The sequence below is a fragment of the Carettochelys insculpta genome, chromosome 9, assembly GCF_033958435.1.
Source record: "Carettochelys insculpta isolate YL-2023 chromosome 9, ASM3395843v1, whole genome shotgun sequence".
Classification (NCBI taxonomy): Eukaryota; Metazoa; Chordata; order Testudines; family Carettochelyidae; genus Carettochelys; species Carettochelys insculpta.
This window is the reverse complement of record NC_134145.1, coordinates 35,246,099-35,378,471: the sequence shown is the minus strand read 5'-3', so window position 1 is coordinate 35,378,471 and position 132,373 is coordinate 35,246,099. Positions and strand designations below refer to the sequence as shown.

Sequence of the window (132,373 nt, the reverse complement as noted above, 5' to 3'; positions counted from 1 at the left end):
TGACATTTTCAGTTTTTGTTTCTATTAAAAATTATGCTATAATTTAATTTAATTTACAATTTGCTAAATGAAATTTCCATCTGCTGGACAGTTCTAATACAGGTTGAACCTCTCTAGTCTGGCACCCTCAGGACCTAACCAGTGCTGATGGAGAGAATTTGTTGGACCACAGGAAGTCAGTATTGTCTAGCAGCATTACCGACACTTCCACTGCTTACTAGTGTCTTAGAATATATTTAAGGGTAAATTACAGCTAAATAACAGCACAGGAGACAGAGCCAGCTCTGGTGGCTGTAAACAAACTTTATGGGAACACAGGAAATTTGGTCACACCCATGATAAGTGGTCATCCAGCTAACTAAAATCATGCTGGATTACAGATGTTTTTAGATGAAAGAGTGCCAGATTAGAGAGGTTCAACCTGTACTAAGGATATATTTTATAACAAGAACAATTTAATCCCTGCCTTTGAAATAAAACAAAACATGCTCTCCCTCAAATGGTATCGGAGTACAGACATTGCCTCTAATGACATACTTTGTAGGGTCCTGAAGCCTCATTCTGACCTTTATCATAATACCAATACTCACATTTTTGATGATTAATGGTCTGAAAATACTTATCCTGGAACTGGTTAACATGTAGGATGAGATCCAGGGTGTCTCAGCTACTGGCAGATGCAATGTTGATGCTTCCACAGATCTGACTGTCTAGTCAAAGGTCATTTTTTAGTTGTCACTTGTCAGTAAGGGTTCTCTGTATGTAAAATCTTCTTTCCTCCCTCCATATTCCTTACTCCTAATGTTCCTTAATATGCTTTTCCCTCAAATTGTGTGAGATAGGTAAATCAAAAATCTCATGCTTAACTTTCCCTATTCCGCCTCTTTATGCCTTAGGACAAAAAAACAACACAATAGCAGTCATGTAGCACTTAAAAGACTAACAAAATGATATGAGGTGATGAGCTTTCGTGGGACAGACCCACTTCTTCAGATCTGGTTTGTCCCAGGTCAGGTCTGTCCCACAAAAGCTCATCACCTCATAAATCATTTTGTTAGTCTTTTAAGTGCTACATGACTGCTGTTTTGCTTACAGACTAACATGGCTACCTCTCTGTTACTATTAGACAAAAAACAAGATACTATTCCCTTTTACAAGCCCATTTTTACAGTCTTTAATGAGATAAAATAACCACTGAAGTCTGTAGATATTTTACCTGACTAAAAACTGCATGTTGGAATCACAAAGAATTTTCAGAAAAAACACAGTACAGAAGCGCTAAGATAATTTTTTCTTCACTTTTCTAATAGAGAGTAATTCATCTACACTGATCAGCAGAAGATGACCAAACCCTCAAAATTTTCTTCAGTGTACTCCTTGCCATCCTCAGAGCTGTGAAGGCTGCCTTCTTTTCAGATGAAGAACTGAGCTTCAGAATTCTGGAGGGCTTTGAAGGGACAGTTCAGATTGTAACTGTCACTGCCAGAACTGACCATTCTTCAGGTTGTCTTCAGGGAGAAGCTTTCCAGGTCAGGATTTAACTTCTGACAGTTGTAGATTCTGAGGACAGGCTTAGTGGGTCATTCAGGAGTTACAGAGCTAGAATACAGTAAAGGCATGAGAGACTGGATTTACCACTTCTAGATCCTTCTCCAAGCTGAACTGGATTTTCAAAGGGGCACTACATATTTTAAACATGTAGGGCTAAATTACGCTCTCATATGGTCACCTGCAACTCCCATTAAAGATAGTGAATGGCCATTTGTGGAAAGCCATACTACACAGTCACAGTACACATTTTTCAAAGACTTACAGTTTTGTTATTTCAGAATCACAGTTCTTCACATGTAACACACTGCTCTTCTGTGCTGTTTAAATCCATATTGAATTTGCTGTGTTAAAAAGTAAGGCATTTGTGAGTCATTTAACTACATTTGAAAATGGTTCCAGATATGACAATTTTTTCTTTGATGTTTATCTTATTGAGAAACAACCTAACAGAATTTTACCCAGTTTTTTGCACAACATACAAAATCAATTTTGGTCTAGGAACAAGAATGAGAAGTTTCATTCAAGACAGAATTCTTTCAGTGAACTATAATAAAAATAAAAAACTCAAGAGTTTACAATTAGTGGGATGCTGTGTTTCACAGGTCAGAATCTGTTGTCTTCCTTAGTAGAGTTCCATAGCTGTCAGCAGCAGGAGACACTTCCCAAAAATCATTTAGGGCATGCAGGCAGAAATTTTGCAGTGGGAAAATACATAAAAGGTAGAACATGAGTTTCCAATTCCAATGATGTGGATCAGAAGTAACTACAATAAAGCCAATAGATTTACACTGATTAAGAAGTGTATCACACTCATAGTTAGTAAGCTGCTTAGGCCCCCAATGGAGTCCAGTCATAAAGCTCTGGCAGGCAGCTAATAACACAGAAATTGATGCAGATAAACCAAGGGACAAAGGATGAGATGGCATGTGCAAGAGTTTAATTTTATGTTGGTTGTAAATCTCCTGTTGGTTGATGTAGCAGAAGGACTGAGAAGCAAAAAGGGGACATGGGAGCTTATAAAAAAATTCCATAGAAAAATAGTCCAATCTTCATAAACTTCTTTTATATGGCCCACATGCTCAGGATAGCATCCCAGTTTATAGTTGACAAGCTTCTCTTCACTAAAAAAATTTCCAGTTGCATAGACTTGAATACTTCATGACACAAGGCCATTTGTGCTATGCTCAGTCAGAATTTAGGCTACAAGATCCGTAGAATATTAACCTTATATTTTCAGCACAGTTTACCTAGACCAATGGCTCTCAAACATTCCAGATTACTGACATCAATTCAAGATCTGATCTGTCTTGCCCACTACCAAGTGTCACCTCACTTAAAAACTACTTGCTTACAAAATCAGACATAAAAGTACAGAAGTATCATTCACTCATATTGCTTACTTTCTCATTTTATTATATAATTATCAAATGAATCATTTAGAATATATTGCACTTATACTGTACAGAGCATCAAAACTAAAAAGCAGTCCAGTAGCACTTTAAAGACTAATAAAATAATTTATTAGATGAGCTTTCGTGGGACAGACCCACCCATTGCCAACTTTGTCCATATATCTATTCTGGAGGTACCATCACTGGACCTAACCAGGTTATTCACAGAATCACGGGCACATTCTCACGTTCCTCAGCTGACATCATATATGGCATCATGTGCCAACAATGCCCACGTGCTTTGTATATTGGACAGACTTCAAACTCTCGCAGACAAAGAATTAATGGGCATAAAACAGACATAAAATCACTCCTGATTCACAAACCTGTCAGCCAGCACTTTAATAGAGTGGGCCATTCTGTTAATGACCTGAAAGTCTGTGTTTTACTGAAAAGGAACTTTCACAGCCCTTTGGAAACAGAGGCTGCTGAACTCTCTTTTATATTCAAATTCGACACATTAACATGTGGTTTGAACCAGGATGGCAATTTTCTAGCTCATTATAGTGGCTTTTTTACATACTTTGCTTTATCTAATTCTTGACTTCCCCCCAACTCCTTCTGCCCCTCTGCTCTATGATTTGCTCACCTTGATAATAATTTTTCTGATTTGTCAACCTTGATTACTATTTTTGGTTCTCTGTGCCTTAAATATTGAGTCTGTTCTTGTATGCTCTGATCTGAAGAAGTGGGTCTATCCCACAAAAGCTCATCACCTAATAAATTATTTTGTTAGTCTTTAAAGTGCTACTGGACTGCTTTTTTGTTTTGATAGTAAATTCAGAAACTGACAGATTATACCTGTTAAATTGCTTCATTACCTCTTGAATGGCTCTTTCACAGGTCAACGTACTGCTAATAGGTCTAGCAGACTTTTAAGTTAACTAGATGGTCTTCACAGGGGCTGTTTCTACACATGCGACTTTCTCCAAAAGTGGCATGCTAATAAGCAGCCTGAAATATGCTAATGAGTCTGACATGTAAATTCCCAACACCTTATTAGCATAAGGTCACGTGATTTGGAGTCCAGGAGACCATTTTCCAGACTGCAAATCACATGGCCTTATGCTAATGAGGTGCCGGGAATTTACATACATGCCTTATTGGCATATTTTGGGCTGTTTATTAACATGCCACTTTTGGAGAAAGTGGCATGTGTAGAAACAGACGGGGAGATTCACCAGGCTGCAGCAGCAACAGAACAGGAATAGGAAGAGTGAATGGTTGGACATTAAGATCCCGTGGTGTCCCAGATTTTCAGGTGCCCTACACAGCTGAGTATTCTGTGTAAGGGTAAGGATGGCCCAGGGCCCATCAACAGTAATTCCTGACCTCAGAGCAGAACAGTCAGTGGGCTCACACACAGGCATAAACTGTGCTCCATTTGAGGAGTGCTGTGCCTGCACTGGCTGGTGCCCAGCAAACTGCTGGCTGCACTCTTCTGGCATGGCCAGGGCTTCCATATCCCCATACACAAACCAAAGACCCTTGCCCTATCAGCTGCTCCACCCCTGTCCTATCTGTTTCTGAGACCCCGCCCCCACTCTCTCCATCCTCTCTCCCTTGTTCTCCCCCAACCCACACTCACGTTCACCAGGCAGGGGCAGGTGATTGGGTTGCAGGACAGGATAAGGGGTCTTGCTCTGGGAGGGAGTTTGGATACGGGCTGTAGGTGGGTGTGGGGGTTGGGGTCTGGGAGGGGTTGCCTTACTCCCAGTTATTAGTCACTGATGCTTAATAGGCATCACCAAACAAGAGAGTTTAACATTTAAATAAAAATTCTCTGCTTGCTTTTGGTGTAGACAGATGCACAACTAGGTTGATATAAATCAATTTTACATGGACCTAACATTATAGCGTAGACCACATTTCAGCTGCTCAACATTCACGCACTTGATTTGTGTGATATTACCACTCCAGCACCATTGAATTTCTAAGGTTAAAGAAAATATAATTGATCTTGAACACAGGCTTTCAGGTTGTCTGCATACAAAGAACAAAATGGATATAAGTCCATTTTCCCCTTTCCTCTTTTGTGGTAGGTGGCCTTTAAGATTCTAAAATCACCATTGCCACCTACAACTCATTAGAGAATTACTCTTTTGAATAATTCAAGTTTACTGAAGCAGACCAAATATTCTACTGTAATTTTCAGTCTGTTTATCCTTTACAATGCTTATGCAAAAAATAAAGTTCCTGGGACCACTAATTCTATTACGACTCCAGTACTGGCTCAGAAACAGTAATTTCCTAAAAGGTATTTTACCCCTCACAGAGAAGCTTTACGTGATGTGAAAAGAATCTAATAAAAAAACTCTTTAATTATAGAGAAAAATCTAGTATCTGTAGTTAATAAATGGCTTAATATTAACATGAATATGTTAAAAAGGAACACTCCCAAATTAGTGCACCCTACTCAACCTACCATAAATCAGATCAACATATTTCAGCTCAGAACACAACAAAATCCAATTGTTGGAACAAAGTCTGGACACCGTGTATGAAGCAAGCAGGAGGGTTTATTACACACACCACTGGAGGAGTGTCACTTCACTTATAACAACAGGAAGTCCTGTGGCACCTTATAGACTAAGATATTTTGGAGCATAAGCTTTTGTGGGCAAACAAGCAGGTCTTTGCCCATGAAAGCTTATGCTCTAAAATATCTATCAAAACAAAAAATCAGTCCAGTAGCACTTTAAAGACTAACAAAATAATTTATTAGGTAATGAGCTTTTGTGGGAAGCTCATCACCTAATAAATTATTTTGTTAGTCTTTAAATTGCTACTGGACTGATTTTTTGTTTTGATAGTATATAGACTAGCACGGCTTTCTCTCTGTTACTATCCAAAATATCTGTTAGCCTATCAGGTGCCACAAGACTTCTTGTTGTTCTCAAAGATACAGACTAACATGGTTACCTCTCTGATACTTCACTTGTTAGACTCAGGTGAACGCTGCCAAACAACAGGTTACAACTGATTATATAGAATGTTGATGGGTGGAGAGTGAAGCAAAGAGGGGGAGCAGGGAAAGAGATTCCAGATCCCCTGGATAGAAGCTAACAAGCAAGGGAAATGAGCACAATTAGCACACTAAGCTGACAATCTAAGAACATTACAATAGTGCTCTCCTCCCATAGCTTACAGAAAGTTCTTTGAACAAAGCAAACATTAATTGACAATAATGTGTAAAGTGGTGGTATATGTCCGTCACAATGTTATCATCGCAGGGATATGATCACTTGTGTTATATCTAAAGAATCAAAGCAGAAGATAAGTGACAATCAAGCATTTGTTTCTGCCCCGCCCCTCCACCCAGGACATCCCATTTGCTGACTTCTCTGGTTCTCTTCCTGGAAGGTGGTTGCCAGGGTGACTGTCTCTGTCTTTGTTCAGGCCAGGATGACCTTCCAGCTGGGCTCAGCAAGGGGGACTCATGCTACTGGTGTAGGCCTAGTTTACAGTCCCAAATTTAGAGCAGTGGTTCTTAGCAGACTATCATGACTTGCCTAGGAATTTTTACCCTGCACAGTAAAACTAAAAAATACTACTAGGACATTTCTAAGTATCTAAGGAGGTATTAGAAACAGAAGGTACATAAGTAGTCATTTTTTCTTTCAATGGATACTTATAATTCGGTACATACTAATCTCTCTCTTGTTCACACTTCTATTAGGGAGGAACACTCAATAGTACATATTCAAAGGCAATTATCCCATCTGATCTGACTTGATTTTTCCTCTTTTGATACATACTACTGATAATGGGCCATTTCCACCCGGACTGAATAGACCTTGTCAGCTCTGGCCCTCCCTTTTACTGGGACCCCACTCTTTAAACACCGCTCTGAAGCCTCCCCCCACCCCACTCTGATGAAGCGGGTCTTTGCCCACAAAAGCTTATGCTCCAAAATATCTGTTACTCTATAAGGTGCCACAGGAATTCTTCTTGTTCTCAAAGATACAAGCTAACACAGCTATCTCTCTGATATAAGCAATCATGTTTCGGTTCCTTCAACAAACCTTTTTGCATAATAATTACACATAGATCAGTAAAAACTACATAAAATTGTACTAGTAATGTCAGAAAGTGTATCTGGCCTTTAGACAAGCAAAGTTATTTACAGCTCACTTTTTTCTCCTGTTAGGGTGAAAATAGTTTCAGTATATTCCATTTCTTGCTTTCCACATTAGAGTAACAGGAAATTGTAATAAGACTATGAAGAAGATGAAGTTACCTCAATTTAATTTAACACTTACAAACCAGCATAGTTTGCCAAATAGATACTGGCTGTACTAGCAAGATTTCTCAAGGAGTAGTCGTCACATTTAAAAAAAAATTAATAGTAGGTTTCTTCTCATGGTTTTTCTCCCTCTTATCTTTGGACATTGCTGCCATAGGATTGGGCCATACAAGCTAAGTCATCTTAGATTACAACAGCATTTTTTCTATCCACTTGCTCGAAAGTGAACTGAGTACATTAAGAATCACTTTCCTTAAAGACAATGCTGACTAACTCTTTAAGATGGGAATGGTTGGCTTCTTTCTCTTAAATGAAAAGTCCAAAGCTAATTTCCTGCAGCCATGACAGAAACTGTAATAGTACTTTGAGGTAACCATTTGAAATGATAGCCCTCGTGTATGCATTGTGCATATATATATTTGTTTAGAGTGTGTCTTTCTGTCAGTGCTATATTTGTTCAAAAACTCCTCTTAAACCATAAGAGCTATGAACACAAAATTTAGTATCCAGCTTTCTCTTACCGAGATCAGGGATTGATTGTACCTGAAAAGTGGGAAATGCCTGAAATCCTAGGATTTCCCAGAACATGGAAAGGGAGGGGGCAGAAGGAAGAGGGAGGTGAAAGGGAGGGGCACAGACGGAAGGGACACAATACTGAGAGTAGCCACTGGGGGCAGCTGCTGCAGAGAGAGGCCAGCAGGGCATGGGCTCTGACATCTTGCCTGTCACAAAAACTGGGTGAGTAACTCCCTTTGCCCCAAACTCACAGCTTGGCCACCCCCCTGGAGAGTTTACAGGCCATAGACGGGGTTGCTGGAGGAATGCACAGTGTTGGGGCTGACCACAAGTTACCTCTGCTCCTTAGCTCAGGTCTGTCTGTCCAGAGCAGTGACCAATTGGCTCTAACCAGTCACAGCTGGAATGGAGCCCCACCAGCTGTGCAAACAAGTTCTGTGAAGCAGGGAACAGTGTTTCCTGCCAGGGCCTGCTTGTGAATGTATATGCCCCTGGGAAAGAAGGCTGGCGGGATTAGGGCTGGAAAGCATTGTCTGAATGAGCAGTCTCATCTACCGGCCTGGGCCTCACAGGTGCCCAGAAACTCCCCACATTGGAGCAGTGCCCACTATGAGCCCTTGAGGACATGGTTGGAAGGTCCAGGACTGTCTATAGCTGAAGAGACATAAGCATTTATTCTTGCTTGCCTGATTGCTAGCTTGATTACCTGCTTCCCTGTGGTGGGAGGCACATATTTAGTAATGCTTAAAGGCTGGGAGGCTTAATATGCTCTGACAATAGAACCTATTTTGTCTATGCACCTGGCATGTTCTTACTGGATGTGTCCAAGCCCTCAATTAGCTCAACAGACAGTCCCCAGACCACCTGCAGGCCATAGGAGGGGATGCTGGAGGCCTGGGGCAGCCCCCAGAACCTTGCCCCACTCAGACAGCCTACAGGCCATGAAGGGGATGAGTACATCTGCCAGCATAATCATAATATAAACTATTTGTAAAATTTGGCACTATAAAGCTCTGTATTCCAAAGCACTGTACAAACTAACTACTCAACAGAGACTCTTCAGGATGAATTCTCACCTCTTCTCACATTGTCAGTGTGAGATTTCACATTCACCTAGACTAGTAACAGTTTTTTTGGTCCCAATAAAAAAGCTCAACAGCAGCCAACACCTTCCTTAGGAAAGCATCCAGATTTATAGGTACACTGTAAGTTTTCAGCTAAAATGGCTGCTTTGGGATTTTGGGAGCATTACTACATCTAGCAATATACTATGTTGCAAGCATTGCTAATATTGATTGATAGGGAGACCAAGTATTGCACAAGCATCAGATAGAAATGGGGAGGGCTACAACCAAAGACAGACAAGAGTTTGTCAAGGGGAATACAGTGGGGTCTAACAGATGCAAGGAGACTTACTCCCTGAGTCCAATGGCTCCCACTCCTCAAGTTATCTGAATGAAACCCCCATTCATATTTACTGGGAAATGGAGCACCCATGACTACAACATGTTAAAAATCAACAAAATTGCCTGATAAAGAAACAGAAATGAAGCTAGGTCACCATTTGGTAAAAGCAGGAAAAGAGGCTGCTCAATCACAAAGAGGCTGCTAGAGTAAGTACTAAAATGTACCTCCTTCATTCTGAGGAAGACCTGCATGTGTTCTCCCTATATATAATTAAAAATAAATGCAGATTCTATTCCAGTAGAGATTTGCTGCAATTTGACTACAGGATTGCACTTCCAAACCTAAAAGGCTATAATTAAAGCATACTTCAAACTCTGAGCCTTTCATGGAGCCAAGAAGTTTGCTTTAGGTATTATTTCCTCCAGAAGAAGTCCCAATAAGTAAGGCCTGCTGCATTTGATTTCCAGATTGATTCAGCAAGATCATAATTTCAGTTTCCAGACTTCACTAGCTTTTCTCTTCTTTCAAGGCCAGAGATCTGACAGTTCCTCAAAGTATCTCTTCAGCAGCAAGAGCAAGTTTTTCAAAGAAGATTCCTCCTTACATGCTTCAATATTTAATTTCACCCTTATTTTTAATAATCTGTCTTGGTACAACTTTCTATTATTTAACTTGCATTTTTTAATAAGTAATACCAGTCTCCAATAGTAAGTGTAATCTATAAGAGGAAGTATAGAAAATAAGTAATATGAGAATGGAAAAAAGAGGAAATCTAATGGCCAAGTCTGATTGTCATGCTCTCACAGTCCTTTACAGATTCCAAGATTGTTTCAATGTTAAGTAATGGCTGCTCAATAGGCCACATGATGCAGGGAAAAAAAGAAAGAAAAGAAACAGTATAAGACAAAATTATTTAAATAAAACAAAGGTCTGCCAAGCATCTATGTTTTCTTCAGAAAGAAGCTTTCGAAAGGAGTTCTTCCTGAAAAGGGAGTGGAAGAACGCTTCCAAAAGGAGTGCCACATTCTTTTGATTTACTTTTGAAAGAGTGCTTTTTGTGTGTAGATGCTCCACGGGATCTTTCAAAAGAGGTCCCTTCTTTCAAAAAATCTTTTGAAAAATCTTGCTAGTGTAGACACAGCTGAAAGCATTTATTTTCATAGAAGGACAATTTTTTTCTCTTGGGCATTGTCTACATATAAAATTATCACTTAACATACTTTTGGTGCTCATTATTTTATTTTAAAGGATTAACAAATATGGCACTTCTTGATGAACACATCTATTCTGCGTGCCTTACTTTAGGAACAAAAGATAAGCATCTACTACCTCATATACTCCAGCTGGTGCTACAAAGCTATATAGAAGTGAGCAAGGTTTTTTTATCTACCTCATGTATCATCCATGGGGTTGTTCAGTAGAACCTGACTGCACATGACTACATTTCTTTGTGAGATCCTCTACATAGAAATCTGCACACACACACCCCGAAATATTCCACTGGAGTGCTGGAATATCTACACCTTTGTATTAACTCCATGTTCCTGATTTCCCCTACAGCAGAATGGCTGCAGGACAATAGGTTGCATAAGCGTATATGTAGACTGGATTTTGCCTGTAGAATTTGATTTTGCATTAGCTAGAAAGATGAAGCTTACTTTAAATTTCAGGATGCAGACTGGCAATCAGAAAGCATATTTTTATTTGTGAACTGCAGATTGTCTACAGAATGCATGACTGACATGAGATTTTCTTTATTAAAAACGAGGATGAATTAAACTTCCATGATTGACGGGCTGGGAGCACAACCTACAAAAATCCTGAAGGAATGAACACATGAGGGAAACAGCCAAGAAGTAAGGTTGACAGGTAGGTGCAGGACTACTTGGTCAGTAGGAAGGCTGAGCCCACACAGTAGGGCTGTGTCTACACGGGCACAAATCTTCGAAATAGCCATATTTCGAAGATTACTAATGAGGTGCTGAATTGAATATTCAGCGCCTCATTAGCATTACGATGCTTCTGGCCATGGTGCTTCAAAAGTGCGCGGCTCGGTGCAGCTACACGGGCTCCTTTTCGAAAGGACCCTGCGCTTTTCGAAATCCCATTATCCCAAATAAGGGGATTTCGAAAGGTGCAGGGTCCTTTCGAAAAGGAGCCCCGTGTAGCCATGCTGAGCCACACGCTTTCGAAAGCAGCGCTTTCAAAGCCCCGTGGCTGGAAGTGTCCTAATGCTAATAAGGTGCTGAATATTCAATTCAGCGCCTCATTAGTAATCTCTGAAATACATCTGTTTCTAAGATTTGTGCCCGTGTAGACACAGCCTAGGTGTATCTGCAGTGAATTAATGGAGGAATCCTGTAGAAACTTATGGCTCTGCATTCATAAAATATCTTACTGAAAATTATATTATAGTAAATAAATACTTTAAATACTAAATAAATATCTTTCTAAATACTAAGGTTATATAGTCTTGTAAATTGAGGAGCTTGTTAATTGCATGTGTATATTTCACCATCTATGTGATAGTGTGGTTTATGTGATCCTGGGGGAATCAGCACGTTAGTGGAACTATGTTTCAAAGAATTATGAGTAGATGTCAGCATCCAATTTCTCACAACTTGAGCAAGTGGACGTTCCTTTCAGCTGATGCATGGCAAAAAAGAGAAACTCACAGGATTGGAAGGACATCCTACATCTCTCACAACTGAATTCAACAGTATTCATTTATGAATGTTGATGAATTTGGCACACAAGTAGTGTAGAACTGCAGGAATGCTGACAGTTAAGTAACTGGCACTGAATGCAGATGCCAAAACCTGCTGTTCTCATTAATTAATTAAACTGTTTGTAAGAAATGGTATCAGCACAAACCTGCTCCCTCTTTAACGTACTAAGGTCTTTTTATTGGCTTTTTAAGGAAAATGCCTCTCACATTTATCTAGCTATGCATGAGTTCAATTGACTACCTCGGTCTAAGCCAGGGATGGAGAACCCCCAGCCCCCGGTCTAGATCCGGCCCCCGAGACTGGGGGCTCCCTTCCGGGGGGTAGGAGGGGTAGTTTGGAGCCCCAACCCTTGCAGTCCAGGTGAGGCAAACCGCAGGCCGCATGCAGAACGCGGTCTCTGCCAGGGGGGCCAGGGGGCAGGAAGCGGCTCTGGGCTCCGCTGTCACTTGCTGCTGTCCTGCTGCATCTACTGTCAGCTTCCGAGACCACAGCACGGGATCCCGCTTCCTCCACGCTCGCTGGAGACAGAGGGCGGCCGGGGGGTCTGGGCCCCGAGCGTCGTACACTGAGGTGCGGGACGGCAGTACAGACACTCCCCGGGGGCGCGCGGAACGACCTGTGCTGGCTTTCGGTGGGGTGAGGGGAGAGAGGAAGAACGCGATCGCTGCCTCGCCAAACGCGTATACAGAAGCGAGTACGTTTGAGCTGCTAGGGCCTCCGTAGTTTCCGTGTCGTATCATCCCGGTTTTGCAGCGTTCCCACCGTCTGCACGTCTCTCTGGCCGTTTTATGGGCGCCCTCCAGGCCGTGATGGGCGCCGCTGCCCTGCTACTGCTGCTGCTAGTTACGGCACGGCTTTTCCTAGCGAGGCGGAACAGCAGCCAGCGGACAGCTCCCCTCAGCCTCCTGGTGGTGGCCGGCTCCGGTGAGTAGAGAGCGGCGCGGGCAGCGCCCACGGCCTGTCACCTGCGCCCCTGGGAGCGGGGCATGCTGGGAAGTGTAGTCCAAAAGGCTGCCTCTGGTGCATACTGGGAAGCCTGATCGAGCCGTGCACGTGCTGCTTGGAGTTGGAGGCCCCCTGTAGTGGCCTGTGGGGCACCGCCTCGGTGCGGAAATGAAGAGCTGTGCGGGCTGGCGGCGCTTGTCCCCTGGGTCGGGGGGCCTATCCCGGCGGGAGCACCACAGAGAAGCAAGAGGCAGCTACGGGCAGGCCCAGACTTAGGGCAAAGTGAGGAAGGCAGTTGCCTTGGGCTGCAGTCCTTCAGGGACCTGTGCTCCCTCTGGCCAGGCCCCAGTGTCATTGTGCCCTCCTGGGGCTTGCCAACTCTTTGGCTGACCTGGCTAAGAGGGGTGTGGAGGTATTTGAGAGATGTCCAAGGGGCAATAGAAGGAAACCAATGGGGGCACTGAACAGAGAACCGAGGACTGGTGATGCTCCTTGTTCAGACATGCCTTGGCAAGTCATGTTTTGGCTGTTGGGTGGGCTCAAGTAGTATTATATTATGTTAGTAGTGTTATCTTTCCACTGTGATGACTGAGAGATCAACTTCCAATACTCGTGGGGCCCTTTGCATGCTACCACTGTATATTTATTTAGTAATTATAATGACATGTATTCTCTGCTGTAATGGTAGTCTGTGACTAGAGCTTGGCAAAACCACCCACCTTTAAGGGCAGCAAATGAAGCATAGGATGTGGAGGAAAATTATGTTAAATACATCTTTTAAACCTTCCTATGCTTTCAAGGAAACAAATACTAGCTCTGTCACTTACTTTTAAATCACAGAAAACTAAATATGAAATATGACCTTATAAGGAAATGTGGGGTTAAGAACAGAAGGAGTGGGGCCCTTCTAGAATGAGTACACGACACAATACAAACAAATTTAAAGAGAATTAAATAAGTCCTTGCACCATTTACTCCATTTGTAGCTTGTTTTATGAGCAATCTTCAGTGCATTCTTGAAGGAAAAAAAATAAGTAAAAAGACAGTTTTTATATTGTCTTTTTAAAAAGACACAATACATTATATCTGTTAGGTGAAAGAGGCTCTGACATTGACCTCTCATAAGGATTAAGGTAATTTTATGTAAATCACACAAAAATACACAGTTGGAACTTGGGAGCATCCCACTGTAATGCCACTATAATCTATATTATTATAAAAGGAGAGGTATGTCTGTCTGTCTGTCTGTTCCTCCCTGGCCAGGTTCCCAGGCTGGAGCTGCTTAGGGAGCTCCACGTGTCTGCCAGCTTCTGGCCTCAGGGCTGCCAAGGTTTCTCTGGTCCCATGCAGTTCCCTGGGGTTGGGGCTGCTGGGGTTCCCTTGGCCCTGACCACATCCATGGGGCTGGAGCTGCTGGTGGAGCTCCACACCCCAGCCAGCTGCAAAGCTGCTGGGTTTCCCCCAGCCCCAGCTGGGTCCCTGGGGCTGGAGCTGCTGATGGAGCCCCATGCCAGAGCTGGGGATCCCCCAGCCCCAGAGCTGTCAGCAGAGCTCTGTGCTCCTGCTGGTTCCCATCCCTGAGGCTACCAGGGGTCTCCTGGTCCTGCCTGGGTCCTTGGGACTAGAGCTGCCACTGGGGCTCTGCACTGTGACTGAATCGTGGCCCTGGGGTTGCCCAGGCCAGGGCTGCTGGGCTTTCCCTAGCCCCGGCCAGATCCTCAGGGATGGATCGATCAGCAAACTCCTGGCTTGGTAACTGCCACAGAGGGGCAGGCCCTGCTTATAGATTTAAATATAAATACTTTAAATATGCAAGCCCATTGATGATTTAAGGGGATGTCCTTTAGAATACTTTCCAAAAAATTGAGCAAAAATGTTTGTGAAATTGACAAGTATGTGTTTTTGCTTAACTGCTGAAATGTGGCAGTCTAGATACCGTGGTCAGACTATGTACAGGAAGCAGCTAGACAATGCTCTAACACCACATTTTACAGATCTCTTTCTTCAGATCCCATTTGAGAATTCCAAAAGAAACTAACCATCTACTTAAGGAACTCCCTGCCTTTATTCAAGACCAAAAATTCACTCAGACACACAATCTAAGCCTTGACCTGTGTCAAAGTTAGACTCGAGACTCACAGTTATGCCCAAGGTGTGGTGTGGCTGCAATTGTGCAGATTTCACTTATCCAGACTGTGGGGATGGGAACCCCTTGGTCATCTGGTCCCCGGACAGAGATGGCACCCAGACTCAAACACACCACAGGGAGGACAAATGGACACAGAGACAGGACAGTCCTTAGACCGGTCAAAACCCAGAAAGAATAATTACCTGATCAGGACCAAATTCCAGAAGTTAGATCCCGGGATCCCTACCAGAACAGAGTGGGAATCAACAGGTTTGATGGTGTAGACCACGCTGTGGCTGCGTACCTTTCCGTCTCGCAGAGGACCGCTCGGACTAAATGTCCAGGCGCTGGCTGCCACAGTCGTCCTGCAAGGCAGTCAGGGATCACGCAGCCTCAGCGAAGATGTTTGCCATCTTGGTGGAACCTCCAAATTGTCAAAGTTAGACTCGAGACTCACAATTTGTCAGACCACTCTTTATTAGCAAAGCCGCTCTGCTAATACATCCAGAAACGTGAGTCGTCGTCCCCCCCAACCTGGGGCTTGAGTCTCTTAATTTATACAGCACAAGAAAGTGATTCCATAAACAAAGAAAAAGCCAGACCCATACTCATCTCACATAGCCCCCTGAGGCCAGTCATGTACCTTCATTTCCATATCACCTTCAGCAATCTCCTGTTAATGACTCTCTGGTTACCTTAATTAATTACTGTCTAGCACCTACTGCTCTGGTTGCTGCTTTCCCGGGCACACCTGGCTCCATCCAAACCCACCCTACATTCCTACACACAGCATCAAAATAACCTCCCCTTCTTGAGCTCAGAAGCAGCATTGTATCATAGTGTGATTTTTATAATGTAACTCTTATACTTCCACACCTGGATTATTCTATTTACTGCCTAAAATCCACAAACCTGGAAACCCAGGATTCCCTATCATTTCAGGTATTGGCACCCTTACTGCCAGACTATCCAGTTATGTAGACTCCCTCCTCAAACCCTATGTCACCAGCACTCCTAGCTATCTCCAAGGGCTTGTCTACTCTACCACCTACCTTCCGAAGGAAGGATGGTAATTAGGGTGTTGGGAGTTTACTAATGAAGTGCTGCAGTGCATATGCAGCACTTCATTAAGCAAAATTCCCGCCCCCCCCCCCCCCGAGGCAACTTCGAATTTTAAACTGTGAAGTACTGGCTCGCGTCTAGCCACGGCTCACCCACCTGTACTTCGAAGTACCAGGGCAACTTCGCAGTCCCTTTATTCCTCAACCGGTGTGCGTCGAACTGGTACCTCCTAACCTAAGAAAGATTCTCACCAGCAATCACAGGCTATTCCACAGGAATACTAATCCTGGAACTTTTCCTTGCAAAAAAAACCCTTTGCCAACTTTGTCCACTTTTATTCAGGGGATACCATCACTGGACCTAACCATGTTAGTTACAAGATCAAGGGCACATTCTCGTGTACTTTGACCAATATTATGTATACCATTATGTGCCAGCAGTGCCCCTCTACAATGTACATTGGACAGACTGGGCAAACTTTTCACCAAATAATGAATGGACACAGAGCAGACATGAGGAATCTCAATACCAATAAGCTGGTCAGTGAACACTTCAATGGAGTGGGCCATTCTGTTAAAGACCTGAGAATTTGTGGCTAGAAGGCCACTGCCGCCTGCCCTGCACAGCTGTGCCTCGGGCGCTGCTCACTGTCTGTGGCGCTCCCTCCCATTTAGTGCCTGGCTCGTCCGCCACTGCTGCCGGTGGGGCCTATCCGCTGTGCAGCCCCACACGAGAGAGTCATCGCCCCTCGCCAGCCGGGGGCCCCCTGTGCCTGCTTAGCTCGCCAAACAGCCAGCCCCTGGCAGCGCCCCCTCCCCACTTAACCTAAGCTGTGCTCAGGCCGGGCTGCCTCCCCATGCCCTACTCTGTCCTGCCCGCCCCCTTGCACCGGATTTAATGGGATTTGGTGGCATTTTAGATAAATGGGTGTACATTTTGGGGCTTGGGAATGCATAACATTTTTTCCCATTGAAATTAATGGTAATTACATTTTCGACTTACGAGAATTCACCCTGAGAGGGGTTTTTCCAGGAATGCATTACCCTCGTAAGGTGGGGGAAGTCTGTATAAAGAGTAACATGAGGTTCTATTAACAGGAAAATAGACCATTTCAGGGATATGATGGTCCTCCAACTGTTATAATTTTACCTTGATAGACAGAACCAAACTGTGTTTTAACCATATTATTAAAATCACTTTACATCCCAGTGAAGATCAGGTGTCCGTTAACATGAGTAGAAGCTAGTGAAAAGCAGGTGGCAAGGCACAGCTGCAGTGGTACAATGGTAATCACAGTGTCCTATGTTGCTTCTAGATAGCTAGCATGGCAGTGGCTTAGCCAGGACAGGACAAGTTGATAGGCTCTGACTTTGGGTGGGTGGGTCATAATAGGAGGTTATGAATGATGAGGGGTCTCCTCTCCATCCTTCCACACCAACCAACCTTGAGTGGACAGGAATAGATGCTCTGACCAGAGGACCCTGTAAAAATGGAGGGGGGGTGCATAAAAATGTGCACTCTGCATCCCTACCCATTCTGCCCCTCTGCCTGGTGCTCCAACTGGGCAGCTGTGTTGTGGGGGTTGACCCACTCTGCCTACCCAGCACTCCTACTGGGGCAAGGAGGCTGACCCTTCCCTGCCTGCCCAGCGCTCCAGCTGGGGCACAGGGATTTGACTTACTCTGCTGGCTCAGTGGGGTTCTGCTGGAGAGCAGGGTTAGGGGGCTTGCCCCACTTCCCCCCATCCTGTTGCTCCAGCTGGGGAGTTGGGCACAGTGGCTTGCCCCACTGCCTGGTGGGAGTGCCAGGCAAGCAGAGTGGGACAGGCCTCCAGCCTTACTCCCCAGGTCCAGCTGAAGTGTCGTGTGGAGTGGAGCAATACCCCATGGCCTGGCAGAAGTGCCAGGCAGGCAGGGAGAACAGGGCAAGCCCCTGATCCTGCTCAGCTGGAGCAGGACAAGTCCCCACTCCTTGACCCTGTTCTTCAGCTGGAGTGTCAGGCAGGCTGGCATGGGAGCAGACCCAGGACTTGGGGGTGAGAATGGGCTTGATGCTAAATGGGTGGACAACAGCCAACATGTGGTTTTGCCACTGCAGTATAGCTCCAAAAGTAGTGATAATGGCTGGTAAAGGAATCATGACCAGGAATGGCTTGCATGCACTGATAACGTATCCAGGGCTTTAAAATGGTTATGCAATAAACAGCCCGTGATCCGGATAATGGTTAGCGAGGGTTAGCCCATGGCAGGCTGTCAGATGCTTTATTTACCTGCACGTCCACCAGTGTATAGCTGCTTACAGCACCTATTGGCAATGGATTGCCATTCCCAGCCAGAAGTGATGTACCAGTCTGTGCTGCTTCCTGCATCTCCTATTAGCCAGGAATGGTGATCTCTGGCCATTGGGAGCTGAAAGCAGCTGGTGGCTCACTACGGTCTAATCCTGGTGAATCACATTCATCCTATGCTGCCTGCCCCTGCTTTAAAACCACACGACATAATTAAGATAGGAGACAAATCTCATCCCTTCTGCAAGTTGCAGGTGTACTATAAACAGGAAAAGATTCAACTCTGCTGTAATCAGAATAGGTGACTCATGTTATGTAATATATGCAAGATGCTGGAAAACGTAGTCTCTATATCTACAGTATGTCTTTGTATGGCCTGCTACTCTCTCTCTCTCTTGGTGGTCACTTAATAATGAGTAGGACGTATTCATGTCACCCTCCTATTTGTGACTCCATTGATGGTTGATCAGCCTGATTCTGGAACCGCAGATCTTATCACAGAAGGGGTGGATGCTGGTAGCTGCTGTGGGGGATGGTGTGCAGTTTTTGATGCTCTCTTCTTCTCCGCCTCTCCTCGTCTGCATTGCAGTGGGACCCCTCAAATTCCACCAGCCCCTCACGTATTACCATTCTCCAGTGGGGACAGTCTTGGGCAAGGTTCTCCCAAGTGTTGAAACTGATACCGCACTTTTTCATGTGTGCTTTCAGCATGTCCTTCCACTGGCCTCCAGTGCTCCTCTGTCCTTCCCCCAACTCAGAAAATAGAATCTCTTTTTGAGGCACTTATCAGACATCCGAAACATGTGACCAATATAACTAAGTTGTTGATGAATGATAATGGCTTCAGTGCTGGTCATATTTGACTCTTCCAGCACACTAGTGTTTGTGTGCCTATCATCCCAAGAGGTATTTAGGATTCTCCTGAGGCAGCATTGACGATATTGTTCAAGTGCCTTCAAATGATGCTTGTATGTTGTCCAGGTTTCACATGCGTACAATGGTGTTGTATCAACTACTGCATGGTGTACAAGGAGCTTTGTCTTGGGACAGATGTCCTGGTTCTTGAAGACCTTTTGTCTCAGGTGGGCAAAAGCAAAGCTTACACGACTCAGCCGATGAGCCTGCTCCAACTCCCATTTAAAATTAGTGAGTTTTTCAGGTATCTTCAGTGAGAGTTGAACTGTCTCCTTATTATCTCAACCATCACAAGACAGCCCCTAATGAAGTTCACAGCTCTCAGAGGTGAGTGAATGATGATGTAAATACAGGCTGAACTCTCTCTGATCTAGCACCCTCAGGACCTGACCAGTGCCAGATGAGAAAATTTGCCAAACCATGGCTGGTTAATATTGTCTAGCAGCATTACCAACACTTTCACTGCTTACTGGGCTCTTGGAAGACATTAGAGGGTAAAATACAGCTAAATAACATCACAGAACACAGGGAGCCACTGGAAACAAACTGTATGGGATCATGGAAAACTTGGCCACACCCATGGTAAGTGGTCATAAAGCTAACTAAAATCATGGTGGGTTATGGATATTGCTGGTTGAGAGAGTTCAGGATTAGAGTGGTTCAATCTGTAGTCGCAATGTCTCACAAAGAAAGAAGTGACCCCAGCAGCAAGTTTTCAAGTGGACGTTACTAAATATTTAATGTACTAATTAGCTGTGATCTCTTTTTTTTTTTTTTCCCCAGGAGGACACACAACAGAAATTCTGAGGTTACTTGGCAGTTTATCCCAGTCATACTCTCCAAGACATTACATTTTTGCAGATTCAGATAAGATGAGTGAAAATAAAATACTTTCTTTTGAACAAAAAAGAGCTGAAACTTTCACCAATTCTCAGGTAAGTTATATACATACTCCTAAGAAAGGTTGATCATAACTCTGAGGATCTAATACGCTGTGTTATGTTCAAATGAACACTAGAGTTACTAGCTGACTGGTCAACCACAGACTTCATTTAGAACCAATAGTACACAATCAAGCAGCAGTAGAGCTTCCCCTCCCCCCCCCCCAAAAAAAAAATCCAGTACTATACTTTGTTAAATGAAAATTACAAATAATAAAGAAAGAAGAAAATGCTGCTGCAGGTAAAGTTTCAAAGCTGTAGTAAGTCAGTGTTCAGTTGTAAAGTTCTGCAAAGAGTAATCATAGCATTTTGTTCAAAGTTAAAAGCGTTTCAGAGTTATGGAGAACTAGCATGCACGAGAAGTTTGTAAACATGAGGTTTTATTCTAGTTTAAATCCCCTTTAAAATGATTACTGAAACCAGTAATGTTGTTTGTTTGATATTGGATCAGTTTGAAAAAAACATTCATCTAAAATTATTAAGGTGTGTTTATTTGCCACACTTGTTCGATAAGCATGACATAAAATGAATGGCTCTCTGTATATTGATACTTTAGTGATACTGGTTGCACCTCTCAAATCTGGTGCTCCCTCATCTGGCAACATCTGTGGTCCAGCAGGACCACAAATGTTCTAGGACAAAGATTACTGGGCTGGGGCTATGTCCCCTGCAGGAGCCCTGCCTGTCCAGCAGGAGTGGAGCGGGGGCTGGGAGCTGGAGCCTCCTGTGATGTAGTGGGGGATACATGCATATACATGAGTGGCTCACAGAGGGTGTGGGACTCCTGCTGATGGTAACCAAGGCGACCAGGTGACACCTCTGGACTGCAGACAAAGGGGGAGGTGGAAGCTGAGGGGTTTGAATTGGAACTGGGAGTTGGAAAGCAGTTAGTCTGGGCTGGGAGGGAGAGAGAGAGAGAGAGAGAAAGGAGGGGGCAGGGCCTCGGCTCCGGGGGCCCCATGGGGCCTCCTCTCCCCAGCATGGATTGGACTGGCTGTCTCTGCCTCCTCTACTGACTACTCTGTATGACACTGTGTCCTGTCAGCTAATAAACCCGCTGTTCTCCTCCTGAGTGAAAGTCACTCCTGCCTGCGGACAGGGTGCAGAGCTTGGGGACCCCTGAACCCCATCACACCTCCCTCCTGTCCTGTGGCAACATGGGGCTGGGACTCAGAGCCCCCACCTGTTATGCAGCAGTGGATCTGGGAGCCTGAGCTTTCCTCTGACCCACGTCAATGACACAGGGCTGGGAGCAACCCTAGCTGCCTGCAGGACCAGCCGTAGCCTCCTGACTGCCCTGCAGCATCTGTGGGGACAGGGACTGGAACCCCTTGGCAGCCCCAGGGAGCTTGGGTTGGGGCCGGAGTCCTGGGTGAGTGAGGCTGGGGCCACAGCAGCCCTGAGAGTGAAGGGCTGTCTGGGAGCAGAAGCCCTGGACTTCACTTTGTCTGGCAAATTTTCGTGTTTGGAACCAGTAAAGTCCCGAACATGCCGGACAAGGAAAATTCAACCTCTATTGTTATTTCTGAAAAAATAGGTGAACAGAACTGATTACACATATATTATGAGGACACTGCAAACTTAATATCATAAATTAAAAAAAAATAAATGTAGTTTCAAATGCGAGGCTTGTTCCTAGATCTCCTTGCTTTGACGACTTTCTTTTTATCCCCCCTCATTATCTGAACACTCACACTAACAATAAGGAAAATCACTGTATCCAGAGTATAGTGACTATACATAATCTGTGATATCCAATGCACAAAGTACCCAAGCTCTTTAGTTTCTTACTGTTTAGTTTCTTAACTTGTTGACTTTGGTGGAACCTACTGAGAGTGTTATGTACTATGTTTATTATTAAAAAATTGCAGAATTCAACTCTCAGTATTCAAAGCAGGAGTTGCCATAGTGTAGCCTGCAAGTTGTGTGTGAAATATGGAATTCTGGAGTGCTACTTGCACTTGAAGATGACTGCAATATCTTGGACATCAAAGAACAGCCTGGGCCCAAACAGAGACTACTCAGTTTTAAAATTGAGCGTGGGATAATGGAATCTGTAATCTCTTCCACCATGCTGTGGTAGTAAAGACAAAAGCAGTTGCAGTCTATTTAAAGTAAACCAGGTGTGGCCGCAAGGTTCCTGGCCAGCTACCAACATGATTGTATGACTGCATTTGGAGCCTCTTGTTGTAAATGAAAAATGCTACTTTTCATAAGTCTGTGGTGAGACTAAATTATTCTCATTTAGAATCTTGTTTCATAGGTATATTTTGATGGGAATTTATATGAAGGATTACAGGGAGAGTTATGCCACTTTACTAATTACATTTGTCCTATTTATTCAATGTAAAAGTGAGGTGAAAGGAAGATTTGCCCTTTTGAGAACAAAATACTGTATCTAAATATGCAATGGAATGAAGAGAAGATTTTGGAGTAAGGCTGTTTGAAATCCCTTTTACAGTCATTCACCTGATAAAATAGTCAGATGGATAATTAGCATTATTCTTAATAAAAATAGTTCTGGATTCTTCACACTATGAAACATTTTCTTAGGGTGTTTTCAGCTATACATTTGGTGGGTGGGGTTGGAGTTTTTCCATTCGTTGCAAAGGGGCTCACTCCATTACTGTGTTTTCCTTAATGATTGAAAATAGGAAGAACTCATTTGTGAGGGTCTGAGAATGACTTTTTGCAGACAGATGGTTTTTTCCTTTGGAAAAAAACGAGTCTCAACTCTTCTGAGAAATGTGAGTTGCCTATTCTATAAATATATTCAGTGTGGGGTGAAGGTGGAAAGACAAACCTTACTTGTAGCATAGATAGTTGAAAGTGAGCCAGCTGTCTGAGGACCAAAACAGTATAGTGTATGGATTCAGTATGGAGAAGGGGCCAGGGAAAGCTTGAGGGATTTAACATGTTCTGTTTGGAGAATACACTTACTAAGGCTCTCTTGTTGTTTTGGAGAAGACAGGTAGAATTCACTGTGCTTACAGAGTTTCACTCTCATTTATTTGGGAAGGGGGTCATTTTTCCTCTCTAAGGAAAGCTGGTAACAGAGTCACTGCAAGAAGCATCTGCCCTCTCGCACACCTTTCCAGCTGACTGGTACTGTAGATGCTTCCTGCCTCCTTTTTCTCTTATCGTTAATAACTTCACAAAAGCTTTATATAGGGAACAAAGATGAAATAAAAATATAAGCAAGCTGTCACCCCTGAGCTTTAGCTGGAAGACTAAGTCAGTCTCTGTTTTTGTTCAAACCTACAACTGCCATTTTTCCAGCAGGGTTCTTTCAGCTCAGATCCCATCACTGGTGTTAAGAGTCTTGCCACTACCTAACAAGAGTCCCTCCGTAGAGATCTGTCAACTCCAGCTCTTCTCTTGGACAATGTATGGTTTCTGACATACTTGGTTTCCTGACATCATTTGAATTCCCTGTTCTTCAGAGCACACCTTCCAGAACCCCTCATCTGGTGAGCTTTGCTGCCACTGCTCTGCTCAGGAATTTCCCAGCTATCAAATCCACCTCAAGATAGGTCATGGTCACCCTTTATCATGTTCACTAGTTAATTAGCTATCAGCCAGTGGATTTAATTAATTCCAGGTGGTTTTGAGTTGGGTAGGTCTTTACAGAAATGTCAGTCACAGGTAGGTTGGTCCTGACTCTTCTTAAAGGGAAGACCTCATGATAGTCACCCTATCACTTTACATGGACTGAACAGAAATAAAACATCAATAATTAACAGATTCTTGCAGAACATCTCCTTAATCATTAAGTAAACAAGTTATTTTGCACAAAGACAAATTAAACAAAATCTATTCTCCTGTGTGGAGTTCAGCCTGTCCTTCAAAACTTGGTTTTGGAAGCCGGTTTGTCTTTCTGCAGGCATCCTCCTTGCTGTGGCTTCTCAGTGGTCAGAGGCGAGGGAGAGAAAGGTTGACTCAATCTCTGTTATTGCTCCCCCACTGTATCACTTTCCTCAGATCTTTGACTGCAGTTTTTTTGTGAAAAATGATGCTACCAGAGCTCTCCTGAGAGCGGCTGCCCATAGTACCTGGTTCTGGAAAGGTTTTGCAGTATTGATGAGAACCCACATCAGTTACTACTGACCAAACCTAGCAATATTGTAATAGTTCAGCAACAGCACGTGCAATTTATATTAGCTTACTGAAGAACAGGTGACCTTATTGTTCATCCTTAATTTTACAGGTTCCATTCATTTTATTAAATCTTCATATCTGAAGAGTGTCACTGTAGCAAGGTTAATTGGCCCTCTCATAGCATGATTTAAATCACCAAAAACAAAAATTCAATTAAATCAAGTTACCAAAAAGTTAAGACTGACTAGGCTTGTCTACACTTGTCCCCAACTTCGAAGGGGGCATTGTTAATCAGGGCCATGGGAGATTACTAATGAAGTGCTGCGGTAACTACGCAGGACTTCATTAGGCTAATTTTCCCCCGTGGCAACTAGGCTTCGAAGTGCCGGCATGTGTGTAGGGGTGAGGAGTAAAGGGACTTTGAAACAGCACACCTTCAGCTATGCACATGCCAGCATTTCAAAGTCTTAAGCTTCGAAGTTGCCGCAGGGAAAAATGGCCTAATGAAGTGCTGCATATTCACTGCAACACTTCATTAGTAACCTCCCATGGCCCTGAAAACCATTCCCCATTCAAAGTTGGGGGCAAGTGCAGAGCCAGCCACTTTGATTAGAGTGCGCTTAATTTTGGAGGCAGCGTTAACTGGAGTGTGTGTATCTTGGGGTTCTACTGTACCTAGAAACAGAAATTGTACACCTCACTAAAACTGCCATCTGACATGGCATGTTATTTGGAGTTTCACTGGAGATCAAGTTTTCAGTGTGCACAGGACTGACTTTTGATACCTCTTTATATTCTGGAAGTTTTTCAATCAGGTTCAAAAGCCTTACTCCCAAAGATGTGTGGGTTCTAATCATTGTTATCCATGTGCTACTCATCTTTGGGGGGTGGGTTGGGGGAAAGAAAAATAAATTTCAAATTCTGCAATACATTTTTCTTGATTATTAAATGTTCTCTCTTCCCCCCTATTAAATGTACTAGTTTCTAAAGAAATTGACAGTATTACTTTTCTTAATCATTAATTTCTTTATTCAAAATCTTTTTCTGTAAATATTAGTCAGTTTTGTTGCTGATGTATTCATTTGAAGCAGGGCTGGGGAACCTTTTCTTTCTGTCATGGGTCATTGACCTACAGGAAAAAAATATTGGTTACTCACCCACCCAGGAGGGCATGGAAGCTTGGAGCTTCCTCCCACTCCGGCATGATCAGATAGTCACAGCTACAGCTCACCTGCCCAGGTGAGGGCACGGAGGCAGTGGTGCTAGAATAATACAGTTGTGGTGCTGAAAGCCAGTGGTCCTCAGAGCTGGGTCCGAGACTGAGCTGTGCTGTGGAAGGGCAGGGGGTGGGGGACAGGGAAAGGGAGCTGGGTCTGGGACCATAGTGGGAATGGGAGCAGATAACTGCTTGCAGGGCTGGTGACTGTAACCTTGTACAAAACCTGGAACCTAGGGTGCTGCAACACCTTTCAGAGCCTGAGTTCCTGTGCCTTTGCACTAAGGCCTGGGGGCTTTCCCTCGCAGTTGGGAGGGTCAAATTAAATTAACCAATGGACCAGATCTGGCCTGTGGGCCATCGGTTTCCCAGCTCTGATTTAAAGGATACGAATATCATATTTTGATTAAATATTTTGTGAAATCTGGATTAAAACAACAGAATATATTGGCCACTGGCTCATTAGATTATGTTTTTGCTTATCTCAGTTTTTACACTGCTATAACCTTCATTCCCAGTTTGTACTTGTAAAAGTCAGAAAAACATATCCAGTGATGAGTACAAACCTAAACATCTCTTCACTATGCTTGGTGATATCCACTAGGTGGAGCACTAAGTTAACATACTACAGATGAAATTGCTCCATTTTTATTGAGCTAGAAGTGTTTTAACGTAATGTGGGATGGGACAGAGGAACAGAGATCTAGTGTTTATCAGAAACATTGTTTTTATAGTGCTCCAAATTCTGCTATCCACTGTACACAACAAGATTCTTGACCAAAGCGTTTACTTTCCAGATTTTAGAAATAACAAGTGCATGTAAGAAGGGAACATGCAAAATCAACATCAAACAAATGTTTTACAGTAATGTTGATATATATGCTGTTACATATTCTGCAGAAAGAAAGTAATTTAGTTTGTCCTGCTCTTTTCCAGTTTTCCCTTAATCGCATTCCCAGATGTCGGGAGGTGCAGCAGTCTTGGAGCTCTTCAGTACTGACAACTTTGTACTCCATACTTTACTCCTTTCCTTTGACTTTCAGACTAAAGCCAGATTTGGTATGTAAAACAAAGATTATTAGTAGTGAAATGCTTATCTGTTCTAAAAGGGAGTAGCTGTTTGGGATATCAGGCCATTAATGAATATACAATGTGTATGCACTTAAGCTTATGGTCCTACTCAAGCAAAGCTCCCACTAAGAAATGACCACAAGACCAGGGTATGAAGAGTGTATTAGAACAAAATTGGTGGTGGTCTTCTTCACCAGTCCAAAATTCTAAGTTTCTACTTAGCAATATACTAAATTCTTATACAGATAAAGCTGTGCAGTACTTTCACTCTGCTATTTAAAATGCCTATGATACTGTCAACAGAGGAAACAGAATTCTGAACTGATGAGAGGAAGACATTTCTCTGTAGTAGGATATCTAAATAATACCCTGACTTTGCTTAATAGAGACTCTTTGGCATTGTGGTAAGTAGCTCAGTTTTCAAATATGGCAGCATGTCTTCGCAGTCAGGAATTGCATTATGGAAGGGACACCCTGCAAATTTCTTAATAGCCACTAAAAGAAGGACGGTGTTAAATTTTATTCTGGAAAATATGTGGTTGGACTTTAGGGTTGGGGCTCTGTAAAATAGTTATAGTCCTGTGGTTGTTGAAGATAATAATTATTAACCTTAGCTCTAAGTGTGACCTAATTCCTTGTTGACTGACATATAGAAAAGAATGTCAATTAAATTTGCAAAATTTTATAAAATACTCTACATAATTTTACATATTTTAAAGTAAAGTAGAATCTTGATAATTGGCACTTTTCTTAACTGGCAACAGTGTTTACTTAGTTCTTGAAAGTTTCTCAGCAGTATATCATATATTGACTTTTATTATCGTGTGTGTGTGTGTGCACGTGCATTTAAGTAAGTTTAAAATGTCTTGTCATCTATAAATGACTTGTCATCCATAAGGTTACCTCTACATGAAAGGCTTTTCCTAGCAAAACTGGGCTTTTGTCAGGAAATAACATGGAGCATCTACATGCAAAATGTGCTTTGCTGTTGCAAAAAAAGCAAACACGATTCTAGGATGCATTAACAGGTGTGTTGTGAACAAGACACGAGAAGTCATTCTCCTGCTCTACTCTGTGCTGGTTAGGCCTCAGCTGGAGTATTGTGTCCAGTTCTGGGCACCGCAGTTCAGGAAGGATGTGGAGAAATTGGAGGGGGTCCAGAGGAGAGCAACGAGAATGATCAAAGGTCTAGAGAACATGACCTATGAAAAAAGGCTGAAAGAAATGGGCTTGTTTAGTTTGGAAAAGAGAAGATTGCGGGGGGACATGATAGAAGTTTTCAGGTATCTAAAAGGGTGTCATAAGGCGGAGGGAGGGGACTTGTTCTTCCTTGCCTCTGAGGATAGAACAAGAGGCAATGAAATTGCAGCAGGGGAGGTTCAGGTTGGACATTAGGAAGAAATTCCTAACTTGCAGGGTGATCAAACACTGGAACAAATTGCCAAGGGAGGTGGTAGAATCTCTATCACTGGAGATATTTAAGAAGAGGTTAGATAGATGGCTTTCAGGGATGGTCTAGAAAGTGCTTGGTCCTGCTGTGAGGGCAGGGGGCTGGACTCGATGGCCTCTTGAGGTCCCTTCCAGTCCTACACTTCTATGGTTCCGCGAGCAGCATTTATACTTCTCCCCATTCAGGTATAATGCCTCTCTTGACTGTTCTGTCGACAAAAAAGCCGTGTAGATGCTCTGGGGCCCTTTTGTCAACAGACAGGGCTTCCAGTTTACCAGGTAGCCTGGTTTGCAGAGTGTCTGATCAGCTGGTCTGTAAAGAAAGAGCCAGACAGTCTGGCTGCTCTCTGTCGACAGTGTGGATTGCGCTTTCAATCTACTTTTGTATGTAGGCTCAATCTATTGACAGAAGTTTTGCCAAGAAATCTCTTCCGACAGTGACTTCTGTCTACTGAGGCTTCTCATGTAGACGTAGCCTAATATAATAAGGAAGCAGCAGGAAACAAACATAGTGTTGCACATTAGAAACCAATTTATTTCTTTAGATTTGTAAGCAACTCAGAAACTCATTGTACTCCATCATGTTGGTAGAGACTAATGTGGTCCAGGTTGCAGTTCCTTGTGAAGGTTTTCTCTGCAATGAGTAAAAATGCAGCAGCACAAGTTACCTGCAATCCCTGTTCTTTAGGGTTGTGAGTGAGTGTGACCCATTTGGGCAGGGCAGGTTCACGTCAAATAGGGAGATATACTGCTTCAGCACTTCACTTGGTCAATATGTGTCAAAAAGTTTCTGATTAAATTTAAAAACTGTTCTCTGTTTCTGTATTTCTCTCTTCTGCACAGAGCCTCAGGAGTTTTAAACTATGTGTGAATTTACTGAGTTTTAGAATCACTGAAGTTAATTTTTTAGCCTGTTCCATGGCAGTGATCTCATTTAAGGAGACATGCTGTTTACCAAAATGTAAATGTAATATATTGTATTTTGTCCATTTGTCCTCAAATGTGTAATTCACATGGTTTAAAGCCAACATGTTTCTGTTTCTATCACCCAGATCATTTGAGTAAGTCCTGAGCATGCACAATTTTGTTATTCTTATATTTGTCATCTAGTAAAGATGGGGCCACTACGAAAACTTGAATTAGAGCCAAACTTCCCAAAGTTAGTGTGCTTAGTTTTGGTTCTGACCAGTCTCTCTCTTATTTTTTTCCGTTGTAGTGAAATCCTGTCTTCTTTTTTCTGATATTTACATATTTTAATTTTAAAATTTCATAAAGTTCTCAAAATAATGTTATTTAAATACATATAAGTTCAGCTACCATTCATTTGTATTGATCTGTATGCACCCTTAAAGATTGCAACAAGACTTGTTTGGTATGCTTGTTAATTCTTGATGGTTTTATAATTATGTTTTTGTAATCTACCTAGCAGTAGTAGTGATGATATAAACAAAACAGGTAATTGTAACTAGACTTTTTTAAGCCTTCAATTGTTTATTCCAGTAATTCTATAGTACACTGCAGCTGGATAGTTTCTGTAAGTTACTGGTTCTTAACCTCGCTGGACTACTGTACTGCTTTCAGGGGTCTGATTTGCCTTGTCTGCCATGAAGTTTCACTTAAAACTGTAAACGTGTCACTGCACACTATTATTGAAAAAATGTTTACTCTCTCATTTTTCCCATCTATTGTATATGTGAGCTTGTGAGTCTGTCTGTTCATAACTCTTCCTAAATGGTAAGAACTAGGACCACCAGATTTGGTATACAGCTTCCACTTTTCATATCTTAAAGCAAGGTGAGGGTCTAGTTGGACCAGGAAAATGGGATGTGCCTGGAATGGGATTGCGTCTCATAAAATCATATGGAAAAGACAAAATCACCAGACAGGTAAAAAGGGTTGGCCGGAGGCATGCACCCCTCTCTTCCCCCCTGCCCCCAATCTGGGACTGCCCCAACCCTGAGCCTCCTAACCCCCAGGTGTCCTTTAGGGAGGAGCAGGAGTTATGCAGGGAGGCCAAAGCTTTGCACCAGTACCCCCGATTCAAATGGGAACATTGTAACTGTTCCCCTTCATCAGGGAGCCAGGGCAAAGTGCACAGTTTGCTGTATTCTTTACTCTGGCTGGGGAGCCCAAGGGGCAGATGAACTGGGACCTGCTGCAGGCAGGGAACATGCACCCTCCCCCAGCTGTGCCTGCCAGAGCTGCTGAGGCCATTGAGAAGTGCTTCTCATCTGGCCCCATGCTGCTGTGGCAAGACAGGGCTGGGGTAGTCCTTTTTCCCTGGGGCTGTATGTATACTGAACCCTTCATCCCCAGCTTCACCCTAGAGCAATGATTTAAACGAAGGAAACCGAAAATTGAGTTAAAAACCTGATCAATGCCAGCTAAATTGACAATATTTATATTCCAAATTTACCTTTTTTGTTGTAGTATTTTTTACACTTCAGTATATAGTATCTAGAGCAATATAAACTAGATTGTGTGAAATTTTAGTTTGAACTGACTTTGCTGGTAAAAAGTAGACAAGTATATCGGTGTGTTGATGTACTTGCAGAAGACCTCTGCATACCTTCAGGGGTATGTGTACCCTGGTTGAGAACCACTGCTGTGCACGATTTGTTCATTAGCATGATCCTGCTGTCATTGGCTTAATTGGTGCAGATAGCTTTGTGTCACAACAAACCTCACACATCATTTAAATAAAGCACAAGATCAAGGAAAAGTCATTGTGGAGTCCCCTACTTTTTTCTCCGCACATTACCTTCCTTTTCTTTTTTAAAGTACCTTTTATCCAAAATTAAACTGACAGCCTGTATGAGATCATCAGAGTGCATTAGGAAATTGCCTTGCTACAGCAGTGGTTTCATTTAATGAGTATCAGTTTTATCAAGTTACCATTATGAGTGAAATTGACTGGAAAATCTAACTGCGTAGCTTAATATGCTACCAAAGGAGCCAACATGGAAAATTCTATGAAAAGAACACTGTGAAGTAACTAACTGTTATGTAATTCAATTGATCCTTTGTTTGTAAGAGGCACTTAAAATGACTGTGACATTTGCTGATAGAATTGCCAGAACTTGTGTCTAAATTTCTTACCTTTCAATAGTTTAGTATGCGTGTAATGCTTTTGACATTATAAAAGTCTGTCTTGATTAAACGAATAATAGTTTAAAGAAACAGTATATCTTTGTCAATATTCTTAAGGCCTTTATACTGAAATCCCACACACTTCTATTTATTAAGAAAATTTAGGAACAATTTTAGATGGCATCAATCAGTTACTATTTCAAAATAGGTGAGAATAAATGTCAGATTGCTCATAAAAATACAGAATAGTAATGAGGGCAAAATAGAATGGAGGCTAAAATATATTTTTTGCCAATAAAAATATTCTTGATGTGTAGCATGTGCAACAATTGCTTATATTTAATTTTCCTTGGGTGAGAGTGGTGTTAGTGGACCTGAGCACTACATTCTTGGCATAATATCATGCTTCTTAGTTTATAAGACTTAGGAGTGTGGAAAATGAATGCTAGAATTAAGATGACAGCATTTGTGTAAAATTTCTGATATAAAAATCAGCACTCACATATGACTATACTTAGCGTTCCTAAGTCTATCAGATCAAGAGAAGAATTAACTATTTGTAACACTGGAAGCTCTGGAAACTCAAGTTTTTTTCAGTGTAGTCAAATGCTTTTTCTGCTGTGCATTTTTTGAGGGGGTGGAGGGGCGGAGAGAGTTTGGAGTGTTTTTGAATCACTAATATGTGGGAATGAATCATCATACCAAATTCTTGTGTACCTAAAACTGTTGACGTCAGTGGAAATTTATGGGAGCATGAGAAATGCAAGATCTGGCCTTCATGAAGTGAAATATATCCTGGACATCAGAAACTCCAGAATGCAGCAGAACCTCTGCAGTACCACTATTTAGTAGGTGGAGAATAAAAGCAGTGGCATTTTACCACAAAAGGAAGTTTTGCAATGGATGGGCTTGGGATGACATAAATAATGAGTCCATGGACCTAAAGACCATATAAGGGAAGCAGCAGACTCAGCTGCACAGGTATTATATGCCTTGACACTTGGTTGAGACAAGAGAAATATCTGCTTTCATACTTTGCCTTGGGCTTGTGGCAAAGCCCTTCAGCTTGTGCTTTGTGTTGGGGACCTGAGTTCATCATCGTATCCTGAAGTCATTCAGTGGTGTGGTTTCTGAATGACTCTCAGGGGGTGCTCAGTACCTTTCCAGCTCAGGAACTTGGTTTTAAAAGTTTAAAAAAAAGGTTTTTTTCATAGCTTAGATCTGATCCTTTTCAGACAGATTCTGTGGCTAAGATTTTCAGGTATGACTAGTGATTTTGGTTGTCAAACTTGGGATGTCTCAGAGGGGCCTTATTTTTTTTTTTTTGGAGCACAGGGGCTCATCGCTTTTTGAAAATGGCATGTCTTTAAAGTGTTGTACAGTAGTCAGATTTCCCGTACAAGGCAGGGGAGCCAGGAAGCTGATGAGGGCACCAGGGCTGGTCAGTTTCCTGGCTCCAGCTATTGGAAGGGAGACAGAAAACTGACTGGCACCAGTGCTGGTCAATTTTGACTCTCATAGTGAGGCAGTGAGCTGGGAACCAGGTGGCAGACTGGCTCTCAGCTCCCCTCTGCTGGCGGGAGCCAGGAAATTGGCCAGCACATGGGCAACTCAGACTTCTGCATTTTGGGGTTTTACTGTATCTACCAAAATCACAAGTCCCACTCAGCTTGAGACATAAAAGGAAACAATAAAATCTTCTAAAAGTATATGAGAAGCAAGAGGAAGACCAAGGAGAGGGTGAGCTCTTTGAAGAGGAAGAAAGAATAACAGAAAATATAGAAATGTCAGAGGTACTCGATGATTTCTTTGCTTCAGTTTTTCACTAAGATGGTTGATGGAGACTAGATGCCTGGCATAGTGAATGCTAGTGGAAATGGGGTAGGTCAAGAAGTTAAAATAAGGAAAGGAAAAAATAAAAATTGTTTTGAAAAATTAGATGTCTTCAAGTCACCAAGGCCTGATGAATTGCATCCTAGAATATTCAAGGAACTGGTAGGGAAGGTATCTGAACCACTAGCTATCATTATGGAAGACAGGAGAGATTTCAGAAGACTGGAAAAAGGCAAGTATAGTGCCCATCTGTAAAGGGGGGAATGAGGACAACCCAGAAGATTAGACCAGTCAGCTTTACTTCAGTGCCAGGAAAGATGATAGAGCAAATAATTAAGGAATCCAGCTGCAAACATCTGGAAGATAATAAGGTGATTGGTAACAGTGAGAAGGGATTTGTCAAGAACAAATCATGCCAAACCAAGGATAACAAGCCTTGTGAATAAAGGGCTCTGGAGCCTCATTTGCCTCTTTAAGGACTTCTTTGTGGATCCTGACACTATAATTACAAAATAAAGAAAAAAAACCTCCTGGTTATTTTCAATAAATGTTGAATGTCTAAAAGTCCAAAAATGAACAACTCATACCTAAATAGCAAACATTATGGCTGTGGCCACACTTGGCCAAAATTTTGAAATGACCATGCTAATAGCCAAATTGGAGAATACTAATGGAGCACTGAAATGAATATTCAGTGCCTCATTAGCATGCTGCTAGCCGCAGCACTTCAAAAGTGCCGTGTTTTGCTCACACAGGGATCCTTTCCTAAAGGACACGCACATTTTGAAATTCCCTTATTCCTAGTTCAGCGCCTCATTAGTATCCTCCGATTTGGCCATTAGCATTGCCATTTTGCAGTTTTGGCTAAGTGTGGCCACAGCCTATGTGATCTCAAAATGTTGGATAACTCCCCCAGCATCTTCCAGAGAGAGAACGTTGTGGAGCGAAAGTCAGGAAGACAGTGATACAAACACACATGTAAAATGAGGAGATAGAATATGTAAAAAAAAGTTTGTACACATCCTGCAGTAATCATGTTTCACATTACAAATCATAGTGTGTGTGCTGTTCTTAAAATAGGGCTCGCAAAAAGTACAGTTTGATGTTATTTATTAAGGACCATCTCATATTCACACTCATTGTGGCTCTTGAATTATTGATTTTTTTTTCTTTATGACCCGAATGGAAAAAAAGTGTCATCTTCCTATTTTGGTTGCTGATCCCTGACCTAGATTTTAGTAAAGCATGGATACAGTATCACGTGGCCTTCTTATCAGTAAACTAGGGAAATGGAACCTTGATGGGGCTATCATCAGGTGGATGTGTAACTGGTTGGATAGCCATTCACAGAGAGTAGTTATTAATGGTTCACGGTAAGGTTGGAAGGGAATAACAAGTGGTGTTCCACAAGGGTCAGTTTTGGGGCCAGTTCTGTTCAATATTTGCAATGATTTAGATAATGGCATAGAAAGTACACTTACGAAGTTTTGCAGATGATAGCAAGCTGGGAGAGGGTGCAAGTGAGTTGGAAAATAGGGTGAGAATTCAAAATGATCTGGACAAACTGGAGAAATGGTCTGAGGAAAATAGGATGAAGTTCAATAAAGACAAATGCAAAGCACTTCACTTAGGGAGGAACAATCAGTTTCACACGTACAAGTGACTCCCTAGGAAGGAGTACTGCAGAAAGGGATCTAAGGGTCACAATGGATCACAAGTAAGTATGAGGCAACTGTGTGGCACTACTACAAAAAAAGAAAAAAAAAGCAAACATGATTCTGGGATGTGTGAACAGCAGCATTGTGAGCATTTCCATATATTAAAAAAAAAAAGACACAAGAAGTAATTCTTCTTCTCCATTTTGTGCTGATTAGGCCTCAACTGCTATACAGTAAACCATTGAAATGCGCAAGTTCAAGGTGTGCTCAACTCACATTAACATGAGTTAAGCGCAGCTCAAAATCTCGTTTCCCCCAGCCCTGGCTCAATCCCTCCAGCCCCCTGGGGCCCCAGTTCAATCCTCCCAGCCCACTTCAAACCTGCACACGTGGCACCGGTTCAACCCAACCCCTCTCAGCCCAGCTCACCACCCACCCGCATGGTTCCAGCTCAACCCCATGGCCCTGGTTTAACTTCAGCCCTGCTCACCACCCCAGCCCAGCTCTGACTCACCACCCCCGCACATGGCTTTAGCTCAAGCCCACACTAAAGTGGCTGCTTCCCACAGCCCCAGTTCAACTGGCCTCCCTCGCACACAGCCCTGGCTCACTACCCTCTGTTTCCCTCCCACTGCCCCAACCCACCTCCAGGCTTAACCCTCCCCATCTGCCCCGCCACAACCCCAGGACTTACCTTTCAAAAGGAGCTCCAGTGCTCCTGCTGCTTTCCCAGCTGCAGAATGTGTGTTCCGCCGGGGAAAAAGCTGCCCCCTGACTTTTGCAAAATTCCAGTTATGTGAGGGTGCATGGGAACGGAACCCTCACATAAATCGAGGGACTACTGTACTGTGTCCAGTTCTGGGCCCCACATTTTAGGAAAGATGTGAAAAAATTGGAGAGGGTCCAGGGAAGAGCAACTAAAATGATTAAAGGTTTAAAAAATACAACCTACGAGAGAAGATTAAAATAATTGGGTTTGTTTAGGCTGAAGAAAGAGAAGACTGAGAGGGAACATGATGGCAGCTTTCAAGTACCTAAAAGGGTGTTGCAAGGAGGAAGTAGAAAAATTGTTCTCCTTAGCCTCTGATGATAAGACAAGAGGCAGTGGGCTCAAACTGCAGCAGTAGAGGTTTAGGTTGGACATTAGGAAAAAATTCCTGACTGTCAGGGTGGTTAAGTAATGGAGTAAATTACCTAAAGTGACAAGAATCAGAGAGGTAGCCAAGTTAGTCTGTATCTCCAAAAACAACAAGAAGTCCTGTGGCACCTTGTAAGCTAATAGATATTTTGGAGCATAAGCTTTCGTGGGCAAAGACCCTCTTCGTCAGATGCTTTACCTAAGTGATTGTAGATTCTCCATCATTGGAGATATTTATCCAGCCTGTTCTTAAATATCTGACAGGGATGATATAGATGGTTCTTGGTCCTGCTCTAAGGGCAAGGGACTGAACTTGATGACCTCTTGAGGTCCCTTCCAGTTCTAGTGTTCTATGAAGTTATTTTTCAAAATCACGTCTATATTTTTATGTCCAGTAACAATACCTTGGAATAATTTAAAATTATAAGATGCCCAGTTATTAAGCTAGTTCACCATAGCAAACATTGATATTTGTTACAGAAATACTCACACAGTGAAATGGTATGAAAGGAGACCTTTATTGCAGTTATCTAAGATTTTCCATTTTCTGTACCATGTTCAAAATGTCTTAAGTTCACAGCACTTGAGCAAGTTGCTATAATGAATAATACATTTTTGTTCCTTTGTATCATGATTCTCATTAGATCTTTGTGGTAAGTCTTTCCTATTTTTCACTTTTTAAACAAGTGTACTTGTGTGTTCTGCTGCTAGTAAGGAGAATCTGGTAACTTGTTTTGTGTTTCAAAGTATTTTCCCCCATAGCTGTCTGATACTGTACTGCTTTTATAGTATGTCTCATTTAGTATTATCCCTTTTTAGATTTAAAAAAATCTGTTACTGTGTAAGAAAAGGAAAAAGTTCAGCTGCATAAGTTGCACAGTGTAAAAAAGGAAAGAAAGTTTAACCAACAGAATTAAGAGTGAGCGCTCCCCCAGAATTTATTAAAACACTGTAGAATCTTCTGTTCTTTGTTGAATACTATTTATATGTATAGAACTTTTCGTCTTCAAAGCACGTGAGGAAAACCTAAAGGAATTAAAGACTGAACTTGATATATGTATAAAAGAGATGGTATGATGGAATTCCTATAATGGCATGTAGCCTATTGGTAACTGCCAGCAGGAAAAAAAAAACCTCGATGCCCAGAGATAGGACAGTAGATGGGGAGGTCTCTTGAGTTACGTTGGAAAAAATTCTCTGTAGTATCTGCCCATTGGGTGTTGTCCACATGCTCAATGTTTAACTGATAGCCATATTTGGGGTTGAGATGGACTTCTCGCCTGTGTCAGACTGGCAGAGACCAAAGAGGTTATTTGCCTTCCTCGGCAATGTTTGGCACAGGTCACTTGCAGGTTTAAACTACTGTAAATAGTGACTTCTCTGTAACTTAAAAGTTTATAAACCAGGATTTGAGGATGTAAGTAATTCAGCCAAAGGTTAGGGATCTATTAAGGGAGTGGGTTGGTGAGGTTCTGTAGCCCAGGGCTGAGCAAACTTTTTACGCTGAGTCCCACTTTTCAGCCCTGCAATTTCACCAGGCCGCCCACAACCTGAAGTCCTGTTGGTGACAGGGTACTGTTCAAGACGGATCATGGTTTGATCCATTATAGAAGCTCCTATATTCTTATGCCAGGAGCTAGTCAAGCAATCGAACAGCCCCAAAGCTGAGTGCACAGTTTCTTCAGTCCTCCTTTGTACACCACCTCCAAGTCACAATGTTTCCCTGCCATTCAGCAGAATCTGTCCCAGACTAAAGAAAAGCAATTAATTTCTCTGTCAGTCTCACAAAAAGCAAACTCTGGAATTTTCTATAAGACATCTGAGCAATAGCTATGAACAGGCCATAGGTAAAACTATTTTGCATTAATTCTCCAAACATCTACTAAAGTTGTAGGGATTTCTTTATTCTCCTTTTGATTACTAAATTTTGTGAACATCAGAGGGCGTCAAGTTACACTTAATTCACATTTAGAAGATTTTCTTTGTAACCAGAAGGGGATAGAATTTTTTTAATTAAAGTTTAAATGCTGCAGAAATTATATATCAACTTTCATTTTCAACAGCTTAGAGAGTGGAATTGTAGGTTCTGGCATAGGTATATATTGATATGTAGTAATCAGCGGATTTGAAAGTACAGCATATTATTTTGCTTTTAAAAATCTGATGTGCAGAGTTGATGTTCTCAACTGAATTTCATCTTAACCAGATAAGGGTTATGAGGAAAAAAATTACACTGTAATTTTATTATACGTATAATTGCTATTTTTACTGTTGATGTGTAATAAACATTTCATGGTTAATTATGACACTGCATAATAATACTTCAGATCTATTTTTTCAGTGATTTAGAGCATATAAAAAGTGTTACCATTAACCCTTCTCTTCTCACTGTGAACAAAGTTTAATTAAATTCCCATGTGACTAATTAATTTATGTGAGAACCATACCAAACCATGATATTAATTCATTTTGCATATAAAGTTTGTGGCTGTTGATTTGCATCAGAAAACAACATCCTGAGCCATGTCATCCAAAGACTATCAGATGTTTATCAAACTTAATAGCTATCTGTACACTACAGAGATCTTTCGAAAGAAGCTCTTCTGGAAGATCTCTTCTAAAAGAACTTCTTTCGAAAGAGTGCATCCACACACAAAGGAGTGATCCGCTCTTTCGAAAGAGAGCTTCCACACGGCCCCCACTCTTTCAAAAGTATGGGCCCGGCATCAAAAATGAAGACTGTTTCTTTGAAAGAAGGGCCCTACGAAGCATCTACAGATGTTTTCTTTCGAAAGAAGCTTTTGAAAAGGGGAGCTGTTTCTGAAATGGGAAAGGAAGAATGGTTTCTAAAGGAGCACTACATTCTTTCGATTTACTTTTGAAAGAATGCTTTTTGTGTGTAGGTGCTCCACGGGCTCTTTCTGAAGAACCCCCTTCTTTTGAAAAATCTTTTGAAAGAACTTGCTGGTGTAGATGCACTCACTATTGTAACCCCCCCAAAAAGTATTTAAGAGTTAGAGAATTGGGAACACAATGTTAAATGCCTAAAATAAGTACATTTCACACAAACTTGAGTGGTCTGATCCCAGGAGTGCTAAATTGGTGGCAGTTCTGTATGCTTTTTAATTAGTTCTGCTGACTGGAGAAGACAAAGGGGAGCCAAGGTTCCCAGGTTTAGTGTCCTACCTATGGGACAGCTGTTTAATCTTAGCCAAATCACTTTGGGCCAAAAGTTTCATACTGGGGTGCCTAAAATTTGGCTCCTAAATATGAATTTACATGCCAGACTTTAAGTACTGAAATAAAAATGCTCTGTTTATCAGATGTGGTGGGCACCCATAGGCATCAAAAATGGAGGACTAAGTTGATAACACAAATTATGTGACCTTATTATCTAAAATTATTCAAATTTTATATTATATCTCAGGGAAATAATGTTGTGTTAGTCATAATAAAATACTGTGACTCCATTATTTACCAAACAATCTGCAACTGTTCCAAATGTGCTGATAACAGTCTCTCTCAGTAACCATGACCCCCAGCCCTAAAATTAGGCTACTTAGGAAACTAAATGAGTTAGATTCCTAAAGGCATCCTAGTTGGAAAATGTTGGCTTTAATCCCTGTGCCTCATCTTACCAATCAGATAGAAATAACCTTTACCTCACTAGAGTAATTAATGTTTTTGAGGCACTAAGGTCCCCTGATAACAAGTGCAAAACATTGTTACTATATGCATGTATTTACAAAAGAGCATAATGGTAACAAATTTTGGTAAAACTAACTCTGGAGGGTTTACTAGGAAACCTCCAAATAATTCAGCAGAGCAACTGATAAGCCTTAATGAGTGCCCAAATTCAGCAAAGCTTTAAGCATTTGCTAAGTGTTTTGCTGAGTCAAGACCAAAATTCATGGGTTTTATAACATATCACCAGTTTCAAGAAATCTTAATTAAACTCTTCCGGCTTTATTGTGCCATAAGCCCGTGCTCGGAACTCCTGTTGTTATCAGTGAAAGCTCTGCCTCAGGCCAGTATCTCATCCTTTTCTTTGCTGATAGCATTCCTGAAAGTTGTTGCATTTTGATCCCTACAGAACAAATTCCTTCTAGGAAAGAAGCAATCTCTCCCACCTCACCTCAATGAATGATGTTTAAAACAGTGATTCTTAATCTTTTATACTGGTGACCTCTTTCACACAGCAATTAAGACCCCTCTGATTATGATCCCTCTTATAAATTAAAAATAATCTTTAAATATATTTAACATCTTTATAAATGCTAGGGGCTAAGCAGAGTGGAGGCTGACCAAGCTCACAACTCCCCATGTAATAATTTTGCAACCTCCAGTTTGAGAACCCCTGGTTTAAAATGTCTTTGACAACCGTTTATTGTGTTTGAAGACTCTACTGTAAATTTGCCTTTGCTTTTTGTTTAGTTTTAATAAATTTCTAATTTTCATAAATGGAAACATAAGGTCTCCGTACAGTATTAGAAAATCTGATTTGTGACTTTTGTCCTAAAATATTTTTTTTCTTGTAGATCTTGTGCAATGGACCAGGAACATGTGTTCCTGTCTGTATATCTGCCCTTCTTCTTCAGATACTGGCACTAAAGAAAGTTATCATTGTGTATGTAGAGAGCATCTGCCGAGTGGAAACTTTATCCCTGTCTGGAAAAATTCTTTACTACTTTTCGGATTACTTCATTGTCCAGTGGCCTGCTCTGAAGAAAAAGTATCCTAACTCAGTATATCTTGGACGAATAGTGTGATAACAAAAGGCAAAGTTTACTTATAATCCATTCAGATTATTGCAGGTAGCTCCTCTTAATAGCTAAAAGAATGTGTTTATTTTTCTTGATTTGAGATTTACTGCTCATTGTAAGTCAAATGCATAAGTCAAACAGTCAAGACTTGAAAGCAGACTGTAATAAAGAGCTACATGTTTGAAAAACTTACATAAAACTTTGTTCTGCACACACATTTGTTGTCATTATGTGGATTAATTCACCACCTCCTGTCATACTTATAAGGGGTTGCTTTGAATCTTCTCAGCTTCTGTTTTCAGCTAATTTTCTTTTGATATAAACAAGATTTATCTACAGACAAAAAGGGGGTATGTTTGAATTGTTACACTTCCTATAAGGAAACTTTCTGTATTATTCTAAAGGATAAAAATCATGGGCTTGTTCTAATATAACAGACTGTACTTCCTGTATGCAAGCAATGAAATCCCTAGTGAATCTTTGGACTATAAAGAACACTGTTATGTTAAGTTGGCTTCATTACAATTAGCGTTCTGCAGTCTTCCAAAACTACAGACTTTAAACCAGCATAATTTTTCTTCTTTATTTGTCACAGGTTTTCCTGCTACCTAAAACATACTTTCTAAAACCTCTTGTTTAAATTAAGACAAATAAGAAGGTGACAAATGTCATGTCTGCAGTATCTGTACATTCGAAAGATACACATTTCAAAATGTATATAAAAATAATCTTTCACAGCTTTACATCATAGAGAAAACTGTCGCTGTGGAGTACAGTAAACTGTTTCATATCTGATGTTCTATCATCCAGAACTCTCAAATAACCTGGCACTTTAACCATAAGTAAATTTTAGTTACATTTTCCATAAGTAACGTATAGTGAAAGTAAATAGAAATAAATATAGCAAATCTATATATACTATTAAAAGAGGAGAGCTGTCTGTCCATCCCACTGTAGTCACTCCCACGGTGGGAGTGCCATCTACCACTCTGCGTACACACCTTCCAGTGTCCCATGGGTCCGTCTGGCTTGCAGTCAGCTCTTCCAGCAGAAGCTGCTGTGGGTCTGGGAAGTGGCTCTGGGCAGGATGGGGCTGGATCTGGCTCTCTGCCCCTAGCTAAACCCACTCCTGCCATGCCCTCTTCACTTCCTACCAGCTAGCTTGTCTGCCAGCTGTCCAGCTGATGGACCTCTCTGCTGTCCCCTCCAGCAATGTTTCTTCCCCGCATAGTGGGCATTGCCTCTTCACAGGCTTCACCCTCGTCACCACCATCACCTTATGCTTCATGAGGCATCTCTGCAAGTGCTGAAGCACATGGGAGACCAGCCACAGTATGCTGCAGGTGAGGCAGCCTCTGTGCTGAGGTGTAGGGCGAAGGAATTGCTTGACACACCTTCACCCAGCCTCTCCTGCTGGGGGGTTGCCATAGAGCAATGCCAGACTCCCCTCTCCCAGGGGCTTTGCTCTGTGCCCAAATTCTTGGCAAGGCTGGGAGAACTGGCACTGCCAATACAGATCAGACCCCATGCACCCTCTGCAGAATTCTGCTGCATCTGTGACTTTTCTTTAGGCAGTTCTGGGAGTTCTTTGGTCCCTGATACACAGGGACTTCTGCCCCTTCCCAACTTGTGCACAGCCCTTCCAAACACAGTGGCTACATCTACACTACAGTGGTTCTTCAACAGACGTTCTGGAATATCTCTTGAAAAAAACTTCTTTTGAAAGACCACGTCCACACAGCCCCTACTCTTTCAAAAGTATGGACCAGGGATCAAAAAATCTGGCATCATGAGGACTGCTCTTTTGAAAAAAGGCCCCCCAGGGCGTCTACACACATTTTTTTCCAAAAGAATCTCTCAGAAAAAGGTGCTTTTCCTCATCTGGGAGAGGAAGAGGGCTGCAGAAAAAGTGCTGCATTCTTCCAACTTAATATTGAAAGAACGCATTTTGTGTGTAGCTGCTCTGTGGGATTTTTTGAACGAGCCGCAGCATTTTTGAAAAAACTTGCTAGTGTAGACATAGCCAGTGTGGAGTCCCAGGAGTGTGCCAGTAGCCCCCCCAGAGCGGCAGGCCATGCTAGTACTGTGTAAGTTACAGTGTACAACACTACTGTTGTTGGTACATAAAGTACTCTGCATACAGTTTTTTTTCTTAATATCTAATCTTGTTTTTCTTTGGGGTTATGCATTGCTAGGTATACTGTTCTCTTATCCAGAGTAGTTGAATGTCTGGCAGTCTTCTGGTCCTGGGGCTGCCAGATATGAAAGAGTTTACTGTATTGAGCTATTTTGCCCCATTTTCCTGCTATATTTCTAAAAAATAAAATGGGTATTACAAATGACAAGAGAAATGGGGGGAAATACCTCTCTTGTGTGGTGAACTTGATTTCTGTGTATTCGGTCTGTTTCTGAAAAGTTTCTTTATTTCAGCACTACAATGCACATTTACTAAAGAAGTTTTTTTTTTTTTTCAAGGAAAAGGGCATTTTATATCAGATAAAAAGTAAAAATTTATTTTGTGGGAGAATGAAGTATGTGTAAGAGTTCTTTAGTCTTTCAAGTTCCTCTGGCAAAACGTAGTCCTATACAATGGTCTATGCATAAAGCAATATAAACACATCTGTCACATGTATATATACACACATATGTTTCTGGCTAGAGTAACATATACTGAGAAGAAAGCTCATTGAAGGGTGGAAATGCTTTATAGAATGCATGAACTGACTACAAGAAGGCCAAACAGCAGCACCCCAGGCAACCACATGGAGATAAATTTCTGAGGCTTTTTCTATTATGCCAGAGGTCAAAAAGAGTTATGGAGGTTATTTTGGTAACTGAAGCAGGGCCTGGATTATTTCCATACAAATGGTAGTGCTGCTTTTTGGAAATAAAGATGTGAAGGGATAGTCAACCTATTCCCTGGAAAAATGATATCCCAATTCACCAAGTCCTGTATAAGGGGCCAAGTACTACATCCCCTCAGCAGGTTTAATAATTCTTAGTTGGGGGAAGAACATAACCGCAAGGATTCCATTAGTTTGGTCGCAAATGTGTTTCAGAACCCGGGTCTTACCATGGATAATAACTAACATGAAAGGGGCACTAGTGGATTAGAGATTTGTATGAAGACATCTTCGTGCAGTTTGTGTAGATCACCACTTAGGTCCTTGAAAATGATCTGATGTGAGTTAGGCTGTTATGTATACATTTTCCCTCCCTCCTAGCTGGAATGAGGAACATGTTATCAGGACCTTCTTCACAGCTGTACATTTCAGTAAAAAGAGAGACACTACTTTATTATGTCTAACACTATTTTGTTTTATAGAAACATCAGCTGACTTTTTCTGAGCATGGGATGCCAACCTCCGCTGCAGGAATGCACTCAGGTTAAGTGGGGAGAGGGCATAGGGACTCTCTTCTGTGCCCTGGAAAAGCAGCATTGCAGGAGCTCTCCTTAAAGCAATGGTCCTCTAATGTTCGAGGCTATATCTAGATTGCAGGGATTCATTGGCAGAAGTTCATGTCATAAATATCTTGCAACAAAATTTCTGTCAACAGAGCACGTCCACACGGCAAGGCACATCAGAAGAGCGATCCTCTCTGTCAATAGAGAGTGGCCAGATGGTTTGGCCGCTCTCTTAACAAAACTGCCACCTGGAACAACGTCAGCCAGGGTTGCAGGTCACCTCTTTCTTCCAGGAGCCAGTGCTGGAGCCCTAAGGAGACAGGCACTTAAAGGAACCCCCTATGAACAGCCGTTCCCTGCCCCTGCTGTAGGCTTGCCTGCCCCTGCCAGGGACAGCAGAACTCTCCAAGCTCCCACTTATGCTTTACCTGCATTTGGGGGTGACACAACCAGTCCTTAGATGCCATGTCACCGGAGCTGCCCCTGGACTTGCGACGCCCCCAAACAGTTGTACTGTGGCTAGGGATGAACTTTCAGGCAGCCATTTTCCTGTTCCTCATGAGGATGATCCCCAGAGCACCTTCAGGGATGGTGCCCTGGCTGCAAGACTTACACACCTGCACCTGCCCCCAGCGGTTCACAGGTGGCTCTGGAGACACCACGCCCGATCGGACTGATGGGACTGGCTGGTCGTGGAGCAATGGGACAACCAGCAGTGACTCTAAAACTTCTGTATGTGGAAGGACACCTTCTTGGTGCTGTGTGCCTAGCTTGCCCCCACCCTCCAGAGAGACAACACCCGGCTGCAGCCTGCCATCCTCATAGAGAAGTGGGTTGCAATCAGCCTCTGGAAGCTCACCACCCCTGACAGCTACCGGTTGGTGGGTAACCAGTTTAGTGTGGGGAAGTCCACCACTGGGGCCCTCCTCACGGAAGTAATGCACTTTTGGGCTGTGATCCCCGCACAGGGGGAGGGGCCATCCCACCAGAGGTGGACCATCAGGAAGCAGGGTTGGGAGGTTGTAAGGGGTGGACTTGGAGTGGGGGAAGCCCTGTACCTGTGGGACTACGCCATCCTGCTCTCATACAGCCCTGCTGTCGGGGGAGCAGCCTCATATGGGGGGGTGCTCCTAGAGTGCTAGGGGAGGGGTGCAGATGAGCGGTTCAGTTCCTCAGCTTGCAGGGGAGTCAAGGCTATAGCTGTCTTGAAAACTAATGAAAGTTTTAGTGTAAGTCAGTTTATCAGCATCAGGAATGTCACAGAACACTGTAAAGACAGAACTGCATCAAGACACGATACCCAGAAGGAGAAAGATCCCAGCCTAACTTTGACTGAAGCCTTCAACAAAAATTGAGTTAGTAAGTATACCAACTGCAAAGAGGGGGAATGTTCCTGTCTTTCACAGAGACAAGGGAAGTGTTGTGATCAATTAAATCTTTTCATGGAAAAATAAACTTTCAAATATCTGTTCTAGTTTCAAAACAAAACAAAACAAAACAAACAAACAAAAAAACACCAAAGCCAACCACCCCACAAAAATGCAGCAGTTGGATAGTGTGGGGGTGTGGGCTGGATTTAGGGATGAGTCCCTTCTTTTTGAAAATGAAAACTGAAGAAATTCAAAGTTGAAACAATATATTAATTTTTAAATAAAATGTCTGACTTCATAGAAATACAATTCCCTGAGTTGGCAAAAGATTCAGAACAGAATGAAAAACATGCAAAAAGATTTCTTCATTCAGTTAGAGCCTGGGAGCAAATCTGAAAAGATGTGTAGATTTCATGTTGGGTTACTTAGCAGTTTATAATCCCACAAGTATGAAGGCATTTAGAATGACCAGTTTTCACCTGATTGTCATCCTTCAGGAATATATGCCAGGAGCAGCGAGAATGCACTGTGCATTCCAAAATGCAATGGACTTTCTACAAATTTTTGCTCTCATTCTATTATCTCGTCTCCCTCCTCCCACTGCAGAAAGCTAGTGCCACTGATTGCAGTAAGAATGATAAGGAGAGGAAGGAGAATTGACTAAAGGATTTGAACTTCTGAGATATGCCCCCCCAAAAAAACAAATCACAATCTCATTGTACTAATTATAACACTTGTGCCAGTGTTCTGAAGTAAGATGGTTCTGTACTGCAACCCATTAAGGATTTTTTTTAAAGACATAAATCCCAGTTTTGAAAGTGACCTCTAAAACTACTCCTACAGAAGTGTTCGTAAGGTGTTTTCTTGCACTAAGCCCCATAATTTTCTATGCAGATTTCAGTGTGTAACTAGCCAAAAAAAACCTAGATTGTGACTTAGGTTTCATTCCTTGGGAAGTCAAAAGCCTCTTGCGTGCCTGAACATGGGCACTCAATATTTGGATAGCACCTATTCAGTTCCAACAGAACAGGGTCAGCCCCTCAGGTGACATAGTCAGTGCACCTGGCCAAATGTTACAGGTACCATAATTTGTTGTGGCAGAGCACATGCTAGTTAAAAGGCACACACTAGTTAAATATATTACACCCTGTATCTTTTAGACCTTTGTTAATAGCATTAAATGTTTGCTTTACCACTGTTTCCCTCAAGAAACTTCCTCTTTTTTGTTCATCATCATGATGTTACAGTGTTTGAATAACAACGTAATAAATGCCTTCACATTTGGTGTAAGTGCATTGACTTCACAGTCCTTGGGTTTTCCTTTTCTTCTTGCTCAAAGCACAATCCCATGTATTAGCTGTTTGTTACACCAGTCAGCTTTGTGGACACAGAAAACCAGTAGTGTTCCAGCAGCAAAAATTTGGCCCCATTGTGCATCCAAGGTTAAAATTTAGCCTTTAACCAGAAAGTAGTAATTGAGGTGTTAGACTTCTCATTTTGAAGGGTCTTTATGCAATCTCCAGGAGAAGGAGACTCAGTATGTTAATATCATGACAGTTATTAAGGAATTACATTATAACTTGATTTTCAAATCTGTACACAAACTGTTTAAAATAGAAAATTAAATAACATTTCTTACAATGACTTTTGGAAAGATAAGTTGAAAATATTCTTCCCCTCTCTTAACTGAGCAGAGAGAAAAGTTGCACAGAAAACCAGAAGTATTCTTATGATTTTCTTGCCCTCTCCGGGGAATGACATGTAAATTAAAACTTTTTGTGACCAAACAAGGCTAGATATAATGTTTGATACAAGGTCAGAGCCAGGAAGCTCACAGCACCTCTGTGTGCTCTTTTCTGTCCCCGATACCATATGCAGCTGCCTATTTTGAGTGATAACATTTCTCTGGAGGCATTAGTAGACCCAGTGTTTGTTATTCAAATCATGAACTGAAGCTAGCAGTGACAGTCTCTAAAGTTCATTATATATAATATTTAAATATATAAAATATAGGTGCCTGTTTGTCCTTAAAAGTCATTTCTTTGATTAGAGAGTGTTTCTGCTTGAAAGTTGGTGAGAATGTACCACAAAGAATGATGTTTAGAGGTCAGAATGATGTGGTTCCACATCTTCCATGGAGAAGCAAATGCATTTCTAATTTTGACAGCAAAAAGCATAACAGGGCATAAAAATATTTTGTATCAGTTTTTATCAGTGCTGCCCCATGACTGCAGTGGAGTTAGATGAGTGTAACAAAGGAAAGTGTGACCTATTTTGTCTCATCTGTACAGAAACGAGTAGTCTTCATTACTGTCTTAAATGGCTGGTTCTTTTTCAGATTACTTATCTCCCTATATACTTGCTGGTTAGTAACCATCCCTGTAAGACTTCCGCATCTTCTCTTATGGATGGCAGGGAACAGTAAATTACTATATTCTGTTTTTGCTAATGGGTTACAGAGAGGCAGACACAGCACAATTTACATTCTGTTATAAATTAAGTGTGGGCGATGACATGGTTAGTGGCTGAAGCTGGTATGTATGATAAATCAAAGTTAATCATATGAATAGTAGATTTTAGCATGAAGTAATAAGAAGATGGAGAGAGAGAGGACAAACTATACCAACAACATTTAACCAGCTGGAAAAGCCTATTTCAGATCCTAATTATACCCACAGTAAGGCTCAAGGACAGGGATTTGAACAGAGATTTTTCAGTAGGTGTTTTTCTAAAGTAGGTGTCACTTTTCCACCATAACCCTGCTGGGGTGCGGAAGAACAAGCTCTTGCCTCAAAGTGACCTTAACCTTCATTCCTCACTCAAGTTCCTTTGTACTACTTGCAAAATTGCTCCACACACACACCTAATACACATCTGTAGGTGTACATTGCTGACTAACTGTCACTGGAATGCTTGATTTAAATTTCCAAGGCATGATTGACATGTGGTTACTTTAAAAAACCTAGTGTTTAAAATTACAGTTCTGTTTCTGGTATTCTAAGCAAATGTTAGGAAGAAAAACTAAAAATACTTCATACAGATTCCAGGGATTATTCTTTTTTTGTAGTGAGGGTAGTAGGAGCGCACAGTTAATGTGATTCATACCTTGAGGTAAGTCAGAAGGTCAGAAATGTAGGCACCTGAGAAAAATTCAGTGAGTAAGGAAAAATAGTGAATGAACTTTTGTTGAGCCTTTTAACTTCCATTGGTGTACACACTAAATGCCTGACTAACATTAAAATCAGAGTACATATTTTGTGTTAGGAGGAGGCAAACTCTGTGTGTTACATTTTTAAACAAACAGATAAAAAGAGCTATTTCTTTGTTTGGACAGCTGTTGAGTGTGTTAAAGCAGAAGTGGATATTCCTAATCAGAATTCTTCATATATATTTTAATATAGATTCTGGATTTTCAGTATTATAATTGTTCTACAGCATGGATTATGTTAGAGTTAGTGCAATGGTGTGCTACTAGTTTGAAAAACATGGGTAAATCTTCCTCATCTGAGGGAGTAGGCAAAGGTAACCAATCTAGATGTAGGATTTTCACATCTAGTCCCTCCTCTGGACATTCAGGGTTCCTCTTTCTATACCCATTTGATTTTTCTTTACTAAAATGCTAATCATATGCTAATTATTACTCTCATCTTTGGCATGCAGATCCAGAATAGCAGAATCCACTAGAAATTAGATAGAGGCCATTTCACTTGTGGCACTGAAAAGCAGTATCAAATGGTAATGATCTTCTCTCACTATTGTTTTGGACTGGATTTGAATTGAAATCTTAGAGGTAAAAGGATGCGTCCCCCATTCTGAGTTCTGTAAACTATCCATTCTTTAGCTTTAAAAATGTTAATTAAGATTACAGTTCAGAGAGAATACCATTCAAATTATGGAAAAGTTGTGTAACATCAAGGATGCATTGTATGTTGTAAGTACAATGGGATCACTCAAGTTAAGCTGATTAATGAAACAGTACCTGCACATCATGTTACAGGAAAAAACCCCAGCAATGCCGAACTTCACTATAGAAAACAAAAGGATTTTTAAAAATGTGGATTGAAGTAAAAATATTTTTGATGGCTTTGGCATTCTTGGAAAGTAAGGACTTTTAGTACGGGTTAAAACAAGTCAGCAGAAATTTAAAGTTTCCTGATGCAGCTCTTACTGTTTCTTAGGCCTTGTCTACACTAAACCCCCATCCATCACCCTTTCCAATTTAACATACTCAACTTCACTCCATAAATAGTGTATTTAAAATCAATGTACTTACTACAGTGTCTTCTGTTCAGTAAGGTTGGCAGGGCTGCTTTCCCATTGACTATGCTACTCTTCTCATCCTGGTGGAATATAGGAGTTGACAGGAGAGCATTCGGAGATCAATTTATCATGTCTAAGCACACCCAATTAATTGATCACCAGTGGATGAGTCGCTGCAGCGTCAATCCATCACATAGTGAAAACTTTATTCATGACCTACCATATCCTTGATATTCCAATTCTGGCCCTGTTCTCTGTTGAGACTGACTATTGTATTGATGAGGGAGTGGCACTGAAGGCAGGTAAGGATAACCAAATTGACTTCCGTTTTGCTGTCAGACATATAAGGATTTGGAGAGCAGACTTGATCTGAGTTCAGCACCCTGCTTTCCTTCCTCACAATAATAATGACAATCCACTGATGGGAAGTGTTAGCTCAGTGTCAGTGCTTTGCTCTAAGATAAATTCTGCTTCAGCTCAAACTCATCATGAATTTTTGTGCAACATCCAAACTTGGGAGCCAAAACCATAATTGGTTTCTTAAATTTTGTGGATGGTAAAGATAGTACAATTTCTCTCAGTAACACAGCTTAAACACTGAGGTGAGTATTGAAGGGCCAAGAGGAGCCAATGTGCAGTATAGAGTCACAACAGCCCATAGCCCAGACAAAAGGAAAAAAAAGAGAAAGAGTCTCCCCCCAAAAAAAAACCTACTTGCCCATCTCTTCCAATGCAATTTAAAACATTGCACATAATACATATGATAATTGGTGTTAGTGCAAATATGAAAATATGATGTTCAGTATAACATTATTTGTTCCATAAAGAAACAAACTGAGAAGAAAAAAATTATACAGGCACCCCCTTTCTCATTGTATATTCATCTGTATTCAACTTGTTACTAGTCAATTTTATTCTTAATTATGTCAAACAAACATTCGATAATCGCAAATTTAAGGTAACCTTAAATTTAAAACAAGTTATTCAGAGTCATTGAAAACTACATAAAGTAGCCCCCAGAATTATATAACATGCCTCACATTTGGGTTATTGCAGCTTTATTACCCCTGAACAGCAAGGAGGAATTGCCTTTTCATAACAGGAGAGAGCAGACATTTGTGTCTCATTGTGAAAGAGGGGCACTGGAAAAGACCTCTTTCAGTAGAAGTGAAAAAGGATAAAACTGGAAGAGAAAACTCCTGACTCCAGAGCTTCTTCAGTACCAAACTGCTCCTAAATCAGGAAAAAGAATCACTGTAGATTTCACAGAATCGTAGGGTTGGAAGAGAATTCAGGAGGTCATCAAGTTCAACTCCCTGTTCAAAGCAGAACCAATCCAACGAAATCATCTCAGTTAGGGCTTTTGTCAAGCTGGGACTTAAAAACCTCCAGTGATGCGGATTCCACCACTTTTCTAGGTAACCTATTCCAGTGCTTCGCCACCCTCCTGCTGAAACAGTTTTTCCTAAATATCCAACCAAAACCTCTCCCACTGAAACTTAAGACCATTGCTCCTTGTTCTGCCATCCATCACTACTGAGAATAGCCTCTTTCCATCCTCTTTGTACTCCTCCTTCAAGCAGCTGAAGGCTGCTATCATATCCCCCTTCACTCTTCTCTTCTGTAGACTAAAGAAGCCTAAATCCCTCAGCATCTTAGAAGTCATGTGCTCCACCCTCTGATAATTTTTGTGGCCCTCCATTGCAATCTCTCCAATGTGTCCATATCCTTTTTGTAATGGGAGGCCCAGAATTGGACATAATATTCCAGATCTGGCCTCACCAGTGTCAAATAATGGGGAATAATCACGTCCCTATACTGCTGGCAATGTGCCGACTAATGCAGATCAATATGCCATTATCCTTCTTGGCTACAAGGGCATGCTGTTGACTCATCTCCAGCTTCTCATCCACTGTAATGCCCAGGTTCTTTTCGGCAGAACTGCTGCTTAGCCAGTCGGTCCTCAACTTGAGACATAAAAGTCTCAAACACTGCTACAAGTACAGGGCTCTGCACTTGTCCTTGTTAAACCTTATCAGATTTCTCTTGGCCCAGTATTCCAACACGTCTATGTCACTCTGGACTTCATTGCTACAGTACAGTGTATCTACCTCCCCACACTAGCTTAGTGTCATCTGCAACTTGCTGAGGGTGCAATCCATTCCCTTATCCAGGTCATTAAAGAAGATACTGAACAAAATCGGCTCCAGGACAACCCTTGGGGGGACTCTGCTTGATACCAATCACCAACCAGACATCAAGCCATTGATCACAACCTGTTGAGCCTGACAATCTATCCACCTTATGGTCCATAAGGGAGTCATAAGGAGGAAGGAGAAAACTTGTTCTTCTTGGCCTCTGAGGACAGAACAAGAGGCAACGGGCTTAAACTGTGGCAAGGGAGGTTTAGGTTGGACATTAGGAAAAAGTTCCTAACTCTCAGGGCGGTCAAACAGTGGCATAAATTGCCAAGGGAGGTTGTGGAATCTCCATCACTAGAGATATTTAAGAACAGGTTAGATAGATGTCTATCAGGGATGGTTTAGATAGTACTTGGTCCTGCCATTGGAGCAGGAGGCTGGACTCGATGGCCTCTCGAGGTCCCTTCCAGTCCTAGTGTTCTATGATTCTATGAATCCATACTTCTTCTTCGAGTGGTCCCCGTGGGTGCTCCACAATAGGTGTCGGGCTTGCCCGGCGCCGCAGATCGGAAATCTTCCAGCAGTTTCTCCTGGATCACGCATGCGCTGGCGCGCGCCGCCCCCCTGCACACCCCTGACTGTGTGCACGATCCAGTCCCCGCCAGTTCCTTCTCAACCGCCATCGGCTGCAGACGGAATCCACTCAGGCTAAGGCCAGAGTCAGATAACTTAATTTTTTTTTCCATGTGTAATTTGTTGTTTTCGGTTATTAAAAAAAAAAAAAAGAGAGAGAGAGAGAGAAAGCAAAGACAAAGAGAATATCAGCAAAAAAAAAAAAACGAAAAAGAGAGGAGCGGAGAAGAGAAGAGTGGATGTGAAGGCCGTTTAGGCCTCCCGCTGCCGCAGGCCGGTGATCACTATTTGGGGTGGAAAGGCACGGATTAAGTGCTAAGTACCCTATTAACAATAAAGGACTCACCACAATGGCCTCTTCAGGTTTTACAAAGCAGGAGTCATGCCGTGAAGCTCTGCCGGCCTCCGTGGGGCATAGCAAAGGCATCCAATGCCTGGGGGAATTACGGCTACCCAGATGCATTCTCACTGTGCTATGCTCACAGTCAGGGCCAGGAAGGACAGAGCGATGAGGCGTAAAATGCTCTTGTTGATAAGGCTCTCCAGCCGGATTTGCTGGAGAAGCCTCACCCAGAAGGGCCCTCTGGGTTGCATAAAAGGAGGGTAGTTTTTCTCTGACCTCCTCAGTGCAGAAATGGAGGAAACTCTCCCTGGCTCGATCCTTGCCGTGCATTTGCAGCGAACAGGACGAGCGGAGCACACAGCCACCAGCCACATACTCAGGCAAGCGGCAGCACGGCAGCGCACATGGCAGAGGCTGAGCCTCCAGTTATGCAATAGCCGGCACACGCGGCGCCTAGAGTGTCAGCCAGGCAAGCGCCGGAACTGGCGGCATCTCCACAGGCGGCACAGACCCCCGCGGCACCAGCGGTGCAGGGGTGCCAGGCACGGAGCCTGCAGGCACCGGAGGAGGATACCTGCGCGGCACCGCAGCTGACGGTGCCGAGCGCAGCGCTGACAGTGGGGCCGAGATCCCCGGCACGGGAGGGGGCGGTGCCGGCCCCGCAGCGGAGGGGCAAGGCAACATCAAAAACCTGGCACCACAGTCCATCTCTGGACAGGGCTGCGCTGCTGTTAGCACCAAGCCCTCCCCCTGTGATACACACGCCGCACCGAAGGCCTGTGTCTCCACCGGCCCATCCGGAAAAAAAAGAAAAAGAAAAAGAAAAAGAAAAACCTCCTTCTCTGTTCCTCCAACCAATGTCACCATGGCTTGGGCCACCTTCACCCATGCAGCCATGGTCATCCTTATCATGCTGGACACAGACAAACCACAGGCCTACACCCAGGGGCAGGTCTCCCCCGGCCGCTCAATACCCCTGTGGGCACTCCCGATCGGGGACGGAAACACAGTTGTCTCAAGGGGAGTTAATTTTAGAACCCCGAGACTTTCCTTCACAATCCTCCAGTGAGCAAGTGTACCATTGACCGCAGGAACTCAAGGGTTCGAGGGAGGTTTACCTTAGTGGTTCCTCCTCATCCTCCCCAGATGAGGCCATGGCCCCTGGGGATGTCTCTCCCCGGATGACCTTAAACAGTTTAAGGAGCTGTTTAAAAGGGTGGCTTTCACGCAAGACATTCAAATGGCAGGGGTGCAGGAGAAACATCACAACCTCCTGAAAAATTTGAGACCCCCTGGCTTCATCCAAAATTGCTATTCCGCTGGACGAAGCCATTCTGGAGTCAGCCACTACTATATGGCAGACTCCGGCCTCTGTTCCGCCTACGAACAAGAGAGTGGATAAGAAATACTTCGTCCCGGCAAAGGGCATGGAGTTCCTCTTCAGTCACCCACAACCAAATTCTTTGGTGGTCGGGTCGTCCCAGCAGAGGTCAAAGGCTTCTCAGTACAAATCGGGGGATCGGACAGAGATGCTAAGAAGCTAGAGCTGTTTGACAGGAAGGTATATTCCTCTCCTATCCTGCTATTGGGAATGGCAAATTATGGGCACACCTAGCAAACCATAATTTTGATAATTACTCCGGGCTTACTCCCCTCATGGATCCACTTCCGGAAGATAAAAAGCTGGTGTTAAAGGCGATTGTTCAAGAGGGTTACGCAGCATCGCGGACGGGAGTCCAGATTGCCCTGGACGTGGGGGACATGGTGGCACGTTCAACGGCTACAGCAGTGGTCATGCGTAGAGAATCCTGGCCCCAGACGTCGGGTATCTCAAGGGACCTACAGGCGAAGATTTTGGACCTTCCCTTTGAAACACAAAAGCTGTTTGCAGACTCAACCGACTCGGTCCCTCACTCCAGTAAGGACTCGAGAGCTACACTTAGAGCCTTGGGCATTTTTCTCCCCCATACAGGAGGGAAAAATTTTATCCTCAGCAAAGACGCTACGCTTACAACCACAGCGTGCTCAATATCAACGGGGCTACGGCCAAGGGCGCTATCAATAGCGGCAACAGTACAGAACTCCTAGGCAACGTTCTCAACAAAGCCTTGGGCATTTTTCTCCCCCATACAGGAGGGAAAAATTTTATCCTCAGCAAAGACGCTACGCTTACAACCACAGCGTGCTCAATATCAACAGGGCTACGGCCAAGGGCGCTATCAATAGCGGCAACAGTACAGAACTCCTAGGCAACGTTCTCAACAAAGCCGTACGCCCTCGGGTCAGGCCCAAAGGCAACAAGTTTGATGGGTATGTCGGGGGCTGCACTATCAATAACCTCACTCAATGCCACTCTCATCTCATGTTCCATCATCGCCTCAGACCGTTCCACTCCCAATGGCAAAAGATCACCACAGACATATGGGTCCACTCCACCCCAACTGCGTGGAGCCTGAGGGGGAGTGAGGGGATTCCCCCTGTACAACTGAAAACTGAGAAATGGGAGATCCCTATTTAAATCCAGGGGTGGAGAGGGGAAATTCAACCTGGGAGTTGGGACTCCTGTACCAAGATGAGGCCTGTAACCACTGGGCTAAATGGTGTACGCTGAGGGTGAGCACCACTTCCTCATACAGCATTTTGCATGGAGTAGGGCAGGTGCCCAACTCGTTTCCGCAAGACAATTTAGGCACCTAAATCATCAGACTCTAGATGGCTGGTTCTTGGTTTTGGATCACTTAGCAGAGCTAAACATCGCCCTGCAGGCTACATATAGGAACCTATCCCTCTCATCAGCATCTCTTATTGGCTAGGTTATGTGGCTACATGTCTAACTTGCTGGCTTTTGTGGATTACAGTCTTACATGTCTAACTTTCCTCATTCATTCTATAGTGAGCCTAGGCACCCAACTTAACTGCCTGGATTGCTGCATGTTCCTGGATTTTCTAGGTACCATCATGCTCAGAACTGCAACCAGAATCCCATTCATGGATCCCACTCTAGGCACTTATCTGTATCTTTAGGTGCCTCAATCTCTTTTTTGAAATCTACCTCTAAATGAGTAGATAGCAAAAAAATAGTGTAATCACCATGCTGCTAGTGTACTTCTCTGGTAACCCCAGACTGAATACAAGCACAATAGTTGCAAGATAAACAATCTGAGATGCAGTAGTTAAATCCCTCAGGATTTAGTACACCACTGTAATCTAAGTTATCAGATCAATTATTCCTAAATCTCTGTGACCCAAATTTGGATTATGTCCTCCAAGATCTTTTAAGTTAATTGAGAATTCTGTTGATTATCTGAAAATGTATTTATCCAGACTCAGTTGCTTGAGATTTGAATAGCTGAGTTTGTACTGCACAGGATTTCCAGCAGAACTGTAGCAAACCTGACTCAGGGGCAAATGTCACTATGTGTCAGCCATTTACTCACCATCGTGAAAATTCAGCCTTTTGTCTGATGCACTAGTTCAATCACACATCAGCCCACAATGTTAATTTCACCCTTTGTACATTTCCTCCTTGAGAGTTAAAATATCATCTCCTCAAAACCAACGTGTATGTTCATGGGGAAAATGAGGAATAGGAATTCAAAATGTTAAATATTGACCAGGAAATTTTCCCTGAGAGTTTCTGGGATTACCACCTTTCAGTGAGGAAAGTCCCTTTTAAATCAATACAGCCAGGCATTTTTATTGGAGACCTAAGTAAAAAGAAAAATGTAGTTACTATTCCTAAGCTTAATAGTGTTTACTAGCATTACAACTTTCTTTACGCAACTTCTTTACAATGCAATGTAACTAGACACCTGTTTTAAATGTCTTACCCAAAAGTAAACTGCTTTCAGTAAACAGGTGCAGAGAAGGTTTAAATGTGATCCGAGAATATCCCTTTCTTCTGAGTATCTTTCAGCTTCCTGTAATCTAGGTGATCATGCAAATGATTTGCTGATTTTAAGTGGCAGCTCTAAAAATTGTTGTTCCTTTTTCTACACTTGATACCTAATTTAAAGATTAACTGCATGACATAACTTTGATCCCATCTGAATGGGTGGCATCTGATTACAAAACATCAGTTGTTAAACTTCAATTTCCAATATTGAATTACCTATTAAAGGGAGGGTGGTGTAGGGGACTGTATAGCTTGAGGGATTTGTGATGGGACCCTATATGGTCCTGATTCAGAATAGTGTTTATGCACATTGCCTATGTCTAGGTTACCCTGTAACATTGTCAAGCAGCCATCCTCAGTAGCACAGACATGATGTGCCTTAGTTTTCCCTTCAACTGACTTTACAAAGGAAGATTGAATGTCTCAGGAGTAAATTCAAACCTTTTATTTGAATAGAGGGCCACACTCCACAAAGTCCTCGTGGTAAATCAGCTCCTTCCAAAACATTATAAAGTAAAATAAAATTACAATGCAGCAACTCTTCAATCCCATGTAAAGGTCACCACCCAAGAGGTATAAATTATTCTAATCCATGGCCACACTCTTTGACCCATCTACTTGAGAGTCGTAAGACTCTCCCATGAGCTTCCTCCTGATGCCCTGTGTCAGATCTCCCAGGATTCCCTGCATCATTGCACCCCCACTCTTCTTGCCTGCAAGTCCTTGCTGCTGGGATGCTTCATCCAGATCCAACACCCATCTTCTGGGCCAGGCGTACATTGACTGTGCTGTTTTTTCTTCTCGTTCTTCTCCACACAAACCTTCCTGCACCTCAGCAGCATTTCCCAGTTGTAGCCTATCCTACCAAGAATTTCTTTCAGAACTCATCACAAGCAGATCACAGTGGCTATTATCTGTCAAGATTCCCAAGCTCCTCCTTTCTCACTGCTCTTCTCAAACATGTCAACTGCCTTACTTGAGTCTTTCCTACTCTGTTCACAGGCATGCTCTTATATAGCTCAGGTGCCTTCTCCTAAGTCCAATAGGGAGGCAGCTGACCAGCTACAAATGCACTAGAGCCCACTTCATTTGAAAGGGCAGTCACAGAGTGATACACATGCTTAAATTTAAGCCTGGTCTTAAGTTTCAGTGACCTCAATGGGACTTAAGCACATGCTTAAATGCCTTCCTGAACGGGGCCTAAATCACCTGTTCAAATCAAGTCCAGTTTGGTGCTGACTAGAAGCTGTTACTGCCTGATGGGCCTTTAGCAGCATATGTTATGCAGCCAGTTGGACAGTGTAGAGGCCACCAAACCTGTCACGAGCCTCTATGATTTTCTGTCCTGCACCAAATCTGGCAGTTTATGGGGTAGAATGCCTGGAAGGGACAGGCAGCTTTGGATACCATCCAATTGTGTTTTAGCTCAAATGGAGTGGCAGAGGAGGGAGGGGCTCTTTTCCATCCTGCTTTCATTGGTTCAAAATGATTCTCACTGGGACAGAATGACCATGTCACAGTAGAGAGCACCGGGTAACCACTGTGTGTGCAGGACCTGTGTAGCTAGAACAGGGATCCTTTGATTTTAATTTGTACCATTTGGAGATGCTTCATCTGAATGGTTTCTAACTTCTCTTCAGTCTTAATGGGGAGAGGTCATGCAGGAATCTCTTCACATTTCCTACTATAGAGCTAGTAATATGACAGAACTACCACTACCTTTGACAGGAAGTGAACCTTTTTTGCAGTCTCAGCAAGTATAAGAAGACATTAATACATGTAGAAGCCATGGAACTCAAACTGCCTCCAGCCTTATAGTAGACCATCCAGACCAGGGCTGAGTGGGGGAAACAAATGATCTGTGACTAAACCAGCACTATCAGGCATTTTCCTAGACCATTTTATTCCCATCAGGAAAAAGCACATGTACTTTATGGTTGCTTTTAGGTGCATTCTATAGAAACATACATTTCAACAATTTAAAATAACTGCAATTTGTATAGATTAAATATTCCAAATAATTAGCTCAAATTTTAGTCTTACTAATGAAAGTTAGTTACATGGCTTTGATATCAAAATGTAATGTGGGAATATCTTTAGAAATTCCATACATGTAAACTTTCCTTCTCCTTTGGGAACAACTTGTGAAAAGAGACAATGCAAATACTAGTATCATCTGGGCTATAATATTGTAAGACCACATATTTCTATTTTATGAGATACTCATTCCGATTCAAATCCAAGATTGTTTGTCATAGTCATGTGATCACAATAGTAAGTACATTTGAAAAAATAATTGTTTGCCTTTTCAATGTGAGTTTAATTTGGGTCATATGGTGATACCCTGAGTCTGCTCCTATTGAAATCAGTAGCAAAGGTTTTATTAACATCTAGGAGAGCAGGCTCAGGCCCTATGTCTAATTAAGGATGTGTTCATTTGTGCAGAGCATCTACTTAAAAGCTGCTAGAGTCACACTGGAATTACAACCCGTATGGATTTTTAAGAATTAAGTCCTGCTTTCCTGTTGACTACTGTGCTGCTCTTTTCCACTTAACAGAACCCTCTTGTTTAGAAGAATGTGCAAATCAGCGAGTTACACAGATTCTTACATTTTGCACTTTTTAACACCTGTAATGCCTTTCATCACATGCTTCCTGGCAGTTAATCCCCTCAGAAAATAAGTGTATCAACATTATTGTTTAAATCAAGACTTAGTGATTAATCTTTTGTTACAGATTTTTCCTTTTGACAACTGAGTAGACTAGATTCCATTTTACTCAGCACAGATGACCTGATCTGACCTTTTAGTATGATTCCTGAGTATGGAGGTTGTGTTGATCTGAAAAACAGGTTCTATTCTACTCCTATCTGACATTTCTATTTTTGTTTCCTCCTTGAAAACAAATCTGGAAGATTTTGCAGGCTGACAACTATATTTTATAGCTATTGGACATTGCTTATGGCAGACAGATAAAAGCATCTGTTCATATTACACTTATATCTCCTTCACTGGATTTATTTAATTGACTTGAGCCAAAAAAGAAAAATTAGACTAAATCCAAAAGCATATGGATTTTTTAGCCGTTCACAGTGACTAAACTTTACCAATGGCTGACATTATTGTCTTTTCAGAACAATATTGGGTCTGAGGAGGTGAGTCTTACCCACGAAAGCTCATTACCTAATAAATAAATGTGTTAGTCTTTAAGGTGGCTACAGGACTGCTTATTACATTGACTATGCTGAGAATCTGTGGTCTTTTGGAAAAAATATGTTTCCCTCTCTCTTTTAAAGGGACTTAAAATAGTTATTTACAGCTACTTCTCACACTGCAGTTTTCTAAAAGAGGAGTTAGATAAAGAGAAGAATGATGGGGCAGGAGAATCATGAAGTATGATATGTAGCATGTGCAAATCCCTATATGTTTCTCTTTTTCTGAGGAGAGCAAAACTGATTCCTGTGGACTCCTAAGTAGCTTCTCCTCCTTTTAGTTCATTGTTCCTTAAACCTGGTCTACACAATGGCAGGAAGTGGATCCCAGGTATGCTAATGGCATAGCTAGAATTGACATATCAAAATAGACTTTCTGCCCTTGTGTACATTAGGGCTCTTCTGGCTTGCACCGACGTCCCTTCCACCACGCAATACTCCAGGGTCAACAGATGAGCCCAGAGAGATTGATTTTGCCACATCAACATGCAGATGCAGCAAAATCAAACTCCAGAGTATCGACCACACAGTAAGTATAGATATGCTCTTAGTTTATAGTGTGATGGTCACACCTGTACACACACACTGACCTTTGGAGAACTATACTTCTGGGGCAAATTCATTAACCTGTTTGCCATGATTATTACATTTTGGGATAGGGTAAAGAAGGGGGATATTTTTTATAAAAGAAACATTTTAGACAGATTTTGATTAAAAGTGATAAAATGTAAGTATTACTATTTGTTCCTGGTTATTGGTTTCGTCTTGTTAAAAAATGCACTCACTCTTTCAGCTTATGTGTACCTTTAACATAATCACTTCCACAGAAGATCGACCTGCTCAGGGTGATCTGGGGATTTCATTTTATGCATGTGCAAAACAGCACTTCCCTGGGTCAATGTTGACCCCAGAATGCCTCATAAGCAGCGAGAAGTAAGGAAGGTTGACAGGAGAACCTTCCTCTGTGTAGACAGATATCAAAATCAACCACCGATAAGTCAATTTCAGCTAGGCAAAAGGTATAGCTAAAACTGGGTATCGGCAGTCACCTTCTATGTCTTGTGCAGACATAGCCTCAGCCTTAACATTTCCCCACTTATGAGTCAGACTGTCTGTCCCTTGTGCTGCTGCATTTGTTATATTGTTTTTTTACTTTTTTTGATTGACTGAAACCCGTCTGGCACCCACTGCATCAGCTCTGGTTACATTGTTACTAGTGGATATGTAGCTACAGTATCATCTTTCCGAGAAAGGCAACTGTTGTCTCATAATTTAAGAATAAACTAGACTTGTGCCATAAATTGTCTTTTTAAATTAAAAAACAGTTTAAAAGATTTAAGACTTATTTTTCCATGAATGTTGTTATTTTAGATTCAGGAAAAAAGAGAAAGCAGGACAAAGAAATGTCTTTTGTACTGGTATCTATAGCGGGGGAAAACAAAGCACTGAACTGTGAGTACTGATATAGGTAAAAAAAATTATTTTGTTAGTCTTTAAAGTGCTACTTGACTCCTTTTTTGTTTGATAGTATATAGACTAGCGTGGCTTTTTCTCTGTTGATATAGGTAAGGTTTTCAAGTTGGGGGTAAATGTAGCTCTATTTTCACGTAGGCCTCATTTTGCAAAGACTTACATACATGAATAATTCCACTGAATCAACTGATCTAATAATGTGCACACAGGTAAGTATGCCCCAATTAAAACAAAAACAAACAAAAGAGTGAAGATCATGCCTCCTTCTTGAACAGGGGCCTTAATTTGTACATTATTATTCTATTGTTATATCATGGATCTGGTCCTGCACTAAAGTCTACGTGAATTTTCCCATTGTCTTCGATAGAGCACAAACAGACCCCACCTCAGGAATTCAGTCAAAGGGTGTGAATGCAATGCCACTGGAGATAGTGACAGTCAGGCTGAATTTGAGTCTGACTTTGGCCTTGCATACATTAAAAGCTATTTTTTCCAGCACTTCACCAACTGGGAACTCCATAAACTGGCATTGCTGATCTTGTAAAGTCTAGTTTGTAGTCCAGTTAGCATGGGGTAGGCAGGCCCCCTACCTGGCTCTGTATGGCTCCTTGGAAGTGGCAACCTCTGGACTTTCATAGTGTGGGAGTGGACTTAGGGCTGAGGCAGGGAACAGATGTATCTCTAGTTGGAGATACAGGCTCTGGGGTGGGGTTAGGGATGAGGCAAGGGGTTTGGGTGCAGCAGGAGGTTCAGGGTGCAGGCTCTGGGTGTGCGTTTTGGTGCAGAAGGGGGCTCAGGGCTGGGACACAGATTGCGGTGCAGATGAGGGAGTTTGGGTGCAGGAGGAGGCTCCTAGGAAAGGGAGGTTGGAATGCAGGAAGGGGTATAGGGTCCAGGATCCAGCCAGGAGGCACTTTCCTCAGGTGGCTGCCCTGACTCCACGCTGCTCTGCTTCCCCAGGTGTCTGGCATGTCCAGACACTAGGTAGAGAGGCCAGGCCACTCTGCCTGGTGCACGATGCCTGTAGACACTGTCCCCACACATCCCATTGGCCGTGGTTTCTGGCCATTGGGAGCTGCAGAGCCAATGCTGGGAGTGGAGGCAGTGTACAGAGATTCCATTAACTCCCCTTGGATAGGGGCTGCAGGACAAGCTGATGCTTACAGTTTCAGCCCTGCAGAGCAGGCAGAGCTGAGGCGTGGGGACCTGTCTCTGGCTTGCTTCGCGTAGACTTGCTGTAGGCCATAGGAAAAGAAGCAGTGGGCTGCAACCAGCGCACAGGCCTGTGGGGGGCCCCTTAGCCTGAGGCCCAGGGCTGCAGCCTCTAAACTCCCTCTCTTAATCCAGCCTTGCCATCACCTAGGAACAGCTGGAACATGTGCCTGTTTGCCAGGGAGCTACTCAAGGTGAATGCTGTCCGGGTCTGGCACCCCAAAACTTCTCCTTTGCCCGACACCCAGCTCAAAGCCCCCTCCTACAGCACAAGACCCTCATGCAGGCCCCACGCTGGTGTCCACACCCCCAGCTGGAGCCCTCATCTCCTCCCACATTTATTCCACTTAAACAAAGTATTTGAATAATCAGCTCCCTCCAGCCTTCTAAAATGCAAAATAATAAAGCTTTTACTGTATTTCAGTTTACAGTGCCTTTTTTCCCTAGGTTTTCCTGCTGGTGATTTTGAAATGTTAGTAAATATTATGATGTCTATTTTGCGAGGTATTCATGACCGCCAAAAATTTCCTACAGTCTGATAAAAAGAAAGATGAGTGGGACACAAACATTCTATAGCATTAATAGTTGTTCTGCAAGGCAAAAGAAACTCATGGGATGAACAGATGAGAGAAGTCCATCAAAGTATTTCAAAGAGATATAACATATTATATATAGTAGGGCGTGTTTAATTATGGCACAGAGGGCATTTACTGTTGGACACTGTATGCACCAAGGATGTAAAACTAATTATCAGATTATACTAAACTATACACATGGAAAATTTTAATAGCTTTACAGCTAACGCATTCGTAGAACTTATACAGCCTTGCCTGGAGAAATATTAAAGACATTTTCAAAATAAATTCAGAAAAATTAAGTGGTCATGTGAAAGCTTTGTGTCTCATTAATTTGTGAACATTTTATCATAAATAGTTTTATGCTTGTTACATTGCTGCATGCAACCATTTATTTTTACCGGGGGCTGACTGGCAAGAAATCCCCAAATTCCCTAGTGACAGAACCACAGGCCCCAATCCTGCACTGAGTTCAATCGGTTTATTTATGTCCTTAAAATTAAGCATATGCACAAGTTTTTGCAAGACTGGGCCTAAAATAATAGCAGTAGTACCTTGTGAACCAATACTTTCTACAGCTGGGATTGTCCTGGAGGCGTGAGGTTGGTTACTTAGCTGGAGAAAGGTTACTTCGCTCAGTGAAGTTTGTCATAGTCTTGTTCCCTGTCCAGTACATCCTTGGGGTGTGACAGCATCCTGTATTCAACCCCTCATCATGCAGGTGGTCCCACATACAGATCTGGGATGGAAACTTGGCCCTTTGGCTGGATTCTGCTGGAGCTTCTCGCTTCTGAGGATCAAGAGAAAAGAAAATGAGGGAAGAAAAAAGAAATGAAGAAGCCAAACATACCACAGGTTTACCTTCCCTATGCCTCTGATGAGATGAGGTCTGGCCTAATGTCCTTAGTGGGCTACCAGAAAGTGTCTTGTGCCAGTCTTTGGGGGTGCAACCCACTTTCTCTCCAGGAACTCAGTCCATTTGGAGCCATATGATGAGGCTCTATTTTCATCCAGGCTCCTAAGCCAGAGAGTGTATTCCAGGTCTGTCTTCCTTCCAGAGCTGCTACCCCTCTTGCCAGCCAGGGGAAGTACAATTCACCCAGCCTCCAATCTTCTATATTCAAGGTAGTCATCAGCACAGCTTTAGGGCCTGAGAGAGTCTGCTCTCCAGAGGAGGTCAACAGGAGTTTACCCCTTTCAAGGTAGTCATACTTCCTAAAAATGGCAAAAGAAAGAAAAATGAATTAACTGAAGACAACATTCAGGCTGTCTTCTGGCAAGGAGCCTTCAACAGTCTCAAAAAGTTCAGCACAAGGGAAGGTGGAGAGAGCAGAAGCTTGCTGTGAATAGGGAGGCAGAGGGTGGGGAGTAACTGAACTTGGGAGATGGGAAATGTCAGATCCAGGCCTGGAAAGTACACCCAGCAGTCCTAATACTGATCTGGTGCCAGTTCCTTAGCAGCTGGTCCCAGTGCTTCACTCTCCAATCAGCAACTGGCATCCTGTATGTCAACAGCCCCTTGTCCCTCACCCAGGCGCCAGCACTCTGTCCAGTGTTCACTGTATGCTGTGCACTTGTACAGCTGCTCAGGAAAGATTCAAATGCTACCCCACTGATTAGCAGCGCACCCACAGCTAGGATTTTTGTTTCTACTGATGGTGCACATTCATGTGTGCCACAGTGCACATAACATCTGTTCCATACAAGGAGAGAAAAAAACCTACACCTGGATAAAAAAGCTTAGTGGGAATATTGGCCCTGTCCCCCACCCTACCAGTCTCCCACCCCACATAAGTTCCTGCCCCTCTCCCAGGACTGGTGTCTCTGCCAGGCCCTGCAGTGGCTGAAATAGGGGACTAAATTGGATCATGGAGTCATATGAGCATCCACTTCTCCCAGACAGTGAGGGGCATGCATCATGTCATCCCCGTATAGTTGCTGCTCACTGCTCTGGCTCATTCAGGCTTTAGAGCTGGCAGAGTGAAAGAAAGTACAGTCGTACCCCGAGATATGCCCATTTGGGTTATGAGAATTTGAATTGACGAGGAGTTTCATTTAATACCCCTACTTCTGCTTACAAGGCATTTCCTCAAATTTACGAGGACTGAGTTGGATTTCGTGTGCCTCAGCGAGACGTGGCCGCCCTGCAGTGGGAGAAGGGCCGCGGCTCCAGGCAATGGGTGCCTGCAGCTGCATCCCATCCAGCGCATCTCTCCACAGTGCCTGGCAGCAGTTTCCCAGAGCCTCCAACCTGGCCTTTACCTTGACACTGCTGTGGCTGGTCTGGGTCTCTGCCTTGGCGCTGCAGCAGCGGCACATCCCAGCCCGGCCAGTGGCCGCGGGCTCCCAGGTGCTCCTGCGAGACATGGATGCTGGGCACGCAGCCCATCCTGGCTGCATCCCTGCCGCTCGCCCCCCCGAGCAGCTAGGGGGACACCGCCACCCGCCCTGCACAGCTGTGCCTTGGGTGCCACTCGCCGCCTGCAGCGTTCTGTCGCATTTAGCGCCTGGCTTGTCTGCCGCTGCCGCCTCAGCCACTGCCAGCGGGGCCTCTGTGCTGTGCAGCCTTGCACAAGCCAGTCATTGCCCCTCGCCAACCGGGGGCACCCTGTGCCTGCTTAGCTCCCCGCATGGCCAGTCCCTGGCACTGACCCCTCCCCGCTTAACCTAAGCTGCACTCAGGCTGGGCTGCCTCCCTGTGCCCTGCTCTGCCCTGCCCACCCCCTTGCACTGGCCCCGCTTCTGCCTTGTTACGTTGCGTATGATAACTAATGTTAACTAGTGAAGCAATTGTGTTCATTTTAATGGGATTTGGTGTTGTTTTAGCATAAATGGGTGTAAATTTTGGGGCTCAGGAATGCATAAAATTTTTTCCCATTGAAATTAATAGTAATTACATTTTCAACTTACAAGAATTCACCCTAAGAGGGGTTTTTCAGGACTGAATTACCCTCGTAAGGCGGGGGAAGACTGTAGAGGTCTTCTTGTTCCCTAGCAGCTGGTTCGCTCTCATGCACTGCAGCAACCACTCCAGCCCTTCCTCTGGGATCTGCTATGGTCTTCACACTTTAAGACATGCACACGGGCAGAAACACACTGAGGTTCTGCTCTTGCCCCCATAATATCTTGTGAGAGCAGAAAACACTCTGGTAGATAAGGGCAAGGCAGAAGCATACTCTGTTTATGACTTTACAAAGAGATAGATGCTGAAGAAATAATTCTGATGTCACAAAGGATTATGACTTCACATAGAGATAGCTTCTACTTATCTTTTCCCTTACAAATAATCTTCTTTGTGATAAAGAATGGAGACAAATGATGAATATATAAAAGATTTCCACATAACAAGCCAGATTTCTGAGTATGCAGCAGCTGGTTTGTACCACTCTGGCAGGGTTTATAAGTTTGTGTTGTCAATTGGTGCAAAGCAACCAGAGCACTTTGGTGAATCTAGCTCAAATATTTCTTAATATGGTGTTTTCCAAAGTTTCCCATAAGCCATAAATACACTGATGATCACAGACAACCAAGGACTATTTGAATCTACAATTTGAATGTCAAAACGTGAAAAAAATTAGGCATTGAATATTATATTTTCATAGCAGCCCATGAGAAAAGTACATGTATTTTACAGGTCACAGATTCCCCCAACCACATTTGAGTCTAGAAAGAATGGTCCACCATTCTTTCTAGACTCAAAGGTGGTCACGGGAATTGTTACAGAAGGTCCTAAATCAACTTTAGTTGAAGCTAATGGAAACATTTCCACCACCGTAAACAGGTGTTAGTAGTGTTTTTGAAGCATCTGAAAAGAGCCAGACTAAAATCAGTGTCCAAAAAATTAACTAACCGATCTTATCCTTAACTCATCACTTCCCTCACCTTATTCTTAATTTCTCTCCCTTCTCATCTACAGTACAGTCACTCTAAGCTGGCTAAAGGAGTAATTTTCCTGTTGAGTAGCACAGATGAATTCTGCTTTCCTTTACTTGCAAACAGCTCAAGCTGTTTTACGTCGAGTCTGTAGAGTTGTACTGCAGTTCTAGGTTCAGCTGGTTCATGACACCACCACCACCACAACAAAACTTTTTGGCTATCCGTTGTTTCTCTCAAGATTCTTATGGTCTTTATCCAGTCACACTCGAATGTTTATTGAGATTCACATTGGTTTAAAGAGAACTTTGATCAGCCTTTTATTTGTTTATTGTTGCACATTTACAAGATCCAAAACAAACCAGTCTGTATTGCCAGATATCAAACAAAAAAAAAGTCATCCTGAGCTACTGCCTGCCGGCCTAATCCTGCAAATCTTTATGTACTAAGGAGTGCTATCAAGTATTCACCATTTGACTGACATTTTCTAATGTATTAAATCTGAAATGTGTTTAATTTTATATTTATACTATAGCTTTTAAAAGCTGTGACAATAGCAGAATAATGAGGCAGAAAAAAATTTTGAATAGTCAGTGTGGCATCCTGGAACTATTAATCTGCAAAGAGATTAGCAGAGGAGTGTACAGAATGAGCTCCCATGACTATAAACCTCTAGTAATGGAGATGGAACATAAGAAAAAGTTTATTACTGAGGTAAATATTCAGTACAGTGGGTTGAATTTAGGCAAGTGACTAATGTTAATATTGTAGGGTGAACAGCTGAGTGCTTACTAATTACATCAAACTGAAAAAGGAATGACAGCAGTGAACCTTGTACCATATGTGCTGTATTGTGCAATACTGCAAGCACAGCAATTTGTGCAGGAGCAGGATCGCTCGGAAATTCCCCAGATTATTCTTCTTTCCTAATTTCATTACAGTTGCTCTTCCTCTTCTCCTCTACCTCGACTCCTCCTGCAGTTTTACTTGACTGTGAATTCACTTATTGAAGTTTCAAGAGGATTTGCAAGACTTACAAATCCCATGTGACCATAGTATTGCACATTCACTTCTTCAGAACTCCATGAATAGAGATATTGAACTATGATTGGTTAGGTCCTCAGTAATTATTTCTATTCCTTTTGCATACAGACAGAGTTGAAACATTGCAGTGAAAGGAAAAGTAAAGGTGAAACCTTGAAATATTGTAATGGCTCAAAAGAATAAATCGGGCAAAATACATGCACTGACATACTGTATAGCAATCATCACAATGTGGTGCTTAGGATAGTGAGGCATTTGGTAAGTCTTTTGAATCGGCCAAGATTTGTCATGGTGGCGAGAAGCACAAGATCGGACATCGGCATGAGATAATACTCCAGCTCCCATAACTCCTCCCTTTGTATCCCTTGGAGTCTTTCTGAGGGTCCCGTCAAAGCAGGCAATGATTTCCTATGTGATTAATACGTCTCTCTCTCTGTAGCGATGAAGCATGTGTTAAAAATTAGTGGCCCTTCAAACTCCGCAGGCAGGACCCAGGGCACGGCAATGATTTTTCCACAGCGCTGCCGCACGCTTTCAGCGGCTGCGGATTCTTTCCTGCTGACGTTTCCCCGCGGACTTGGCAGAGCTGCTGAGCAGACCGCGCTCCCTTTCCACAACTCCCCGCCGCCCCACGTCTCCACTACGCGCGCACGCGCACCCCTCTCCCCAGCAGGTGCCCAGCCGCGCGACATCACTCTCGGCCCTGCCACGCCCACGCCCTCACCTACCCGAGCGCCGCTCGCTCCCAGCCAAGCGCCCGGCCGGGCTCCGATTGGCCGCGGGCTGCACCAATGGCGGCTGGGGGGGGGCTGCGCGCGGGAGGGACTAGAACTTTCCGCGGCCGGGCCGGAGCTGGACTGTCCTCAGCCTAGCCGAGCGCAGGGAGTGGCTGCTACTCGCCGGGGACACGGACCCGCCATGACTCACTTCAACAAGGGCCCTTCGTACGGGCTCTCCGCCGAGGTCAAGAACAAGGTAGGGGCCGGGCGGCTTTGGGTGGGATCGGCGGGGGAGGCGCCCTCTGGCTGAGGGGCTGCTCGTCCCACCCGAGCTCTTTCCGCTGGGACAGGGGCGGGGTCCTTCATTGTCTCCCGGCCCGGCCGGCCTCGTCCCTCGCTCCATCTGGCTCCGTCCGAGGCGCGCCAGACAAAGGCGGGGAGGCTCCCTGGCTGGCTGCGGCAGGGTCCCCCGGGAGTCTGGGGCTGGAGGCCGGTTCCCGGCGGCGCGGCGAGGTGGCGCAGGCCCTGCTGAGCAGTGAATTTGTCACGAAAGCGCCTTAGGCGGGTTGCTTCATTTCGCCGGGACGTGGGAAGCCTGGCGAGGCTCTGCGCTGCTCGGGCCGGGAGTGCCTAGGCTCCGTCCCGGCGAGCCTGGGGCAGCCTGGTCAGTTTTGGCCCGCCCGGGGTACGTCTGCTAGTCCGTGAGTGGCGTTGTCACTGAGGGCGCCCTGCTGGTACTCTTATTGTCCCCCCTAGAGTTTCCCAGGGGCCGCGGGACTTGTCTTACGGGTCTGTATCATTGTGTAACATAACCAGCGCCCTCCGCTACCTTCTCCTCCTCCCCCAACAGGGGGATCCGTCCTTCTCCTGCGCCACTGCTCGTGCCCCCGCCCCCCAACCTGGCCTTGCCATTCTTGCATGCGCTCTCCCGCCCCGGCCTTTCCAGTCGGCAGCGGCAGCTTGCTCAGGGAATGAAGTGCCTGGCGGCCCTGTGAGGCTGGGGTTTGAAGGCTCTCCCCGTTCGATGTGCGAGTGAGGGATGGAGAAAGGCAGCCGAGGGGTTGGGTGATATCCGTCTCCGTGACTTTCAGTGGCGACCCCTTTGGTCTGGGAAACAGATGAGGAACAATTCCAGCCCCGAGCTCCGACACATTCCAATCACATTACATCATGGGGTGCTGAGGAGAGACCGGCCAATCGGCGTGGGCGCTGTGCACAGAATGCTCATTGTCTCCTCCGCGGCTCCAGCCGAAAGGGGGTGGGGTGAAGAGACGCACAAAGGAGGACTCGGGAGTTTTGGAGTGGCGGCAGCTACTGCTGCTGGGGTTTTAGTTTCCGCTGGTCTCCTGGGGAAATAAAGCATTTCAGGATTGCCACCATCGCATTCATCTCATCGCCTAATGCGAGAAGGTATGCTCCCGTGGCACCTACACCACAATAAAACCTGATCGTGCAGTAGTATATTCATGGCAGAGACACATGGTACAGATAAAAAGAAGTCCTGTGGCAGCTTACAGACTAGCAGATACTTCGGAGCATAAGCTTTGGTGGGCAAAGACCTACTTCATGAGATGCATCTTATGCTCCAATATACCTATTAGTCTACAAGATACCAAGGGACTTGTTGGTTTTTGAAGATACAGTTACTTGGTAATGGTACAGATAGTACTAATTCAGCATTGGTTTCTCATTTTAATAATTATTTTAACCTGTTCACAAAATGTACCTGAAAATACCTCTCAAACCATCTGTGTTTTGATATTAAAACACTTCTAACAGTAGCAGGGCTGCTTCTATATATCCTTAGACCTTTGAGCATAGTTTTTCAGATTTTCTTCTGTCCAGGTTTGATTTCACTGTTCTTTTCTGTTGTTGTTCTCTGTGAGAGATGCTTTTGTTAGTACTTTAACACAGGCAAAAAGCTTTTTAATACAAACTACACTACAAAATACAACCAGGTTGTTTACTTGGTAACTGGTTGTTTGTTTAACTTGTTTATAAAGTACCAAACCAGCATCACATTAAACAACCTAACATGCTTTTCTGCTACTGATTGATAGTGTAGTGGCATCTAAAGTAAACATGCAGCTGTTAAATTTGAGTAGCCCAAAATATGTAGAGGATTTTAAAAACATCCAAAGTATAATTTTTCCTTGATATCTATGGATTTTGAACATAGCTATATTTAGCTAAGCCTAGGGGAGTCTGGCTAAGCAGATGACTATTTCAAGACTTTTTTCATATTAGTCTAGTAAAGCTAGGGGAATATTAAGGTTCTTGGCTGTTCAAAGAAATTATTTTTACAAGTTGAGTTTTATATATGTGAAGGGGTAAAGAAGCTTTGTGGTTTTTCTTCCACTTCTAGTCATCAGCTTCTTTAAACTACTGGGCCCCATGACTGTCTGACAGCAGCCTATAATAGTATAAAATAATAAAACCATGGAACCCATTTCCAGAGAGACTCAATGTTTCACCCTGCTGAGTCCTTGTTATATCTGATTAAAGAACTGGTTTCTCCACTTTCTTCAATAGGCTTGCTTTCCTGAAAAGATTCCATCCTTGTACATTCTGACTTGTGACTTCACCCAGTAATGTCTCAAAAGTCACTAACACAAAGGATGATATTAGAACGGAGCTAGTTTTCTTTCTTTTGTGGCACTGGGCATCTGTTCTCAGAATTTTTTGTCCTCAATGCCTTGTGTTTGATCTCTGCAAGGTAGTGCAGTCAGACTTAAAACCTGTTTCCGAATTGGAATATTATAAGCAGATATGGGTGACGTACTCTAGAGCCTTAGCATTCTGAATATGAGTTACAAACTGTCTGTCAACGGCATACCTCCATTTGGAACCAGAAGTATGCAGCCGAGCAGCAGAGACCTTCCCTCTTGCTCTGAAAAAGCAAATGTGAATAGTATTGTTTAAACTATATTTAAAAAAAAGGAACACGGTATTTCTTCTGCAAAGTGAAGTTTCAAAGCTGTATTAATGCAGTGTTCATTTGTAATTCTCAACAAAATGGTTTGGGTGTTCTTTAAATAATTCACAAACATTTGACAGTTACGAAAAACCTCCATTCCTGAAGAGTTGGTAACTCTGAGGTTCTACTATAGGTTTTCCCCTTGTATAAAGATCCAGAGTGCTAGGAAGAAATGACCATACAAAGGTCCAGGTGGTACTTTTTCCCCAAACTTCTTGTGTTTTGAGACTGGCCTTTGTTTATCAGTTGCCTGATTCATATTTATGACTTTATTGCCCCAGTTTGGTGAACCTTTCAGTTGTGCTTCCTAAAAATATTCATGCATATGGCAAACATTCAATGTTTCCTTAAATTTGCTGCTAGTTTCATTTTGGCACTATTTGCCCTCAGCTGAGACAAGTAGTCATTATTGAATTGAAATACAGTAAGGTCTCAAGAGTACGTGACCTCAGAATGCGTGACCCCACTCTTACACATCTGCCCCGACCTCCACCCCCACCCCGGTGTGGTTTAAACCACCTGTGAACAGCTCTGGTTCAAGCTGCCCCCACCTCCCCACGGGGCTCCGGTGCAACCCGCCTGCTGGTTCACAAGCTGCCCTACCCTGCCCCGTGTAGCACCAGTGCGACCCGCCCCCTGGCTCGCAAGCTGACCCCCCCCCCCCCCACTGGCTCACAAGCTACTCTACCCCACTCCACATGGCACCAGTGTGACATGCACACACACCTCCCCATCCCAGCTCACAAGCTGCCTGCCTGCCCGCTCGCCCCTCCCTGTTTGGCTCCAACTTGACACCCCCTTCAGCTCACAAGCTGCCCCTCCCACCCCTCAAGACTCCGGTGCAACCCACCCCTGCCAACTTGCAACCTGCCCTCCCTGTGTGTCTCTGGTGTGACCCCCTCCCCACCAGCCGGCTCAGATGCCCGCCCCCACCCCCATGGCTCTGGCGCAACCTCTCCTGCCAGCTCACCACCCAGGCACAGCTCTGGTTCTGGCTCAGTTCCCTGCCGCTCCGCTCCTCTCCTCCCCTCCCCCCCCCGCCAAGCTCACCACCCATGCTCAACTCCACCCCTCACCCCCCTGCAGCCCTAACCCACCCCAGGCTTAGCTCACTGCCCCAACCCAGTGCCAGGTTTAACCCTCGCCAACTGCTCCCCCGCCCTGGCCCAGTACCTACCTTTCAGCTGCTTCCCCAGCTGCAGAACATGTGTTCTGCTGGGGGAAAAAGCCAGACCCCATCTTGCGTGAAATCCGGGTTTACATGAGGGTGCGTGGAACGGAACCCTCATGTACCCTGAGACCTTACGGTACTCAAAAGCCATTTCCCTCGTGAAGGACTATTGCTGTGCCTGGATAAACGCAATACACTGGGCTGCAGTTGAGCTGGGTAAAGAAGTCTGTTGATTTGGTTTTATCATCTCATTTAGCATTGTAGCAGTTATAAAAGATGTTCCAAAGGTGTTCCAAAAGCATTATTTGATTTATGTTCTGCAGCTGGGGAAGCAGCAGAAAGGTAAGTCCTTGGGTGCGGGGCGGGGGGGCAGTTGGGGAGGGTTAAGGCTGGCGGTGGATTGGGGCAATGGGAGGCAGGTATGGGTGTAAGCCTGGGGCTGTGGGAGGCAAGGGGAGGAGTTGAGCTGAAGCCGTGCGCAGAGTGGTGAGTCGGAGCCCAGCTTGGGGGTGGTGGTGTTGAACGGGGCCACGCATATGGGGGGTTTGAAGTGGGGCTGTGTGCAGGGTGGGGAGGTGAACTGGGCTGTTGGGGGGGGGGGTGAGCTGGGGCCACAGGCAGGGATGAGTGGAGCTGGTGTGGGGTGGGCTGAGCTGGGCTGTGCTGATCTGGGAAGGTGGGGGTTGAGCCATGGCCAGTGGGGAGTGAATTAAGAGCAACTGGAAATGGTGCATTTCCAGGGTGTACTGAAGAATCTGGGGTCAGCTGTATAAGAGCGGATGTGTGTACTCTGGGTTTGCATAGTCTGAGACCTTACTGTATTTAGCTCTAACTCCTTGTTTACTTAAACAAAACAAAGGAGCAGAAATTTAGCATTTTAAAGACTAACAAAATGATTTATTCGGTGATGAGCTTTTGTGGGAGAGACCAACTTCTTCAGAACAACTTAATTTCCAATACAGATTTAAATAAGTACAGAGAACTGAAAAGGAAAAAAAAAAAAATGCAATAAAAACTGACATCAAATGGGATAGAAGGAAGGGGGTGAGAAGTGGGGGGGTGTTAACTGTCCTGTCTGGGATAATTCCGACAGAAGGGAAGCAGCCCTTGTAATGTATGAATTAGTTGATGTCTCTCTTCATACCACATGTTAGTGTGACATTTGCATATGTGCTCATCAACTCCATGTTTACTTGAGAACTTGTCCCCTCCCCCCAGCCTTTTAGTCATTAGTAAGAGAGAGCGAGCCTTGCTAGTCTATATACTATCAAAACAAACAAGTGGTAAAGTAGTACTTTAAACACTAATGATCGAGTGGTTCCTCAGTTTCTTAGAGAGCGTATTGCATATATGCTCGTTGTAGTAGGTGTAATAGGTTGATTGTAATGGGTTTTTCACTGTCAGTCCCTTGGGTACAATGTCCATTTTCTTGCATTTGGAGAGAAAGATGGTGTCTGTCTGGATCTGGGCAAGTTGTTTCATGTAGTTGAGGGATCTCCATTCCAAATGGCTAAATGTAATGTCTTGCATGTTGAATAGTAAGAGAGAGAAAGCAGTGATAGTCTATATACTATCAAAACAAAAGAGCAGTAAAGTAGCACTTTAAAGACTAGTCTCTTTAAAGTGCTGCTTTACTGCTTTTTTGTTCTTAGTCATTATTTGTTAGGTGTTTTGTCTCTGTTATGGAAAGCCTACCCCCCATTCAAACAGATGCCTTATACTTTAATGTAGCAGAGGTACTCTAAAGCCTTGTCTACACAAGAAAATTTCACTTAGCTAGCTCTGTTCAACCCCTTTGTGTGGCTGCTGTTTCAATTTAAGAATATCTTCTGTTAATTTAGCTGAAGTTGATCTACTACTGGCCTAAATTAAACTGATACAAACTACTCTAACCAAAATAAAGCAGCTAAATCACTTTGTACCAATTTAAATCTGTTTATAATTTTCTTTTGTAGGCAAGGTCTCGGAACAAAGATTGATTCCATATTTTCTTTCCTTCAAAAGACTGGGCAGAATATTTCTGTGGTACCAGTAATAAAGTGAGTCCAAATAAACAAAGTGGGTGCCAAGCAAAACTATACTCAGTCACGATACAAACTTTGCCTGACATTCTACTTCCCTCTCAGTGTTATGTTACAAATGAAATGGCTTGCATTTGGCAGGAGTCTGTGCTTCTGCCTTGTGGAAAACATAAGGTGCCAGACAGTGCACCGGGAAAAAGAGGAATTACTTTCTTGCTACAGCAGGGCCACTTCTCTGGCTCTTTGCAGTTTTTCTGCTTTCCCTCTAAACCCAACAAATGAAGCAGACCTTTTCCCCTTTTTGTTTCATGCCTTTTGGTTTACTTCTGGGTATGTGGGGCATCTACTAAGTTTTTTAGGACATGTTGACGGGTGCCAGCAAGTGCCATTCTCAAAATGCTGTATGTTACTCCTTTCTATTGGGGATAGTGGGTTTTTGATACTTCTAAATATTTTAAATTTCACACAACTGAGAGGAGGAATAGATGCGAAGGGAGAATTTTGAACTTTAATTGGGGTGGGGGTGAAGAGTGTGAGCATGGGTGTTATATTTCCTGTATGTTACCTCTAGTTTCCATACTGTGCTTGGCAAAAACAATCTGCTTCAGCAGGAAATTGACACAAGAATGGTCTTTGTGACCCACGTTGAAGTTACTATGTTTGGGGTATCCTCTCTGCAGCTTAACCTCAAAAGAGTGAGTGCAAGGAGTCATGGGCATGGGTGTGAATTGTTTTAATTTTAGTCTGAAATTTGTTGTTAAAACATCATCTTGATTTTCAAAGCTTCTTTTCTTTCCAAGTGTTCAGTAGTGGAAATTTCCCTGGTGCTCTCCCCAAGGAGAAAACTTGAAAGAATTTGTGAAGTTTTTAGTTGTGATATCTTCAGTTATTGTAGGTCAGACTCAAAATCCAGAACTTAGTTCTTTGTGCACAAATGACCTCTTTTGAATATGTAAATATACTATTTTTACAATCTCTACTTTGGAGTTCCTTTTTAAAGCTTATGCTTTAGTGATTTTAGGAACAGGTTAAAGTCTTGGGTGCCTCTAGCTGACCTCCTTTTCTCTCCCTAACCTTGATTCCAGTATTCTTGCTCTACCTATTGCAAAAATAAACTTTTCACTACTGTGTGTGTATCTTCAGTATTTTATATATTTCTTTTCCATGCTCTGTTACAGTTCCCTTGTGTAAAAATTGGGCATCTTTACCTTCTTACAGCAACAGAGGATTGCAGTTATGGTGCTTGCACAGTACATCTTTGGTAGCATCATCTAGTGGAGTTTAATGAAAATGAACAGTTTTTGTAGATCTCCCTGCACTCATGTTGTTTCTGGGGCTATGTTTACACTACGGAGCTCCTTCAAAAGAAATTTTTCCGGAAGATCTCTTCTGAAAAAACTCTTTTTTTTTTTTTTTTTGAAAGAGTGCGTCCACACAGAAGTTGATTGGAAAAAAAATTGATCTGCTCTTTCAAAAGAGTGGGGGCTATGTGGCCCCTCTTTATCAAATGAACAGCCCGGGGATTGAAAAATCTGGTGCCATGAGGACTGGTCTTTCAAAAAAAAAAATAGCGGTGGGGTGGGGGGGAGGGCTTCTATGCACGTTTTTTTCCAAAGAATCTTTTGGAAAAAGGCACTTTTCCCTCATCTGGGAGAAGGAAGAGGGACACCGGAAAAAGTGGTGGTCTTCTGATTTACTACTGAAAAAATGCCTTTTGTGTATAGATGTCTTGCAAGATTTTTCGAAGCAGCCCCAGCTTTTTAGAAAGAACTCATTAGTGTAGACCTAGCCTGGATGAGTTATATGTAAAGATAGAGGTGATCTAAAAGTGTAGGGTTTCTGTAGTCTGTCTTCCCCCTCCTTGTGTGAAGTAAATGTGTACATTAACACTTATAAAAAAAAAAAATGCAAAAGATTTTTAATGTCTTAAATACATTTTTAGTTTGAGTTATAGTCCAAGCCTTTGTTTTTTTTAATGTGTGTGGAGCATGTGAAATCTCACATTTTAAGTGCACTATTCCCTTTTGAAATCCAAAGAGATTTCAGAGTAGATAGTGATGTTCTTATGACTTAAAAAAAAAAAAAAAAAGGGGGGGGGAGTTCAGTCATAGTTTCATCTCATTGTAGCCCCTTAAATGGGTAAAGATTTGCTAACTAAACAGCAGTGTGATTTTTGTATCATGCAAATACATTATTCATCTCACTTTCATAGTTTGTTTCCTAAGGAACTGTGAACTCTTTGGGTCCTTAAGTAGAAGGAATTATAATCCTTGTACTCTGTACTTTGGTAATAAGGGGCTGCAGTGGAAATAAGTTTGTGGTTGTGAAGTGTCTTTGTGGTTTGACGTGTTTAAATCTAATATATGTATATATAAATTGTCTCTCTTGCCCCTTATTAGCAGTTATTCCTAAACATTGTGTGCATTTGCTGATATGTAGGGATTATGGTATATTGACCAAAACATTTTAAATTGCTTTAGTGGATGTTTAGCTATGTGCAATATTTGGGTGCAGTGGACCCAGCTCAGGAAGAGATGGTGCATAATTATCAGCATATTTTTGAAGACAACAATTGAATAAGAAATAAGTTACAAAATGTAGATATGGTGCTAAGTTCTCTGTAAGCTGTTCAAGGTGGGGACCTGCCTCCACCCTGCCATAACCTCAGGAAGGATGGGCCTGAACCTGGCACCTCTCCCCATGACCTGAATGCAACTGTGGCTGTCTGGTCCCACACATCTGCAGCTGGAGCACCCAAGCCGCACCCCGCTAGAAACCCAGGGCAAAGGGAAGGGTACCTGTCCTGCAGTTCCAGCCCATGAGGTGCCATAGTGCAGAAAAGTGCCTCCTGCCTCCCCCACCTGTGCATTTGATGCTTTAAGGTGAGGAAGCTGGGGTGAGTTCTCTCCAGGGCTACTGTGAGGAGAGCATCCCCCATCAGCCCAGGCCCTTCAAATTGGCTTCAGCCTACAACCCAAACCCTATGCCTTAGCCCTTGCACCCCAATCTTCTGTGGCAGCCTTGAGCCTCTTATCCCCAACGCCACCCCAGAGCCTGCACATGCAGCCAGCATCCTTACACTCTTGCACCCCAACTCTCTGCCCAGGCGTGAACCTACTCCATGTTTGGAACCCATGGTGCCTCCCATTCCATTGCCACATGAATTTTGTTGCGGCCTGATATGATGGTGTGTCACATCACCACCTCCATATTGGTGCATATAACAAAAATAATTCTGCTTGTGTGTGTGGAAAAACATAGGCAACACTGGTATGGTGGTATAGTGACTCTAACAGAATGCAAACTTAGTTATAATGCATTTAGCTTATGCTATCCAAGGTATATGTATTAATTATATACATTTACATCACCTAACATTGAAAATTTCTCTATTTTTTGAGAACAACAACAAGTCTTGTGGCACCTTATAGACTAACGGGTATTTTGGAGCATAAGATTTTGTGGGTAAAGACCCACTTCATCAGATGCATGAGAGCGGGTGTGGTTTCAGATGGGTACTTAAAAAGTGGGGTCCTAGTAAAAGGGGGAGGGCCAGAGCTGACAAGGTCTATTCAGCAAGGTGGAAATGGCCCAGTATCAACAGTACTTATCAAAGGAGGAAGAAACAAGTCAGATCAACCAGGGGGATGTGAGCCTGTTAGTCTATAAGGTGCCACAAGACTTCTTGTTGTTCTTGAAGCTACAGACTAACACGGCTACCTCTCTGATACTTGTCACCATGCAAGGCACTCTATTTTTTTTGAATTGAAGTTAAGGTGAATGTCCAAAGATCAATGTAGCTAAACAAATGAATTGTCAGAGTAGTGCAGCTTACACAGGATATTCTATCTTGGGTGTCAGCAACCCCTGGCATGGGTGCCAAATGTGACACAGGAAGTGGAAACTCATGCCTGTCTCCTCCTCTTCTCCATGCAGTTGGAAGCTTGCTCACAGCCTGTGGATTAACAAAAGACCAGCTAATGGTACCAAACATCACCTTAATAGTAAAGCTCTTTATCTTAATGAAGCTTTGTAAGTAGGGATGTTGGTGACTTTAAAAGTATCACCGGCACTCAGACTCGGAAAGGTTTCTGACCCATCGTTTCCACCCTTTCTAATAATGAGCGGTAGTAGACACACAGCATAAGTAGATATAAGTTACATTGCTCCAGGGTGTGCCTAAGCCAACCCCGAATTGATGGAAGTTTCATTGACCCAAGTGCTGGTGTGGACAACGCTATCAGCTGGAGAGCTTTTCCTATTGACTTAATTATTCCAGACCCAGCAAGCAGCTATAGTTAAGTCAATGAGAGAGTTTGCTGCCATTGGCTTAGAGCAGGATAGCTAAAACTGGGGGATGATTTAGAACAGCAGGGGTTCAGATAACCATGCAGGTATGCAGAGGTCTTCTAGAGGGTACATCAATTCCTTTACATATTTGCATAGTTTTACAAGAGGGTACATGCATAAAAAGCACTAGCTAAGTGGGTATAAACTTAAAATTTCAGACAGATGAACTTACTCATACTTCTCTATAGACTTTACATGTCCATGTGTGCATGATTCTCATTTTTACCATATAATTATCAAAATCACCTGGACAGTAAGCAATTTTTCAATAGTGTGTAGTGGTACTTGTATTTTGTCAGCTAGTCTTTTTTAAAAGAGGTGTATACCCCCAAGTTATAAGAAAAGTCCTATTGCTGAGAGGGCTACAGTAGTCTGGAAAGGTTGAGAGGCATTGCTTATTCTTTTTTAAAAAAAAACAAACAAACAAAAAACAAAAAAAAAAAACCCACAAGATTATAATCCTTACTTTTATGATCTTCTTAACTAACCCCTATCTTTCAGAGCTGGTCTAGTAACTTTATTCTTTTTATAAGCATAGGACCTAGCCCAGCAGCCCTATTAGTGGGCCACCCCATTGCTAGACACTGTACAAATATAGTCCCTCCTCCAAGGAGTTTACAGCTTAAACTATAAAACAAGAGACAAAAGAAGTATACAGACAGTTGGAAGAGTACAAGTGAACAGTGAGACTGTACTGATCAGCAGGATAGGCAGCGATATCAGCAGCCTGTCCCATGTCAAGTTTTTGTCTAGGCAGCATAGCAAAGGAGGTTTAATTGTAAGATCAGCCTTTGTTCCACTGAGGGCAGGTGTATGCTACAGAGGAAAGTTGAATTAAGGTACTTGGTTTCAGCTATGTTCATTATGTAGCTGAAGTCGATGCACCTTAATTCGGACATCCATGCTGTCTCCATTAAGGGACATTGATTAGATCCAACACTACCTTTGACTTCCTTACTTCTAACGGAAGGGCAGGAATACCATGATCGATGGGGGTACCCTGTAAATTCAATTTAGCCCATCGCACTGAGTGCACTAAATTGAACTCCAGAAGATTGACCGTGGTAGGATTGATCTTCCCTTTAGTGCTGCAGTGTCCAGTATGATGTCCATTCGCCACATGTGGCAAACTGGACAGTGTAATATGGTGAATGTCATCTTAGAGCCGCACACATGGAGCACCCTCTGTGCATGCGCCCCCACCACTTGCTGGGACACGACTGGCAGCAGTGGAGGGGTGTCATCCTGCAGCTGGGTCAAGCAGCGTGGCTCTTGGTACTGGTGCCATGTGACTCTTGGGACAAGGTGTCAAGGATCAGAGGGGTAGCCGTGTTAGTCTGAATCTGCAAAAGCAACGAGGGGTCCTGTGGCACCTTATAGACGAACAGAAATGTATGAGCATAAGCTTTCGTGGGCAAAGACCCACTTCGTCAGATCCACTCCTGCATCTGACGAAGGGGGTCTTTTTCCGTTTGTCTATAACGTGCCACAGGACCCCTTTTTGGGATAAGGTGGCTCCCGTGAGTCACCCAGGGTGGGAAGTAGGGTGCCTGGCTGCAGGGCTGGGGTGGTGGAGGGCATTTGGAGATGAGTTCAATTGCTTTTGGACACTACTGCTTTAGTGTGGTGTACCTTCTGTTTCTATTTTTTTCTGCCCATCAGCTCCTCCATATATATATTTGGGCTTTCTCATGCTGCCTCTTGTGCATAATCAGTCTCTAGGAAAAAGTGATGCAGGCACCACCTTACTCCCCAAATATTTCCTTAAAACTCACTTCTGACTACCATGCTTACAGAAATCTTCCTGCTGAGAGCAACTTGGTAGGTGGTGAAAAATGACCATCTCTTCTGCCTTTCTCTGGCTCCAGCAGCGCCAGCCAGGAGCTGCTGTGTTTGGGTGAGAGGTGTGCATCTCTGGCCCCAGCAGCAGCTTATGCCCTGAGCCTGCTCCTGCATAGTAAGCCTCTTGGCCGCAGTCTGAAGCCCCCTACTGCACCCAGAACACCTCATCTACAGCCCTGCTCCGGAGCTCTCGCTCATCATTTCCATAGTAGTGCACATGACAGAGGGAACACTGGTTGTGACACCCTACTGTCTAGTCAAACCCGTGTGGCAATGTTTGTGATGAGCCAAAGGCTAATCTTGTTTGAGAAGAAATTCAGTACAGACTTGGGAATTTAACAGATTTGAGGAGTACAGATATATTGGTATCTCACCATATATTAATGACTAGAATTATCAGGTAATTCTTGAAATTACTGGGAGACTTTTGAAAAATCTTGGAGGAATGGCTATGTTAGTCTGTCGGCTACAGGCCTCCTTGTTGAAGGACATGGTTAGAATAAAGCAGTAAAAATGGTGACTGTCAAAGCTTTCAAGGTTGCTAATGTTCGGGTGCGCTTGTGGGGTCTGGGCAGGAGATAGGGTGCGGGAGGGGACTCAGGGTTTGGGGGTGAGGTCTAACAGGGAGGTAGGATGGTGGATGGGGCTGGGGCTGGAGCAGGGGTTTGGGGTGGGGGACACGTATCTAAGACATCTCTCCTTTTGGTGAGGTGGAGGCAGGGCAGAGGCAGGGTCAGGGAGCTCCATGCTGTCCCATGTTCATTTGATGTGTAGGCAATCAGAATTAAGTTTCTAAAGCAGTTTGATTTTTCCCCCCCTCTCCTCCCAGAAAGCTTCAGCCATTTATTTAATAAACCACAGTTTTGGTGTCATGAAGTTTTTTTTTCTAAGTCTCTTGAAATACTGACCATTTTGAAAGTGCCAGAACACCTATAGACTCTAATTTTAGATATTGATCTCCTTACTCTTAGCTGCCCAATATGTACCCAAGTTTTAACAGAATATTTTTCCAATAATAGAAATTTAATATGTGTTGCAGTAACTTTTCAGTTGACTAGTCCACCGCAACCTTTACTGAAATAATAAGAAATGAAACTTCACCAGGTCAACATCCAAGAGTTAGTAACGTACAAAAAGGTTAACTGTGTGTGAACTAAGCTTATCGTATCCACCATAAAAGTTTGAATTAAGAGTGCGGGAAAGACAATTTGCACGAGTCCTCATTGAACCAACCTGAGAGAGTGGGTTTGGGCATCTCAGAATTAAACAGTTTACCTTGAATTTCAGCAATAGTTGCATGTTTAAATGTACAGCTGAAGTTGTTTTGGTGCAGTGTCAGTGTGACCTTTATTTAGAAATTTTAGAGGGAATTTTGCTACTTTGATTCCAGATCAGTACATGTGAGGGAGTGATTCATTTATTGTTTCATGCCAGTGAAGTTTCACTAAACTTGAGTTTCTCACCTTTTATCTGCGAGCATCATAATTCAGAAGCCATATCTTGATTCCTTTTCTGCCTTTCTATATTCAGAACTGCTAGCTTCTGTAGCTACGTAATGCCATTTACAGTGTGTATCTAACACATCCTTTTAAGGAAACTTTTTTAGAAAGATTCCTATCCCCTATGGAACTGTACAGGAAAGGCTTCTAATAAAACAGGCTGGAGGCCAGTACACGTAGGGCAATTTGAAACAGATTTTTTCTAAGTGAGATCATGTGAAAAATTACTTGCTTCTCTTTAAGACTTTTTTTCTAAAAAATACAAGAAGTTCATTCTAAACACTAACTGTTCTGTCTCAACCGATCTCTCTTGAGTAACTATGAAAACACATTCTAATTTGGGTAAGTTGATTTTTAACAGCATGTGATGAGGTTACTTTGCAATAAAATACAAAATTTGAAATATTGTAAATATTTAAAGCTGTATTTCAGTTTACTTTGCAGTTTCTGAAATCCATGCAGAAAGTTCCAGTGTAGCAGATGCAAAATACCAATGGTTGTTTCTACAAAAGCTCATTTAATGTCTGGCAGAAATGACTGCATTTAGCATTTCGTGATAGACACTAAAACACAGTTGTTTTAGACAGGCTGAAGGAACTTGGCAATAGAATTTCCCAAACAATAGTGTGTTTGAAGAACTGAATAAATTGAACCTCAGGTATTGTATGCAGATTGTAATTCCACACAAAAGATGTAATCTGAGCATATGTGACTAAGTGACTTTTGTTGCGGATATTTTGGTTTAGAAAACTTTATTGCATCAATTTTCTTGTCTAAATACAGTTAATAAATAGCAGTGATGGTCTTCCAGATAATAGATTAATATCAGATATCCTAATGTTACTAACTAAATGTGTCCATGGCACCTAGACCTTGGATACTGTGTGAAGTTCTGGTCACCTCATATCAAAAAAGATAATAGAATTGGAAGAGGTACAGAGAATGGCAACAAAATGATTCAGGGTGTGGAATAGCTTCTTTATGAGGATAGTTTAAAAAGACTGGGACCTTTCGCCTTTGAAAAGATTAGTAAAAAGGGATGTGATGGAGGCGTACAAATTTGTGAATGATGGGGAGAAAGTGAATAAGGAAGTGTTGTTTACTCTTTCATGTAACACAAGGACCAGGGGTTGTGCAGTGAAATTTATAGGCAGCAAGCTCAAAGAAAACCAAAGGAATAAGAACTTCACGCAATGTTTAGTCAGTCTGTTGAACTAGTTGCCACAGGGTGTTGTGAAGGCCAAAACTATAATGTGCTTCAAAAAAGAAATAAGTGCGTGGAGGATAGGTCTACCAGTGGCTGTTAGCCAAGATGATGAGGGATGTGACCCAGTCCCCAGGAATTCTGATTTTGCTAGAAGCTGGAAGTGAATCGCTGATTACCTGCTTTGTTCATTCTCTCTGAAAAACCATTGGCCACTGTTCGAAGACCGGATGCTGGGCTAGATGGATTTTTGGCCTGACCCAGTTTGGCTGGTCTTAATGTTAGGAAAAAAAGACGCCTGTTTCTCAGTAGCACCCTCTTAAATCAGAAAAGTACCAAAGCACATGAAATATAAAAACTAACAATTAAATGCAACAATTTTGAAATAGGATGCACTTTAACAGCACAGCAACTGGTGACTTCATATTAGGATGGAGTAAAGAGCCGATCTCTTGAAAGATTGGGAAGCTAAATGTGTAACTGATTAACTTGGAGTTTGGACTAGATATAGCACATGTGACCCTGTAAAAACGGGGTCACAGAACCTTTAATGACTTTTTTACAGTTCATCTGAAATACGGCACCACTACAAGTGTAATGCTTTCTCTTCTATTGTTTTTGCCAGGTTGTGTTGAAGAATGCCATTGCCTGCAGCATCTGGGCATTTTTTAGAGGGCTCAGACGTGCCCAACCCCATAGTTTTAATGTAGACTAGCCACAAATAGGGTAATATGACAGTGTAATAGCACATCAATGATACGGTGAGTTGACAATGACTGACTTCTCATTTTTGAGATTGAAAAAGACCAGGTTTAGAATTTCTAATCCTTTATATAAATCAATATAAATTCAACTTATTAGCACACCCTTAGTGGATCGCTAAAAGTTGCCTGTAATACAGATGCTAATAAGTAAAAGGCAAATTTTGTGAGGTTTTTGTCCAGGAAATGAATAGCCCTGGCCTAGAGCATTGTTTTCTGATGTCATACTTAAAATGCTTTCTGTGAGTGCAGCAATGCAAATCCACTTGCAGCTGTTGTTCATTGTGTCCCAGAACTTCCTTCTCGGTTGCAGCCAGAGAGAGACGCATGGGGGTGAGTGGTACTTTTTCTTGTGCTCTAAACATCATTGGTCACAGCCCCACAAATCTGCTTTCCAAGGAGCCTGGGGGTTGCAGCCATGTATGGAAGTGCTAAGATGCTTGAAGACCTGGCTCCTAGTGCCAGTAGAAGAGGCTAGGGAGGAAGATACCATTCGTTCCCCATGCCCCTCACCCCATAGAAAGCCTTGGTATCAAGGCAGTAGCAGCCCCTCTTTCTGCTGCCACCTTGCATACAGCCTACCCTGGGGCTTCTCACATCCCAGTGGTTTCATCCCTGGCGTCAGTGCTGCAGTATGGAGTGAAGGTGACGGTGCGTGAACATGCATGACACAATGAAATTAGCCAGTAAACAGTAAGCATGTTTCAAATAATTAGAGCAACTAACATTCTAGTCAGTTGGAAGATTCCATGCAAAATATTTCCATTGGAGATAAAATAACAGGTTGCTGTTAAGTGGAATATTTTATACAAGTAAACACAGGTGATCACCAAAGGAAAATGGTTTAAAAATTTAAGTACTTAAGTTATTTCAGGAAATCTCTTCCTGGGAAGCAGATGTTACTGATTCAGAATCTATCAGGTGATTGGCAGTCTATTACATAAAAGGATTATTGTCCTAAAATAATTAAATGAACTATAAATAATTTTAACTTGCTGATAAGAGAGCTGTTGGTATTTTGTTTATTTGAAGTCTGACAATTTCTGGTTAAGAAACAGGTTTTGTGGGTGCAGATGGCCGGGGGGTGGGCAGGCACATGGAGTCTTTCTCCCAGACTGCATGGGCAGAGGGGAAGTGTCCTAATAAGCAACATTTCTGTACTTCGTCACACCATTTCTTCTCTCTTCCTTGCAGTCGTGTTCTGTGGCAAATTGCTTTAGTTAAGCTGTTTGTTCTTGTATTTGGCAGGCAGTTTTCTTCCTGACATGACCCACCCCGCCCAAGGTCCCTTCAGTTCTATGAGATGTCTATCTTTTGCATTCTAGAGGTCTGTATGTGGGGCGGAGGAGGCAAAGGAGGAATGTTCTTGATAGTGTCTCAGTAGAGGCCTTTCAGCTGCCTGTGTGCTACTTTGATCTGCTATTTTGTGTGCAGTCATCACCCAGGAAGACATTGTTTCAAGGGGTTTATAAGTGCATGGTGACAAGACAGGAAATCAGATTTTAGGAACCATGAGTTGGAGTCTGTGTGAAGTTTCGTAAGTTGTGTAGAGAATAAGGGGGAGACCTTTTTTTTTAATGGCTATTATATGCACTTCAGTTTGCCTGCCTGACTATTCTGTGTGACTGCCCCAAATTAAATTCAGAGGAGGAGGTCAGAAGAAAACACAGGAAATTAAACAGTGGCAGAGATTTTTATTCCTTTGTGATGCATATTATGTGATCTTTAGTGACTAATTTTCTGTTTTGGAAGGTATGTTTTGAGTTCCTTTCAATCACTGAGTACTGGACGAAAGGGCATAGTAGGTGCTAAATACCTTTGGCCCTGTTGTCATGGGTGATAAACACTGGGGCTGCAACCCAGACACCCAAACTAGCAGTGGTAGGACTACATGGTCCCACTCAGAAGGAGTGAAGGTATTAAAATATGTCATCAAAAAGGATACAATGAAGGGACTAAAATGCAGCTTGCCCAGTCAGTGTGGCTGTGAAGAGGTAATACCCACAGTCCAGGAAACATGTATCTTTGTAAAATGGGAGTAGCCCTGGCTAGAGCATTGTTTTCTGATGTCATAATTTAAAAGTAATATTATTTTACTTTTTTTTTTTTTTTTTTTTTTTTGTCTCGGGTCTGTTTTTTGGGAATTACTATCATATTTGAGAATTAAACTTGGGAATTTCACCAGGATAACCATGGTGCTATCCAACTCTGGAATTATCTTCAGCACTTAAAACTACTCAAACTTCAGTCATGTGCCTGTTTTTTAGATGATCTAGGTACAGGACACCTGTTTAGAGAAATACATTAAACTTACAGAACAGCCAGTCATTAAAAGGTGTGGCTCTGGCTGCTCTTTTGTAGGTTCAGTATTGTATTTAAAAGAAAAATGTTTTTTGTTCAGTTTGTTCCACGGAGCCATATTTAGCTTCTGTTTTTTAAAGCCTGCCTCAAATAACTATTGGTAACCATATTGGTCCAGAGCCTGTTACTGCAGTAAACTCTTTCATATCCAGCAACCCCAGCACCAGGAGGTTACGGGATATGAAAATATGCTGGTTAACAGAGAGCAGTAGGCAGAGGCAAAGATATGGGATCCCCAGGTTGGAGGAACACACCAGCAACTCCAGAGTCAGGGACCCCCGTGCTGCTGGGATTGAGAAAATGTGGGCAGTGCTGGGGCTGGGAAGCCAAGGAAGCTCAAGAGCAGGGTTGGGGGGAATGTGGGCAGCGCCAGGGCTGGGAAACCAGCTGGGGCCAGGGTAGTGCAGGTGGTGCCGGGTTAGGAGGTTGCTCATGGAGGAAAAATGGCTAAAGCTGGCTCATGGATTGGAGAAAGGGATGACTGTGAATAGGAAGTGCAGAAAATGGCAATAACAAACTTGAAGTGGAAGGAATGAGCCAGCAGCACCTCGTTCATGGAGATGTACCCTGTGTATCCTTGGGTGGTATAAATTGTTAGGCTCTTAAGGCCCACATTTATTAAGTAATGAGCTTTCTTGGGGAAGACTCACTTCCTCACATTGGACTAGACAGTTAGAATCCAGGGTTTATATGATGGGGAAGGGGGGGAGGGGTTACCTTTACTGATAGGACCAGTGGATGGAGCAAATTACATGAAGTAGTATGTGTGCCATTCCTGTGAATATCAAAGGTGGGGAAATTGCCCTTGTAATATATGATAATTCAGATTTGTTAAGGCCTAATTAAAGTGTCATACTTGCAAATGAATTTTAATTCAGGGATCTCCCTGTGTAATCTTGTGGTAAAAATCTTTCTTGAGAAAAACAGCTACTTTAACCTCTCTGGACATTCAACAATGGATTTAAAAGTATTCCTGTATAGTTTTGTGTGTATTCCAGTTCCTGATTCAGATTTATATCCATTCATCCTTTGGCGCAGAGACTCCTTTTGTCCAATGTACTTGGCAGAGGGGCATTGCTGGCACATGGTGGCCTGTATCACAGTACTGGATGTGCAGGTGAATGAGCTCCTGATGGCATGGCTGATAACAGTATGGCCCAGTGATGGTATCACTAGTATAGATATGTGGACAGACGTGTGGCAATGGGGTTTGTTGCAGTGATAAGTTCCTGGTTTAGTATTTCTGTGGTATGGTATGTGGCTGCTGGTGAGTATTTTCTTGAGGTTGTATAGGCACTGTCACTCAAGACTTGTGAAAGTAAGGGATCTGTTTCAGTATAGGTTGTAGATTGTCAGTGATATACTGGAGAGTTTAAGCTGGGGGCTATAGGTGGTGGTCTGTTTTCCTTGTTGGGCTAGTCGTGAAGTAGGTGACTTCTGTGTACCTGTCTGATGCTGTCAATCCATTTCTTTGTCCTTCAGTGGGTAAATAAGTTTTATGAATGCTTGGTTAAAAGTATTGTAGTATGGGTTTTTTCCCGTTTTGTGTTGGTGGAATTGGAGCAGATACAGTTTTTATCTTATCAAGTTTTTATCTTGGGTGTAGATGATGTCTTGGCTGGAAGCTGGAGGCATGTAGGTAAGAATAGTGGTCAGTAGGTTTCATTGTTTTTGTGTCTTTTTTACTGCAGAGTCCAGGAAATGGCTCTTGTGTGGAATGGTCAAGGCTGAAATTGGTGATGGAGTGGAAATTGTCAAAATTTATACAGCAGCTTTTGAGTCCTGTTCAGAAGTTTTTATTCCCAGCTCACCTGGCTGAGAGTCATTAAACATTTTCTCCTAGTTCCTTTTTGCTCCCTTTTAAGAGCCCCACTCTTAGCTCAGGAGTGGAGAAACCTTTTTTGGGTTGGGGGCCACTGATCCCCAGAAAAACTAGTTGGGGGGCATACAAGTGAGAAGCAAAAGGGGGTGGAAATCAACTCTCACTGATTTGGCCCTTGACTGAGATACCTCACTCTCCTTGTCCTCCAGCCCTACAGAGGGAGGGTAGGAATAGGAGTGGAGGCGGGCCCTGAACTTCAACTCTTGGGCCAGGTTAACTCTTTTGGGCTACATCTACACTAGCCCCAAACTTCAAAATGGCCACGCAAATGGCCATTTCGAAGTTTACCAATGAAGCGCTGAAATGCATGTTCAGCACCTCATTAGCATGCGGGCGGCCGCGGCACTTGGAAATTGATGCGCCTTGCTGCCGTGCGGCTCGTCCCGACGGGGCTCCTTTTCAAAAGGACCCTGCCTACTTTGAAGTCCCCTTATTCCTATGAGCAGGTGAGAATAAGGGGACTTTGAAGTAGGCGGGGTCCTTTCGAAAAGGAGCCCCGTCGGGACGAGCCGCGCGGCAGCAAGGCGCGTCAATTTCCAAGTGCCGTGGCCGCCCGCATGCTAATGAGGCGCTGAACACGCATTTCAGCGCTTCATTAGTAAACTTCGAAATGGCCATTTGCGTGGCCATTTTGAAGTTTGGGGCTAGTGTAGACATGGCCTTGGAGGCCCAAGCTTAGGGTTTGGTAGGGCTAAAAAGGAATGGTTCAGCATGAGAGGGTGCTGCTAGGGAGCAAGCTGGGGATGGGGGCTGCAGGGTCTGGGTGGCAGGTAGGGTACAGGAGTGGAGTGTGAGGCCTGGGCGGAAGGTGGAATGCGTGTTGAAGTTGGGATGCTTAACTTCACATCTCCGCAGGGGGCACATGTGGCTTCGCACACCCTGCCACTTGCACTGGCCATGATTATGGCCAGTGGGCGCAACCTGGGGAAGGCCTCCCAGGTGAGTGGTTTCCTGTGCTACTCTTGCCCCTCACCACAGGCTGAGGGAACAGAAACGTGCACAGCTACTTTCTTCCCCCGCCCCACAGGCAGAGCCCATGGGCTGGATCTAGCCTTGGTTTAACTTGATCTGGCCCACAAGGCCTGGAGCACACTTAACCTCCTCACTCCCTTCCCCCTGCCCACAGTAGAGAGCTGGTATTGGCATTCTAGCCATATGGGGTGGCTGTAGGGCAGGAGTGCCAGTGTGGACTTACTGCTGCATGGGGTAGAGAGATGGGTTCTGAGCCTCATGCAACAGATCAAAGCAAGCTCCAGCCCACAGATTACCAACCTCTGTTCTAGCCTGTCTGAGGGGTCTAAGACATGCTTCTCTTCCCAGCATTTTCTCCTTTAACCTCAAGTCAGATCTCTCTGGTGACAGAGCTCCCTGCAGTGTTCCGCTCTTCCCCCCCGTTAGGCTGCAAATCCTATCCCTGCTCCTGTGGATCCCCCTCCAGAGTTACCCCCCTTGCTTCTGGCCCAACTTGCCAGAGGGAAAGAGTTGCAGGAAACTTTACTGCACTGGTTCCCAATCTGGGTCCATGAGGATATGGTGGGTGGTGGTGGTGGGGAAGATAGGTAAAATGACCATAGAAAATAAGTTTTTAAATATTTCAAGGTTACAATTAGTTATTTTTAAATTAAATTTTATCTTCCAGTAGTTCTATTAATTGCTGTCCAAAATTTTATGTTGTGGTTTTCTTTTTGATTTAGTGAAGTGTTCACAGCAGCTAGAATTGGCTTTGGGGGTTTGCAAATGGTTTGGGGGCTGGTTGGGGATGGCGATTTAGGGATCTGCTCTAGTGGAAAGGTTGGGAATGACTTCTTGTTGTTCTCTAAGCTACAGACTAACACAGCTACCTCTGATTCTTATCTCCATACTGCAACTCGGTGCTCCCTCTCTCTTCCCACTAGTGTCAGACTCGTTTCGGTCAGATTTTTCTCTCCTTTTTATGTGGCCTGTGTACTATCTCTAAAGCCCAATTGGGAGGCATCTGATGAATCACAGGGACACTTGACCTCATAAAGGGGCTGGCCATCCTGTGACAGGGCATTGTATATAAAAGACATGACAAATCTTCCTTTCGTTTTCCTTCATGTTTTGTGTTCTGAAATTCCCTTTTAGACTAGGGGAGAAGTGTGCTGCTGTTGCTTTCAGAACCAATCATTCTTCTTCGAGTGGTCCCCATGGGTGCTCCACAGTACGTGTCGGGCTGGCCCCTGCGCCACAGATCGGAAATTTCCAGCAGTCTCTGTTGGGTCACACACGCGCTGATGCGCGTTGGTCCTTCACGCGCTTTCGGTCACGTGCGTGATCTGGTCCCCGCCAGTTCCTTCTCAACCGCCAATGGCTGCAGACGGAATCTGCTCCGGCTCCAATGCCTGAGAAAGATAAACTGTGTTTTCTTACTGTTAATAGCTATTAGTTGATAGTTTAGTTATTACCATTGAAGTTGTTTGTGTTAGAGGTGTATATAGTTTAAAAAAAAAAAAAGAGAAGAACAGAGGCTGCCGCCTCAGGCGGTCTGCTATCTTAAGGCCGCGAATGTTATCTGTTCCAGGACTGATTAGCTGTTAAGTGCTCTATTAACATTCAAAGACTTAAACGCCCGGGCAATGTCTTCGCCGGGGTTTAAGAAATGTGAGTCATGCTGTGAGGCCATGCCTGCCTCAAATGGGCATAGCAAGTGTATTCGTTGTCTCGGGGAGACCCACGTTCCACAAAAGTGTCCTCGTTGCTCTAAGCTTACAGCTAGAGCCCGAAAGGACAGGGAAATGAGGCTGAAAATGATTCTATTTGATAAGGCCCTCCAACCTTAGACCATCAGAGAAGCCCCACAAAGAGGGGCCCTCAGGGTCGCACAAGAGGAAGGCGGCTTTCCTAACCACCTCTGTCCAAAAGAAGAAGAAGCTCTCCCCAGCTTGATCCCTGCCGGTGACATCCGTGAGTGGGACGTGCGGAGCACGGGGCCCTGACCCGTTGGCTGCTCATAGAGGGAAGACTGCAGCGCACACAGCTGTGCAAGGGCCTCCGACCATTAAGCAGTAGGCACCGAGGGCCCCGCAGGCAGGCGCCGGAATCGGCGGCACCAGCTCCCATGGCACCGAGCATCGCAGCACCGACGGCACCGGAACGAGGGTACCCAGCACGGTGCCCAACGGTGCCAGAGGAAACTACCTGTGTGGCACCGTGCACAGCGGCACTGAGCGTGGCACCGACTACGGTGCGGAGGTCCCCAGCCCCGGAGGGGGCAGGACCTGGTACTCGGGAACAGGGAAAAGCAAAGGCCAAAACCCGGCACCACAGCCCATCTCCGGATGTCATCGTGTTGCTGTTATCGCCTAGCCCCCGCCTCCGCCCCCGAGATACTCCAGCAGCCTTCTTCAGACCTCCATGCCTGTTCCTTCAACCGCCATCCCCCTGGCTCAGACAACTTTCACCAACCTCCAGCAGGGATCCCTATGAATACTATCACAGAGCATCTCCGCCATTGTCAACGTCATCTCGGAGGTCACGCCCTTCTAGGCACCATATGTACACATTCCGGTCGTGGTCCAGATCTCCATCACCGGGCCCTTGCCCCTGTTATGGCCATCCTTACCATACTGAACATCGGCACAGGGGGCCCACATCTGGGTGTAGATCCCCATCCACACCTCGCCAACACCCATTCACACAGTCTCGCTCTGTGGGAAGATCACAGCTTTCCCAGCCGGAAATTGGTCCAAAGGCCCTGGACCCCCCTCCTGAACCCTCAAAAGAGCAAGTATATGAACAGAGTCAGGAACCTGAGGAATTAGAGGAGGTATATCATAGAGATGCCTCCTTGTCCTCCCCAGATGAGACTGTTGTCCCCGGGGATATCTCTCCCCTGGACGACCTTAAGCAATTCCAAGAACTGTTCAAGAGAGTAGCACAAACACAGGACATTCAAATAGCAGAGGTGCAGGAAAAACATCATAAACTCCTGAAAATTTTGAGACCCCCAGCTTCATCCAAGATCGCCATCCCACTAGATGAAGCGATTATGGAATCAGCCACCAACATATGGCAGACTCTGGCCTCCATCCCACCCACGAATAAGAGGGCAGATAAGAAGTACTTTGTTCCAGCCAAAGGCATGGAATTCCTGTTTAGCCATCCCCAGTCGAATTCCCTGGTGGTTGAATCATCACAGCATAGAGCCAAGACACCCCAATATAAGTCAGGAGGGTCAGGTAAGATGCGAGGAAATTAGACCTATTCGGTAGGAAGGTCTGTTCCTCCTCTACCTTACTATTACGAATGGCAAATTATGCCGCACACCTGTCAAACCACAACTTCGACAGTTATTACAGACTTACCTCCCTCATGGATTTCCTTCCAGGGGACAAGAAACAGGTTCTGAAAGTGATTGTCCAGGAGGGCTACGTGGCCTCACGAGCAGGAATTCAGATTGTCCTGGATGTGGCGGACACGGCAGCACGTTCCACAGCCACAGCAGTGGTAATGCGTAGGGAATCGTGGCTCCAGACGTCCGGTATTCCCAGAGATCTGCAAAGAAAAATCGTAGATCTTCCATTTGATAGACAAAGGTTATTTGCAGATTCAACTGACTCGGTCCTACACTCCAGCAAGGACTCGAGAGCCACACTTAGGACCCTGGGTATATACACCGCGCCCCACCCCCCCATACAAGGGGAAGAAGTTTTACCCACAGGAAAGGCCTTACACTTATCAACCACAGTGCACACAACATCAACGGGGTTCTGCAGAGGGAAGTCGTGTCTAACTAATCTATTAGAATTCTTTGAAGGGGTTAATAAACATGCGGACAAGGGGCACCCAGTGGACATAATATACCTAGATTTTCAGAAAGCCTTTGACACGGTCCCACACCAAAGGCTTTTATGTAAATTAGGCGGTCATGGGATTAGGAGGAAAGATCCTTTCATGGATCGGGAATTGGTTAAAAGACAGAAAACAAAGGGTTGGAATAAATGGTAAACTTTCACAATGGACCGGGGTAACTAGTGGTGTTCCCCAGGGGTCAGTCCTGGGACCGATCCTGTTCAACTTGTTCATCAATGATCTAGAAAATGGGGTAAGCAGTGAGGTGGCAAAGTTTGCAGATGACACCAAGTTGTTCAGGACAGTCAAAACCAAAAGGGATTGTGAAGAACTACAAAAAGATCTCAGCAAACTGAGTGATTGGGCAGCAAAATGGCAAATGAAATTTAATGTGGGTAAGTGTAAGGTAATGCACATTGGAAAAAATAACACAAATTACATGTACAACATGATGGGGTCAAATTTAGCTACGACAGATCAGGAAAGGGATCTTGGAGTTATAGTGGATAGTTCTCTGAAGACATCCACGCAGTGTGCAGCGGCAGTTAGTAAAGCAAATAGGATGTTAGGAATTATTAAAAAAGGGATAGATAATAAGACAAAAGATATCATACTTCCCCTATATAAAACTATGGTATGCCCACATCCTGAGTACTCAAGTATCAGAGGGGTAGCCGTGTTAGTCTGGATCTGTAGCAGCAATGAAGGGTCCTGTGGCACCTTATAGACTAACAGAAAAGTTTAGAGCATGAGCTTTCGTGAGTTAACTCACTTCTTCAGATGCTGGTCTGAAGAAGTGAGTTAACTCACGAAAGCTCATGCTCTGAACTTTTCTGTTTATCTTGAGTACTGTGTGCAGATGTGGTCTCCTCACCTCAAAAAAGATATATTGGCATTAGAAAAGGTACAGAAAAGGGCAACTAAGATGATTAGGGGTTTGGAACGGGTCCCATATGGGGAGAGGCTAGGGAGACTGGGACTTTTCAGTCTGGAAAAGAGGCGATTGAGGGGCGATATGATAGAGGTATATAAAATCATGAATGGTGTGGAGAAAGTGAATAGAGAAAAATTATTTACCTTTTCCCATAATACAAGAACTAGGGGACACCAAATTAAATTGATGGATAGTAGGTTCAAAACTAATAAAAGGAAATTTTTCTTCACACAGCTCACAGTCAACCTGTGGAACTCCTTGCTGGAGGAGGCTGTGAAGGCCAGGACTCTATTAGGGTTTAAAAAAGAGCTCGATAAATTTTTGCAGGTTAGGTCCATAAATGGCTGTTAGCCAGGGGTAAAGTATGGTGCCCTAGCCTTCAGTACAAGGGCAGGAGATGGATGGCAGGAGATAAATCATTTGATCATTGTCTTCTGTTCTCCTTCTCTGGGGCACCTGGCATTGGCCACTGTCGGCAGACGGGATACTGGGCTGGATGGACCTTTGGTCTGACCCAGTATGGCCATTCTTATGTTCTTATGGTTATGACCGGGGTGCCACCAACAGCAGCAGCAGTATAGGGCCCCCAGACGTCGCCCTCAGCAGGGTTGTGCACCCTCAGGGCAAGCCCTGAGACAGCAAGTTTGATGGGTATGTCGAGGACTGCAAGATCAAGACCATCTCTCAATGCCAATCTCAGCACGTTTCACCATCGGCTCAAACCGTTGTATTTTCAATGGCGAAACATCACTACAGCCAAATGGGTACTGGAGATTATAGCCACGGGATACACAATCCCCTTCCAATCACTACCACCACCGAAACCTCCCACTAGGTCCTTTTTCAAGGACCCCTCTCACGAGGCAAGGTTAAAACAGGAGGTAGACCATCTCATGTTTATAGGGGAGGTGAAGAGAGTACCAGAACAATTCCAAGGGAAAGGCTTCTACTCACGATACTTCCTAACAGAGAAGAAGACAGGAGGCTGGAGGCCAATCCTGGATTTATGGGCCCTCAACCGGCATTTGCAGAAACAGCATTTCAGGATGACTACAATTGCCTCCATAATCACGGCACTGGACGATGGAGACTGGTTTTCAGCCCTCGACTTATGGGATGTGTATTTTCATATAACAATTCACCCAGCACACAGACGTTTTCTCTGATTCACAGTAGGCAGGGAACATTTCCAATACAGAGTTCTTCCGTTCAGTGTCTCTTAGGTGCCCAGAGTTTTTACCAAAACGCTGGTGGTAGTATCAGCTTCTTCTTCGAGTGTCCCCGTGGGTGCTCCACATTAGGTGTCGGGCTCGCCCGGCGCCGCAGATCGGATCTTCCAAGCAGTTTCTGCCGGACCGCGCATGCGCCGGTGCGCACCGCTCCCCCGCGCGCTCCCGGCCATGTGCGCGATCCGGTCCCCGCCAGTTCCTCTTAACCGCCGTCGGCTGCAGACGGAATCCAACTAGGCTAAGGCCAAGTAGTGTATTCAACGACTTTATCTGTTTTTTCTTAAAGTTTTTTTTCAGGCACTTAGGCTACTATAAGCTAGCCGGTTGTTGTTTTGTGTTTAAAAAAAAAAAAAACAACGAACAAGCTAGGAGAGGGACAGCTCAGCCAGTCCCAGTAACAAGCGCCGGAGGCCAGGAGCTAGGGCTATCAGCCCTCCTGCTAAGGCAGGCCATCGGACGGGGAAAACGGCACAAAGAAGGTGCTAAGTACCCACTTAAAAACTCAAAGACTCACCAACAATGTCCTCTTCAGGCTTTAAAAAAAAAAAAAAAAAAAAAAAAAATGCTGCTTCTTGATAAGGCCCTCCAGCCAGAAGCGCCGGAGCGGCCGCAGCAGGAGGGACCCTCCGGGGCCCTTAAAAGGAAAGCTGCCTCCCTCACTCCATCAGCGCAGAAACGGAGGAAAGTATCTCCAGCCCGATCCCTGCCGGCAGCAACAGCGAGCGGGACGGGAGGAGCGAGCAGCCCCCAGCTGCAGCAACAGCTGATCGGCGGCGGCACGGAGAGCCACGTGGAAGCAGCTCAGCCTCCGATAATCAGCCAGCCGCCCCGCACCGCAGGCAGGGCGGCGGCTAAACAAGCGCCGGTACCAGCGGCACCGCGGGCAGCGGCACCGACCCCTGGGGAACCGTCAGTGCAGAGCGCGCAGGCACGTAGCCTGCCGGCACTGGAGGACACCGCACGTGCGGCACCGCCCTCGAGCGTGCCGAGCTCGGTGCGGACGCCGGAATGCCCTGTATGCCCCCCAGCCCGATCCCTGCCGGCAGCAACAACGAGCGGGACGGGAGGAGCGAGCAGCCCCCAGCTGCAGCAACAGCTGATCGGCGGCGGCACGGAGAGCCACGTGCAAGCGGCTCACCCTTCGATAATCAGCCAGCCGCCCCGCACCGCGGGCAGGGCGGCGGCTAAACAAGCGCCGGTACCACCGACCCCCGGAAAACCGGCGGTGCAGAGCGCGCAGGCACGCAGCCTGCCGGCACCGAAGGACACCGCACATGCGGCACCGACTTCGAGTGTGCCGAGCTCGGTGCGGACGGGGCCGGGATCCCCTGTATGTCAGGGGCGGAGTTACCTCCTCAAGGGAGGGGGAAGACGGCACACAAGAGGAGGCATTGCAGCCCCTCTCCGCACAGGGCTGTGTAGTTGCTTTCTCACAGCCCTCCGCTATGTTGCAGACTCCAACTAGAAGGCAGGGGTCCCCCCCGTCCTTGGCCTACCCGGAGCCCCCTTCTCCATTTCTGCAACCAGCCTCACCCTGGCTGGGACCACCTCCACCCTTCCTGGGATTTGAACCGCTGGACTATTAGGCAAAGTCGCTCTCTCCAGGGTCTCGACGGTCTCCCTCCCCCAGACGCAAAGGGTATGCACCAAGGGAGTGGTCTAGGTCACCTTCCCAAGACCAGTGCTTATACTGCCATGGTCGCCCCTACCACGCAGGGCATAGACACCATCGGCAATCTACTAGGGAAAGATCCCTACGAACGATCTCGTACCCCCGAGGGCAATTGTGACCGGGGACAGAGACTTAAGCATCTCAGGGGGGACTGGTTATGGAACCCCGAGACTTTTCCTCGCACACCTCTAGTGAGAGGGTGTACCATCATCAGCAGGAACCGGAAGGGTCCAGAAAGACGTACCCCAGCGGTTCCTCGCTTTCCTCCCCGGATGAGGCTACGGCCCCGGGGGGCGTCCATCCTCCGGACGATCTCAAACAGTTCCAAGAGCTGTTTTACGAGGGTGGCCTTCACGCAAGGCTTCCAGACAGCAAAGGTGCAAGAGCAACACCATAAGCTCCTCAAAAATCCGAGACCTCCGGCCTCCTCCAAAATAGCAATACCGCTGATGACGCAATCTTGGAGTCTGCCACTATGATATGGCAGACTCCTGCGACTATTCCGCCTGTCCACAAAAGAGCGAAAAAAAAATAAAAAAAAATAAAAAATACTTCGTGCCCACGAAGGGCATGGAGTTCCTGTTCAGCCACCCACAACCAAATTCTTTGGTGGTGGAGTCGTCGCAACGTGGGGGAATAAACAAACATGCCAAAAAGCTAGAGCTGTTGGGCAGAAAGGTCTACTCCTCCTCCACGCTACTGTTGCCAATGGCAAATTACACAGCGCATCTAGCGAACCATAATTTCAACAACCACATTAGGTTGACCTCCCTCATGGACTCGCTTCCAGAGGGCACGAAACCAGTGCTCAAGGCCATCATCCGACCATTTTATAGCCAGTGGCAAAGGATCACCACAGACACATGGGTGCTGGAGATCATAGCCACGGGGTACGCCATCCCCTCCCAGTTGCTCCCACCGCCATGACCTCCACCCGGGGCCCCACCTCCAGGAGACCTCCCATGTAGCGAGGCTCAAGCAGGAGGTAGACCATCTCATGCTCGTAGGGGCAGTGGAAAGAGTGCCGGAGCAACTGCAAGGGAGAGGGTTCTACTCGAGGTACTTCCTCACGGGGAGGTCCATCTTAGATTTTCGAGGCCTCACCGGTACCTGCGCAAGCAACGTTTTCGGATGATCACAAACGCCTCCATCCTTACGGCACTAGACGATGGAGATTGGTTCGCAGCCCTCGACTTACAAGGTCCTACCGTTTGGGCTCTCCTCAGCCCCCAGAGTCTTCACCAAGACCTTGGCAGTGGTGTCAGCCTACCTGCACAGACAGGGGGTATTTATATTCCAGTATCTGAATGACTGCCTACTCAAAGGGGCCTCAAAGGAGGAGGTACTACGCATAATATGTGTCACAGCAGGCACGTTCTCTTCGCTCGGCCTGCTTATCAATCTGACAAAATCAAAGACAGACCCCACACAGGACATAGAGTTCGTAGGGGCACGCATAAATTCTATTACAGCGAGGGCGTATCTACCAGAGACTCGCTTTCGGGCCATCGGCTCCCTCGCGCAAGGCTTCACCTTCAGCCCTATGGTGCCGGTTCTGACGTGCTTACAGCCGCTGGGCCATATGGCAGCAGCAACATTTTGTAGAACAGAACGCCAGGTTACACATGCGCAGCATGCAGCATTGGCTGGCGAGCGTATACAAACCGGCAGCACACACTGTTCACAGGATGGCGTCGCCCACAACGGAGGTGCGCAAATCCCTGCAATGGTGGGTAAACCCCGAGAACCTGCTAACAAGGGTACCCTTCCACCAACCACACGTATTGGTTTTTCTTAGTACAGATGCCCCCCTCATAGGGTGGGGAGCACACATGGGCGAAGAGGTGACGCAAGGGCTGTGGTCCTCTATGGAGCAGTCACTGCACACAAATATACTGGAGCTCAAAGCAGTGTTCAACGCCTGCAGACACTTTCGAGACCAACTGAAAGGCAAGGTAGTCGGGATCAGTACAGACAATACCTCCACCATGTTTTATATAAATCGGCAAGGAGGAGCTCGGTCCCGTGCCTTATGTGTAGAAGCAGTCCGGTTGTGGAACTGCTGCATCGCCAACAATGTAACCTTGAAAGCCTCGTACTTACCAGGCGCTCGCAATGTGAAGGCAGACCAGCTGAGCAGGCGTTTCGCACTCACGCACGAGTGGCAGATCCGTCCCGATCTGCTGCAACTGATTTTTCCACGCATGAGGTTTTTCCCCAGATAGACCCTGTTTGCTACTCAGCACAACAAGAAGTGCCCACGATTCTGCTCCAGGGCAGGACTGGGACGGGGGTCCCTGAGGGATGCCTTCGCGATCTCATGGAGGGGCCCCCTGCTTTACGCTTTCCCTCCCACAGTGCTCATCCACAAAGTGTTGCAGAAAGCCAGGAGGGAAGGAACCTGAATGATCCCGATAGTCCCAACGTGGGATCGACAGCAATGGTTCCCCCTATTCCTGCGCATGTCGGACCGGCCACCGATGTCCCCTCCGGTGGCGCGGGATCTGCTCACGCAAGCCCAGGGGTCCATAGTGCATCCGCACCCCCAAAGCCTGCGACTACAAACATGGTTAATCCATGGCTCAGCTCCCTAGAGAGCACATGTACGGAGGAAGTGCAGCAAGTCCTAGAAAGTAGCAGGAGGACTTCCACCAGGAAGACCTTCAAGCAGAAATGGACTCGCTTTATGGCATGGTGTTCTACCAAACAGCTAGCCCCCTTTCGGTGCCTATGGCTGTGATATTAGAGTATTTACTGGACCTCAAGAGAGGAGGACTCTCGCTATCCTCGTTTCAGGTCCACCTGGCCGCCATTTTGGTGTTCAGACACGAAGAGGAAGGGCACACGGTGTTCGCCCATCCCATGGTTACCAGGTTCTTCAAAGGGCTGGTAAGCCTATACCCCCCTCAGAAACCGCTTCCACCTCTGTGGAACTCGGACCTGGTGCTTAATGCGAAAAGGGGACCACCGTTTGAGCCTTTGGCCACGGTTTCCCTCCGCCTCCTTATGATGAAGACGACCTTTCTTCTCGCAATCACGTCAGCTCGCAGGGTGAGCGAGCTTGAGGCAGTTATGGCAACGCCGCCCTGCGCTGTTTTTCCAAGGAGGCGGTAACCATACGGCTGCATCCAGCCTTTGTTCCTAAAGTTTCTTTCTGAGTTTCATACTAACGAACCTATTGTTTACCCTTGTTTATCCAAAGCCTCATAACTCTAACAAAGAGGTGCGCCTACACCTCCTGGACGTGAGCAGGCGCTAGCTTTCTATATGGACAGGACCAAGTCCTTCCGGAGAACGGATAGGCTCCTAGTCTCTATCGCTCCCAAATCAAAAGGAGAATGTCTCTCTTCGCAGAGAATCTCTAAGCACATCGTATCTTGCATAAAAATGTGCTACAAACTCAAAAAGACTCCTTTACTGGCCACGCCCAGGGCTCATTCCACTAGGGCGGTGGCAGCATCAACAGCCTTTTTTCAAGGGCGTTGCGCTAAAAGACATTTGCAGAGTGGCGACCTGGTCATCCTGTGACACCTTCGCCAAACATTACACCCTTCACAGGGTATTCCAAGAGGATACCCGTCTCTTGGCAGCGGTCCTCTCGGGGACAAGCTGCACATAATCCGATTACCCACCTCCTATCTTGGGTTACTGCTGGGTAGTCACCTAATGTGGAGCACCCACGGGGACACTCGAAGAAGAAAGAAAGGTTACTCACCGTAGTAACGGTGGTTCTTCGAGATGTGTCCCCGTGGGTGCTCCACTACCCGCCCATCCTCCCCGCTCCGGATCTCTGTTTAGTGTTTTGCAGGAGCATCCGAGGCGGTTGGTCAAGGAACTGGCGGGGACCGGATCGCGCACATGGCCGGGAGCGCGCGGGGGAGCGGCGCGCACCGGCGCATGTGCGGTCCGGCAGAAACTGCTTGGAAGATCCGATCTGCGGCGCCGGGCGAGCCCGACACCTAATGTGGAGCACCCACGGGGACACATCTCGAAGAACCACCGTTACTACAGTGAGTAACCTTTCTTTACCTACACAGGCAGGGTGTCTCCATTTTTCCATACCTAGACGACTGCCTACTGAAAGGGGCTTCGAAGGCAGAGGTCCTACTCAAGATACGCATCACTACAAACACATTCGCCTTGTTGGGCCTAGTTATCAACCTTTTGAAATCAAAGACCGAGCCCACGCAAAATATAGAGTTTATAGGGGCACGCATAGACTCTATTACATCAAGAGTATACCTGCCCGATGCCCGTTTCCATGCCATCAAACCCCTGGTACAAGTAATGACATACAGCCCCACAGTGCCAATCCTAACATGTCTACAGCTGTTGGGACACATGGCGACCACCACATTTGTGGTACAGAATGCCAGGCTGCATGTGCGCAGCCTGCAGCATTGGTTGGTGACCGTCTACAAACCAATAGTCCATACCATCCACAGGGCAGTATCACCGACAACGGAGGTACGAAGGTCACTGGCATGGTGGGCAGATCCCAAGAACTTGCTAGTAGGGGTGCCCTTCGCCAACCACAAATTACGATTTTTCTTACGACAGACGCATCCCACATAAGCTGGGGAGCGCACATTGGCAACAAAGTAACTCAAGGGCCATGGTCCCCCGCGGAAACATAAACTGCACATAAACATACTGCACATAAACATACTAGAGCTCAGAGCAGTATTTAATGCGTGCAGACGTTTTCGAAAATACCTGCACGGCAAAGTAGTCGGGATAAATACCGACAACACCTCCACCATGTTTTATATCAGCCAACAAGGAGGGGCCAGATTTTGCGCGCTCTGCGCGGAGGCAGTCTGGTTGTAGAACTGGTGCATTGTCAACAATATAACCCTAAAAGCCTCATACTTACGGGGTGTCCACAACGTGAAGGTGGACCAACTCAGCAGACGCTTTGTGCTCACGCACGAGTGGCAGATCTGTTCTGATCTTCTCTGACAAGTGTTTCACAAATGGGGGTTTCCCCAGATGGATCTGTTTGCCACTCACAACAAGAAGTGCCCTCAGTACTGCTCCAGAGCAGGCATAGGACAGGGATCCTTGGGAGACGCCTTCATGGTGCCATGGGAAGGGCCTTCTACTTTACACGTTCCCTCCCACAACACTCATCCACAAGATTTTAGAGAAAGCCAAAAGGGGGAGAGAGCACACATGATACTCATAGTCCCAACCTGGGACCGACAGCAGTGGTTCCCTCTGCTTCTGCGCATGTCATGCCGCCTGCCACTCCCCCTACCGGTAGTGCCGGGTCTTCTCACGCAGGCTCAGGGGTCCATAGTGCACCCACATCCTCAAGGACTCCGCCTACAGGCGTGGCTAATCCATGGCTCAGCACCTTAGAGCACATGTTCGGAGGGAGTGAAACAAGTTTTGGAGTTCAGTCGAAGGAATTCCACTGGAAGGACTTACGTGCAGAAGTGGAAACGATTTATCTCCTGGTGCTCTTCTAAGCAGTTAGCTTCTTTTGGACATCCCTATAACTGTAATTCTAGAATACCTGCTGGAGCTAAAATGAGACAGGCTCTCTCTATCCTCGCTAAAGGTCCATCTCTCAGCTATATCAGCGTTTCAACACGAACAGGAAGGGTCAACCATATTCGCCCATCCTATTGTCACTCGGTTCCTAAAGGGTCTGGCAAACCTGTATCGCCCTCAAACTGCTACCACAGTCATGGAGCTTGGACTTGGTCTTCCACACGCTGTCGGACCACCGTTTGAACCACTGGCCACGGTACCCCTCTGGTTACTTACCATGAAGACAACCTTCCTTCTCGCGACTACGTCAGCCTGTAGGGTGAGCGAACTTGCAGCAATAATGGTAGCGCCTCCCTGCACAGTATTCTCAAAGGAAGCGGTGATCTTACGATTACACGCAGCCTTCGTTCCAAAGGTTTCCTCAGAGTTCCACATTAACGAACCAATAGTATTGCCCTCATTTTATCCTGAGCCTCACAACACCAGCAGGGAGGCGCGGCTGCACCTACTAGATGTGAGGCGGGCATTGGCCTTTTACATAGACAGAACTAAGCCCTTCCGGAAAACAGACTGACTCCTGGTGTCCCTTGCACCCAGGTTGAAAGGGGAAGGCCTATCCTCACAAAGGACTTCAAATCACATCGTATCCTGCATAAGACTGTGTTATGAGCTTCGTAAGACCCCTCTGCTAGTTCCGCCCAGGGCTCACTCCATGAGAGCGATGGCGGCATCGACGGCCTTCTTCAAGGGAATCACGCTTAGAGACATCTGCAGACCGGCGACTTGGTCATCTTACGACACCTTTGCCAAGCATTATGCCATGCACTGGGTGTTTGATGAGGATACACGCCTGTCGACAGCAGTCCTTTCAAGGGCACGCTGCACATAAATTGGGTACCCACCTCCTTTTTTGGGGTCACTGCTGGGTAGTCACCTATTGTGGAGCACCCACGGGGACCACTCAAAGAAGAAAGAAGTTACTCACCTGTGTAGTAACGATGGTTCTTTGAGATGTGTTCCCTTGGGTGCTCCACTACCCGCCCGTTCCTCCCCACTTCGGAGCTCTGTTTCGTGTTTTTCAGAAGCATCCGGGGCAGTTGGTCAGGGAACTGGTGGGGACCGGATCACGCACGTGACCGAATGCGCGAAGGACCGACGCGCATCGGTGCATGTGCGACCCGGTGGAGACTGCTGGAAATTTCCGATCTGCGGCGCCGGGGCGAGCCCGACACCTACTGTGGAGCACCCACGGGGACACATCTCGAAGAACCATCGTTACTACACAGGTGAGTAACTTCTCTTTCAGTTACTTAAGGAGCTGGTCTTTATTTTAGTTTACTACTTGTATATTTTGCTGTCTTGAATGTGGTGTGATACACACTTAGGTGAAGTAGATGCACAGATGTGAATTCTAGCTGCTGTTGGTGTACAGTGGGGGAGTACAGGTTTCTCTGAATTTCCCTTTCTGGCTTTCTCACTCGGAATACGTTGTTGCTTCTGTACACAACAGATTCTTAAACAATCTGAACTATGACACTTAAGACTGTTTTGTGAGTAACAGCTGCTACTTACTGGACAATATCAGAGGTGGGACCAGAAATCCCAGGAGACCAAATGAGACTAGAAGGGTACAGTATAAGATAAGATGTACAGCATATTGGAATTTCTTGCAGTTGTCTGCCTGAAGTTCACTAAAGTGGTGGTGAAAAGGAAACTATTAAAACTGACACCTGATCATCTTGGTATTGTATCACTAGTTTTTCCCAACCCCAGCAGATTAAAAAAACCAAATTAAATATGTGGTTAGAGAAGAGAACTTTGAGCCATACAGATTTTTGGTAGTATATTTAATGAATGCACTTCAAGATTTCTTTTATTCTGACTTCAGAGAAGTGTTGCAAAGGGAAGTACACAGTGGTCCCTTGATTCTCCCTTCTGTTTATCTATACGCTTTTCTGTGCTATTGGATTTCTACAGTGGTGTTTAAAACGGTTAGGCCTTTGTTTTTAAAACACATCTCATAATTAGAGGACAAAGTTGGGGCAGGCAATAATTTTTGATGGGAGGTCAAGCTAAGATTTTGATAAGTGGTCAAAAGTGCAGAAGAGTTTGGGGTAGGGGACTGGGGTTCAGGAGAGCTTGTGGGGCTCTGAGAGGGCGTTTGAGTGAAGAAGGGGAGTTGTGGGGCAGGAGAGTGGTGTGCAAGATCTCAGAGGTGTGGATGCAGCAGAGGATTCTGGCCTTCATGGTGGATATCGGTGTGGGTGCAGGGTCAGAGAGGGAGTTGTGAGCTGGGATGGGGTGTGGGGGGCACATGGTTCGGGTGATGAACTGGGGCAGGGTAATGAGCTGCAGGGTCTGGGAGAGGGTGTGAGTACAGGAGAGGAATGTGGCCTGGGGGAAGGATATAGGAGGGCGTGCAGAGTTTTGGATGGAATTGGACTGCAGGAGGTGGTGTGATGCCAGAAGCAGGCTGTGGCTGGGAGGCATTTCAAGAGCTCCTGAACGGCAGCACGTTCAGACCGACTTCCCTGCTTGTCAGCAGCCCCAGCCCACTGGTTGACCCGTGTGGCTCTTTGTACTTTGTGAAGGGGATGCTGCCTGCCCCAGCAAAATCTCTCAGCTTCTCTTGTCTGGAAGCCAACCAGGTTTGGTGGCCAGGTGTGGCCCACCTCTGGCTTAAGTGAAGAGCTTGTTGGCTTGGCCAATCAGGCTACGTCTACACGTGCACCCAACTTCGAAATAGATTATTTCGATGTTGCAACATCGAAATAGGCTATTTCGATGAATAACGTCTACACGTCCTCCAGGGCTGGCAACGTCGATGTTCAACTTCGACGTTGCTCAGCCCAACATCGAAATAGGCACAGCGAGGGAACGTCTACACGCCAAAGTAGCACACATCGAAATAAGGGAGCCAGGCACAGCTGCAGACAGGGTCACGGGGCGGACTCAACAGCAAGTCGCTCCCTTAAAGGGCCCCTCCCAGACACACTTTCATTAAACAGTGCAAGATACACAGAGCCAACAACTAGTTGCAGACCCTGTATATGCAGCACGGACCCCCAGCTGCAGCAGCAGCAGCCAGAAGCCCTGGGCTAAGGGCTGCTGCCCACGGTGACCACAGAGCCCCGCAAGGGCTGGAGAGAGAGTATCTCTCAACCCCCCAGCTGATGGCCGCCATGGAGGACCCCGCTATTTCGATGTTGCGGGACGCGGATCGTCTACACGTCCCTACTTCGATGTTGAACGTCGAAGTAGGGCGCTATTCCCATCTGCTCATGGGGTTAGCGACTTCGACGTCTCGCCGCCTAACGTCGATTTCAACTTCGAAATAGCGCCCAACACGTGTAGACGTGACGGGCGCTATTTCGAAGTTACTGCCGCTACTTCGAAGTAGCGTGCACGTGTAGACGCAGCCTCTGTGTGTTAATTTCTATGGTCATCTTAATTAGAGCAAACTGACATGCTGTTTTGAAATATTATGTGGCGTGGTCTTCTCTACAACAATGAGATATTTATAACATGAAAAGGGGTGGGTTACAGCAGCAACTCAGGCAGTAGTACCTTTCTATTTGGGTAGCCAGGATTGGCTTTGGCTTGTTGGGGTTCAGAGTAGAAGTCCAAGCCACATCACGTGTGGCCTTGGATGGTAAGGCTCAGGTCACAAGATGTTTTGGGTGTGAAGTCTTTGCGGGGCAAGGTTTGGACTTTGCTCCTCGCATCTGAGGTGACAGGTCAGGCATGTTCAGGCTTCCAGCTGCCCTTCCTGGAGTCATGTTGTCAGAAGGCAGTTGTGATGCAATGATGTTCAAGAATTCCTCCTGGGTTAGAGTAGATAAGTAAAACTAGAATTGTGAATAAATGGGGTTTGATTTCTGAATGTTTTCTGTCACTTTCAAAAATTTTGTATGGTGCATGGTTTGAAGCTGTCTGTTGTTTATCCCCAACTCTGTTACGTGTAATGCTGCTTGTTAATTGTTTCAGAGAACATTTTAAAGCTTGTATCTTATCACAATTCAAGTTTCCCGGAGAAATTGGGTAGAGCCTTTTGTGACTCCTGTTAAAGCTTACATATTCGGTAAGGAGTTTCATGAAGTCCCCTTCACTCTACTGTAAAAACTTGAAAGAGGAATGTTCCAGTTCAAGGCAACATCATCAGTATTTCCTCCTCATGGTCCATCAAGCACCACCAATCAGGTTTCTAGCTCCCACACCATCACTTCTCTTGGGTGGAGACACAAGTCTTTCTCCTTCCTGACTGGGGCATTTCCAGGCTGTAATTTCTCAGGAAAGTCAGGAAACTCCTCAGATATAAACAGTTGTCACCACACATCTCTTTCTAAGCAAATACATGTATTTTTAAGGTGACAGTATTAGCATCACCCTGCTAAACTAACAAAGGAGCTTACCTGCACGCTAATAAGCTTACCAGCGGTCACTCCCCTCTTCAGCAAAGGCTCTGGCAGGTGACCGGTTCTTCAGACCCCAGTGCTTTTTCTCTTGTCCCAAGTTAATAATAGGTTTTTGTTTGTTTGGCCTATGCAACCCCATGTATCAGTGAGTTACCATTTTATCCAGTTTTACCTTTTCCTTATGTTAACAGTTAATCAGCAGATAAAGGTTCTCTCCTCAGGGCACAGCTTGAGAAGGTTGAGTCCCCTCCTCCCAAGTATTTCCTAGGAATCCCAGGTAATGCACTAGAGCAGTACTCGGCAACCTTTACCACCTTGTGACACACTTCAACATTTGTTATAATTTCATGGCACACCCAATATATATATGTCTTCTCCTCCTTCAGAACCAGGCATCCCCAGCTGCCCCCTCCACCTCCTCTTTCACTCAAACCCACTGCCATGCTCCAGAGCCAGGGGCCCTGCTCCTGCTCTAACTCAATGCTAGTGACTCACCAGAGTCACCACCGCCCCATGCTTCTCCCACTAAGCACTGGGGTGTGTGCATAGAGCGGTGGGTTGCTCTCCTGGCAGGAGGCTCTGAGGAGGAGCCACGTGCAGCTTGAGAGCTGCAGGTTGGCCACCTCTGACTTATTCGATTAATTTTAAATATTTTTTCTCAGGATTTTGATGGCACATAAGCATCACTTTGCGGGACACCAGGGTCCCTTGGCACACTGGTTGTGGCGCGCTGTGCTGGAGCCGACAGGTATCAGAGAGGTACCCGTGTTAGTCTGTATCTTCAAAAACAACAAGTCCTGTGGCACTTTACAAACTAGCAGATATTTTGGAGCATAAGCTTTCGTGGGCAAAAACCTGCTTCATCACATGCTGACGAAGTGGGTCTTTGCCCACAAAAGTTTATGCTCCAAAATATCTGTTAGTCTGTAAGGTGCCACAGGACTTGTTTCTAGAGCAGACAAACTATTGTTTCAAAGAGTCCTTTTGAAGTTCATAACAGTTCATAACACTTTCCAGGATTTACACATTAATCATATCCCCTCCTTAGACGTATGCCATACAATCCCACAATATATACACATTTTGCATTTTAAGATATTAATCCTTATGGATTTGTTTATTCCAGAAATTCAGTAAGGTTTGACCAGGATATGGAAGGAAATTACCATACCTGTTATGACAATGAAAAATGAGGCTCCCAGCACAGATTATAGCAAGATTAATGGTGTAAACAACCACGTGTGTCTGTGTTGACTTGAAGAGGCCAGGAATGCCTTTTCTGAGCACTGTCTTACAGGGCAAACTGTGTTTGTGGGCAAAACATCCAAATCTTCAAACTCAACTTCAGGGATATAAGAGAGATTTTTGGGAATGCATTTCCACTGTCCAAGTGAAAAGCTGCTCCACTAACGAATGTGTTTAAAACTTAACTGTAAAGTTTTCGGTATCGAGGCTGATTTTGTTCACCTTTTTATGTATATGTAATAGTCTACTCACATTTAGCCTCAGACTGATATAAAACAAATCTCAGCTGGAGCTGTTACTTATACCTCATTTTTTAACAAGGCTGTGCACCCTACCCTATATTCACTATAAGGAACATTCATACCTGAAACTGAAGTATTATTTAAATCTTTTCACCACAAGTACACATTTAAGCATGTGCATGACCTTAAGCTTTATCCTTTTACCCAAAGATGAGTCCTGGCTGTGTCTCCAGTCCTGATGTATGCAGTTAACTTCCTTGTAAGGGAAGAAATGAAATGAGAACATATTCTTTTCTGCAGTGCTGGAACAATTTGCATAATTGGCATAAGTGCTGGGGCTGGAGGATCCATGGGAGTAAAAAATGGCTGCTGCTACACACTCCTCAGCAGCTCCCACATACCAGCTCCTGCCCCTACAGAATACCTCCTTACCACATTATGTAGGTGGGGGTGCTGAAATTCATTGAATCCAGCTGTAGACTCTGATCTGATGGAAACCATATCAATCAAGGGATGCAAAATTACTCATGACTCCTTTTTACGTTTGAAGTAGAATACTTGATACGAGATTTGTGAATACACATAGTAACTATGCTAGATACAAGGATTAGGATGTTTCATTTGTCTGACATCTGGCCCACAGAGGACACTCCTCAGATGAAAAACTGCAGTGTTTATTGATACATGTTAAATTTCCCTTCAAAAAGAGAAATCACTAGATGGGAAATTAGTTGCAGACTTGGCTTATTATATGGTAACCTGTTCTGTTCTGGTAAGGCTAGAGAGCGGAAGAAGTCCCACAAAAGATCATCACCTAATTATTTTGTTAGTCTGTCAAGTGCTACATGACTGCTTTTTTTGTTTTGATAGAATGGACTAGATGGAGCCACATTAGTCTGTTACTGTGGTAACCTGCTTTTCATGTAAGATTAGCATGATCTAGAGAGATGAGAATGGGGTGTTTGAAGTTCAAATCCTGACTTTAGAGGCTTACTGTATGAATTTTCAGCAGATCGTTTTAATGTAACTGTTTCTTAATGCTTATCTTGTTGGAGTTTTGAGGCCTAATTAGTTAGTGTTTTGTCTAAAATGATTTAAGTACTATGGCATCACAGGAAACCCATAAAACAATCTCCATTATAATCCTGCTTCCATTCACTTACAGGTCTGATAATTAAATCTGAAATTTTCATTCTTGTGTACCCTGAATTTTTCTCGAAAGCTTGAGCAAGACTACTTACTATTCTGAGGGGGGAGGAACATTTTTAAGAACTAGATCTTTAAAAAACCCAAAGAGCAATGTGCTAAGTACTTCAGAATTTGGCATACGTGTACAGGGGTGTCACTGATAAGTCTGTTCTTGAGAGGTCAACAGATATCAAAACAATGGTACCAGAGAATTTCTCCCCATAAGATATACTGGCCTACACTGCTGCTTTCTGCCTAGTGCTGCTTGCTTGACCCTGCCCCAGGTCTTCCCACAAACGCATCCTGTCCCCACTCTTATTCCTTTCAGCTGTTTCTGGGTATGCAGAAGTCACGGGGAAGAGTTGGGGGTTTGGGTCATCACTGGCTGCTGGGGGGTACTAACATACAATTAAATAGTTATGGAGCATCTGCATTACGATACAGTCCTCAGTTAAACATGCTATTTCCTAAACACTACAAACGCTTTTAACAATTTTAGATACACATGTTGAATTCTGCAATTTTTCCTACCTCCATATTCATGTTAATTCTAATAACATTGAGTATAAGACAAAAATAGCAGTCCAGAAAGATCTCACTGTCCATCTTTGTTTCATATCTGAAATGCTAATTTTTGAAAGATGAAAAATCTAAGATTTGCCCTTCGAAAAGGTTCCTGGAGACAATTTGTATCTGCCTTTTAAGAATAGTAATTTTAAGTGAAGCTGTTTTTCCATCTTCACTGGAACATACTTCCTTTTGCCACAGATATAATTGTAAAGGCTTTTCTTTAAAAAAAACAAAAAACAAAAAAAACAAAAAAAAAAAACCTTCTGATGCAGCTACAGCACTTAAAGGAGCAGATCTTGCCATGCAAATTGTCATTTGGCATGTAAGGAAGTAATAATGGAAAAAGGAATCTGTTTTAGTACTTTTTAGTATAACAACCTTCCAGTTTTCCCTCAGATTGCTGTCAAAAGAAAATTTAGAACAAGTCTGGCAGATTATTTATGGAAAATTTGAAATATTCCCTAATTTAGTATGTTACGTAACTTTTGATCCTGTCACTAATACTAGGAAATATTATACAGTTTTTTTTACACTTGACCCCTGTATCTCCTCACCTTTATTTTGTTTTGTTTAATGCCTTGAATGTTTGAAGTTAAATTGTAAATTTTCCAGGATAGTCAGTTCCCTGCTGGGCTGATGCTGTGTTGGATTCTGTAACTTACAGATCCTGAATGAACTGCCACCAGTTCTTGTCTTGGACAATCAAGTATATTTCACTAATCCAAAGAACTTTGTTATGTACCATGAATAAGTCATTTAATTCCAGAGCAGTAACTATCACTGAGTGCCAGCCAGTCCAGGGCTCTAATGGGTGGAGTGCTTTGCCATTGGGTCTGGGGGGATCTGCCTGAAACATGGTAACTTGAATTGAACTGGAAACCCCCCAGCCAGATGATAGCCCAGTGCAGTGTTCCCTGTAAGCCAACCCTTGGGCAGCCATCCAAGAAGAAATTTGGGTGCTGATTAGCAGAGTGCCCATAGCCAGCACCGTGTATTTATGGTGGTGAACCTAACAAAATTCTGCCCATGGTTGGAAAAAGAGGGAATGCTGCTCCAGTGTCTTCCAGCTACTTTATGTGGTCTCTTCACTTGATACCTTGGGTTCTTTGATGCCTTCGCTCTAGTTCCTTGATACTTTGTTCACCTGGCAGCTCTGTCCACTCCTTAACGCTACCTGTCTCCTTTTTGGGTTTCAGCCCCAGGAGTATGTGGGAGGTATTTGTCGTCTTTGGCATCTCTAGTCCAACTGAGCTGCAAGCTCTGCCTTTTACCCTTCCTGCCCTGCCCACTCCTTCTGGCAGGGTGACCAGGGGTATCTGCTGAGAGGCTGTGACTCCTCTCCCTGCCATCTATGGCCAGGCAGGGGGGAAACTGCACCAGCAGCGGGGTGGCAACCCCTTTGCTCTTACTGGCAGGGATGGAGATCCAGGGAAGCGGAGCAGTCCTACACCTCCCCTGAGGTGAGTGGAGCTGCATTACTCCATCAAGAAGCATAGGTAATAAGCAGGAAGAACTGGAAGTGCTAATAAATAAATACAACTATGACATGGTTGGCATAATGGAAACTTGGTGGGATAATACACGTGATTGGAATGTTGGTATTGAAGGGTGCAGCCTGCTTAGGAAGGATAGACAGGGAAGAAAGCGGGGAGGTGTTGCCTTATATATTAAAAATGTGCACACTTGGACTGAGGCGGAGATGGACGTGTTGAGAGTCTCTGGGTTAGACTAAGGGGGGTAAAAAACAAGGGTGATGTCCTGCTAGGAGTCTACTACAGGCCGCCTACCCTGCTGGAAGAGGTGGATGAGGCTTTTTTTAAACAGCTAACAAAGTCATGCAGGGCCCCAGATTTGGTGGTGATGGGGGACTTCAACTACCCAGAGATATGTTGGGGACCTAATACAGCAGGGCACAGACTGTCCAGTAAATTCTTGGATTGTATTGGAGACCATTTTTTATTCCAAAAGGTTGGAAAAGCTGCCGGGGGGAAGCTGTTCTAGATTTGATGTTAACAAATAGGGAGGAATTGGTAGAGAACTTGAAGGTGGAAGGCAGCTTGGGTGAAAGTGATCATGAAATCATAGAGTTCACAATTCTAAGGAAGGGTAGAATGGAAAACCACAAAATAGAGAGAATGGATTTCAGGAGGGCAGATTTTGGTAAACTCAGAGCTGGTAGGTAAGGTCCCATGAAAAGCAAAACTGAGGGGAAAAACAGCTGAGGAGAGTTGGCAGTTTTTCAAAGGGATATTATTAAGGGCCCAAAAGCAAGCTATCCCACTGCATAGGAAAGATAGAAAATAATATGGCAAAAAACTGCCTTGGCTTAACCAGGAGATCTTGCATGTTCTCAAAATAAAAAAGGAATCATGTAAAAAAATGGAAAAAAGGACAAATTACAAAAGATGAATATAGGCAAACACCACAAGAATGCCAGGAGCAAGATTAGAAAGGCTAAGGCACAAAATGAGCTCAAACTAGGTACAGACATAAAGGGAAACAAGAAGGCTTTTTATAAATATATTAGAAACAAGAGGAAGACCAGGGACAGGGTAGGGCCATTGCTCAGTGAGGAGGGAGAAACAGTAACAAGCAACTTGGAAATGGCAGAGATGCTTAATGACTTGTTTGTTTCGGTCTTCAGTGAGAAGTCTGATGAAGGAATGCCCAAGATAGTGAGTGCTAGTGGGAAAGGGGTAGGGTTAGAAACTGAAATGAAAAAAGAACAAGCTAAAAATCACTTAGGAAAATTTAGATGTCTGCAAGTCACCAGGGCCTGATGAAATGCATCCTAGAATCCTCAAGGAGCTGATAGAGGAGGTATCTGAGCCTTTATCTATCATCTTTGGAAAATCATGGGAGATGGGAGAGATTCCAGAAGATTGGAAAAGGACAAGTATAGTGCCCATCTATAAAAAGGGGAATAAGAATAACCCAGGAAACTACAGACCAGTCAATTTAACTTCAGTGCCAGGAAAGATAATGGAGCAGGTAATTAAGGAAATCACCTGCAAGCACTTGGAAGGTGGTAAGGGGATAGGGAACAGCCAGCATGGATTTGTAAAGAACAAATCATGTCAAACTAATCTGATAGCTTTCTTTGATAGGATAACAAGCCTTGTGGATAGGGGAGAAGCGGTAGATGTGGTATACCTAGACTTTAGTAAAGCATGATATTCTTATAAAAAACTAGGCAAATACAACTTAGACGAGGCTACTATAAGGTGGGTGCATAACTGGCTGGATAATAAATAACTGTACTCAGAGAATAGTTCTTAATGGTTCTCAATCCTGCTGGAAAAGTATAACAAGTGGGATTCTGCAGGGGTCTGTTTTAGGACCGGCTCTGTTCAACATCTTCATCAATGATTTACATATTGACATAGAAAGTACGCTTATTATGTTTGCAGATGATACCAAGCTGGGAGGGGTTGCAACTGCTTTGGCGGAGAGGGTCATAATTCAAAAGGATCTGGAGAAATTGGAGAAATGGTCTGAGATAAACAGGATGAAGCTTAATAAGGACAAATGCAAAGTGCTCCACATGGGAAGGAACAATCAGTTTCACACATACAGAATGGGGAGAGACTGTCTGGGAAAGACTACAGTAGAAAGGGATCTAGGCGTTATAGTGGACCACAAGCTAAATATGAGTCAACATGCTGTTGCAAAAAAAGCAAACGTGATTCTGGGATGCATTAATAGGTGTGTTGTGAACAAGACACGATAAGTCATTATTCGGCTCTACTCTGTTCTGGTTAGGCCTCAGCTGGAGTATTGTGTCCAGTTCTGGGCACCACAGTTCAAGAAAGATGTGCAGAAATTACAGAGGGTCCAGAAAAAGAGTGACAAGAATGATTAAAGGTCTAGAGAATGTGACCTAATGACGAAAGGTTGAAAAAATTGGGCTTGCTTCTTTTGGAAAAGAGAAGATTGAGGGGAGACATGATAGAAGTTTTCAGGTATCTAAAAGGGTGTCATGAGGAGGAGGGAGAAAACTTGTTCTTCTTGGCCTCTGAGGATAGAACAAGAGGCAATGGGCTTAAACTGCAGCAAGGGAGGTTTAGGTTGGACATTAGGCAAAAGTTCCTAACTGTCAGGGTGGTCAAACAGTGGAATAAATTGCCAAGGGAGGTTGTGGAATCTCCATCACTGGAGATACTTAAGAACAGGTTAGATAGATGTCTATCAGGGATGGTTTAGACAGTACTTGGTCCTGCCATTGGGTACAGGGCTGGACTTGATGACCTCTCGAGGTCCCTTCCAGTCCTAGTGTTCTATGAGTCTATGGTTTTATTCACTCAACAGCATTAATGGGTGTGTTTTGGGAGTGGGGGAGTATGCTGACCTCTGCAATGGGCACTTGAGGGCCCACTGCGTTTGGGGGCCGTGTACTATTTCAGGCCCCCCAACACATCATCCATCAGGGTGTATCCTAGCTCTGACCATCAAGGGGTGGGTGAGGGTTACTCCCCATCAATCTCAGAGTAAGGCCATGCTCCCTTGCTACAGTGGGATTTTAGGAGAATCTAGTATGTATGCTTTTCTTTCAGATGCTCCAGCAGGATTTATTGGGATGAATATTTGACTGCAATGTGTTCTAGAGGATGAATCCCCAGACCCAATATTTAATGTTTGTACCATTACAAAGTACCTGTTTACAATCTGGCAATACATTAAAAAGGTTGGATCTATAGTAGAACCTCAGTTATGGATATATTGGGAATAGAGATTGTCCATGACTATGAAATGTTGGTAATTCTGAACAAAATGTGTTGCAGCTCACATTCAGAGTCAGGTTCCGGAGAACGTTAGGCAGATTCTTTCCCTGGCCCTGGAGAAAGCTTGTCCCCCTCCCAGCTGGGATGGAGGTGTGGGAAGAAGGGTGGTGGTAGTGAAAACACTGTCTCCTGCTCTGTGAGATGTGTGCAAAAACAGCATCCACAGTTTACATTGCAGAGCCCACCGCGGTTCCTGTTGCTGGCAGTAGGGGCTTACAAGCTATTCTGCAAATCTCAGCCTCTGCAACTCCTAGTTCTTAGCGTATGGGGGTGGGGAAATCCAGTCCAGATGTGTCTGCCTTGAAGAGGCAGTTAAGGCCCAGTACATTATTCATAGTTGGGAAGGGGCTGGACTCCACCGTTGCCTGCTTGGCTATTTTGGGTTTCACATGCTGTTTATCTTTCATGGTCCACTGTAAAGCACAGGTAGAGTTGAAGGAGGCTTGTATACAGAGCTGCTCATTGGGCCTAAGGGGCAGAAAAATCATTAGCAAACAGGTATAAACTGATCACTAGGGCTGAAAGAAGCATGAAACTTGAGACAGGATGTGAGAGGGTCAGTTTCTACACACTTAATGCAAAATTTGGGTCCGAGTTAAATTCAGAAGGATGATTTTGCTAATTCTTAGGCTGACCCTATGCATAGATACATGGTATGGTGAGCAGGAAAGTTTTTTGGGGAGGCAGTGTTACTTGTAAACAGATAATGAAAATATACAGAATGTTTGTTCTTAGTGACACACATGAGCATTTTTGGACTCTGTCAGTGTTTGGTGAGCTTAAGCACCAAGAGCAATTTCAAGCATGCATTTAGAGTTTTTCTTTTAAAAACAAAAAAGTTTTGAACCCACTTCCTTTACACTGATGCTGAAAGGTATTGTTTTGCCTGTGATCACTACTGCTGGCAGTGTTTTCCAAAAAGTTTTGTCAAGACTACAATAGGATGTCAGACTAGTTGGCTGCTTTTAGTCACCTGTATTACTCATTTCTACCTCTTTCTTTCCCCAAATAGCTGGGCTTGGTTGCTGGATCAGTCTTTTCCAAGTTTGTCAGTTGATTTAATTGCACAACCAGTCAATCCTCCCTTGAACAATTTAAGTACCATTTTTTTGGCTGTCATTTTTCTCTCTGCAAACCCTAGTCTCAAATACCTTTTTTTCTTATTCATACCCTCTCTTGCACCTTCTTTAGAATGGCAGATCGTGGTCTCTTCATGTGGTCTAGCAATGCCATTCCTCACAATGTCATCAAAGCATCTCATATTTATAGTGTCTAGTCTTGTGTGTCTCTGTGTGTCTAATCCAGACAGATGAGGCCTCCCCCTGATTTTGTAGTTGGCTCTTAAATAGTCTGGTTATGAGTGTGTCAATCATTTTGCTTACAGGCACTTGCATTTCTCTGCTGATCTCTTCATTTGCTGTTAACCAACCCCAATGCATCCACATAGGATCTGAGCTTCTCAGATCAATACATGCTTGAAGAAACTCTTCTCCTCTTCATCTATTTTAAGTTGTGTACCTCTTGGCTCAGATTGTGTGACGTTCTCCTAAACTTGAGTCATCTGATACATGAAATACTGGAAAATAAATCAGCCTTGGGTCCACTCACCTGTTACAACTATTGCCATTAATGGCTTATGTCGGGGAGTGATCATTTTGCATGGGGTAAGCTTACATTCCTTAACCACCTTTCTGCTTTCTTCTATTTCATATCCACTATGTTGCACTAACCACATAGCAGATCTGATGCTGCCCCATGGGGAGAAAAATCCAGTTTCTCTCTTCTTGGTTTTACTCTTAAATGACAGGGAAAACTGTGCACAGTTTTTAAAATTCTGCATGTTTTATGTCAAATGTGAAGCCTCCAGCATGCCCAGGGAGAACACAGATCATTGGAGGCGTGGCGATCACTCTGCAGACCCATTCCCCTTCCTGGGATAGAGAGTCAGTGATGAGGCAGCAAATGATCTATTAGAGGGCTCTGCACCCTGTGCCAGATGCACCAAGATACCAAGCAAGAGGAACAGAAATTTGCAAGCACGATCAGCCCAGCAGGCTCCAAATGTGAGGGGGGAGCAGTGGGCAGTGCACTTAGTGTGAAGGGATTCAGATGTGGAGTGAGTGATCTGGGTGTAAACAGCTTGGTGGGAGGTTTGGGTGCAGTGAGGGATCTCATTCTAAGTGTAAGAGAGTGAGATTCAGTGGGTGGGAGACTTGGGAATGTGGGGGGTCCACATGGGAATTGAGTGGATAAAGGAGCAGCTCTCAGAGCAGTGATCACTCTCCTTGCAGCTGAGGAGCAAGGGCGGCAGGACCCTGGGTTTGGCTGCTCTCTGAGGATGAGGAAGTTTTGTCCTCCTCATTTAAGCTGGGACTAGCAGCTAACCCTGGTGCAAGTTAGGAGCCACCAGCCTTCTTTCAGTCCTGGCTTGACAAGGTCCTGGCTGGGATGACTTAGTGGGGATTTATCCTGCTTGAAGCAGGGGGCTGGATTAGATGACCTCCTGAGCTCCGTTCCACCCCTATGATTACTAAGATTCCTTCAGCTGCTCTGGGGACCCTGCTGGGGTAGGTGACCACTATTGTGGCTTCCCCCTTACAAGTCCATTTTTCTGCAGGGAAGCAAAGAAATCTGTGGGGGACGTGAATTCCGTGCCATTATATGCATGCAGAATTCTCCCAGGGGCTCCCAGGAACTGCTGCAATAAGATAGGGGGCGGGGGAAGAACTTCAGGAAAAATTATTGAACCATATCCCTTGGATAGCCAACATCGTAATCGGAATGTAATTGATTTTTGGTTTGCTAAGGCTAGAAACAGTTGTTCATTTCTAGTCCTGGTAGTCTATCAATCTGCTCAGTGTCATGCCTTCTCAAAATAGTCACTTGTCTCTCTGATCACAAGTTTGTGTTTTTGGGGCTGCCATCTAGGGGTGAATGTGACAAATCTTAACTATAACGTGCATTAGGCATAATTTTCCTTGCTGTCTAGTGATTCAGTTGTGTTTTTTAGCTGCCTTATCTTTCCATTAAAAATTGTGGATTTATTTTCTACACTTTACCATGGTAATTCATTCTTTGCTTTTCGTAGAATCTGTTACTTAAGTAAGAGCTCTACTTAATTTAGGGGTGTGTGTGTGTAAATTCTCTTGACAGATTGCTTTGCTTGGGAAAGTGGTATAAACTATACCAACAAGCTTGTTCTGCTGTGTCCACAGTGGAAGGGTTAAGACCTTTTGTAGTATTGCAGGAGTTGTTGCTGTAGCCAGCAGGATAGTTTAACTGCTCTTTGGTATGATCTGCAAAGGGAAACAATTAGACTTACTGGTTCTTTAATTTTAAATAATTGTTTTTAATAAATTCAGATTCTGCTTATAAGAAGGGTTGCCAACCCACAGATCTCATTTATGGACACATTTTTTTTATGGACATAATTTTTATACTATATTAAGACTACATAAATGGCCAAAAGTGAAAAGTAATTGTTGTCATTCATACATCACGAGAACAATATGCTATTTAACTCGCTTTCATTTAGTTAGTTGTGGAAGATTTCCGTTTTGTGATCGTATGTCCGAACACTGACGCTGTTAACCCCAGTGGAAGTAATTGCCCCAGATCCATTTCTGGCAGTTATTAATCCTTCAAGCATAGGAAAATAGCTGAAGAAGTACAGAAGAAATGTAATTGCTATAGAATAGCTGCTGTTTTTATGAAATTTAGACACCTTAATTTTTTTTACGCACATGTCCAATTTTGGCTAATTTTTTATGGACTGTCTACTGATGGCTGGCAACGCTGGTCTCTTGTTTCTAGAGGACAAATAAAATTATGACTTTGCTGTCAGAGTGAAATTTGAGTGCTTGAAAGGGTAAGCATTGCTATTTAGTCAAACCATTTAAAAAGATCTCCTTAACTTCAATGAATAAGTCTCCCGCTCCACGCCCCCGAAATATGAGTTAGCATGCTGATCCTTCAGTTGAATTATGAGGTGTCGCAGTTCCTCCCTCCTTAGGCATCAAGACAGTGCTCAAGCAAGCTAGGCTTGATACTCCTGATATTTAAAGTAAGACAAGCAAGAGGACTTTTTTGATGGGTTGGGGAGGAGGTGGCAACTCTAGTCTTCACAGATCATAAAGATGCAGGAAAGGGCATAAACCCAGCTTTATTCTTGCTTGTGTATAAACACTTTGTGTAATGTAGAAAAGTACAGGATCCAGAAATCTTGTCCTCATCAGAGGAGAACATTCATAGGTTGCTATTTCATTAAGAGACTTCAGTAGCATTGGGAAATTACCAGAGCACTGGCATATGAGAAAGATGTTCTAGAATAGGCTATTTGGACTAAAACACTTCAGGAGACATCACAATGACACCTCTGTAACTAATTTGTATTACAGATTGCCCTGAAATATGATCCACAGGCAGAAGAAGATCTCCGCAACTGGATAGAAGAGGTTACGGGGATGAGCGTTGGTGCAAACTTTCAGCTGGGCTTAAAGGATGGTATAATCCTATGCGAGTAAGAACATCATTTTCTTTTTTTTAAATAGTTTTATTCTTTCCATATTCTGGAGAGCACTATCTGGGGACTCCCTTTAAAATATATTACAGTTCTTAGTAATCAGAACGCCAGTTGCTTCCATGTCGTCGTCATCTTTCCTGGGTGCATGAAAGTCTCAGAATCCTGAATTTCAGCAGAATTGATCAGAGATATCACACTACATTAAACTGGCCCATTCTTATGGATTTGTATGTGAATTGAGACTTCTTGGACATCCTGAGTGTAAAATAGACCATTTGTATAAATGAAGATTTACTCTTTTGCATCAAATCACAATGTGTATGGTGGCATGAATAATAAAAGTAACTTTTAGATAATGCCTGTACAAATAGTGTGAAAAAGTGATTCACTATTTCCACATTTCATTCATTTTTCCTCAGGCTCATAAATAAACTGCAGCCAGGATCAGTGAAGAAAATCAACCAATCAGAACTAAATTGGCATCAGGTAAAAAAAAAAAAAAGGCCCTCTCTCCTTTTGTTTCCGGAACTGACGTGAATAGGGACATACTGCCTGTTTACTTAACTTTCCAGTGGTTGATTAGCTATTTGTGTATGGAGACTTAAGCAAATGGATAGATAAATAAGACTGAAATGATGGAGTCCCAACTGGGTTGTCCTCTAAATGGTACCCCAGTACAAATGTTTAATAGCAGCTTTAATTACTATGAGAAATTTCAGGCATATGGGGCATATATAGCAAGATGGCTTCTTCATTAAAAGGAAAAGTTTTTAAAAGGTCACTGTTTTTAGTTTAACTGGAACATCCCCCTAGCCCGTAGGTTCCCACATTGGGGCATGAAGAAATTCTGGGGGTGGGGCAGGCATAAGGCAACCCAGACCCCCTTCCGCCCCCCACCACCCACAAAGAAAGAGCCTGCACTGGTGCAAAAATGGAGGTAGTGCCAGCTTCCTGCAGTGGGGGAGAAGAGTCCCGCAGCTGCATGCTAGAGCAGTGTCTCAGGAAGCATGTGCGCTGCTTCCCCTCCCCAAACACCCTGCGTGTTTCTTGAAAAGCAGGGTCTGTTGCTTGCTGGTGACTTCCTTCCACCTGCTGCTGTCCTGTGCAGGGGTGGAGGGAGAATAGGAGCTCCAGGTCCGTACTAGCTCCATCCGCTCAGACAGCATGCACCTTGCTCCCCTGGGAGCTGTACACTGTAAGTAGTTGGAGCTGGCACAGACCTGGGGCTCCTATTGCTCCCCAGCCTCCTGTGCAGGAAGGCAGCAGGTAGAAGGAAGTTGCTAGTGGGCAACAGGCTCTGTTTTTCAGGAAGTGTGTGAGCTGTTTGGAGAGGGGAAGAAGTGCATGCACTTCCTGAGACCCTGAACCTGGCATGCAGCTGCAGAACCCCCAGGTACCAGCCAAGCTTGCTTCCTGTACTTTTATTTTTCCACCCACATTCTGCACCCAATCCCTAGCCCACTCACTGGCAGCCCTGTCCTGAACACTGGCACCCTCACTTTTGGCCCCACGATTCCACTAACCCTGGAACCCCAGAAGAATTAATCTGGCCTCAGGCCTTGAACCTCAGTCCTACCTACCCTCCCCACATGGTGTCTCAGTTGGGGCCACGTCAGTGGGGCTTGTGGGAGAGCTTGGAGGGGTATGTGGTGGGTGTAGGTTTGTTTTTTTTTAAACTCGTGTGGCCCCTGACTTATTTTTCTGTGGGTCAGTGACCCCTCACCCAATACACATTATGCACCTGTCCCAGAAACAGACAATGCAGGAAGGTTTTTGCTGGACACCTGTTACTTAAAAATAAAGCCTGGCCAACAAGCCCCTAATTGGGGCCAAGTCCCCATCTGGCCAGAGCATCCTAATACCCTTATATCCCCCCCCACACCTCAATCCTGAGCCTATCCTACCCAAATCCCTCATTATCACCTCAGAGCCTGTACCTCCTGTCTTAACCCAGTGAGAGTAAGGGCTGGGGAGGGACAGTAAATGATGGAGCTGAGGGGAACAGAAAGGGTGGGGATCTTGGGGCTTGCCCTGACCTTTTTAAAAGTGATCAAGGGTGTAAAAAGATTTGAGATCTGTGGTTAAAAGTTTTAAATTTCAAATTTCATACCACAAAATGCAATTTTTTTGGCCTTTTGATTGTAGGGGTATAAACTGACTTTTGTTAAAAGGTGGGGTTGGATGATGGTGAAGAGGTCAGGGGGTTCGAGGGTTTCTCAAAAATCAAAAAGGAGGAGTGAAGCTAAAAAGTTTGGGAATCGCTGACCTAGCCACAGTCTCTGCTGGGGTTCGCGAAATTGATTGCAATCTGATCTGTTTCTGACAACAGTTAGTACATGACCCCAAGAGGGGAGACTGAAGCCTGGTGTGGGCAAAGTGTAAGCCCAAGGATTTCAACTTCAGACAGGGCACTTGTAACTTCAGTCCTGCTGCTTAGGGCTGAAGTTGTTGGGCTTTGGTTTTGCCCCTGATTGGGTTTCGGCTTTAATCCCAGGCCTCAGCAAGTATAAGGCAGCTTTTATGATCCCATTACAATGGAGAGGTGACCCACAATTTGCAAACCACTGGTCTGTGCCAGATAAAATTAACTGCCCTGTATGCTATATTCAAGTTTATTGCATGAAGTGTTTTTCAAAATAGGAATAAATGCCACTGAAATTCTTTCAGTAAGCTTTATTTAAAACAATATTGTATGAAATATTGGCGCATAAATCAGAAAAAGATTAACATGGTGAAATGCACAAGCAGTAACTGTAGGTCTGGATATGCAGACAATTTTAAATATGGCTGTACATTTGTTTTTTTTATACATAAGGATTGGTCTGTCTAATGTAATAGAATGTTCTGTTATGGCTCTGAAAGAAGAAAGCCTAAGTTAATTCTTATTCTCTATTCAGCCCACCTCACCCTCACTGGGACCTATAGATTAGTATTCATAAATACCACCTGAAGATGAGCTATGTCCCAGGAAGTCAATAGTAAGCTGCACAGTAAAAACATGTATTTGACAGGAACTTAATTTTAAGTTGGACATTAAGTACCTTGTGAAACACACTTTACTCCAGAATGTCTAAAAATTATAGTTCTTCCTTCAAAAAGTGGAACTAAATAAATGGCACAGAACTTAGACACTGGGGGGAGGGGGAGAGTATTATTTAAACCAGTGGTTCTCAGCCACCCCAGACTACTGTACCCCTTTCAGGAATCTGATTTGTCTTGGGTACACCTCCCCCCGAGTCCCCCAACCTCTCCTAAGTTTCACCATGCTTACAAAACCAGACTTAAAACTAAAGTGTCACACTTATTGAAAATTGTTTACTTTCTAATTTTTAAGATCAACTGGAATGTAAATACTGTAGTTACAGCTATGTATAATGCACTGAAATGCATCATACATAGCTGTATAGTACTGTATGAAATTTTAGTTTGTACTTGACTTTGCTTACAGTTTTATGTAGTTTGTTCTAAACCTATTGTAAATATCTAGATGAGGTGATGTACTCCTAGAAGACTTCTGCATATCCCCCTAGTGGAGAGTCCTTTATTAAAACTAGAACATCTCTGGGGGAAGCAGACAGATGCTGTGGATTGATGTCAGGCATTAGCCACCGTTGCAGACAGCAACCAGACCAGGAGTCTGATTAGGCATGGCAGGTCTATGTACAAAACAAAACAAAACAAAAATCCAAATGCAGATCTAAGGAGTATTAAGCTTTACCATTCATTTGCTTTGCTGTATGTTGTGTCCTGTCCTGTCCTGGGGCCGTGTCTTACCAAAACTCTTCAAGGAAGAGGGCTTGTCATAGTTAAAATGTTGAAGCCATGTTTTCCAAAATGAAACATTTGTGCCTCTTATTTTTTTAGTTGGAGAACATTGGGAATTTTATCAAAGCCATCCAAGTCTATGGTATGAAGCCACATGATATTTTTGAAGCAAATGATCTTTTTGAGAATGGGAATATGACCCAAGTTCAGACTTCCCTGGTAGCATTAGCAGGCCTGGTAAGTATTTATCATCACAGAATATTAGGTACCATACTGAACTGGCAGAAATCCACACATTGACCGGGATCATTCCTTCCACTCACAAGCATGGAAAACTTAGCAGGGAGGGATTGGTCTTTCTGGTACATGCCTTTTTTCATCTGGGAGTCTGTAGAAGCCATACTGTGGGGACCTTGATGCCCACTCCATCTAGGTAGTGGGTAGGAGAAGGATGGGGTTATGAAACTGCTGTCTGCAACAGCATAGTGCTGTGCTGACATGTGACAGCCAGTGAAGGAGTTAATGTAATATTAACTCATACTATATCTCCTCTGCCATGGCTATTGAGCAGCCACAGAGCAGTTTTGCTAGTGGTAGCCTGGTATATGCTGAAATTATGCTTGCAAGCGGGAGAGCAGAGGGTTAGCTGTCAGTACAGGATTGTGTTCTCGGTCCCCAATCTGAGAGAGAGAGGCAGGCCTTGTATTCCGAATATCCCATAACAGCAAACCCCATTTACCGAAGGAGGTGAAGTTTGAAAATATGGAAGTTAACCTCAAAATCCTTAATATGTTTAGACCCTCCCCCACCCCCCAGATTTCTCAGGGTGAGTACAACTAATGAGTCACATGTATAGCCTTCTGAAAATCAGGAGTAATGCAAGTAATTATTAGTGTCTTTGGCTACATAACTAGCAGAAAAAAATCCTGCAAAAATACTTAATTGTATGGGATTTGAATATTAGAAATATTTGAATATTAGAAAATCTTTCTAACAGTAAAAAATGTATATACTAAATGAAGAAAAGTCAAGAAATGCTAAATTTTATAAACACACAAAACTATGGGTCAGCAAGCTTTAAGAAGTCAGTAATGCTTTTGGGTGGTGGTTTTTGCATTCCCACACTGATAACTTAAAGCTGTTGTGTCCAGCCAGTTCTGAAGCAGTAGCCACATAGCGAATTAGCCACATTATTCTGAAAATACAGATTAAAACTTGATTATCCAACCCCTGGTGATCCAACATGACCTTTTATCTGACACCCACCCCCCTCTCTTCCCCTTGGTGGGGTTGGATAAAATAGAATGTTGCATAACCAGGGGTTGTATAATATCCCCCCAGCCCTGTGGTAATGGGGAAATGACTCCTGGCAGCATGCCCTGAGGGGCTGGCTCCTTGAAAGGCCCCTGGTGTCTCCCTCGTCTCCTTTGCTTATCTGACATTTTCAGTTATCTGACCATCAGTCCCAGTTATGTCAGATAATCAAGGTTTTACATAATATTTATTGTTCAAGCCAAATAGCTACATTTGGCTAGTGTGTTGAACATCACAATAAAAGGACTGATTCTCTCCTCCCCCCTCCCCCCCCCCAGTGCTGCTTAAGTTCAAGAACCAAAAGTCACTTCGGAAAAGCTTAACCTGCTCTTTGTGGATGGGGTGCAATTCCTTCACGAAGTTCAAATGGCAAAAAGTATGATTATATAGAAATGTGTTCTTTTTAAATGATTTATTTCTACTTAGGCAAAAACCAAGGGATTCCATACTACAATTGATATTGGTGTCAAATATTCAGAAAAGCAAGCAAGGAGTTTTGATGCAGGAAAGCTAAAAGCTGGCCAAAGTGTTATTGGCCTCCAGGTAAGCAAATTGAAAACCATCATCAAATGTATTAGACGGGGCCATCTCTCATGGAGGCTAACATTTTTCTAATTGAGGGTCCTGGCCTAAAAGGGTTTTCGTGTGTGGTGGCTTTTGCAAGGTTGCATTAGAGGGGTCATAATATTGCCACCCTTGTGTGTTGCCTTTAGAGCTGGGTGACTAGAGCACAGCAGCTGTTGGTTATGTGCCTAGCTCTGACAACACCCCTACCAGCGGCAGCACAGAAGAGTGACAGTCCCATATCATGCCCCCTGTACTTTTATACTGCTATTGGCAGTGGGTTTGCATTCAGAGCTGGGCTTCAGGCCAGTGTTCCCTCTAATTTTTCCATTCATGTACGGAATAAATTTTGTTTTGTGCAACCAGACGTGTAGTTGTGTGCCACCAATAGAAACACATGCTGCTGACTGTAGGAGCTCTGCTAACCGGTGGAGTGGCACCTGAATCTCTTCTGGGTGGCTGTCCAAGCACTTAGGCTGGAGCAGTGTTCCCTGTAACCTATCAGCCACTATTCTCCAACTGTTCAGTGCCAAAGGCAGTACTGCCATCAGCAGCAGGGCCGACAAACATTAGCAGACCACACCACAAAACTAAGATTGATTAATTTTAACACTAAAATTTCAAGTTTAAATAGCTGAAATCATGACACTTATTTTTAAAATCCTGTGATTGTGAAATTGACAAAAATGGACTGTGAATTTGGTAGGATCCGAATAGATGGTTTGACTTTTGAAAAAGCAGTTGACTGAAGTGCTAGTCCAGGTGTCAGCAACCTTTTGCAGGCAAAGTGCTGAAATTTGACCTGTTGATCTCTGTATGGTCTGAGTGCCAGTGACGCTTCACTAGTAGTCCAACTTAACAACAGCTGCATTAATTAAGATGCAAAGCTTTTACCTTTAGATGGTAGTTGGCAGCATTAGCTGGTCTTTTTAGAATCGTAGAATAGAATACTAGGATTGGAAGGAATCTTGAGAGGTCACTGAGTCCAGCCCCCTGCCCTCATGGCAGGACGAAGTACTTTTAGACCATCCCTGATAGACATTTATCTAACCTGCTCTTAAATATCTCCAGAGATGGAGATTCCACAACCTCCCAAGGCAATTTATTCCAGTGTTTGACCGCCCTGACCGTTAGGAACTTTTGACTAATGTCCAATCTAAACCTCCCTTGCTGCAGTTTAAGCCTGTTGCTTCTTGCTCTATCTTCAGAGGCCAAGAAGAACAAGTATTTTCCTTCCTTATGACACCCTTTTAGATACCTGAAAACCGCTATCATGTTTCCCCTCAATCTTCTCTTTTCCAAACTAAACAAGCCCAATTCTTTCAGGCTTTCTTCATAGGTCATGTTCTCTAAACCTTTTGATCATTCTTGTTGCCCTTTTCTGGACCTTTTCCAGTTTCTCCACACCTTTCTTGAAATGCGGTGCCCGTAACTGGACACAATACTCCAACTGAGGTTTAACTAGCGAAGAGCAGAGCGGAAGAATGACTTCTCGTGTCTTGTTCACAGCATACCTGTTAATGTATCCCAGAATCACATTTGGTGGTTTTTTTTTTTTTGTTTGTTTTTTTTTTTTTTAACAGCATCATACTGTTGACTCATTTAACTTGTGATGTGCTATAACCCTTAGATCCCTTTCTGCCACACTCCTTCCGGGAAAAGTCGCTTCGCCTTCTGTATGTGTGAAACTGATTGTTCCTTCCAAAGTGGAGCACTCTACATTTGTCCTTATTAAACCTCATCCTGTTTACCTCCAGAGATTTCTCCAATTTGTCCAGATAGTTTTTACCCTATCTTCCAAAGCAGTTGCAACCCTTCTCAGCTTGGTATCATCTGCAAACATAAGTGTACTTTGTATGCCAATATTTAAATTGTTGACAGAACTGGTCCCAAGACACACCCCTGTGGAACTTGACTTGTTATACCTTTCCAACAGGATTGAGAACCATTGATAACTACTCTCTGAATACAGTTATCCTCCCAGTTTTGCCCTGACCCTCCTTTTTCTCTGCCTGTGCTCCCTCCCATTTCTGACTCATCTCCCAGGTCTGCATTTTCTCTATTTACCTGTGGGCTTTGCTCCCCTGTCCCCGTCGAACCTAGTTTAAAGCCCTCCTCGCTAACTTAGACCCTATTTGGGCACAGACCTGCTTTCCTCTCCTTGAAAGGTGAACACCATCTCTGCCTAGCAGTCCTTCCTGGAATAGCATGCTGTGGTCGAGGAAGCCAAAGCACACCTGGTGATGCCATTTATGCAGCCAGGCAGTCCACAGGCTGCATGGCTTTGACCAAGCTCCTGACTACATGGGGGAGGAGGGGTCAGGCTGAACTCCTGCTTCGCATGCTGATGAAAACAGTCTCGTGCCACTCTTGGCATCTCTGCTGGGGTGGGGGGGGGTGTTGCTGAACCCTGTGCTAGTCACTAGAGACTTAACAATTTGAACATTTAGTGTGGGGCACATCTGTTGCATGCTAGCCTGCTGTGTGACCTGTCCATATGGGTTTTGCCACTGCAGACTACAAGTTCCCTAGTACACCTTGTAATATCAGCAACAGGCTTGTGTGAGTGAGTTCTACTGCAGCTTGCTGTTTACATAGACAAGCCCTAAAATGGGTTGCTTGTTTTTCAGTTAGAACAAGTCCTCCTGTTAGTGTGTAATTTTTGTCCTTTGTAAACAATTTATAGGGTTTTTAGAATCTCGTGACAGTCTGTGAAAGTTGTTTTCCTTAACTGTAATCTAAGATGTTTAGAAGGATTATATATTTATTGATAAATATTGACTTCACTGTACACACACACAGAGAGAGAGAGAGTGGATGAACTATTTGACACTCAATACAGAAATGAGTAAAGGAGGAAAAAAACTTAGAGAATGAGTCCAACCTTACTACTTATAGAATGTTGTATTGCCAGCATCTTAGAGCAGAGACAGAAGTGTTGGCTAGGTAGCTTTAAATTTTCTGAATCTCAATCACTAAAGTTATTCACTGACCTGCCTTCCTCCCTTATAAATTCCTGAAACTTCGAAATTTTAAGTTGGTAAAAATGAGGGAAAATGCTTAACCCTAGAATTTTATCCAACTTAATATGTCTATGTATTATCTGTCACAACTATATTCTAAAAACTTTGCCAGCTCTAAACATAATAGGTAGTGATAAAAAGTGGGCTTAATGCTTTTTGAAAAAAAGGGTTGGGTATTAAATATCTCCTGGGCCAAGTGCAGTTTGTTGGAACTAGCCCTTCCAGGCCTGCCAGATGTTTGTTTACCTTCATGTCCACAGGTACAGCTGCTCACAGCTCCCCTTGGCTGCAGATTGCCATTCCCAGCCAATGGGAGTTACTGTGCTGCGGCACTTTCCACACTGGTGATCTGTGACTAGTGGGAAGCAGTGAGTGGCCCTAGCTGCATAGCCACAGGTAAATGAAGAGTTTGGTAGCCCTCCAGGGACTAACGCTGGCAAACTGCATCTGGCTCATGGACCGCTTACTGCCCATTCCTGTTGTAAAGTTTCCACTGTCCATCCCAAAATAAAGTGGGTTGGAAGCTTGCTGAATGCAATCCTACTTTGAATTCTGTTTTTTGTGCTATTTGACCAGAATAAGACAATAATAATCAAATGTTAATCTGTTGGACCGCACAACAATAGGTATGATAGACCCTTGGGACTGGAGGTGGTTTGTAAACCTCAACCAAACCTTATGGTTCTTTCAAAAGTTCACAGTTGAACATTGACTTAATACTGCTTTGAACCAAGATGGATAAAAGCGGCATTTTTCTTCTTCAGAGTAATCAAAAAAAGCAGTTTCCTGGCCTTGTCCAAGTTTTTTAAACTTGCCCTTTAATTATCTACATTTAACACCACACTGTATTTGCTTTTTCCCCTTCTGATAGGTAAAATCGCATACTTCCAATTCCAGATGAGGTGTGTCATTAAGCCACAAAAGAGAAAAGCAGTCCTGTAGCACTTTAAAGACTAACAAAATGATTTATTAGGTGATGAGCTTTCATGGGACAGGCCAACTTCAGATCTGAAGAAGTGCTACACAACTGCTTTTTTGTTTTATGAAGATAAATACTAAAACAGCTACCTCGTTGAGAAGTCAGTAATGTGTGAGTTCCTACGTGATGCTCTAATGAAGCATGAATTAGCCTTTCCACTGTAGACCATAATGGCTAAAATACACTTTGGTGTGCAAAATGAAATAAGGTTTCTCTTTCTAATCAACACCCTGTTGGATGGGAACACACCTCCTTGCACAGCCACTGAATTATGGCACTGGATTATTTGTCATTATTCAGAGAAGCTTCGTATCTGTTTAGAAGTGAAAATCAATGTCTGTAACTAAGCTGTAACTGCTTCCTATATATTAAGGTCCAGTCAATGCAGTTTTCATTTGTGTATGTATTTCTGGACAATGTCTCTTTGAATTGCTACAAGATCACACACATGCTTTTGTGCTTTTATTAAGATGGGAACCAACAAGTGTGCCAGCCAGGCAGGAATGACTGCATATGGGACCAGAAGGCATCTGTATGATCCAAAAATGCAAACTGATAAACCGTTTGACCAGACAACCATTAGCCTACAGATGGGTACTAATAAAGGGGCCAGTCAGGTAAGCAAGGTTACATGGGGATAGTGTTTCAAAATCAGCTGCTGTCATGACACTGCAGTACTCCAGTGAGCAAAGCAAGTAGATGATAGGCTGAAGGGGTGGATCAGCACCTTGCTAAGGTGAGACCCTGCAAGGAAGCACTGCTGGTACTGTGCCCTCCCAGTGATTCAAGAGCTGAGTCTCTTTTGTTGGGCATCTGCTGAGAACTAGAGAGAACAAAAAATGTCTGGGCTGAGCTCCTCTCTCTGGTCATAAAGTAAAGGGAAGCATCATTTCCCATGCTTCTGAGCCAAAACAAAATGGAAGAGAGCTTCCTGGGCAGTGTCATGGTGAAATATCCACCATCCCCTTTGCAATAACATGGGCAACATGCTAGTTGTTACAGAGCTGTAGCATCTCTCTCTGGTGTTACAGTAAACTCTACCTGGTGTTTATTCAACCGAAACTCCCAGATAACGAGCACAAACATGCTGCTTTCTTTCCCCTGGCCTCTGTCAGTGGTGGAGTTCCACCCCCCAGTCCCAGCCCTGGGGCTGCTGCTGTTCTGCTGGCTCTTTGCCTCTCCCCAAGCCCTGCCTGTGCGCCTCCCCAGCTGCTCTGTTAAGTCATTTTTTCATATCTATCAACCTCCCAGGCCCAGGGTTGCTGGATAAAGAGTTTACTGTATCAGGGGTCATCTTAATCTTTGTATTACTGTTGCATTTTAAGTCACTTTTTTTCTGTTCAGCTTGTACAAATTGATGTATGTATAGAACTTACTGAAATTCATTGTCAAGATTCTTAAGCATTATGGGAAGGTTACCTTTTAAGTTAATTAAAATCATTATTCTGTTTCTTTAGGCTGGGATGCTGGCTCCAGGCACCAGAAGAGATATTTATGACCAGAAGCTCACATTACAACCAGTGGACAACTCTACTATTTCACTACAAATGGGTACCAATAAAGTGGCTTCCCAGAAGGGAATGAGTGTGTATGGGCTTGGACGACAAGTGTATGATCCCAAATACTGTGCAGCTCCAACAGAACCTGTAATTCATAATGGAAGCCAAGGAACAGGAACTAATGGATCAGAAATCAGCGATAGTGATTATCAGGCAGAATACCCTGATGACTATCATGGCGAGTACCAGGATGACTATCAAAGAGATTACCATGGTCAGTACAGTGATCAGGGAATTGATTATTAGATCTGAATCAGAAGCTCAGTATTAGTCCATTATTTTATTCAGTAAAAACGAAACTAGCCTTGTGGAATTGTTACCCATCTTCCTACACACTATGCTTAATGTTCCTTAAGAAGGATTGCCTTACATACATTCCTTTCTCTGCCCTTTCCCTCCTCTAGTTGCCTTTATGAAGTGCTGTAACACTTGTAGTCTACAGCATAAACAATAATTGCATATGAAGTAAAAAGGAATACTGTGAGTACTCTTGTACAGCCAATTCTTTTAATAAAGATCTATGCATCTTCAGCCTCTTACTTAAATAGGCGCATATACCACATCCATCTCTCACGTTACTTATTCTTACCTAATTTCTGCATGGAATACTGAAGTCTTTCATGTTTATGTTAAATGCTAAAATTAAGCTGCAGTATATTAGTTAAAATTATTTCTGCAGTATTATTTGCTTAATGTCAGACAGGATACATGTGCATTTGATTGTGTATTCATTCCATTATCTGAAGTGACCAAACTCCTAAGAAATAGTTGTCTTACTAAAAAGGAAGCTTGTACAAAGTCCTTAAGCCCCCAAAAGTCCCAAGTTTTCATGGTGCATTTATTTTTATTGTATGTGCCATAATATATCCATGTAGAAATGCTTTTTCTTCCTTGCACTGTATTTATTGCCACATTTCTCATCATACACTGATCGCATTGTATTTTTATAAATATTTTCTTGAAGTTACATGACTGTCTCATTTGTAACATTTTTAGAACACTAGTTACACCACAGAAAATTTTTCCCAAATCATCTTAGTCTTGACTGTGTCAAGACAATCTAGAACCACCCTCAGTTCTGAAGAAAAATCTAATGTACATGTCAGACTTGCATATGAAATGGTCTTTTTCAACATCAGTCTAGAAAAGGAGGAGCTCCCCTGCAGAGCCTATCTGGGAAAAGCATACAGAGGAGGAGAATCTCAAGTAACTCTGCAATTTATTATGTTGCATCTTAGTTATATACCACCTCTATTCTCTCCAAGTTATTCCCACAGAGGAAGATATAAACTCTGCTTCAAGTTGAGGCCTGCTTCTTACCTAAAGGTGTTTGCTGTGCTTTT

The 132,373-nt window shown here is 44.0% G+C and overlaps 2 protein-coding genes across 3 annotated transcripts; both read left to right on the top strand.

Annotated features, from left to right (window-relative positions):
- Positions 1 to 11,468: 11,468 nt before the first annotated feature.
- On the top strand, positions 11,469 to 40,693 carry ALG14 (ALG14 UDP-N-acetylglucosaminyltransferase subunit). Its single transcript, XM_075002948.1, has 4 exons — positions 11,469 to 12,824; positions 20,021 to 20,172; positions 26,429 to 26,551; positions 40,270 to 40,693. The coding sequence occupies exons 1-4, from the start codon at positions 12,689 to 12,691 to the stop codon at positions 40,498 to 40,500; spliced, it is 642 nt and encodes a 213-aa protein (XP_074859049.1). The 5' UTR covers positions 11,469 to 12,688; the 3' UTR covers positions 40,501 to 40,693.
- Positions 40,694 to 68,741: 28,048 nt separating this feature from the next.
- On the top strand, positions 68,742 to 131,997 carry CNN3 (calponin 3). Of its 2 annotated transcripts, none has more exons than XM_075002875.1 (7): positions 68,742 to 68,905; positions 119,702 to 119,823; positions 120,246 to 120,312; positions 123,691 to 123,828; positions 125,332 to 125,448; positions 129,942 to 130,088; positions 130,929 to 131,997. In XM_075002875.1, the coding sequence occupies exons 1-7, from the start codon at positions 68,849 to 68,851 to the stop codon at positions 131,274 to 131,276; spliced, it is 996 nt and encodes a 331-aa protein (XP_074858976.1). In that variant the 5' UTR covers positions 68,742 to 68,848; the 3' UTR covers positions 131,277 to 131,997. The 2 variants fall into 2 exon arrangements, with proteins under 2 accessions (XP_074858976.1, XP_074858977.1); XM_075002876.1 differs by lacking the exon at positions 68,742 to 68,905 and adding an exon at positions 69,915 to 70,059.
- Positions 131,998 to 132,373: the final 376 nt, after the last annotated feature.

Coding starts and splice junctions, on each gene's coding strand:
- CNN3 (XM_075002875.1), top strand. CDS start 68,849: ATGACTCACTTCAACAAGGGCCCTTCGTACGGGCTCTCCGCCGAGGTC. Junction 68,906..119,701: donor CCGCCGAGGTCAAGAACAAG/GTAGGGGCCGGG, acceptor TTTGTATTACAG/ATTGCCCTGAAATATGATCC. Junction 130,089..130,928: donor CTAATAAAGGGGCCAGTCAG/GTAAGCAAGGTT, acceptor CTGTTTCTTTAG/GCTGGGATGCTGGCTCCAGG.
- ALG14 (XM_075002948.1), top strand. CDS start 12,689: ATGGGCGCCCTCCAGGCCGTGATGGGCGCCGCTGCCCTGCTACTGCTG. Junction 12,825..20,020: donor CCTGGTGGTGGCCGGCTCCG/GTGAGTAGAGAG, acceptor TTTTTTCCCCAG/GAGGACACACAACAGAAATT. Junction 26,552..40,269: donor TCAGACTAAAGCCAGATTTG/GTATGTAAAACA, acceptor TTTTTCTTGTAG/ATCTTGTGCAATGGACCAGG.